The sequence below is a fragment of the Gouania willdenowi genome, chromosome 10, assembly GCF_900634775.1.
Source record: "Gouania willdenowi chromosome 10, fGouWil2.1, whole genome shotgun sequence".
Lineage (NCBI taxonomy): Eukaryota > Metazoa > Chordata > Actinopteri > Blenniiformes > Gobiesocidae > Gouania > Gouania willdenowi.
Window position 1 is genome coordinate 30,045,573 of NC_041053.1, and position 112,626 is coordinate 30,158,198.

The 112,626-nt window shown below is 37.2% G+C and overlaps 6 protein-coding genes and 1 long non-coding RNA gene across 7 annotated transcripts in view; 5 read left to right on the top strand and 2 right to left on the bottom strand.

Moving 5' to 3' along the window:
- LOC114470585 (uncharacterized) overlaps positions 1 to 3,299 on the top strand; it is a 37,217-nt gene extending 33,918 nt beyond the window's left edge. The window contains exons 2-3 of the long non-coding RNA XR_003674891.1: positions 334 to 480; positions 3,127 to 3,299. This is a non-coding gene — a long non-coding RNA (uncharacterized LOC114470585). The remainder of the gene's footprint in view (positions 1 to 333; positions 481 to 3,126) is intronic.
- A 24,896-nt stretch (positions 3,300 to 28,195) lies between these two features.
- On the top strand, positions 28,196 to 41,819 carry xpnpep2 (X-prolyl aminopeptidase (aminopeptidase P) 2, membrane-bound). The gene is made up of 21 exons (XM_028459151.1): positions 28,196 to 28,364; positions 29,339 to 29,400; positions 29,628 to 29,738; positions 29,806 to 29,869; positions 30,765 to 30,869; positions 31,551 to 31,637; positions 31,765 to 31,908; positions 33,177 to 33,278; positions 33,632 to 33,713; positions 33,799 to 34,000; positions 35,647 to 35,736; positions 35,853 to 35,962; positions 36,043 to 36,120; positions 37,184 to 37,255; positions 37,346 to 37,406; positions 38,186 to 38,255; positions 38,365 to 38,469; positions 39,834 to 39,893; positions 40,111 to 40,187; positions 40,285 to 40,374; positions 41,444 to 41,819. Exons 1-21 carry the CDS (start codon positions 28,313 to 28,315, stop codon positions 41,654 to 41,656), a joined length of 2,037 nt encoding a protein of 678 aa, XP_028314952.1. The 5' UTR covers positions 28,196 to 28,312; the 3' UTR covers positions 41,657 to 41,819.
- Positions 41,820 to 42,651: 832 nt separating this feature from the next.
- On the top strand, positions 42,652 to 52,682 carry sash3 (SAM and SH3 domain containing 3). The gene is made up of 8 exons (XM_028459153.1): positions 42,652 to 43,064; positions 46,388 to 46,480; positions 48,375 to 48,509; positions 49,045 to 49,180; positions 49,578 to 49,738; positions 50,448 to 50,660; positions 51,469 to 51,613; positions 52,098 to 52,682. The coding sequence occupies exons 1-8, from the start codon at positions 43,008 to 43,010 to the stop codon at positions 52,310 to 52,312; spliced, it is 1,155 nt and encodes a 384-aa protein (XP_028314954.1). The 5' UTR covers positions 42,652 to 43,007; the 3' UTR covers positions 52,313 to 52,682.
- Positions 52,683 to 56,081: 3,399 nt separating this feature from the next.
- Positions 56,082 to 84,029, bottom strand: zdhhc9 (zDHHC palmitoyltransferase 9). Its single transcript, XM_028459152.1, has 9 exons — positions 83,319 to 84,029; positions 69,351 to 69,511; positions 66,214 to 66,372; positions 64,966 to 65,103; positions 64,501 to 64,549; positions 63,167 to 63,269; positions 60,818 to 60,921; positions 60,405 to 60,522; positions 56,082 to 58,516 (listed from the first exon to the last, which is right to left on the bottom strand). Exons 1-9 carry the CDS (start codon positions 83,480 to 83,482, stop codon positions 58,340 to 58,342), a joined length of 1,173 nt encoding a protein of 390 aa, XP_028314953.1. The 5' UTR covers positions 83,483 to 84,029; the 3' UTR covers positions 56,082 to 58,339.
- Positions 84,030 to 85,438: 1,409 nt separating this feature from the next.
- On the bottom strand, positions 85,439 to 90,811 carry LOC114471391 (protein eva-1 homolog C). The gene is made up of 6 exons (XM_028460164.1): positions 90,678 to 90,811; positions 88,919 to 89,130; positions 88,665 to 88,791; positions 87,350 to 87,502; positions 87,063 to 87,206; positions 85,439 to 85,901 (listed from the first exon to the last, which is right to left on the bottom strand). Exons 1-6 carry the CDS (start codon positions 90,769 to 90,771, stop codon positions 85,552 to 85,554), a joined length of 1,080 nt encoding a protein of 359 aa, XP_028315965.1. The 5' UTR covers positions 90,772 to 90,811; the 3' UTR covers positions 85,439 to 85,551.
- A 5,439-nt stretch (positions 90,812 to 96,250) lies between these two features.
- On the top strand, positions 96,251 to 101,130 carry clic2 (chloride intracellular channel 2). Its single transcript, XM_028459410.1, has 6 exons — positions 96,251 to 96,527; positions 98,052 to 98,161; positions 98,657 to 98,782; positions 98,894 to 98,994; positions 99,511 to 99,692; positions 100,605 to 101,130. Exons 1-6 carry the CDS (start codon positions 96,474 to 96,476, stop codon positions 100,764 to 100,766), a joined length of 735 nt encoding a protein of 244 aa, XP_028315211.1. The 5' UTR covers positions 96,251 to 96,473; the 3' UTR covers positions 100,767 to 101,130.
- A 4,531-nt stretch (positions 101,131 to 105,661) lies between these two features.
- c1galt1c1 (C1GALT1-specific chaperone 1) lies at positions 105,662 to 111,757 on the top strand. The gene is made up of 2 exons (XM_028460102.1): positions 105,662 to 105,790; positions 110,231 to 111,757. The coding sequence occupies exon 2, from the start codon at positions 110,245 to 110,247 to the stop codon at positions 111,205 to 111,207; it is 963 nt and encodes a 320-aa protein (XP_028315903.1). The 5' UTR covers positions 105,662 to 105,790; positions 110,231 to 110,244; the 3' UTR covers positions 111,208 to 111,757.
- Positions 111,758 to 112,626: the final 869 nt, after the last annotated feature.

Sequence of the window (112,626 nt, forward strand, 5' to 3'; positions counted from 1 at the left end):
ACTAATATGCGACAGGCAGACCTGCAGGGCGACAATGGGGGGGAGCACTGTTATCTGGGCCATACCCTGTTTGTTGTTGATGCTTTAGCTCAGCTTATTACTTGTTTCTTTCTTGCGTATCTGCTCCAGTGATTTATTTAAATTAACAGAGTAGCTGCCCGACCTCACTGTTTATCTTTGAGGCCATCTCCCTGAGAAATGGGAGTCCTGGCATCACTGGACTGGGCATCGATAATCAAGCTCAGTGATTGTCATCCAGAAGTTTCTCTGCAGGAAATTATTTTGTTTATCTCACAGTTAATTCTCGTCCATATTTATTTTGTGCTGTTGCAGCAAATGAAACCACAACCTTGACTGGGGAGGGAAGCGTGACAGTGCTACAAGCAGCTGGAGGTGACACAGCATGCTGGGATACAGAATAATGGAGTCATCCATCAACAAGGCCCATTAAAACACCTAGACAAACCAGCTGAGACACTGGTCAGTGGCCATGGTGACAGTCTGAAGGTGTATGACTGTCCTGCCTTTTTTTTTAATTATTATTATTTATTTTTATTATCATTCCAGCAGAAAATCAGTGTCATATAATAAGATAGACCATTGTTCATCCCACAGTGGGGACATTCGGTAATTAGACTGTTGGTTTGTTTGAGCAAATCCTTGTTTTACAAATTGTTCAGCCACTAATAAAAAAGCCGAGGTTTCAGTTTTGGGCTTTGTTTTTATGGACGTTTTGCATTTTATAGTAAAATTTCTCATCACATTCGCCATAGGAGGTCATATTTTTTTATCTGTTTGTTTGACTGTTAGCAAGTTTACGTCAAAAGTACAGTTTTTAACAATATCATAAACCTTACAACAAGGGAAACTCCATTCAATGTTGGAGTGGATCCGGATCAATATACTGATCCTGGATCAGTTTCCAAAATCAAAATAACCCCATCACTCATCATTGGCTAAAAAAATAATAATAAAAAAATGATATCTCTGATCATTATTGACCGATCTTCATGAAATTTGACTGAGTTATGATGGGTTGGTTTTTCAGGTAATCCACCAAGTTTCATCCAGATTGGACTCAGATTGCACATTTTATCCTACGGAGCAGTTTGATCTCACAGAGGCTGCAGTATATAGGTGAAAAAACAATATATTTCAACATTATTGTGCCCTAATTTGCATTTCCAGGTATAAATGATTATAAAGTATGAAAGGCACCAACAATATCTAAGTATAAAGAGACTGGTCGTAGTCCCTGCGGGATCTTTACTCAAATCATTTCCTTAAATTTGGGGATTTTTTTTTTTTTAATAACTTGTATTGATCAGGATTTTGGAAAATTTTGAGATTGAAAATTACTGCAGGCATGTGAAAAAGTATATTGTGGAGTTTTTTTTTTTTTTTTTTGCATTTACACAATGATTCATGTTTTCTCTGCAGTTTTACTTTCTCCTTCAGGCCAAATTGGAAACTCCAAAGGGCCAGATTTGATCCCCGGGCCAATAAATTTGACACATGTGACCTACCTGTATCCTTATTAATGGGGATATCATTTACCTACAAGCCTTTAAAATGTGAACGATAATGGTATCATGAGTATCACTGATCCTGATATACCTGCCAATATCTGGCGAAGAGGATATTTGGTGCTTGGTAGAGATTTGTTCTCTCTGAGTGCTCTTGTTTTGAATGTTTTAGAGCAGACATAGGCAAGCGGTGGCCCGGGGGCCAACAAAATTCTAATTATTGGAGTTGGAAGTTATAGGAAGCTTTTTTCCCACGTTATTTAATCGTGATTAAATAACAACAGAAACCTGTTAGCTTCTTTTTGATATTTCACTGAGCAGGTATTACACAACTCATTAATCAGCATGCATCACATTTTGCGTCGGTAGCTCCAGTAAAAAACAAAACAAAAACAAATATTTTATTCGGCATCAATTTCCGTTTCAGAGAAAGTAATTTTTCATACATGTTGCTACTGTTGATACTGCAAAAGTCATTCTAATAATCTGTATGTGTTATTTATAAATCTTCTTCCAGGCTTTGTGACTTGGATGTATTTATTCTTTTCCTTTTGCACTTGAAGGGCCACATTGTTTGTTCCCTGCACTTAAAGCCCTCAGTGAATTCACTCACACTGAGACGCAGCAATTATGGGCAATTTTAGTTCATCCTCAGCAATCACCATGGCGATAAAAAAAGAGAAGAAAAAGTGTTAAATGTAAAAAAAAAAAAAAAGGTTACCTTCCAGGAAGACTTTAGCATCTGTGTTTCTAAATAAATCTCTCATTCTTCCACTCTGACCAGTTCACATATTGACCACATTTACTATTTAAATCTTCCTGTTGATATGTACAGATATGTACAGGATGTTATACTTTTTTTTTCTTTAAGGACAGAAACAAACTGGTACTGTAAATGCTCTACAAGGCCAGAGGTGTCAAACATAAAGCCTGAGTGCAAAAACCATTTCTTCGAAGTGTTTCAAAGCTTCAAAGTTTTTTTTCTTTGGTTGTGACTGAATGTTTTCTGAATGTGTTCAAGCAGTGTGCGTAAGTTAATAAATCCTAAAACATTATCATATTTGAAACACTTGATGCTGAAAAAATCTACTTAAAAAAAATTATAAGAAAATAAAATAAATGTTCTGCTATGAATTACACTTGACAGCATTGTGTGTTTACCTGTTGTTAAATGAAATGTATTGAAGTGAGTCAGATATTTTTCCATAAACATCGGAGGACAGTAAATATAAAAGAGTGGCTACAGTGATCAATACTTAATTCTAAAAGAAGAAAACTCTACTTTGCTTCAGCTCTTTTTTTAATTAAAGATCAATCATATTGATGTTTGCTGTTGTTGTAACACAGCAGCAAATGTCCACAAATTTTGGACACATGGTTTGTTATTGTACAACATTGTCATTGGGGGAAAACCCTGAAATTCCTTTTGGTTTGAAAGTTTGTTTTTTTTCTTTTATCAATCATCTAAAAAGTTGTGTGGAATCCCCAGTGTGCAAACTATTTGTTAAAAGCGATCAGGAAACCATTAGATGGTCAGTATCTTTTCCATCTGTGACATGCCAACAGGCATTCTCCAACATTCCAGTCCTTTTGTTTGCAGGGTTAAGGGAAGGACATTGATGAGCATTCCATTGACTTTGCATCCTTGGAAAGTCCGCTTCAGTCACACCTGCTGCATGGACTCCACTGGAATCTCATCTCCGTCGCAGTTAAGGAAGTGTTGCCTGGAAATAATGTGAGCGACCTAAAGGTAGCGCAGCATGCGTCAAGGAAACGGGGGAATGTCAACCTGTCCCTCGCCTCCACATCGAGCTGGACCGTCAAGAATGTAGCAATTGTTAAATGAAATAAACTCATCATCATTAATATTTTGCACGTGTAGACTTCATACTTTAAGGATCCATTGTGTCGGTTATTGTTCTTGTTTTGACTGGAATGTGTAAGTTGGGCCAAGAGGATCCCTGTGTGCAGATGGACATGTAGATGTATTATATGAATTAGGTCATTTTATTTTCCATCAAGTGCTTAAAAACTTTCATCGTAATATAAACAACATCTACCTATATAAAATATGAACAGTTTTGCATATTTGGGTGGATTATTCTTACACTCCACACTTAGTGGTGGTAAACTACTATTGTAGCCACAATGCCATCGTGGGACAGTGCGGAGGAGACTTAATGTAGAGACTCATCCATTGAAACGGATCAGAATATGCGGAAATACACGGAACCTTCGTCAACCCCGCCTACCTGCCCGTTCAGAACAAGTAGTTGTAATCATCTAGAGAGTTGTATTCTTTTAGGTTTTCTTTTGTATATACACTGGGTTTTTCCATCAGATACTGGATGTATAAATGTCTGGCCATTGAACAACGAGCCAGGAGCGCGCATCGGATGACCACTCGTTTTCGAGAAAACTGCATGTGTCCCGCAATCGTTCACTTGTACTTAAAATGAGTTTCCTTAAATAAGCGGCCACGTCCTCACGTGACAAGCGTTCTACATACTAAGAGCTATTTTCACGCCTTAACAGCCAATTTTCAATTTTTCCTGCATTACATATGTAAACAACATGGTTTCTGTCTCATGTTTGTCCACATTGAAATGGGTCTATTGCAAAGCCAAAGAAGTTCCAAAACTACCAGTTGTGTTTGTCTCTCACTTGAACAGAGAAAGCCTGTGAAAGTGTGATGTTACATGTTGCATTTGGAAAAACCTGAGTGATATTTTACAGGAGCTCTGCGTCAGCTCGGACACCCTGCTGTGACAGTGTATCATTCCTTTTCCGTTTCAATGTGACCCCCAAACCCAGAGGGTGCCATGCATGTTGCATTACAGTGGGGATTTCATGGGGGCCTCAAATAGATTAATGAGCACCTGAAGTTTGTTTGAACAATTTTTGCTTGTCTGTCAGAGACTGCTGGTTGAGATAATAAATGTCCATACAGACCCACAGAGAGCTGCTACTCACAGGTCACCTGGTTTTTAATTTCATTTCAATGTTGCAGTAAAGATTAAAGCAGAACTAAGTAACTTTCACTTAGCGCTCCCCCTAAAGGTCCCTTTTGGTTATGTCACTGTCGTAAACACTCTACACCCCCGAGGCAGCAGCTCCTCCCTCCCGCTTTAGTGAGACGGGCAGCGATTGGTTTCCTAAACGTACCGGGGCAAAATTAAAACAGTTAATTTTATATAAGACTACATTCTGAGTGAACTCATATTTTAGTAACTCAGTAAGTTGACCATTTATACTGTAAAAAACGGCATTGTTTAAGATAAGGGAAGTGACATACAGACACACACACACACACACAGACACACGTTCCCTGGTAATGACATCACTGGAGCGATGAAGTGACCAAAAAGCACCACTGTGTTCGATTAGATTAGATTAGATTGGTTTATTTGAAAGGGGACAGTGCAATTTCATATAACACATGAACAAACATGGTTAAAAAAGCCAGAATTAGCCAGAAGGCTATTTTTCATCTGTAGTCCCCTGTCCAAGATGTAAAAAGGCATTAAAATACAAGCATGACAATACATTTACAAGTCAATAACAACAATAACAGTACCTGTTACAATATTAAAACACACAAAAAACCTGTTACACTATTAAAACACACAAAAAACACGTGTTCAAAAGGCTAAGTTATCTAATACAATACAATGCAGCGCAACATGCTGAACTTTTAATGATGGCAGGCGTACGTTAATAAGACAAATTTTCAATTTCTTTGTAAAGGCCCTGTAAGTGGTTAGCTGTTTAACCTCCTCAGGTATTGAGTTCCACTCAGCAGCGCCCCTAACTGACTGAAAGCACTCCTGCGCAGAGGGATGACACAATCGCCTCTTACAGAGCCTCGAGTGACGCACTCAGAGCTGTTTCTTTGGCTGACGAACTCTGCCAGAGGAGCTGGGGCCAAATCATTTGTTACTTTGTATGTGAGACTCAGATCTGCAAATCTATGGAGACTGTCCCAATTTAAAAGGTTGTACTTTTTTAGGATTGCACAGTGATGATAGTGCCTTGGTTTTCTATCCAAGACTTTAATGGCTTGTTTGTATAATGTTTCCAAAGGTCTTTTTGCACTCTGACTTGCCTGAGACCAACTTGTTAGGCAGTAGTTAAAGTGGCTGAAAATCATGCAATGTAGAAAAATTATTGCTGCTTCGGTTGACATTTCATTTCGGATTGAGCCGAAATTTGCTAGATTAAACTTGATTCTTTTACATAATTCGTTCAAGCGACTCATCACGGGCGATTGAAGTGACTACAGTCGTGTTCGGTGTGAACCCACCTTTAGTGTGTATCGGGCTGTGGTAAAGCAGTACGTGTTGTCACGAGAATGAGAACAGAGCTGTGAGACTGCCACCGAGTCAGAAGCAGGGAAAGTTGCAAGTGCTGTTTTCTGGCCAGAGACAGCAGGGGGGGATGAAAGACCCCCCGATCACCCCATAAGCACTTGTATTACCCTAAGAGGAACTACCAGAAGGATTTATTAAGGGGAAAAAGTTACTTAGTTCTGCTTTAATGTCAATACACTTCATTTTAATTTAAGACCGTGAACGCAAATCTTTCGAACATTTCAACCATTATCTATTTGTTTGTTGTGATTTTCAGTTTTTTAAGATCTTCTGTTAAACCTTAAATGGAATGTCTCATGATCGCCTCGAGGGAATTTTCTTTAAATATGACACACATGTATTAAAAAATGAACAGTGAAGATTTTGTTGGCCAAAGGTCAATATCCTTGTGATGTTACATTTGTGAAGTTTCAGTCTTTTAGGGCTTAAAGTGAAAACAAGGCTCATTTCATACAGATAAAGTTCTTCTTTCAAAGATGTTGCATATATGCCGCTGTATTCAGACAGTTGGGTTTTTCCTGTTCTGTTACTATTCAACTACAGATTGTTTATGGGTGTTACCAAAGTTTGTACATGGTTGACCCATTCATTTATCCTCTTATGTCTGAAGTCTATCGCAAGCATTATTGAGCACCAGTCCATTCTTTCCTAGAAGCAACAGAGAACATGCAAACTCCACACAGAAAGGACCTATAAGTATCCACCCTAAAGGCTGTTTTATGCTTGATGCATCCGCGAGGTCCGCACTGTGCGTACAAATGACGTAATTTTTGCAGCCACGTCCCCCGCGCGGCTACTCTTGTACTGTACTTTTGTACCGTGTTTGGCGCGTGTTTGTAATACACTGCCCCCTGCAGTTTGGTAGCGGAAGCCACATGAAATATAAATGCAACATGCGTTGTTTCATGCGGATTCTGTGCGTCTCATTTCCGCGCAGCACGTTGATGCGTCAAGCATAAAACAGCCTTAAGGCTTCAACTCTGGACTTTTTTGTGATGTAGATGTGCTAACCACTACCGCATGCTCCCCTATCCTTAAATAAAGATCAGGTTTATCTACATCATTATTTAAAGAAGCTGTGCAAGGGTTGATAAATGTTAAGGGGGAATACCGTGTTCAAACATAGATTCAATGGATTGTGTGTGTGTGGAAGAAGCTGAACTGGTTTGATAGATTACAGTTTCTATTGCTATAAGACCGTCCTTTCTTTTAACAGGACGTGGCACTTCACAGAGAATCAAAAACTTTTAGGAGTAGTTAATAAGAAGGACATAACAACCAGATTGAGGTAGTCTAAATTCAGCAGGTCTCGGTTCTTTTAAGCATTTTTAGGATTTGCTGGACAAAGAAATCCAAACTGTGGAACTCACCACATCCACCCGGGGTCTCTGGGTCATATACCACAACATATCTTCTGAGATCTTGTAGAGTTCATTGAATTTTGACTCTCAACTACTACGTATATTCCTACCATTTGCTACACATTACTACCTTCAACACATTCTACCTCATAGTGGAACACTCACAAGTGCCTTGTCTGTCGATTGTCTGTTGTTCGTTATTTGTTGTCCGAATGTCTTTAGTTAAGTTATTTGTTGTATAGTATTGCTAGTTGTTTTTTTTGTGTGTTTGTTGTGTGTTTTTGTGTTTTAAGTGCTCTTTTTATGCACTGCAGGTTTGCACTGGGGGTTGGGGGGGGATTGCAATTTCATCTGTGCTGTATGTTTAACATGGGGCATATTTGACAATAAAGAAACTTGAACTTGAACTTGAACTTGAACTTAGAGCAACAACTATTGTGGTAAACTTGTAAGATTTCATTTATCTACACTGTAGAACACAAAGAAAACTGTCACACTTTAGTGTAAACTCCACTTTACTCTCACAGTAAAACATGTAATAGGTATTATAGCTTGTATTAACATAAACTAGAATTATTCACACACATTGTGTCACTCTGACTGCTGTAATGTAAAGCTTATCCCTGCATACAGGATTAACCCTGCTCACTTACATTGCTATACATTTCTGACCAATAAACACATGCCCACCATGACAGTACTGGTTGATTTTCTGATTCTGATTTTTTATTATTTTTTACTGCCATCAAGGCTGCAGTTCTTGTAGATTAAGAAATGTTCCTTAAAGGATCAGGGACCCTTGGTGTTGCCGATGATGATAAATCAAATCAAATTGAAAAAAAATTGAATCCCAACCTGGTTCAGAAGAATATTTTATTACAAAATAAAACTCAATTTTGGGGTCTGATGATGCAACATATGAAAACTATGACCAGATGTAACGTATTTGTTGTCAACAATGTTTGTCCAGTCAGGTTTTTGAAAGCTTGAAAAACGTTTACTAACAGCAATAGACAGTAGAGAGTTATGCAACTGTTTGATCTCTTTGAAATGTTAGATAAGGTTTCATTGAAAGGTGTCATTCAGGAATAAACTACTATAAATAGCATTAGCCATCAGAGCCAGGAGAGGAAAGTATTTGAGCGAACATGCAGAGCGGGTGATACTGAGGTCAGTGTAAGCAGCTCAGTTTCTTCAATGGTCACCGCTGACAAACATAAAATGGTGATACACGTCGCAGGGTTTGCTGCTACAGGATCTCATTACACTCGGCATTTTTGTTTTCCTTCCAAGTGAGAGGCCTTAAAGTCTACGCATTGTAGCCATTTAAATGGGCTGAGTTTCACATAAAGTGCACTGTGTCCTGGTGATTTAAGATCTTTCGGTTTGTACTTTTTAGGAGTACACAGCATATGCCACTTAATTTTACAGCTTTAGGATGATATGAAGTTTCACATTCACCATCAAACAGATACATTTTCATGTCTGTTTTGAATTTTTACTTGGACGAATAGAGTTTCTGTTGCTACACAAAGGTGATGATGCTGTTACTTCTCCAGTTGGTCTCAAAGTTGGCTCATACTTCTGGTATCAACGCGAAGCAGTTTCAATCGGAATTGCAGTAATTTTCCGTCTGAATGCTTCTCTTGCTTTCCAAATGTTCCATATCCGCACCAAAAAGCTTCTCATGAGCTTAAAGCTTTCTGCGACAGCAGCCTGTGCTCTGTTTCACAGTTAGCCAGACTACCATTTAATCTCCTCAGCCAGTCCATATAATGGGCTGGTTGACTGGTGGAGTTTGACATGCAGTTCTCCTTTTGTAATGAGGGTCAAAGCCGGCCATAGCGGAAATGTTTACAAGTGTCAAAAGCGAAGAAGAATTTGCGGAGACGAGGCAAAAGCCACTTCGTCTTAGCAGTGGGTGCCTCTCAGCAGCTGTCTGTTCACTGTGGTCCTATTTCTGAGGGGCTCAGAGGTCGCGTTAGGCCCCGCCCTAATCCCCACACAAGCCTATTAAGAGCTCCTGAATGTATGGACATGAGCTGTGCAATATCTTTAAGTCATAAGCAAAGCTTTAGGGTGTACGCTAATGGGTTCAGCTGCTTATTGTTGGTGTTTATGTTCACTATTATCTTTCATATCATAGAATCAAGCCACATAATGTAATCTTTTTGTATTCTTTCTGCTTTAATATTAAGAGTAGAAGACAAAGACTGACAAAGTTGGTGATCTGATATCTCCCAATAAATCAAAATGACAACCACAAACTGTTAAAGTATTTTACCATCAATACAATATGGTTGCACCAGACTTCATAATTTAAGGTTTCAGGACAAAATCTTCTCCCAGACATTGGTAGTAAAGCACTGCAGGCTGCTTAAAGGATGATGACAGGTTTATAAATCTATAGAAATGGTTGAAGAATGTAATAACGTCTGCATTGAGGGTCTTGCTCAGCCAATGTGGGATTTGAAGTTTTTAATAGTTTTTATTTCAGCTGAAACGGTTATAAAAGTGGAATGTTCGAATATAATGTGAATTCATCCCTATCAGGGCCAACTACATCTAAAAGTCCATAGTATCAGTCAAGGTAGGGCTCAATTACATTTTTCAGTTACAATTAAGTTTGAAGTTACACACGTTCAATTACAATTCAATTATGATTACAGTGACCAGTTTTTTTTGGTTTTTATCCCCTCGAAAGTCAATTACAATTAAGTTCTCAATTACTAAAGTTCAAGTACAATTACTCACAATAAAAATACATAACCTCATAAAAGCTAACTTTCCTCTTGTGTTAGTTTTCTGTTAGCATCTCTTATGATAATGGGTTAAGAATCAGCTGTGAAATTCATGAAAAACAAATATACATCATCTAATTTCTTCCCTATCTCTTGGTTAAAATGTTAGGCTTCCTAATCAATGAAAATATAGGTTTTAATATTTTTTAGTTGTTTAGTTTTTTTATGTCAGTATAACTCTTTATTTATATTTTTTAAATGGTAAAATGTGGGAAAGTTTGATATGAAACATTCTTTAATAATTGTTAACTACACATGTGTAGAACTGTACGTAGAACTGTAATATGGTTCTCCAGTTTAGCGTAAAATTATAATTGACAAATTTTAGAATTTTCACAGCAATTACAATTACAAAGTCAATTATCTGAACTCAATTACAATTTAATTCCGATTACGACCGCAACAGATTTTTAAAATTACAATCACAATTATAACTACGCCATAATTGTAATTAATTATCAATTACACAATTGCAATTATAATTGACTCCAACCCTGGTATCAGTATAAACCATTGATGAGGTTAAAACCAGAAAAGCTTATTTTTTACAGCTAGAATTTACTTCTTTCCTTTGCTTTTTGTTTTTTTTCCATAATTACCTTATTTTTCACCTGGACGTTTGCAGCTGGAATTAAGCCACACAATGTGTGTTGGGTCTGCAGGAGCACATGTGTTGATTCATCAATACACGTCAACACAAACACATTCCTCCACGTCCAGTAACATCCTACACAGTCAAACAAAGAACAAATTCCTCTGCCTAATTATTGTTACTCATAGCAGATATTGATAAACAAGCTTGCTGTCACAATGATGGATTTACATACAGGCGTCCACACACAGGATGTTTAAACCTTAGGAAACAGTGTGTCAATAGGAAACGCCACCTTGATGTCGGCGTGTGTCCCTTAGTTGTCCTTAAAGGCACCGTGCGTTTAAACCAGGTGCTTTCCTCTCTGTATTTTCCTGTTTATTGACAGGCCTCGAGGCTTGTTTAGGTGTTTTCTTTTGGTCCCTGAGGTCAGTGTCTTCCTGTGGACCAGCCTGACTTCCCCGCTGTTTCCTTGCCACCGGACATTATTAAAGAAGCTGAAAATATCAACCAGGGGAAGTTTGAAGGGGTGCATTGTTTTGAAATCCCACTGTTTTGGGCCTTTGCTATTCCTGGAGTTGCAGAGCAGCCTCTTGCTCATCCTCTGTATCCAACTGTAAGATGGAACAATTTCCCACCTGTGCCTCAACAAAACGATGCCATTTATAATGAATTCCTTTCCTCTCTGTGGAATAATGGTTTTATTGTTGACAAGGTTTCCAGAGGTGATGTTGCTATAGAAAGTTTTTTTACCACTCCACTTGAATATATTGATGTTATTTTATTTAAAAAAATAATTGTACATTTGTACAAAACTTTTATTTTATACAAATGCTTTTGTGGAAATAAATGAAGTTCCAATTGTGCAAGATTTCGTCTCTTTTTAGGTTTATACATGAGATGTTTACTGTATGCAAAGGAACCGTGGCAAGATTTATTACCAAAAATAAGCATGGGGGGTGAAAGTATAACTAGTAACTTCTACTTTGAGTACTTTTTAATTGAGCTACTTTTTACTTGTATTTGAGTATTTTATGAATGACTTACTTGTACATGTACTTGAGTTCAATTTCAATCAAGTAATGGTACTTCTACTTGAGTAGTATACATTAGTACTCTTTACACCACTGTCCAGGTATATGGATTATTGTTCATAAGTCATAATGAAAATAAACTTTTAGGGCTTTCAGTATGGATGGAATACACAAAACAACAGCAATACCAAAGGAAATTTACAATATAAAGATTTACTTTAAAAATATACACAAATTACTGTTCTTTTTTCTTCTTTTTTAAACTTTTTTTATACACAAATTACTTTTCTTTCTTCAACTCTTTTTTTTTCCTTTTTTTCTTTTTTTACGCACAAAATCACTTTATTCACTCATTTCTAAAAAAATTAATTTATTTTATACACAAACCTTCACAAAATATATGAAACCAACACAAAAACACACAAAATGAGAGAAAAATATCCAAAATAACTACAAAAACCCAAACCATTCATTCTTTTCTGTATCAATGCTCTGAATGTGGCGATAAGTGTTGATAATGTGACTCTCGGATCAGAAAATCCCATTTGTGTGGCTCTGCTGTGATAAAAGGAGCCAATTACTGCCTTAAATCATCTGCAACAAGCTTAAGTTTTGTTGATGGGAATAAAAGCTTGAATCTGAAAAGTGGAAGCCATACATTATTACAAATGATCCAAATGACAAACTGTGGTAAAAAAGCTACAGGGGACAAATGAGCAACTGAGCCACTGAGGCATTTACAACCAGAGACCCACTAATCTATCAAACATGTTTGCTACATGTATGTTATGATATGCTCTTGTAGATCATTTTTTAATTCTAATAATGCTTAAGTATTCTGCCTTTTTAATGCTCTTACTTCAACAATAATAAATCCAAAGATGACGTTTCTATGGTTTCCCTAACATCTGTTTTACAAACTGTAGCTACAATGTTGAAATCATGATTTGCTGTACATCCTAACTCTGTTTTGTTGTGTCCACATCCTGACAACAGATTTTTGGATGGCACTAAATGCTCTGACTTCTCTAAGTCTGATTGATTGATGGCGGCCTTTGTTGACCTCAGGTGGTGATATCACACAGATTTGAATCTCTCACATGTCTGCATCTGGGTCACTGATCATTCCTCTGCAGGACGACCTTTGCTTTCAACATGTTATCTGACACAACAAGACCCGCCGGCCAGCCCACTCACACAAATATAGACGAGTGTGTGTGTGTGTGTGCGTGTGTGTGTGTGTTTCATGCCAAAGCAACCCAAGACAAACAATGTGATAAGAAAGGATTTTTCTGGCCTGCGCAGACCTGCACCGCTGACTCTTAACATGTCACACACTTACTACAGCCTTTATCAGTCTGCTGCTGCTACTCTAACACTCACCTACTGTACTCTCCACTGATAACTTGCTCATTCGCAAGGCCATAAGTGAAGTTATACTCTCAGCGGCTTGGAATTTAACACTCTGGGCGGCAAATCACAGCATAACTTGTGTCCCTGTTCAGTGTACAGACGCTTAGCGTGCTGGAATAAGTCCCTCTGTCACATCCCACCAAAAACACACAGTTATTATCCAACTGACATGCCACCACCTCACCAGCTGCGCAGAGTTTTTCATATGCTCTCAAACACTATAGATAAAAACCACTCTGCAACGAAAGCTAGTCCAGAAAATTTGCTCGAGAATAAACTTCAGGCTGCTTGGTTTTTTTTGTTTGTTTGTATTTTGACTTTCTACTGTAATCAAACATTGACTTGAATTTGATCCAAAGCAAAGATCAGGCTTCAAACATGGACATGATTAGTGCTAAACTATGATGACGTACAGTATTAGAACCACATTAAAATAAAAGGAAATCTGAGCACTATGAGATTAAAGTCGTAATATTTCAAGATCAAAGTTGTAATATTTTGAGAATAGAGTCGTAATTTTATGAGAATAAAGTCGTATCTTGAAAAAAAACTTGTAATGGTATGGCGCTTATAATTCCCTGTTAGAGTGAACGCAACATAACACCACGAGCTCTGAAGTCGACCACTTCTAGCCTTCCTCCCTAAAAGAGGCTATTTGCTCCAAATCAGTCTATTTCTTTTGTCAGAACAAACGCAAACGTCTGCAAAGTAGCTTTAAAGTCCTTAAACTGATAACAGTGTGGTGATGATGGCTTCACTATGTGTGAAACGTAAAGAGAAGTATATCAATAAGGTCAAACATCGGAACAAATCAGCAAAATAACAAAAAGCTTGAACAACTTCAACCACTGAGGGATGAGTCAACTACAATGTTAGTTTATTACAGTGAACCAAAAAACAATAGAGGAAACTGTTCAGCAGCTGAATCCATAAACGTGTTGCCTTGACACAATACCCTCAAACATCTTGTAAAGTCATTTGTCGCTGATTTGTGTCAGATAATGAACTACTTATTCCAATCAGGCACTGTACCAAAATCCCTGAAAGTAGCTGCTGTGAAACCTCTGTTAAAAAAAAGAACACTGGATGTCTCTATACTGGCTAACTATAGACCAATCAGCAACCTTCCATTCATGGCCAAGATCATTGAGAAGGTGGTCTTCAACCAACTGAGTCAATTCTTAACATTCAACAAAATATTTGATCAATTTCAGTCAGGTTTTCGTTCTCATCACAGCACTGAAACTGCTCTTATCAAAGTGATCAATGACATAAGGTTGAACACTGATTACGGAAAAGTATCTGTTCTCATTCTATTGGATCTAAGTGCTGCATTAAACACTGAAGATCATACAATTATGTTGCACAGATTGCAAACATGGGTTGGACTAAATGTAAAAGTAATGCAAAGGTCAAAGTCCTACTTGGAGGAGCGAAGTCATTTTGTAAGCATTCAATCTATCAGATTACCAAAGTCCTGTGGGGTTCCTCAGGGCTCTGTTCTTGGAACCGTTATGCTTAGCCTTTATATGCTTCCTTTAGGACAAATTTTACAGAACTGTAAGGTTGATAATCAGAGCTACGCAGATGACACACAACTTTATCGCTGAACCCAGATGAAGGTGTTATGTGAATGCGTTGAAAAAGTAAAGATAAGATAAGATAAGATAATCCTTTATTGATCTCACAATGGAGAAATTTACTTGTTACATTTGGCATTCAGAAAGATCACTCAGGTTGTGCAGAATAGAATAGAAAAGTGCAGACAGTTAAATAGTAAAAAGAGGTATCTTATGTACAATAAGTAAAAGCAAACATCTTAAGAGGATGGAGTTATAACAATTAGGAAATAAGAATAAATACAAATAGAATATAAGTTAGAACAGACTATAAAAACTGCTGGATGAGTGAAAACTTCCTTCAACTAAACCATGACAAGATGGAGGTGATTGTCTTTGGTAACAAGGAAAAGAGGACTGCTGTCAGCAATTATCTTGAGTCTCGATCTTTAAAGGGGACATATCATGGTTTTAAATCCTTCCTTTTTACATATAAATCATACAGTTGTGGTCTATATAAAGCGGAACTGCAATGCTTGGTTCTGAATTCCTCATTATTATAGCTCCACAGGCCCCTTTTCTACCCCTTTTCTGATGTGCCTCTGAGAGCAACTCGTTTTGGTGCGGTCTCTTTAAATGCAAATGAGACACTCCATACCCCGCCCCCTCTTCAGATGACACTCGGTTCAACTGCACCCTGCTCGTCCATTTTTGTAGTTTGATAGAAGAGATACGGCTATGTAGCGGAGCATAAACTTTTTATTCAGAGGTTATTTACAAAATGTCAACAACAGAAGACTTGTCCATCCAGCCTTACATGTTCGAGCCAGAGTCTGACCCAGCGGAGCGGGATGAAAATGAAGATGATGAACCTGCAGAACCCTAACAAGTGAGCTAACACAAGCACCGAGCTAACGCTAGCGCCAAGCTAACGTCACGAAATGCATTTTAATACAGTCTTTTCAAAGACAAAAACGGCAAAATGAAATGACTAATGAAAACTTTAGACTTAAATTAAATCACGTAGGCCATATCATCAAGGATCTAAAACGAGCACACAGCGCTAACATATGTAGACGGTGCAACTGCTAATGCTAACAAAATAATGACAGGGACGTCTTATCATCACACTTTTTAGCGTTATTTACAGCTTACCGAAGTGCTCTGTTCGTCGTCTCCAAAGATAGAAGGAATTGAACCCTCAATCAGACGAAGTATTTCGGCAAATCCTTCTTTAAACTGGCGGAGGTTGCAGAAGCAGTCAACCTTGAAGTGTTTCGCGCACACAAAAATGACCTTACCCACAGATGTGGGTACATTTCCGTGAAAAATAAAACTCAACCAGGTACTTTGTAAAGGTTCTGATGCTGGGAGACGGTGTAATGAAGCGTGTGGGTTACTACATCCAACAACCAAACATTTTGATTTCTCCTCTCGTAACTTCGGCATCCTTGAGCTTGGACTACAAAATAAAAGCGAGAAATAAAAATGGTGGATTGCTCGAAGTGTTGGACCTGGAGTTGATGTACTAATTTGGCAGTTCCACTGCAAATACTGTGATGTAATAGTTCAAAAAACGTAATAGAGAATAGAAAAATTGAAACAGATTGAAAAATATGAGCAAAACAGAATATAAAGATATCTACGGAGCACCTGAAGAGACTAATTTGATTTTTTCTGTACTTCTAAGCACTCTAAATATACAACAAAATGCATTTAAGGGCTGAAAAAGTGGATTTAGCATGATATGTCTCCTTTAAAAGCTAAAGACCAAGTCAAAAACCTTGGTGTTCTGATTGACTCAGATCTTACATTCAGCAGTCAGATCAAATCTATCACAAAAACAGCTTCTAACACATAAAGAACATCTTCAGAGTGAAAGGTTTAATGACTCAGAAAGATCAGGAGAAACTGGTCCATGGTTTTATCTCCAGCAGACTGGACTATTGTAATGGTCTTCTGACAGGAATCCCCCCAAAAGAGCATCAAACATCTACAGCTGGTTCAGAACGCTGCAGCTCGGGTCTTAATCAGAACAAAGAGGTCAGAGCACATTACTCCAGTTTTAAAATCTTTACACTGGCTCCCAGTCAGCCTCAGAATAGACTTTAAAGTTCTGCTGCTGGTGTATAAATCTGTGAATGGGTTTGGTCCAGAATACATCAGTGAGATGTGAGTCAGGTATGAACCCAGCAGGTCTCTCAGATCTATGGACACAGGTCAGATAGTGGAGCCCAGAGTTCACAGTAAACATGGTGATGGTGCTTTTAGTTGTTATGCTGCAAAAAAGTGGAACAAACTGCAGCAGAGCTGAAGTCAGCATCTAATGTGAACATTTTTAAATCAAAGTTAAAGTTTTTCTCTACTGTGTATGATTGAGAGAGAGATTTTTGGTCATGTTGTTGTTGATGTTTGTTGATGATTTGAAATGTTTTTACTGATGATTTTAAATGTTTTTACTGCTGATCATAAATGTTTTTGCTGCTGGTTTTGATTGTTCTTATTGATTTTTAAGCTGTTGAATCTTTTCTTTTGCACTTTTTGATAATGTAAAGCACATTGAGTTGCCTTGTATATGAAATGCGCCTTGCCTTGCTCCACATTCTGCGGAACGCACGAGTGACCGCAATACAGACAAGATGATGTTTGTATTTCAATTTCACTCTCATAAAATTACGACTTCATCTTTGAAATATTAGTACTTTCTAAATATTCTGATGATTTTATTAAGATACGACTTTATTCTCACAAAATTACAAGTTTATTCTTGAAATATTATGACTTTAGTCTTGTAGTGCTCAGATTTCTTTTTATTTTATTGTGGCCCTAACAGGACATCATACTAAACAAACCTCAAGAGTTGTTTGAACTCCATGAAGAAGTCTGTGTCACCACAGAAGAAGGCTTCAGCTTAATTGTTGTTTTCGGTCACTGTTTCTCTGATATTTCATCCCTGAAAGTAAAGCACACAGTTCTGAAGCAGCTATGAGGTTATTCAAGGTTTGTTTTAATGTTTGAAGATTATCTGGAGCCTTCTTTATTCAAGGTTGTTTTTAGTGAAGTTTTCAGGTATCAGTTATTTGTACCCATCTATTCACAATAATAAGACATTGCTTTCTCATGACCTGCCCTCAATAATACCGTAGGATATTTACACAGAAGGATTCCATGAAGGTCTACAGTCCATGGAAAGGAGCAGATTGCATGTGATGGTCTTTTTAAGAAACATAACTCAACCATGCTATACAACATTCTGCAGATGGCTTTAACCATGCTATCTCATGAGCTAAACGCCCATTACACTATTGAAGACAGACTTGAGGGATTGCAGACTGAAGCCACTGGTTCCCCTGAGCCCCACACACTGCTTTACAGTAAAATGTGATACCTCTTCATTCATCCTGCTGATTGAAGCACAGCCCGGTAGGATGTGTGCACAAAGCAGAGCTGTGTTTGTATAGGCTTACACACATCTGCCCAGCTGTGAACATGTGTGCATGAACGTGAGTGTGTCTGTGCATGGCAAGTGAAGCATTGACGCCTCAGGAATAACCCATACATCTGAATGTGTGTGTGTGTGTGTGTGTGTGTGTGTGTGTGTGTGTGTGTGTGTGTGTGCACGTTGCACCAAAGGAAATTCATTGACTCCTTCTCATTTGACAGCTCTCGACCTTCCAGTAATCCCAGTATTTCTCACTATCTCCCTTCATGTTACCACACACACACACACACACACACACACACACACACACACACAGAGGGAGTGGGCAGACATTTGACCCGCTGAAGCATCAAAGCCGACCAGCTCGTTCATCTGCTGCTGAATTCTGAATCGACAGTCAATCACACACTACAGTCCAAAATGTGCTACCAGTCCAACCTGGTGCCACTCTATCTGCATTCCAGCTTGAAAGTATTATTTTTAATCCCCAGCCTATGTTAAATCATCTCCTACCATCTTATCAGAGGACAGATTGCATTTGTCTTGAGTCACTGGAGAAATAAGACTCCATCGTGAACGCCTGAGGACTTCTTCTGCAATGATTTCTTTTTTATTAGCAGCTCAGCTCCAGGGGGAGAGTAATACTGGTCTGTCAGAGCATCCGTCGGCCCATTGCTTTGGTACGGACAGAAATGACTCAACAACTGTGTGATTTATTGCCATGAAATTTGGTGCAGACACCTGCAGCCTACAGCGGAAGGACTGTAATGATTTTCATCAAATCCTGAGTAACCATGTGGTTTACATTTGTGGGTTTGAGTGAAACCTTTCAACAACATTTGGATATATTGCGGTGAATTTGTAGAGCTCATTCATATCCACTCTTGGATGAACTGTTGGGAATCAGATGAGCCAAAACTATAAGATGATAAGAGTATGGATATTTCTCGGATAACTCCAGTTTTGAAATCAAAATCAAAGTAAGCCTATTATACAACATATCAAACTTAAGGCATTGGCATTTTATGACAGTTGAGCATTTTTAGGTTGAGATTACTGTAACAGTACAATGACTTCACATTTTTTTTTAGAAAATGTGTGAAAGCTTCGGTTTGCTGCTTGAAGAAAAATGTCAAACCCGAGGCTCAGGTGATAAACGGGAACCAAGTCACCCGTATATATATTATATAAGTATTCAGCATTTTTTTCAATTGCTTAAGAGTAATCGAAAGATTAAATTCTAAATACAGATATCTTCTGAGATTGTTATTTTGGTGAATTTACACGTTACGTTTTAAATTCAGCCCTTGACGTCTAATTTTGAACATATGATTTGAAAGTGTCTGTGCCTGTTTTAACCAGTTTATAGCCAATATTAGCATAATAAGTATTGGAACAAAGGTTAGAAACAGCAGCAGAACTTGCACAGCTAGAAGAACTAGCACATACAGTATGTGAGATGGTGATTCAATCATAAACCAGTGAATGATTGGAACCAAACAGAAAACCACTTCTCAAGGTTTCCTGAGTACCAGAGCTAATACAGTAATTGTCAATTTTCTAGACACAATGGACTTTAGTGGTGACCCTAAGTTGTGTGTGATGGTTCCCAGTCTTACAAGTCATGGTAATGCCAGTAGCCTATACTTAAGGCAAATGGGATTGATGGTTTTGCTTGAAGACATTCGCGTCATATCTAAGATGCTTTTTTGGGTTGTTGTTCTAGTTGCTGCCCCTGTTGGTTTTAGAGATTAACTGAGGGAATAAAAGATGGTATTGATCGATGTCTGATTTTCAATGCTTTTGACAGCTCTAATGTATGTATGAAATGTATTTAGGTATAGATACTGTTGGTAGATGTCTTTGTAAGTATATGTACCGGTATATATGCATGTGGGCATGTATGTATGCATGTAGGTACATTATGTTCACAAGACACATACTTTTTTACTTTTGCAGCAGTAACAAAACTTAACTGAATGAGCAATATTTTTATTTTTATTTATTTATTTATTTTTATTTTTTTTAAAGATGCACATTGTTCTTTGGTTGGACCAACCTGACCAGGCTGTCAAGACTTGCTAAATAGAAAGGTCTCAGAGTCTATATTCTATTCTATTCTATTCTATTCTATTCTATTCTATTCTATTCTATTATTCACCATTCATTGAAACAGATACTGTGACTTTGACTTAATTTATGGTTTCAAATGATTTCAAAAATTCAGAAAAGAAAAAACATCCCACAGTATCCTGGTAACAAAGACCTTTGGTTTGTTATTCTTGCATCCTAATCAAATATTCAAATCATGACCCGTGTTCTTAGGCTTGAGCACAGGTAGAATAATATAGATGTTATATTGCGTAATATCAATATGAAATAAAATAACCGGATTTGATTAAAATAATCTTAAAATAAATGTCTAAATTAAGTACGATGTCTTTGGCCATTGTTTTCTTTTTAAAATACCTTTTAATAATTTGGACATGTGTTATATATATAGTTATATGATAATACAATGGCTAAGGAACATTTCATATCAATACATAAATCATACATACAGTAAAATGGCAGTTTCATTTTTGCCATGGTTTGCACAGAGGGACTAAACATCTTACCTGAAATCACTCATTACATACACAAAAAATAACCAAATTCTATTTACCAATTACCATAGAGTTTCCTTAATGTTCTTATCTTCTCTACAACAATCTTATCCTAAAATCCTTACAATGACAGATTCATTATCAGTTTTTACAGTTTCTTGTTAATGCCAGGTTGACTTTAATGTACAATTAGAAACTTAAGCATGTGCTGAGGTGTAATGAAAATGTCAGCACTTTGTTATACAAAGAAAAGCAATATTATGTTTTTTTTCGTGGATCTGTGAGTGTGTTTGTCCTCAGCAGGTTCTGGTTTATTGCCAGTTATCTTCTACTTGTACAATACATTTGACAATCTGGTTTCAGTACTTTGTCATTGCATTGAGAGAACAAAGTAGTCCTCCCAGGTGGAGAACCTAAAATCATGTCTGGTCATACAAGCAAATGAAATTGTACCCCCCTCTTTAGAGCTGGTTTTAAAATCTCAGAATTTCTTCAAGATGTTATGGGGGTTTACAGTATGTTGCAAATGAATCCCTCTAATTTATGCATATGTTTGTGATCACAGATAAAAACCACCTCCAAAGCTCCTTTAAATACTTTAGTTTAAATGAATTAAAATTCTGTTTGCTCATTTGTTGTCCTGTTAACTTTATTTGAAAATGTCACCAAGAGTGAAAGATGAACAGAAAATTGTACCAATCAGACACACATATATGAATATATGTTTTTAACAGAGGTGTAAAGGGTACTGATATATCCTACTCAAGTAGAAGTACTGTTACTTGATTGAAAGTGTACTGAAGTACAACTAAGTCGTACATAAAAAAAAAAAACTCAAGTACAAGTAAAAAGTAGATCAATGAAATAGTACTTTAACTCACCACGTTTATTTTGGGTAATAAATCTAACCACGGTTCCCTTTCATACCGTAAACATCTCATGTATAAACTTAAAAAGGAAGAGATGAAATCTAGCACAATTGGAACTTGTTTTATTGTCCACAAAAGCATGTTTTTTAAATAAAATAACACCAGTGAATTCAATTAAAGATAAAAAACAACTCTCAGGCTCTAAGTATAGCCACATTTATGAAACTCTAAAACAGTACCCAATGTGCCATGTGGGTAACAACATAATAGGTAGAAACCCCGACCTGAACTGAAGAGAAAATTACCATTCAATGTTGTTTTGGCGCTTTACGTTACATTTAATCAGCTTGGTCGGTTATTATGTGATGCATTTGATTATTGTCTAGTCATTTCATTTTTTTGTAGTTTCACAATGTACGTTGATCATTTTAAAACAAAAAAATATATTAATTTACTCGGTTACGGTTTGGTGTAGAGATTTAAACAAATTACTTTTTTAAAACGTATACTGTACGTACCAGTAACATTACTGATTCAGAAATATACTCAAAAAGTACAAGTGCCCATAAAAGCAACTCAATTACAGTAACGTAAGTGTTTGTAATCTATTACTTTAACCTCTGTTTTTTAAGAGTTCAGGGTGAGAAAACTATTCATACAAATTAATTTTGTTTCTTCTTCAAATTCCTAAAAAAAAAAATGTAAATCTCCAAATCAAGCAGACATGCAGTCATTTGTTATACAATCTAGTGGAAGTGGCAACAAGTGTAATCTGCTTCCCTGGCTCTGCAAACAAAGGCAGCTCAAAGATTGGAAGTGACTGACCCTAACACGGAAGGCTGTTTACTTTATACACATAATGATGGCAGCATACGTGACTGAGGTCACTGGGCAACAGAGCTACAAGTTACCTTCTTTATTCACCGCTTTAAACTACCTCTTAACCTTCTTCACATTTACTCCACTACAACCTATTGTCTCTGTAGACCGCATTGGGAGCCGGGGAGAGATTTATGTGCGACTAATAAACCTTAAGGTCCATTATAGTCTCTTTAAAAATATCCTTCACCCTTGAGAGATAATGGAGAATTTACATCACAGCCACAGACCATCCCAGTAATCCCAGAGAAACAACGCAGACATCCATCATGTGTGGTTCGATTGTTTGGGGTTTTTTTATTGTCCATTCCTTCATGTTGCTGCTCAAGTTGTTTTATGTCATTACATGTTTTTGTCATGACAAACTCACTTATGAATTCTTCAGAGCTAGAAACACCAAATCGATTCATCAGCTATAGCAGGGGAGTCAAACTATTTTTAGTTCAGGGGCCAAATACGGAGCAGTTTGATCTTAAAAAATGAGTAATTTCAGCATTATTGCACTTCTACATATATATTAAATGCAAAATATGTAAGAAACCAATAATAATAATTCCCTGTTCCCTCCCCCCACCTAGATGTAACACTGCCCATTGTCCTACCCTGACTCCATGTTCCCTGTTCCCTTCCCCCTCACCTAGGCGTAACACTGCCCTCTCTTTTTATATCCTCCCTGTAATAAAGTGTTTCTTACCCTTCCTTAGGGAGGGCTGGTGATGGTCACAATTATGCAATAAAGTAAATTCATTTATTTAGTTGCAATAACAAAACATGCATTGTTGTCTTTAAAAGATGCACTTCTTGTAGTGTTGACCTTTGACAGCATGATAAAAAAGAAACCAATAATATCAAAGAAATAAGTGATAGATACTAGTCCCAACAGGGACTAGTATCTAATTTTTACTAATTTTTACTGTAATTTTTACTTTCTCCTGCAAGCCGAATTGGATGCTCCAAAGGGCCAGATTTGGCCCACAGGCCATGAGTTTGACACTTGTGAGCTATCATCTGTGAACTTCTCCGATCAGTGTCCTGTTGGTCGGACTGTTCTCTCGCTCCTGTTTGTCACAGGCAGGTGTGGCACCTGATGGAGGTTCTCTGCCTCTAGGATGGAGGCTCCTCTGACTCATACTCTCAACACCGTTGCCACGGCTACCATTTATTATTATTGCTTCATAACTTTCAGCTTCATCTTCAGGCTACAGCACGTGGCCGATGGACGACCGCTCAAACGTGCATGCACAACACACACACGATGGACACGGAGAAGGAGGGGATGTTTAATGTAGGTGCATGACAGGAGCTTTGTTGGATGTTCTTGAATTGCAAGGTTTGGACATCTATAGGACTTTATGTTGGACACTAGTGACTCCTTGTGGTCATACTTGGGAAATCAATGTTTGTGTTGTGTGTATTCTGTCCAGAGGTGTAAAGAATACTGATATTTTTGGTAATAAATCTTGCCATGGTTCCCTTGCATACAGTAAACATCTCATTTACTAATCTCATGTATAAACTTAAAAAGGAAGAGATGAGAGCTTACACAATTGGAACTTAATGTATTTTCCACAAAGGCATCTGTGTCAAATAAAAAGTTTGTCAAAATGTACAATTATTTAATTTCAATAACACAAATGATTCCATTCAAAATCAAAAAATTCTCAAGCTCTAATAGCTACATTTATGAACTCTGAAACAGTGCCAAATGTGTCATGTGGGTAACAACATAATAGGTAGAAACACCAACCTGACCCAAAAAAGTGCCTGGCCATTGATCAGAAATGACACGACTAAAAACATATTGATTATGTTCAATGTTCTCAATTTAGAAGCTATTTTCCCACCCTAGAAAAGGCTTCCTCCTTATGTTAAAAAAAAAAATATATATATATATATTTTTTTTTATTTTATTTTTTTACATAAGGAGGAAGCCTTTATATATATAGCCTTTATATATATATATATGCATGTGGACCTTTACGTTTATATAGTTAACTTAAAAAACTGTATTGGTGTAAACTGCTTTTTGTAATAGTTTACACTAAAATATTTAATGTGGTGTACAGCCCTGGCCCCCTCGTACCATCTCAATTTCATCTGAGCTTAACATTAACAATGTTGGGGGGTTACATGCAAATGTCGCACTCATTATCTTCTGTACTATTGTGTTACTATACTAGAACCATACTAGTTGTTTTATTTACAGCACAAAATAACAAATTAAAAAACTGCAGACATCTCATTTTATTAACTAGTGGTCACATTTAAAATTTGAGCTACAAACATTAGCAACACTTTACTTGAAGTTTTATACATAAGAGTGACATTACACAGTCATTTTTATGACATGACACCTGTCATTATCATGAATAAGGTGTCATAAAGGCCGTCATTAAAGCTGATATCTGGAGTTTCTCATAAAAAGGTCTCGATGTCCCGCCCTAAACAGCTCCACTTCCTCCCACTGCTTCTGCAATCTACCAGAAGCCACGCCTCTAATTTTCTGCACGTGCAGCGTGGAACATAACAAGGTCGCATCGAGTTGCATTAATATAGGTCTATAGGTCAGGTAAGAGCCAAAATCATATTTACCTGTTTTCTGTTGTGACGCGCGGCCTTGTTTCCGTGCACAGTTCCGCATTCACTTTGATTGACAATCTCAAAAACAGGAAGTCAAAGCCTATTGGCTGGGCACAGTCGGGGATCGTTTCCATTTGTATAGTGGTCTATAGGACGAAGGAGGGACTTATATACATTAATGTATATGAATGACCGTAGTCAAAGACTAGTTAGGTGTTTTTTTGCATTTCAAAACAATCATACATAAACATAGGTTTCTCAGAAACTCCAGATATCAGCTTTAAGTGTCGTCCGTTACTCTAAGAGTGGGCTTCTTCCATGGCCTGTGTTGAATTTTTGAACATGCTCTGGTTGATGAGTAACAAGTTCTGAGCAGAAAATAAGGAGCAACTCGATATGGAAACTGAACTTGCTCTATCCACTGCTAAGTTGACAATATTACAAGCCTTTTATCAAAAAAAGTTGTTCTTAAGCCCTCGAAAATGGCACGAATCCCTTCCTGGAAATGGGAAAAATGAAAAAGACAATCTTGGACCTGATAGCAAAATAATTGAAACCTGATGCATGGACATAAACTCAACAAAATCACAAAAGGAATCTCATCAATAGGAAAACAATACAGGACACAATGAATTACTCACTGTGAGGATGAAGAAACAAAATGCATGCTATGAACAAATCAGTCCTAACCCACCTAGTGGTAATCTGCTTACCATCATGAACAAAATGAAATAACAGCCTTTCTAGTACAACAACAGAGGACACTGTCTCTTCCCTAAGAGACTCAAATACGGATCTTCTATTAACAAGGTGTTGAGTGAAAAGCAGGTAATATGGATTGCTTGTCGGACAATCACAGGTCATTCTTTTGGCTCCAAACATGGATTTGCAGCAGCAAAAGACATCTTACAATTTACGGGATAAACAAGGACAAATTAGTTGCAGCATATATTGAAAGTACTTTAGCACAGCAAATGGTAAAATCTACGGATGTAAAAGCCCTAATTTTTTCCATAGCTGTTGTATTGTAATTGGAGAGCTGCAGTACATTTGCTTTTCATAACTACTAGTTTAGAGAGCTAGGAGAACAATCGATGACCAAAGCACATGAGCCAATGGAAAGAACTGGGCACAGAGCAAGGTTCATTGATTTCATTACATTCATTGAACGTCGTGTCAGGATTCATTCTGATCCTTGGTGATATTCAAGAATCACGTGTCAATTACCAACGCAAGAAAGGCTCTCAAGTTTTAAGTTGCAGTTGAAAATTGGAAACAGGAAGAGTGTATGAAGAGGGTTGTCTTTTCTGCTCTCGTCCTCATCCACTGGAAAAATGTAAACAGTTTAAAGAGAAAAAGCACAAAGGAAAGAAATCTTGTTTGGATGGAAAAGAGTTCGTATTTATTTTTTACGCGTTGGTCGCATGAGCTGAGATTGTGAGAATCCTCAAACTAAGGTTGTGAACAATAAACCAATGCGACCGGATATCTGGTTCAACAAGTGAGAGATACGACTGCATCGGTAGCAGCCTCCTCAATCGATAGGAATTAACCATGAATTCCAAAATGAATCGGTTGTAGAGTCATGGATCGGGTATCGCGGGTGTGCACTGTAGCTGTTCACACTCAACATTCTTGAAGCCAAAATACAGCGCTTAGGTGCGCTGCCATCTTGCAAATTTGACGTCATTTGGAGCCAGTCTGTGCAGTAGAATCCAGCGCGAGGAGCCCTGGTAACACGCCCCCGCCCGTTTAGCGTACTGCCCTGACGAGTTATGCAGCCCAGCTACGCCACAAACTTAAGTATCTTTCCCACTGGAAATTCTACCAACGTCATGTTAAGATGATCAGATCATAGAGGTTCGTACTAGTACTAGTAGCTCAAAAAAGACAAACAACTGAACAGAAAAGTTTAATGGAGTCTCTTTCCTTCACGACGTAACTGCTTATGCTGTTCACAAAAAGAGCTATTCAAGACCCACGGCTGTCAATCTTCGTCACATATGACGTCAAATCCCGTTTTTCAACCTCAAATAACTTGTTTAAAAACAAACTTCACAGAAAAATTAGCACTTGAACACAATGTAGGGTGATAATAACTAATGATCACAGCAGAGTTTAGGTTTGGAAAACAAATATGTATTTTAAGCATTGTTAAGATAAGAATGTGGTTGCTGCTTTGTCCTTCCACTCTAGCTCCCCAGGCCTGAGGCCACATTTTGGCTTTCCACATCATGGCATAGACCAGAGATGGGCAACTTTGATAACCGTGGGGGCCACAAAGACGTGATTGCCTGATCCGAGGGCCACAATATCAGAATATCATCTCGGAAACTTCCGGGTCCCGGCTGTCTGGTCTAAACAGCAAACAGTCAAACAAACATGAAAATAAACGTTTTGAAATATAATACAAATAAGAACAGTCAAAAAGTATTTTAACTCAAAAGAGAAGTCCACAAGAGCCCGAAACTTGTGAAGGAGCCTTAAAACTATCTTCCTCTCTCTCACTCGTTAGCCTATGTGCAGGTCTGGTGCTACTCCAGGTCTTCAGTGAGCAATTGGCTCTGGCCGCACACGTGACTCTAGCTCGCCACTGCGATTGGCTCTAGCACGCACTGGAGTGGCGCTGTGCAGTGAAATATGGTGTGATGGTGTGCTAGCGCCCCCTCACGCTGAGGTCAAAAGGTTTCAATTCTGGGTGAACATGAATGTGCCGCCTGGACAAAATTAAATAAAAATAATATTTTGAAATGACCAAATTACTCCAAAATAACGGATGCACACACTCGTGATATTTGGAAGCCGTTCAAGTTTCAGGTTTGCCGGGGAAATATTTGCTCCGCAAACACACACACACACACACACACACACACACACACAGAACTTTCTTGCTTTTATAGGTAGATAGGTATATACTCATTAGTTTCTAAACTGGATCACAGTGTAACAGAAGACTGGGTCTGTCAAGGCAGAAGACATGAACAGATTATCAACGTGGCATATGGCATGACACATATTTAATGCCCAGGAGACAGTCGGTTATTTCTTACCCACAGTGAAACCATTGCGCAGATTTCATTATCAGAGAGTCGTAGTGAGATTGTCAGCAGTGGCAGAGGAAGAGGAGGGGGAGTGGAGTGAAGGAGAGACGCGAGATAGACATTCATGCACTTATAAGCACACACCTACTCTCACAAGACACCCACACATGCTTTCTCAAATACGCTGCATGCATATCGACTCGCCAGTCACTTGGATGTAACGGACCCGTGGTGCTAGGATGCCTTCCAATGGCGGCTGGCTGCTGGCTCTGTCAGTTGCTGCACTGACAGGTGAGAAGCAAAGTTCCAACTAATGCTTTGTGACTGGACTGATTGTTTGTGCCGGTTATAGGCAATGTGAAAGCATGTAAAACAGGAAATTAGGTCATTTGAACAGCTGTGGCTTTACTTTGATTTTATGGTTAAACACTGCATTAGGATGTTTTTGTGCTCGTTTGGAGCTTCTATTAAATACCATTACTGTACTTTACTTTTTAGTGCAGTAGTCAATACTAGCACAGTGCTCATTGGAAGTATGTATTTATATAGTGGGGGCTTAAGTAGAGTTGTCAATTATGGCCAAATGAGTATGTGTTTGAAGGTTGGATTTACAAAGAGTTGTACATACTCTTTACTCTGTAGTGTTATAAAGGGGTATATTTGCGGGTGCAAAATAAAATAGCATGTGCGATTTCCCTGGTTTAATTCTATGTGACATGCACATGATAAATGTGTTTGTTTTTTTTACTCATTTATATATTTTTTTCATTTGATGTATTTATCTGTAATGTATATTTTTTGTCATTATTATGTGTATTTTTGTATCTTTCTGTTGTCTTTTTGTGCATTTTTTTGTATAAATATTGTTTTTGTTGGCATTGTAGTGTGATTCTGGAGTCATTTTGTGTATTTTTATATCTTTTTTAGTGTAGTTTTGTACATTTCTGTTGTCATTTTGCATACTTTTTGTATAAATATTTAGTTTTTTGTTTTATTTTACTCATTTAGTATATTTTTATTATGGATACCTGATGTGTGGTGGGGAGATATTTGCTCCACAAACATGCACGCATGCACACACGCAGACCTTTCTTGCATTATAGTATAGATAATTGTACAAACTGATTTCACCACTTTTTCTAATTCATTTGTTTTCATTTAGAATACTATTGCAGTGCATTTAATAGGTTTTTTTAAGCTCTGAAAAGACCTTGGCTTTATGTCTCTTCTGGAAGATGTTTGACTTACAGTGTTTTTCATTTCAGTCAACACAATTGGCGCTGCCACATCAGAGAGAACTGAGAGGAACTGCTCTGTGACTCCACCGGTGAGATCAGCACAATCACATCATTCCATTAGACAAATGAGGTTAAACTTAAACTAATCGTAGAGAATTCCTCCATCGGTTTTCTGTTTGTTATGCAACACGTTTCTGCTCATTCTCGTTGGTTAATGATTACAGAGGGAGATACAAAATAGATGAGTCAGCTGCTCACTGGGTTTTATTAAACTGACCCTGTGGGCCATGTGTACGTGTGTGTCCGTGTGTTGCAGTATCTTCCCAGCACGGCTGTGAACACCACAATCAGGCTGCAGGAGCTGCGAGAGCACATGCTTCCCATGAATATATCTGCTTACATTATCCCTGGAACAGATGCTCACCTGGTATATCTCCCACCCATCACTGCCGCTGCGTGCAGGCACAATGTGACAGTGTGTGTTTCCCTCTCAGAGCGAGTACATTGCACCACGTGATGCAAGGGTGGCCTTCATGACTGGTTTTACAGGCTCTGCAGGTGCTTTGATTTCCTCCATTTTCCTCCTCCATCACTTGGTTTATACAGTGGAAAAGCAATGTTTTATTCATAATTTCAGTACTTAACAATGTAAAATGATATGCAATACATAGGGTTGGAAGGGACAGAATATTTATGGTAAACTTGAACGGGAACTTAAGGTCTGGAATTTTGGGAGTATTCAAAAAATGAATGATGTTTGTTGGCGTTAACTAAAAATTGAAAGTACTTTTTTGTAACTCATGCTGATATTTTAGATTTTGCTGAAATATATTTTCTAAACCAGTATATATATATATATATGTTTTAAAAAAGATCATATATGTGTGTGTCCAGGTGATTTCAATCAACAACTCCCATGAAAAATGTATTTTTTTGGAATATACCTAATGTTTCCTTGCTTAAGTTCCTGTTGAAATTTAACAGAAATATTCTTCCGCCCATTGGCAAAACGTGAAGTACACCCTCACACTGAAGTCGAAAATATGAACTCCAGACTCAAACAGCAATAATAGCAAATCATCACAAACAATAACCCAGTGTTATCATCCCTGTTCCCTGTGGCTCACAGATAAAACTCTTAAGTAATTCTCATTACTTTGTACTTTGTGCACTATAGGCAATAAACAGTCTTAATATTGTGAATTATGTATTCAATATTTTTTTTATGTGTGTTTTTATTAATTTTTAAGGGGGGATCTCTGGGTCAATTGCCTATTTCTCTGTTTGAAACTAATGATGTGTGGAAAATAATTATATTAACTACTCGGTTATATTGTTTGTCCATTGACATGACTAATGGCTGTTGTTTACAGCCTTTATGTCAGTTTAAAAGCTTTATGTTGATGTAAAACTGTCACCCTTAATATTGATGTTGTGCTGTCTCCCCTCTCAGGCAGTGTTGTTGTCACGCAGACCAAAGCATCTCTATGGACAGACAGCCGATACTGGGTTCAAGCAGAGCGACAGATGGATTGCAATTGGGACCTGGAGACTGACTGTAGGAATTTACTGTCACTTTACTTACAATTAGAGGTCATTAAAATAAAAATGAAATAAATAAATAAAATAGGCCAACTGTGGATGTGTAATTGTAGCACAAAGTTTAAAATCTCAGAGCTTTGATTTTTGATTTTTCGTTCTAATGATTATTACCAATAACTGATGTGCTGCAGATAATGTAAATTAGCCGCGTTAAGACTATATATAAGAAACAATTTCCAACAGATTTTACGAAAGTGTGTGTGCTGCAATCTCCTAAAATGTTAAATATTATACCACCCTAACTCTTTAGATAAATATACTGTAGATATACTATTTTATTTTGAACAAATTGCAAATGTAATAACACAAGAAACAATATTGCAATATACAACAGATTTGATGCAGATGGCTTCTCTCCAGATAAAAAATAAAAACAAAACAAAACAAATAAAATAAAATATTTATTTTACTGCGTACACATAGTTTTTGTGTTCGAAAGGGAGTGGGTGGAAGTATACACTTATGATTAAAGGTGTGTAAATTGTTTTAACCTTTGTTTTCTTTAACCTTTTGATAATTTTCATGTTTCCTCCTACAAAGATAGTATACTTGTTACTTTGCATCCCAACTTTGCATTAAAAGTATTGCAACATTATCATTAATAATAATGCTAAAAACAATAATCATCTGTGTCCAGTTTCCATTGGCAGTGTTGCAGAGTGGCTCATTGCTGAGGTTCCACCAGGCGGTGAGATCGGCTTTGATCCTTTCCTTTTCTCCCTCAGTGAGTCTCCTCTACCTCTTTAAGTCCAGGCAAAATCAAATAAAATATAAGATGAAAAGTATTAATGAGCCAACAGATGATGTGATACAGTTCTTTGTGTGCAATCATCGACCATTTCCTCCATTAGAAACGCATAACGATTACAGCCTGAACCTGGAGTTCAGCAACCGCAGCCTGAGGTCCATCCCTATAAACCTGGTGGACCGTGTGTGGAAGGACAGGCCGTCCATCCGTCCAGACAGCCTGACACGCCTGCCCGACCGAGTCATACGTGAGTTTTCTCCGTGTGCACACAAACTACAGTCTCTTTGGAGCCAAATCATCTGATAAATACCTGCAAACAGGACAGTGAGCAATCACTGAACATCAACTCACGGCCATAAAACATTTCATTTAAGGTTTTTACAGCTGACTGACAAATCACACACTCGTGAATGGAGACTGAAAGCCTCTGAATGACGAAGACGGCTATCTGGATGCTCATGGGCTTCATCAGTCTTTATGGGGAAGCAGGAAAGTCAAATAGAGTCAATAGATAAACTCATAATAAAACTAATCAAGCATGCATGCATGCTTCAGTAGCTCTGTTCCAAATCACAAACCTATGCCTAAGATCCACTTCCACTGGGTTGTGGGTGAAGTAGTTTTTCCATATTGGGTCTGCAGGGATGCAGCATGTGTGACAACTTCAGCAACTAGGAAGGTGTTGAAAAAGATAAATAGTGACAAAATTTTGTTTGGATAAATGATTGACTGAATAACACTGCTGTTGCTTGTGTGTTCGCTTGCTAAGCTAATGATAGCTCACCGGCGAGGTGCAACTCCTGTGCAACTTCTTACCAGTTGAAGTCTTTCTTCACTTTTGAAGTCTTTCTTCTTTAATCTCTTGAAGAAACATCAAGTCCTACATAAAACTTTTCCGTCTTTGTTTCAAAATAGCACCTATGATGGCATGTATCCAAGTGGACGTAGTGATATTGACATAATTCCGATGTATTCCTATTGTTTTTTTGCCGGCATGCATCATAGAGTCTGAGAGAAACAGACTCACTCTGCGATAATCTCTCAAAATATCTGGCACTGCTGGATATGTATAGTCGCTTAATCTTTCGTCGCAGTTTGAGATGTATGTATGACCACCGATTTTCAGCTTACGACAACCGATTTTTCGTCTGAAATGGACGAAATCAAGACACATTTTTCCTTTTTCAAAGTTGAAAAAACAGGTAATAGTCCTGCAGCTCCACATCAGGTGAGAGAGCTCTGCGAGCACCAGGGGCTGTTTGAAGATGAAGATATTTTAGGAAGCAGTCAGCAGATGCTGCATTAACAGCAAGCTGTTCAGAGTGCTGACAGGAAAAGGAAAAATCAAGTCGTCCATTACAAGAAGGAACCCACTAACAGCAATAATGATCAACACTCATCCTGAAGCATCTCTTTGTGTTTTTTTCTTTTTTTTAATACCACAAGTTCATCACAGTGGATGATGAATGATGTTTGTTTGTTTAAGACTTTCTGTGAAATATTTGTGTTTTTCAGAAAGGTCGTGGCAGATAAAAGTGGACGATATACGAACTCAGATGAAGGAGGATTTATACGAGCCCACAGCTCTTCTGTTGTCAGCGCTGGATGAAAGTGCCTGTATGCGACTTCATTTATACTTCAAGTGCATGTGTTTTATATAGAGAGGGAACTAATTATCTTAGCAATAGGGGCAAGATGTAAATGTGAATTAGGATGTGAATATGGATGGATGGATGGATGGATGGATGGATGGATGATGGGTTATTAAATAAGCCACAGGCAGGATAAAAACCAAGTAACCATTTTACCTGGTTGGAGTAAGCAGTCGTTTTTCCAGCATCCTACACATGAACATCAAGTATCGCTTCACATTAGGTGAAGCAATAAAGACCAACAGCGCCTCTGGACTACAGATGAGAAAGACTGTGCACGCTGCAGCTCAAAGTCACACACACACTGGTGTCTTTCAGGGCTGTTCAACATGCGAGGCAACGACATCCCATACAACCCCTTTTTCTACTCCTACACACTACTCACCATGGATGAGATCTGGTAAACACGTGTTTCAGCAAATCATTTTAATAGTCACATCTTCTGCATTCTGTGTGAAAAGACTGTGATTGTGCTGTCCAATCAGGCTCTTTGTTCACATGAATCGAGTGACTGATGATCTGAAAGAGTACCTGAACGCCTCATGTGACGGGGCCCTCTGTGTGCAGCTGAAGAGCTATGACAGTGTCCTCGACCACGTGAAGCAGTATGTGGCTACTCCTGGGGTCAAAGTGTGGATTGGCACAGAGTACACAAACTACGCTCTTTATGAGATCATTACACCACAGGTATGCTATGTTTTAACCTTTTGGAGCATTTGGGTTCAGGGTAGGGCTGGGCATAATATCGAAATTCAAAATAAATATATCAAGATTTCTATTTTGGCAATAAAGAAAATTACAATACCGCCTATAACAATACATTTTCATTTTATAGCTTATTTTGTATTAAAATACTGCACAGTTTTATGGATCACTGAGTCCTAACCCAGACTTTTCCCTAAACATGCCACACTACAAAACTCACTCACATGTACTGTATCTTAGAGGAGAAAAAGAATAAAGTCTCTGAGTTATAAATATTGAGATTTATATCATATATTGCCATTGTGAAGGCCAATTTGGTTAATTATATTTACTCATATGTTTACTCATATATTTGCTCATAGACCTTATTCAACTTAATGCCTTGTAATTTTCCATTTCTGCTGTCTCATGCTCTTGGAGGTCACACACACACACACACACACACGCACACACACACACACACACAGACCCAACACACGCACACATGCCTACGCTCATCTGCGCACCTGGCTATCGCTCCGATACCAATGGCGCCATCTCCAAGTTTCTTATCTGTCGGGGGTAGGAGGGTTTAACTGTGTAGAAATGTGTGTGTGAAGGACTTTTTTAGGCAATCTTGCTTTTTCCTCTGGCCAGAGCTTTTTGACCATCCTGCGTTGTGGTACCTGGCTGCCTTTCCTCCCAACAGGATGGGACACTTCTTCTTTTGTACTCTTTTTCATTTAGTTTTATAATAAATCTTTATATATATATATATAAAATCATCATGCTTTGACTGGACTCCATCATGCAACCAGGGCTTCCGATCATGTCTCCAAATGAGGTGAACCGCAAATTTAACACCATCTTGACAAAAAATATCAAGGTGTCAAATACAGAGCAGTTTGATCTCAAAGAGTCGCAGATTATAGGCGAGAAAACAAGTTATTTTTACATTGTTGTGCCCTAGTTTGTACTTCCATGTTTAAATGATATGTAAAGCATGAAAGGCACTGACAATTTTCGCATCTGTCATGTATTGACATGACAGATGCGAAAATTGCAGGATCTTCATTTCAGATTAAAACAACAGTCATCATATGATAAAGGCACTGAGAAAACTGTAAGCCCTGCAAATATTGTGGCGTTTTATTGAATTTGTGTATTCTGAGGCACTGATACCTCTCCAACTTTGATACATTGAGTGACAAAAAAAACCTGCATGTACAGATCTCTACACCAATAGCATCATTTTTAAAGTTGTGAAGTCAAAAGACAAGCTGCAAGTCCTCTGTGGTTTTACTTGCAAATGTGTAAAGAGTTTAATTCAGACACACAACATATGTAAAGTTTTGCTCAACAAACCCAAATATCCCAAGCAATAAAAACAACTAATTTGCACCAGATTTGACCATGATTTGGATCAAAACTCAAAGTTTTGATCTAACTTTTTTTGTAGTACATTAAAATGTAGGAGATGCTGATATTACATAGGCTTATCTTTTAGGCTTTTTAAAGACTCACTCTATCTACTGGTAGGGCAGTGAAGTGAATATGCTTCCATTTGCATTGTGATTAAAACTCTAGAGGTAAAAGACTCTTTTTTATATTAATAATTGATTTACTTTTTTTTAACTTTTGTTATGAAGGACAAACTGATGACGAGCACCTACTCTCCTGTGCTGATGGCTAAAGCTGTGAAAGACGAGACAGAGCAGCGAATTCTGAGGGATGCTCACGTAAGTTCTCCACACCCGCAAACATGAGCACCAGATGAAGTCTGACCTTTTCATATGCATCAATACTTGCTCGTAGTGTGAGGATTGATTCAGACTGGGAGGGCTTCTCTGTGCAGATCAGAGATGCCGTAGCCGTCGTCCAGCTGCTGATGTGGTTGGAAAAGGTCGTGCCAAATGGAAAAGAGACAGAGCTCTCTGCAGCAGAATATGTCAACCATGCTCGAAGGTGAGCGTCAACGTGTTTTTATGAAATATGGATCTAATCGCTTTGTTTGAAGCTCAAGGCAAATGTTGAAAACTTTCCAGCAAACAGAAGGACAACCGAGGCCCAAGCTTCGAGACCATCTCTGCAAGTGGACCCAATGCTGCTCTGGCACATTACAGGTGAGAACCTCTTAGACTTTGCTTCATTTCTTGTTTCAAGTATGTATTTTACTGAAGCAGATTAAGGCTAATTTTGATGGAGAAAATAATTTTGGGCAAATCAAGAATTAATTAAAATTGTTGAGACTGAAGTCGAAATGTAAGTTGAAATTTCGAGAATAAAGTTGAAATATAACGTCAAGATTAAAGTTGAAGGTCTGCCAATGAAGTCAAACCGACGAAAGCTGACGAGGGCCAATTCACCGTATAACAACAAACAGCAGATTGTGGCAGTCTATCGATGAAAGCATTAAACCATCCTTCAAAGTTGGGTATAATAACAAAGATTCTTCCTCTTTTAGCTCATAAACACAACATTGTAATCTCTTTAAGGACTTTGAAGAGATCTTGCCAAAAACTTAATGTGTTTGGAAAATGTCAAGCATTCAGTCCCTTCTGTGGCTATTGAGGAGCTACGGAAACAGATTACGTTCAGTTTTGATGGAAACTGTTGTCGTATTTGGCGAATTAGCCCTAATCTACTCCATAGATTTGACTTTAGCAAATCTTTGACTTTCATCACAATATTGTACTTTGAGTTTATTTTTGAAATTTCAACTTTATTTTTGATTTGCCCAAAATTATTTCCCCCATTAAAATTGGCCCTAATCCACTTCCCAAGTATTTCACTGCTAGTAAAATGTACAAAACAAAACCGTAGTTTAGAGCACTGGTTCCCAAACGGTGCGCCGCGGCACACTGGTGTGCCGTGAGGCAAGTCCGAGTGTGCTGTGGGATTTTGTGACAACCATACATTTATTGAAACACATTTTCTTTGGCATTAGTAAATAATTATGCACATTTACCATTTACAGATATTGTACATGATATGAGTGATAACACATGTCATAAAGGCTGTTTTGCACAGTAAGTGTGCCTTCAGCTTTTTACTTGTCCTTTGGTGTGCCTTGGGCACAAAATGTTGGGGAAGCACTGATTTAGAGCACTGGTTTTAGGACCTCCTGTTTTGTATTTTTATAGCTGGTCCCTGTGTGCGGCTGTCATTTGTATTTCTGTGCTGTAGCCCCACCAACGACACCAGCAGGAAGCTGACTGTTGATGAGATGTACCTGGTGGACTCGGGAGGTCAATATCTGTGAGTAGAACCACAATGATGACATGTCAAGTTTCACTTCATGTTGCATGTGTTTGATAAGCGTAACCATGACTACCTCCTTCGGACTAGAGATGGGACCACTGACATCACTCGGACGGTTCACTGGGGAAATCCTACAGCATTGCAAAAGGTGATTACAGTGGACATTATCTACTAAATCTACTAAATTACTAAATCTGTGCATGTATTTTAAGAGCATTCTTTTTGATAATAATTTTGCATACATGATTATAAATAAGTCATGAATTAGAAGAAGGATAGAAATACTATATATATATGTATATTTTATTTTATTTATTTTTTTAAAATTGGCTGAAAATTAAAATTGGTTTACTTCTGATTCACTTTGTTAAATGAAATGGAATTACTAGTGTATTCATAATTTATTCAACACATTTTTACAGATGCACACTTAATGACACCTTATTGATGATAATGACAGCATAACGTCAGCCTTATGTAAACTTCAAGTAAAGTGTTACCAAAGTGCGTTTTCTAAAGTTTGCATTAATTGTGTGTGATCTTCTTTCTGTGTGTGTGTCACTGTGATAAAAATGACTTCTTAGTTATTACACAAGGTCTTTCATTCTGTGTCTGTTGAGCTTCAATCTACTATTTTACGCTGCTGATTGTAAAATGTAGCTTATTATCAGGCTTTCTGCTTATCTGCCTGATTACAATCATTACATTCATTTTAATCACTGCCCTGTACAGTGTCCTTGGGTGTTTTGAAAGGCGCTTTTAAATAAAATGTATTATTATTATTATTATTATTACATTCAGGTGTGTTGAAGCAAGGTCACATTTAAACATGCAGGGCTCTTCTGGACCTCATATTATTCTAAATAATGAGTTTCTCTCTACTGACATTCTGTATTTGAATAACTGACTATATTTTATTATCAATAGGAGGCCTTTACACGAGTGCTCATGGGAAACATTGAGATTTCTCGAACCATTTTCCCCACAGGAACAAGAGGTTAGTTTTATTCACTATTTCACCAGTAGAGGATGTTCTTTCCCCACTATGAGCATTGGAGTAAAGCTCTATTAATGTGTGTGACTCCAGCTCTTTGTTCTCTACACAGGGGTGAACATGGAGATGCTTGGTCGACGTGCACTGTGGGAGCTTGGCCTAAACTACGGACATGGCACCGGGCATGGCGTGGGAAACTACTTTGGTGTTCATGAGTGTACGAGCCTGCTGTTCTTGACTTTGGTTCAAATTAATTCAATTCAGTTGAACTTTATTTATATAGCGCAAATTACAACAAAGCAATCTCAAAGTGTTTAACAAAAAAAAAAAATCTATAGTAAGAAAGAAAGAATCCAACAAGAGCCACATGAACAAGCATTTAGTGACAGAAAAATCTCTGAAATCTCCAGCGGAACCAGGTTACTGTTCAATATTATATTATATACAGTATATATAACATTATGGTATGAAGTTGCTCTTTTAACCGTCCTGTTATCCTTGGGGTCAATTTGACCCCATTCAATGTTTGACCTGATGGTGGCGCTGCAGGAAAGCTAATATCATCACCACGATCAATAGGGTTCATATTCTTGTGGTCAATGATGTCAGTAATTGTGCGAAGATTTGGATGAAAACTAGTCAAGATAAAATCATTCTAATCTAGAAGTCTAGCCTGTTGGTGGCGCTAGAGAACAGGTCAAGGTTTCATTATCAAGGAATTATTTATGTATTCAACAAATAAACAAAGTGCCTGACACAAAAACCTGGTCAACAATGTTCGGAAATATATTTTCTGGAGGCAAATATCCCTGAGGTCAAATTGACCCCAAAGGTAAAAACTGTAGTAATATTTGAGGATAATAGGAAGGTTAATGCTGATTTACACAAAAATATTTGTGGTTGTCAACAGTGCACAGGATATAGTTTCACATGTGAGCAGATGTTCATTTTCTAAACAAAAAAAGGTTCTTAGAGAGCATTGCTTTACCATAATGCAGACAGTTTTTATTTTGTCAACTACATGTTTATAATTGACAATAATCAGACTATGAGTATTTTATAAAAAAAAACATGTTAGACGAAAACTATGTCAAATTATACTTATATTTTTGTCGACTAATAAAAACAAAACTATGATTTTGTCACATGAGATGAAATTCAATCAGAACTCATGTGATCATGTCATACGCATTGATCACATCAAATCTGTCTGTGTATTACAAACATTAATACCATCCCATAGCAGGTTGATCAATGGTAATTGAATCTTTAAAAAAAAAAAACATACATTTATTATCCTGTATATTTTTGTCGACTATATTTACAACAGATTTAGATAACAGATGACATTTATAATCTTAATGTCTTTTAGCTGACTAAAATAAAACTACACTATAACTGATATAGGAGTGATGACAAAGTTTTGACCGAAACTAAGTTGCAATTTAGTCATAAGACTGAAAATTAAACTGGCTGCAGATAAAATCCCTGCTTCAAACATTGTTTTGTCACTGTATTTCCTCTCAGATTATTTTAAGTGATGTAAAATAATGTGAATTACTCTCCGTCATGTGTGGACAGGGCCGGTGGGATTTCAGAGCAACAACATCCCTTTCAGAGCCGGAATGTTCACATCCATCGGTGAGCTCGACACTTTCTTTTCTTTTTTCTTCTTAAATATTTTTCATTTCAAACAAACAAATTGTTAGACAGTTTATTGTTGAAGGTATGATTAGAAATACACAGATTTAAATGCTGTAAAGCTTTATTTACCCCATATGTGATCAAATTCAAACTTCCTTTAGCCAGTTTTGCTGTGACTTACATAAAAACCAACATGTCCATCTTGTGCTTATAGAGCCTGGCTTTTACAAGGAAAATGATTTTGGGATTCGGATTGAAGACGTTGTTGTGATCGTACCAGTGGATACAAAGGTAAGAACAAACTATCCACACTTGAATCAGGACAACTATTATTTACTGCTTTGAAAAAATCACATGATGCATACATTTTTATTTTTTTTCCTCTCAGTATGGTCATAACTATTTGACCTTTGACACGGTGTCACTGGTTCCCTACGACAGAAAACTGATCGACACCTCCCTCCTCAGCTCAGAACAGGTGAGAAGATCAGATTGTTCTTTACATCTCTATCTGTTAGTCACGACATAAACGTTCGTACATCCAAAAATATAATACTTGTCTATTCTTGTATATTTGTGTTCTATTTGCATGTATTTTTGCACATGTATTTAATTGTGATTATTCAGGATTCATCCTTATTTGATATGTAATACTTGTTCTTGTTCTTATGTTAATATAATCATCTTTTTGGTTTGCCATTTGCTTTTTTTTTTAACTTTTAATTTTTAATCATGCATGTATTATTTGTCAGCGTTTCTTTTCACCTTGTTAAAATAATATTAAATGACTATTTCTGATTTGAATAATTTTAGGTAATGAATATCAATTGAAATGAGCTTTTTTGTTAAATTTACCATAAAATGTCCATCAACTTTCCTCCTACAAATCAAATTCTAGGGTTTAAAAACATGTCTAATAGAATACAGTTTTTGGTGAGGAACATCTTTTATGATTATCTTTTTTTTCAATTTTACCTTTTTTAAAGGTAAAATAATATTAAGTCCAGGGCAGGAAAAATATCCAAAGGATGAACCTGCCTCTGTAATCTTTATATTCTTTCCTGGCCTCGGCTTTTTTCTTCTGGTTTGGAAGATGAGCGAGATCAATAAGATAAGCATTCACTCATTGAAAGCTCAGCCATGATGTTGATACGTGCACTTTGGAAGAACGTTCAAATTTTAAAGTGATTAATAATTTAATATGCTGGGAATGCTTTTTAAACTGGGGTCTAATGCTAATGCTAAAACACCTTCAACACACTGCCAGCTCCATTTACTGTGTCAAGTAGAAACAAAGTGAGTAAATATTAAAGTAAGGAACCATTTTAAAGAAAGAAGAAAAGATGATAAAAAGTTAAATTTATTCTGAAATGCTTGTAAACACAGATGTTTTTATAGGTGAAAAGTTTGGAATCTGTAATAGAATGTTGAAAACACTGTGACTGAATACTGGAGATTAGAGAGGGTTTGATTTCATATTTTCACTGTACATGTATGTACTGTTCATGTGTTTCACTCTTGTTATGTACTGTGATCACCCTCTGCAGCTCCAGTGGCTCAATAGATACTATGAAACCATTAGGAGGCTGCTGGTTCCTGAGCTGGACTCACAGGGACTCCATGAGGAGAAGAAGTGGGTGCTCACCAACACAGAACCCTTCATCCACTCAGGATCTTCTGCCACCACCACCTTTTCGTCCTCACTGACCATCTTCCTCCTTGGCATCACTGTGCTTCATAACGTTATCGAAGCATTCTAATCTGGTCCATTTACAGCAGACGTGCTGGTCTCTCATGTTGAACTGGAAGAATTTTAAGTTAATTTAATGAAATCAAATGTGTGGTTTAATGTATGATGTACTGTGAATTGTTGTTTTTTTTAATGATGTTTGGTGTAATTAAACTCAAACTTTTACTTTGAAACATCTTCATTGTGTGAATGTCTTCTTCTTCTTCTTCTTCTTTTTCTTTTTCTTTTTCTTCTTTTTCTTTTTTCTTTTTCTTTTTCTTTTTCTTTTTCTTTTTTTCTTTTTCTTTCTTTTTTCTTTTTCTTTTTCTTCTTCTTTTTTTTCTTTTTCTTTTTCTAAGTTCTGGCTAACATTATGCAGTCGTGACACCTGTCATTAGCATGAATGAGGTGTCAAGAAGGCCCACTAGAATCCAAAAAATGCCAACATAGCTCCAAAGGTGTCATAATTTAGCAAAAGACACTTAATGACAGCCTTCATGACACCTTATTCATGCTAATGACAGTATAATATTGGCCTTATGTACAACATTTTAAACAAAGTGTGACAAACTCTCTCAGAGCTCACAGACATTCTCAGAGAAAAGGCTTCACTGAATGTTTCTTCTTCTCCTTCAGGTCTTCAACACACAAACCTGCAGCTGACTGACAGGAAGTTATAATTTTGTCATCATGTGGTTCCCGCTGAACCAAAGCAACAAGCTGAGCTCGACTCACTAAATGTGAACTTCCCTCTCTGAATTTATAGGCCCCCAACCTTGTTTTTTTTGCTGTTTGACTCATTATCTCTCTTCAGTGCAAGTTTGTCATTTCCATGTTGAGCAGTTTTGGTTTAGATTTACAGTAGTCTTCAGTCTTTTGTCAGATATGAGTTTGGTACATGAGTTTAAAAATAAGTTTTTACTCAACAAAGTGACACAGTGGCTGAAAAATGTTCACTCTTCAAACAGAAAAAAAATTGAGAACCACTGCTATAAAGTGTGAATGGCCAAGCATTTTTTACCATTTCCAAATACATAAAAACGTGCAGATTTTCTCAAATTTTAACGACAGAAGTCACCAAAATGATTTGATATTAAATGTAATTATTTCAGTGCAGGTTTTGTTTAATGTGTGATGACTTCATTTTGAATATTTTGTGAGTTTGCCGCACACGTTTACGACAAACTGTTCGGCATGTTAGAAAATGGGTTCACCTCTTCTGTTTCAGAAGTGCATGCAACTTCCTGATTTCTGCTCCACCGCTCAGAGCACCTCCTCTGTGCTTTTCTTTTTTAAAAGCGTCTAAAAGTAGTGACAGAAAAACCCTCGCAGAATTAAACCGGTGCAGCTTTTTCACAGTGTTTTTCTTCTGAAGAACAAAGATGCTGAGGCGAAGGCCGTCCAACGCTGCAGACAAAGAATCAGGGCAAAAGAAGAAGGTGAGCTGTTTGTTACTTTATTTTGGGGAGAGGTTTGGATTTTAAAAAAAAGCATAATGAGTTTTAAAAGGAAAAACTTCAGATGCGGTCGGTGTAAACCTTTAGGAAATGACATAGACATCGCACAAACACATTGTAACACTCAAACAAAATTCTAGACAGGGAATTTTCTATCCGCCTCAACACAGATTAACAATTGTCTATTTCAGTCCTGCATGTGGTTTGACCCTGACGAGGCTTCTATGTTCTCAATCACAATTTGTTGCCATTTTTCATTGTAGAAACCACATTGAGACCAACTACTTTGACTTAATTTTTTGAAGAAAAGTGTTAAAAAGGTTTAGTTTTCATTTATTTATGAGGGACAATGCTCATTCATTAACAAAAAGACTGTATAAAAGCCATAAGTAACCAAAGATTCTACTTTTCATGTGCAATCCCTGGCCAGTCGTTAAATTTGCATCCTGGGATACTGTAAATGATAGATGATTAAATTAAATTTCAGAAATAGGAAGATGAGCAATGAAACCACACAACAATATACATAATGCAGTTCTTACAAATTTTCCCATTAGATCAAAATCCATTTCACAACATTTAAGGCAGTAAATTATACAGATAAAATTGGGTAAAAAAGGAAAAATGAGAATATTATTTTGACTATTTCTACACAAATGTTCACATGATTGAAAACTGAAAGATAACAGTCACTTCGTGATACTGCTGGTTAAACAGCACTATAAAAGTAGTTAGTGGGTGTTGTGTGGTTAACTAACTTGAACACCAAACTGTTTTTAACATCAGCATAAACCAGCAAAATAACAAAAAGCTTTAACCACTGAGAGATGACTCAAACACCATGTCAGAGTTTATTACAGTGGACGATAAATGAAACTATTAAGCAGCTAAGTCCATTAACTTGTTGCCTTGAAACGATGCCTTGAGATTTCTTTAGAACTGTTGTGTCAATTGTGATGAATTAGTGTCAGATAATCAACTTACCAACTGCTCATTCCAATCAGGATCACACTGATTAACTATAGATCAATCACCAAACCTGGCCAAGATCATTGAGATGGTGGTCTTCAATCAAATGAGTCAATTCTTAACCTTCAACAGAATATTTCATCAATTTAAGTCAGGCTTTCGTTTTCATCACAGCATAGAAACAACACAAAGTGATCACTGACATAAGGTTGAATACTGATTCAGAAAAATCGTCTGCTCGCATTCTATTGGATCTAAGTGCTGCATTTGACACCATGAACCACAACATTTTGTTGCACAGTGGGTTGAAATAAATGGAAAAGTGCTTGATTTGTAAGCATTGGAAACTTTCCTGTGGGGTTCCTCAGGGCTCTGGTCTTGGACCCCTTCTGTTTAGCATTTATATGCTTCTTTTAAGACAAATTCTACAGAACTGTAAAATTGATTATCAGAGCTACTCAGATGACACACAACTGTATCTGTCACTGAACCGATGACTATGGTCCCATAGTCGTCTGGGTTCAGCAGTCACACAGGTAGGTGTTGTGTGACTGCTTAGAAAAGATAAACTGCTGGATGACTGAAAATTACCTTCAACTAAATCATGAGTTTCAATCTTTAAAAGGTAAAGACAAAGTTTGAAACCTCGATGTTCTGATAAGATCTGACATTCAGCAGTCAGATTAAATCAATCACAAAAACAGCTTCAACCACCTAAAGAACATCTCCAGAGTGAAAGGTTTAGCAGGGGTGGCCAACTGCAGTCCTCGAGAGAGCCGGATTCCTGATAGTTTTAGATGTGTCCCTGCTCCAACACACTTGGTTGAAACTAATGTGTTGTCATCAAGCTCTGCAAAAGCTGAAAACGTGCCATTCAGTTGATTCAGGTGTGTTGGAGCAGGGACACATCTAAAACTATCAGGAATCCGGCTCTCGAGGACTGGAGTTGGCCACCCCTAATGACTCAGAAAGATCAGGAGAAGCTGCTCCATGCTTTTATCTCCAGACTATTGCAATGACAGGAATCCCCTAAGTGAGCATCAAACAGCTACGGCTGGTTCAGAACGCTGCAGTTTCCGGGGCAGCGCTTGGGTTTGCAGTCGCGGTTTTTGCACATACATTGGTCTACGATGCACTGGCATGCCATGGGCTGTGGGATAAAACTCGTACTGGGCTTAAACTTAGACATGTTGATCCCATATACCTTTTTTAGGTATTACCACTCACTCCTTTCCTTTGTCCATGGCCACCACCATTATACCTAAGCTTCACACTTGTCACCAGAATGGCTCGAGTACACAATAAGCACAATATACACAACTACAACTTGACATCTCACTCTCACTTTAAAATAATCAACTCTTCCCCACCTTTTCCATTTCCCACCTCGAGTCTCTCCTCCCTGTTCCGTTCCCCACCTCCCACCTCCTCACTTAGGTGTAACACTGCCTTCTCTTTTGACATTCTCCCTTTAATAAAGCTTCCTTAGGGAGGGCTGGTGATGGTCACAATTATGCAATAAAATAAATTCATTTATTTAACAAAACAAAACATGCTTTGCTGTGTTACAAAGATTGCACTTCTAGTAGTGTTAACCTTTGACAGCATGTGCAGACAAATAGAAAGAATAGAAGAAAAAAAAGAACGCTGCAGTTTGGGTTTAACCTTTTAAATGAGGTCAGAGCACATTACTCCAATTTCAAAATCTTTACAATGGCTCCCAGTCAGCCTCAGAATAGACTGTAAACTTCTGCTGATGGTGAACTTTGTTTGTGAAGACAAAGAAAAGTTTAAAAGATAGGATGATTGTGATCAAATCATCAGGACATTTTTTCAGATTGGTTGCTTTGTTCAGAGAAACACTCAAGACAAAATGATGTAAAAGGTTATAGAAACATCCTGCAAGAACATGTAAGCAAGTTCTAGGATGTTTTACATTTATTTTTAAAATACTGCATTAGCCACTTCTCCTGGAAAAAAAACTGTAGAATTATTTAGACATGTAATCTGAATCACAAAACATCAACCATTAGAACTCTGATAGTTGATGTTTTGTGATTCATTGTTCAATAGTGTTTAAAGTAAAGGACCCACATTGATGATATATCTCAATATCGGTGAGAGCTATAAGAAGGAAAAAACAGTTGCTCTTTATCAGCCATTCTAGGTAAATTCATCCTGTTCACACCTTAGAGGCGAAAAGCACAAATCTGTTCAATCAGCCTTGCTCTAAAAACACAGTTTGGCCAGCTATTCTTTGTTTTTTTTAATTTTATCTCTTCAGTTTTGACTGTCTTGTGCGTCTTGAAGTAACTGAAGCTGTTGGTTGTTTGTAGATCACCCTGCAGAGATCCAGCAGCTTCAAGGACTTCATGAAGCACAAACCCACCTCTCCTGTTTCAGAGAAGGAGTTCTGCTTGGAGGAACATGTGAGTACAGTTTTAAGTAGAAGTTAAAAAAAATAATGGTATTTGTATTGTATTTAGGTTCCTACAGATAAATTATCACATGTTCCTCATTTAAGTTGCTGCACTGCAGGAGCCTCGACTGTTGTCGGTTGTGACTGTTGCAGAAGCGCCGGCTTTATGTTTCCTGATTTAACTCACTGCTGCTCATGTGAGCAGATGTGAGTTCAGAGAACCCATTAATCACTTTTCAGCAGCACTCAGTGAGCTGGGAGACCATGAGAGAGCATATAGATGTGTAGAAGAAGAGAGGAAGTAGGAAGGAGAAGTGTGGCACATAACACAGCTACTGCAGCGTGCACACAGGATGTCCTCTACTGTGTCTCTGAGTGCATATTTGTGTGTATTTATTTTATTTAAATCAAACCTCAAGTTCTTTGGCCTTTGTTTTGGTTTTTTTTTTTTAACCATGTCCGCTTATGTCCAATGCAAAGCGGCCAGTAACTTGGTTACCTAGTAACATGTTACTCTAATATATGACCACTTTTTTCAGTAATAGTGTTACTATTTCCAAACCAGAAATCAGATTAAAGTTACTTATCCAAATTACTGTGAGTTACTATTTATGTCATTTTCCTCATGTATGTAAGTTTTAAGCATGAAATAAACTCAAGTGTTAGATACTTAGATGACAGGTACAGGCACATACAGACAAAACATGTTAGGTCAAAAAAAAAGACAGTTAAGTGAAGCCGAGAAAGACTCTTTATTTTCAGTCCAGAATACATCAGTGAGATGTTAGTCAGGTATGAACCCAGCAGGTCTCTCAGATCTATGAACACAGGTCAGATAGTGGAGACCAGAGCTCACAGTAAACATGGTGACACTGTTTTTCGTTGTTATGCTGCAAAGAAGTGGAACAAACTTCCAGCAGAGCTGAAGTCAGCATCACATGTGAACATTTTTAAATCAAAGTTAAAGACACTTTTTTTCTCTACTGCATATGATTGAGAGAGAGATTTTTGGTCATGTTGTTGATGTAATGTGTTTGTTGATGATTTGAATTGATTTTACTGATGATTTTAAATGTTCTTATTGATTTTAAACAATTGAATGTTTTATCATGTAAAGCACATTGAGTTGCCTTGTGTATGAAATGCGCTATACAAATAAATTTGCCTTGCCTTGCCTTCTACCTTATGTCATTGATCACTTTGATAAGAGCAGTTTCTGTAATGTGATGAGAACAAAATCCTGACTGAAATGTATCAAATATTTTGTTGAATGTTAAGAATTGTCTCAGTTGGTTGAAGACCACCTTTTCAATGATATTGGCCATGAATGGAAAGTTGCTGATTGGTCTATAGTTAGCCAACATAGAGGCATCCAGTGTTCTCTTTGTTAACAGAGGGAAGAGAGAAGAAAAATATAACTCCCTCAAATTTAAATAATGCTCCACCCTTGGTGCAGTAAAATGTATCTGAAATGAGTGAAAATCCATCAAAATTACATTAGAAAATTTACAATTACAGTGACATTTTTTGCAAAGTTCACAAAACAATTTTTAAATGACAATTTCTTAAAACAGAAATCATTACATTTTGTTTATATATTCCAACAGTGCTGCAGATGACTTAGGCAACACTCTCATTGTAAATGTGCATGAGTGAGGATGCTATTGTGGTTAGCTGTAGGGTGGGTTAGAATATAAGCTTGGTTCCTACAGAATCTGCAGCGCTTGAAAAAAATTGTTTGTATGGTTTTGCCACCCTGAGCGAGAATTCAAACAAGTGGTCTCCTTTTTTCAGCGCTTTGGTTTTTCTGAATCTGTCACGATGCCAACATGACAGCGTCAATGTTTTGAATGTCTTTTGACAGGCAAATTGTTGAAATGGTTGATCCTGTTGTTGTCTTCCAGGCTGCAGATGGTGTCACTGCAGAAGAAGCTGTGAAAAGTAGCAGCAAACTGGGGAAGAAGTGGCATACAATCATCTCACGCACGATGACACGCAAAACGTCTAAGATGGTGCAGAAAGCTCTTGCTGAAGAAGGGGTAACACTCTAACTAACTTCATTTACGGCTAACTGCCAGATATGGAGCTAAAAACATGTAGCCATTATGTATTTATACATTTGGAAACAATCATTAAGTCCACCTCACAGATATTTAAACAGTTACTGTTCATGCTCAGTCTATGACACTTTACAAACAGTTTACAATGTCTCCGTCTCGTGGCCAACCCAGGTACTGCAGTTTTGATACTGTAAGATTTAACTACAACACCATAGATATGCATGCAGTCACATCAAATGAGGAGCCATTCAATTCTGACCACTGTTTTTTTAAACATGTCAAAGGTTGTTAAAGGGAGGAAAATATGTTTAAGATTGAAAAACTTCAGGATTGTCCTCCATGCTGATGTAAGCAAAGGTAACATAAAGCAATCTCTATAGACGCTGGATGAACTATAATGTTTTATTTGCTCCTCAAACCTCAGTAAATATATGTTTCAGTCATTATAACTAAAGATTTCTGATGGTTCGGCTCTGATTTTTTCACCTGTCCTGTTGTCCTGGTGCGTCTCCAGGCTGACTTTGGTGAGGATCTGTCTCCCAAATCCCCGGACTGGCTCCCAGACCTGACAGCAGGACAGAGAACGTCCGCTTGCTCCTCAGAGTCTGAAGACACAATTCTCTGCCCCATCAGCCGCCAGCTGTCTGGCAGTGAGTCCAAACATCAGCTTTTCAAAGCCTACACACAGTCAGATTTTTTGCAAGATGTCTTCTTTAAGTTTTCTAAAATGTCCTTTTTCCCAGTCATTAAACAAGTTTCTTACACAAGTGAAAAAAACCAAAATGTAAACTAAGTGCAATTGTTCAGAATGTATTACTTGGTCTTTTTTTTAGAAAACAGTTAGAGGGAAATATAGGTTTTTTTGTAGTTCGTCATGTGTCTACTTTGGAAAAAAGATTGAGTTTTTAAAAAATGTGGGTACTTTTAAATTCCTGCCTTAAAAACACTAAATAGGGCTGTGACCTAAGTTATCAATAATCTACTCACAATATTCAGAAGTCTTTCAGAGCTTTCTAGGATTTCATCTCCTTCCTCTGCTCTCTACAGGCAGCGATAGACAGAGTCTGGACAGCGGTTACTGTCAGAGGGACAGCATGACCCGACTGGAGGAGAGTGGCGTCTCGTATACCGGGCCGTTCTGTGGCCGCGCTCTGGTCCACACAGACTTCACACCTAGTCCATATGATGTGGAGTCCCTGAAGCTCCAGGTTAGTCTTTCAAGGACAACGTCATGAATTTTTAGATACCTTTAAGGCATTTTGATTCAGAACACACGATTAGTCATACTGCAGTCCACACAAAAATATTACCTTGACAAATGAGTACTCATTTGTCATTTTATTTTTTTTTCAGATGACTAAACTTTCTTGAGTCAGGAATGTAGATAACAGGCCACATTTTATTCTGTGGAAGACAATTTTATCACCACCCAGATAGCATATGGATGTGGGCCATATCTTGCAATGATTCTGGCCCGTACAAAATAAATGTGAGCCAAAATTGGCCCACATATGATGCTGTAAATGTGGGTAAATATCTTGAAACCAATTTGGGCCAGTTTTGGCTGAATTATTGCAAGTTAGCATCAACTAATCTGGATGTGAGCCTAAGGTGGCCCATGTACTGCATAAGGTACCATATCTATTTGGTCTGTTCTTAGCTGACTTCTGGCATTGTGATAGCTTGGTTATGGACATCGTTTCATGTGATATGTGGGCCGGATTAGCATGCCAGGTGTGGGCCCACTGAGCCAGATATGGACCAGAAGAATTTTGCTTTCTGGGCACAGTCTATGACTTCAGCTGTATGAATTGATGTGCTATTCTTTCATTTTCTGTCAAGTCTTGTTCTCTGTTTTAACGTTCTTTGCCAACAACCGCCTCAGTCTCGGCTTCATGCATCGTATCTCCCTTCCAGAAAGGCGACATTATCCACATTATCGAGAAGCCTCCTGTAGGAACCTGGACAGGGAAGCTCAACAACCGTGTGGGCTCCTTTAAGTTCATCTACGTCAACCTACTGCCTGACCAAAGCCCTCCGACCAAGATGCGGTGCTCTAGTCTAAGTAACCACAGAGCCAGGTCCAAACCCAAGACCCTGGATGAGGTCCTGGACAGCATCGGCCTGACAGTGAGACAAAGACCAAATTATCTTTAAATTAGTCAATGCACTGACAGATTGTGTTTGTCCAGGGAGTTCCCACTTTGCACCTGATGTAACCATGCATCAGTGTTCATTTTGCTGACTATATTTTTGTCACAAGTTGCATTTTTTTTTAAGTGACAATAACTAGACTATGACTTGTTTAAAAAAAAATGCGTGACAACTAAAACTATATCAATATATAACTAATAAACTAAAAGAATGTTGTCACACGGAACGAAATCCAATCAGAACTCATGTGATGGTGGTCTTACGCATTGATCACATCAAATCTGTCTGTGTATTTACAAATAATAATAATAATTAATACCATTCCATATCAGGTTGAAAAATGGAAATTCAGTCTTAAAAAAAGAAAAAAAAATGCTGAAGCTCTTGTGTTTTATATATTCGTCGACCAAAATGTTGATGTCATGTAGTCAAGTTAATGAAAACTAGACTATAACTGAAATAGTAGTGGACTAATTTTGGACAAGTTTTTTTGAGTCTTTTTTTCATATGGACATCACAAATACATTAGTTACCCAGGTGTATATTGTTTTGAGTGTGTTAACACATGTGCTAGTCTTCAACACCTGTCCACAGGTGGCTTTTAAAAAGGTTGAAAGTAACAAGAAATAATAAGTAAGGAGGAAATAAAAACTAACTTGCATTGTAGTCAAAAGACTATGACTAAAGACTAGAGACCAGTAGACACCTATGTACAGTACAGTACAGTACAGGACATAACGGAACAGACGATGAAGGAGTGAACAACCACTCTGTCGTGTTTCAGGAGCTGAGTTCACTGCTGTCCATGCACGGTTTCCAGAGTCTGGAGGACTTTGCAGGAGTTAAGGAGTCTCACTTGAATGAGCTAAACATCACTGACCCGGAACAACGCACCAAGATCCTGAACGCCACCGAACTGCTCAGAGACTGTAGGTTCACCAGCTGTGATAAACACATGAAATCCAGGAATCATTTCACACTGACAACGTAGACCAATAAAAGTCTGATTGTTGCACAGGATTCAGGGATTCGACTTTCATCACCTCATCTATAGATTGTAGAGGATCTATGAACAAACACATCAGCAAATAACTAAAGTGTGACGAACAGTCAGAAAGTTGTGTTGTGCCCAAATCTGCTGATAGAGCTGCTTTATGCTCATATTAGCAAGGTTAACACCTTTTAGCATCTTGTGACATTTTTACAGCAGATTTACACCATGCACACTTTTGTACTTACTGAGTTTTTAATCTCTGTATCTTTGTGAAGAAGCATTACAACATAATTCAAAGCTGTTATCACAGCACAACAAACACATATGGACCTCACACACTAAGTTCATAAAGACAAATGTAATGGATCTTTTAAGGATTTTATATATATAATATTAACTAATCTTTGCTGTGCCCTTAGCTGAGGAGGAATCAGAGCCAGAATGTCTTAAAGAGAATCAATCTGGAGGATCTGCTGTGGAACCGAGAGACTCTGGCTGCTTTGAGGGCTCGGAGAACCTGACGCTGAAGACGGAGGAGAGCATGAAGGTAGATGAAGGGGAGCAGGAGATGGAGAAGGAGATGGAGGCTGTATTGGAACAGTTGGAGGAGCTGACAGTGAACGTGGAGTCCTAATGGAAAAATCCTCAAGGTTTTCTGGGACTGTATGAATACAGACTTAAGTCTTTTTCATCTCTTGCAAAAGCAGGAGTGCTGCCTGTAAAGAGCAATGGATTGAAATACTGCACGAGGAGCAGACTTCATCTTATCATGTTTAGCCTTTGGAACTTCCAGCTATATCAGTCTAACTTCTGTTGCTCACAAATATCTAATGATACAACTCACAAATGAGAAGTTGTCTTACTTTGTCTTAACTATTTTAACTGCATTTTATTTGTAACAAGAACATTGATGTAAATTATATTTCATTCTTTTACACTGTTCACTGTTAGACATTATTATGGGAAGGCGTTGTAAATAAAATACACATTGATGACACACAACAGTCATGGGTGCGTTTCCTGTTTGTTCAGCTGCTTCAAACACTGCTGGAAAGATAATCTGTCAGGCAGCGTAGCAGCGAAACCACAAGGTGGATACACTCATAGGTGTTCTGTTTCATAATATTTCATGAGATGTCTCACTATGGGATGTGACCTCTGTTTACATTCCTTAGAAGCACTCTATTTCACTATGCCAATCCTGATTGGCTGGTGAAGCACGACAGTCTGCTGGGAGACCCTCCCACCTCCTATAAAAGGTGCTCACCATTCAAAAACCTCTCAGTTATCTCGTGTGTTTAGTTCTATCCAGTTTATTTGTCCACAGATGGGATTTTCTACCTTCCAGTCGACAGACTATCGCCTACTTAAGAACACACCATGTCAAGAAGAAGTTAAAAAAGCTCTTAACTTGCTCTGCTCTGTAAGTGCTGTCCTTCACTGCCGCACTGTTACGAGAGTTCATGAGTCCTAGGCCTCATCTCAGGAGAATAAAATCGACCTGTTTTTATTCCTCATGTGTTTCAAAATAAATGAAGGACATGAGAATCAAATAAGTGGTGGATAGTGTTTTTGATGCGTAATTACCGGTAAGAAAAACCTGAACGTTGTGCAGAGTGTGGCGTCACATATTATGGGAATGATCGACGGGAATTCATCATTCAATAGTTCATATACCACATGTGTTAAACTCGAGGTCAAATCCAACCCTTTAAGTTTTGAGCATCCAATTCAGCCCACAGTTGAAAGTAGAAATGTCAGAGAAAACAAAAATCATTTTGTATTTGACCAAGTAATTAAGTTGATTTCTTAGTCTTTCCAAATACACAAATTCAGTGAAACTCCACAACATTTGCCAGGTCTCATTTTTGATTTTAAATTCTTTAAAAAAATAATAATTCCAAAATCCTGCAATTTTTTTCAAATGATTTCACAAAATTTTCCAAAATGATATACAAATTGGTCACAAAATCAAGGAAATTCAAGTGAAGATTATGTATGGACTGATATCTGTCACTTATTGCTTGGACATTGTCAGTGTCTTATATACTTTAAGTATAATGTATGTGTGGAAGTGCAAACTAGGGCACACCAAATACAGTTTTAGTCCACCAGAAACTTTCCAAAAGAGTCGGTTTGTGCTTTTATTTCTGTTTTGTCTCTTTTCTGCAGCATAATTGCAAACCTTCCGATACCCATAATCACCATTTTCTCAATAACCATGATGAACTGATTCTAAAATTTTCAAAAAATTGTTTATTTAAATTTTCAAAGTTACACGACACAACATTGATGTGCTGTGTTACTCAAGAGAGAAGTGGCATAATTCAGCAGCTGAATTGGTAAATGGAAGAGCAATAATCCGCGATAATCAAAAATCTAATTGATAATGGTTAATAAATTAAAATTGGTTTTGTAATCTAATCGAGACTTCAATCATCGTAATTTGATCCAATCGGTAAATTGATCTGACTAGCCAATAAACGTGAAAAGACTGTGTGGAAAACAATGTGTAGAGTTAAAGATGACTCACGAGAGCATCTGAAAGAAATCACAATGTTATGACAATGTTGTTTATTTACTAGACCTGTTGATAAAAAGAAGTGGAGTAAAGTTGAATGAAATACATATAATATAGTCACAGTGTTGATACTGAACAAAGTGAACATAAATAAGTGAAGTACTGGGTCTGTACACTTTATGCAATATTCACATCTGAACACGGTTTCAACGTTGGAATTATAAATACAGGAGCTGTCCCTGGTTCCCCACAGCCTGTAGAAAAACCAATTGCCGCGTATAACACCGACAACGTACATTCGTGCCTCTATTACGTGACTACAACCAATGCCCGAAAAGCTTTTCTCACAAAAAACATTTTTCAGTCAGATTTAACTTTATGGACTTTGATGTGATTGCTTTGATGATTTCAAAGTCTTATTCTGTAATCTCACACACAAACAAATAGTGTCACACACTTTTTGCCACCAGGGATGTCTCACTTATCACACATGTAAAAGGCTCTTTTAAAAGTTTAAAATAATACAGTGATTTATCAGTCAAACTTTTAATGGTTTCAGCCTCTCACATCATATGTCAAAATTCCTGGCGATCATTTAACCGTTCCCCTATTATCCTTGGGGTCAATTTGACCCCATTCAATGTTTATCATTAAAAAAAAATATTGTTGACTTTTTGCTTCATATTTCATGTCTTTTGCTAATTTGATGGGTACAATTCATTAAGCATAAAAATACACACATCAGTGTTCCTCTGGGGTCAATAAGCCTTTTCACACTCTGGAACTGCGCATGCGGGGGGGTCATAGGTCGAGAGGATATTTCCAACCTAACAGCGTTTGTAATGTTATTCCAGAGATTGTTAGTGTTTTAATATTGTTCATATTATTCATATTCCACATATTCGGATTCGAGGAGGTGTCCAGGGTTTTCCGCTGGTGCCGATTTCAGCCATTCTGTGCACTTTTAAAAACAGATGGAAGCAGCTCAGCAGCACTATTGAAGCAATAAGGCAGTCCCCACACATCCACCCCTGGTGAATGAAAACACCGACTACCTGGGTCTCCAGCGGGTGGATTAGGACTCTACCCAGGAATGATGCACGTATCCAAGCACTTTTGTAAAACTGATGTGATAAATAGTATCAAAGTGACAGACCTCCTCTGCTTCCTCACTCCTCTCCCAAGCATTCAACTTTTGATTGTTATGTTTTTTCTGTATTTACTTTATTGTTGTTGCTGGTTTCTTTTTCTGACTTGTATAATTGTAAAGTGTTTTTGAAAAGCGCTTATAAATAAAAATGTATTATTATTATTATTGATGGGACAAGCGAGATTTCCGAGTGTGAAAAGGACAGTATGAGTTCCCACTTTGAAAAGGTACATTTACGAGGTCCACCATTCACTAACCAGGTCCATGATTATTATAAGTGAACTGCAGCTGAAACAGTTTGAAAAGTCAGGAAAAACGGAATTTTCAGCTCGTGTGCAGCATTTGCTTTAGCAGCAAACTCGGTCTTTCTGCCTCGGAGACCGATACCACGTTTCCGCAAAAAATCTTTCAAGGAATCAACGCTCAAACGGGTAAAATAATCTAGATCTCTGTCAGACTCACTTCCTACACCGTCAGCCATGGCGAGTTTATCCCTCATGACCTTTGACCTAATGCGGAAGTACTGAACCAGTGCGAGAGTGTGAAAAGGCTTATTTGACCCCAAGCTGTTTTAGCGGTGTAAAACGTGTCTGTCTGTGTGTGACCTTACATCCTCATACCTGCAGGTGCAGAGTTAATACTTTTCAGTTGATTTAACAAGATTTGGATGAAAGATTTTCAAGATACCGGTACATTGAAGCTCAAACTGAAAGTTTGACCTGATGGTGGCGCTGCAGGAAATTTGTCATGTGGTCATTAATGTTGTCAGTAAATTTGAGAAGATTTGGATAAAACACATTCAAGATAAATTAATTCTAATTTAAAAGTTTGGCCTGATGGTGGCGCTAGAGAACAGGTAAAGGTATCATTATCAAGGCATTATTTATGTATTCAACATCTGAAAATGGGGTCCCTGGGGTCAGGGCATCATTAGTAATATAGAAAACATTTACTTTGATTTTTGATTGACAGTTCTAATCTTTCTACACAAGTCTATTTTACAACCACAATGTATGGACTTGCATACAACACATCCACAAAAAGGAACGTTCCCTATACCAGCTATAACATCAGATATAAACACACGTAAAATAAAATAAAAAATCCTCTGAAATTTATCTCAATGCTTTCAAATCCATCAAATATGAATTGAATAAATCAAAAAACATACTCGTTCTTGTTGATTGGCTCGTGATGTCGGCATTGCCGCAACAGCAGAAGAACCTGATATGTTGGCTGGAAGAGAGTTGACTGAGGAAGATCAGTTGGGCTACAATTCACAGGAGAAAGTGCTGAATAATAATAATACCTGTTTTTAATTACTGCGTCTCTGTGAAACAATGTGCAATCCAGTCATGGGTTGGTCAATAGTGTTTTACTTGTATTTGCTAGAAGCGTTGGACTCCTTAATGTGTGATACAGTTTGTTGAGGTTGAAAATCTAAGGGATTTTCTAATACTTTGTCGTGATGGTGAACATGTAATATTCAAATATCTTTACTGAAACACTAAATTACGTCAATTACAATGCATTAGTGTTATTACAGGGCTGGTTTTTTATTCAGCTGGATCTCAAGAATATGAGATTTAATTTTGTAAAATATTGCAAAATTGTTGACTGTGAATTTGTTTTTTAAAATCTTTTGTAAGACTTTGTAAGGTGAAATGAAGAGTTTATGTTGGCAATTATTGTAATGAAAAGCTAGTTAATGAATTAACAAAAAAAGGGATTTATGGATAAGGGTGGGATTAAATAAGTATGTACTTCTTCCCGCTCCTTTTCAGAAATGTAAAATGAATTGCAAAATTGTGTTGAGAGTCTTTTTGTTTTTTATGATATTCTGTTTACATGTTCGAAATAAATAAAAAATCGATCAATTAATATATCTAATTAATATTTTACAGTTTAAAGTCTGTGTATTTTCATTTCAGACTGAATGATATACCTACAGCAAAAGCTAACTTCTAGTTAGCTTAGTAGCCTAGCTGTAAAACCACATCCTTGTTTCCCTCGGACGCTATCAATCGATTAGTGACCTAATTATCATATGATCATATGGTGTGAAAACAATGATTTCTTGCAGATTATGGATGTTTTTGTGGGTTGATGGTCCAACCTCTACAATAAGGCACTGTCCTGTGAGACCTTTACTTGCACATGGGTGGATTTAAAAGTCTAAAGGTCTCCTGGATACACAGCCTTATCTGTGCAGTCGTCCGCCCTCCTTTTGCGTGCACTGTAGTATTAACACCACATCGTGGATCGTATAGAAACACAAACAGCCGTAAAAAGAAGAAGGATGCACATTCACAGCAGTACAGAATGCAGCAGTAACAGAGTGCGTGGGAGGAGGAGCCTTTTTTTTTTAATTATATTTCTCAGGTTGTGGTTATAGAATGTCCTTCTGTGCCTGGAAATCCCATTGACTCAAAGATGAGCTGAAACCTTAATATGTTCCTGCTTGTTGAGTGGTTTTATGGGTTTGCATAGGGCATGTACATGTGTGCACAGAGTGTTTACTACACGTCCAGAGGTAACACTTTTCTATTTCTGCTAAGATGCATTCAAGGAGTAAATATGAACAGGCCTGTCGACATAAATCTAGTAGTAGTAGTAGTAGTAGTAGCACAGACAATCCATATGAGTCCGGTAGAACAGAGGTGGAAGTCCAAAGCTTCCATTTTCTGAAAGTCTTCCAGCAGCTTCTCTCCTGTGTGTCTTTTCCATGCAGTGTTAAAGGAGACAAAAAGCTGCTGACTTTGCTTTTTTTTCCCCTTCTTCTTCTTCTTCTTCACTCCTCCTGCAATAGCGACTGTCAGTCACACAGTTCTGCACTAGCGAATAGAAAAAGAGGAGGAAGGAGGACGACTTGCAGCAGCATAAATCCATCTGAGAACCGCCGAGTCACCTGCTGCACAGAAACCAGATGTTGATTATTCATCTTTTCAGTTTCTGGCCAGGCGTGACAACTGAGGAATCTAATAATTCAACTAATGGTTCTTGTCCTTGACGATGCACGTTTCCGCATCAGTTTCGGGAGAAGCGAGGGGTGGAAAATTTTCAGGGGGCTCCTCTTTGGGGGAGGGGCTCTTCTCTGGTGACTCAGCAATACTGGGCTTGGCATCCTCTGGTGTGTGCTCGTTGGGGATGAGAGGAGCCTTGGGTTTCTGCAGGCAGAGCACAGATAGTTGAAAGGACGCAGAGAGATTGATGAATTGAGACATTACATTTTTCGATTACAATTACAACTATCCATTTTCAATTACAACTCAATTATGAATACGGTGACCAGCATTTTAACCAATCATAATTAAATTTACAATTATTTTCCCCCTGAAAGTCAATTACAATTACATTCTCCATTACTAAATGGATTCAATTACAATTAATCACACTTACTGTGTCTAAAATAAACATCTCAATAATACTTAACCTTCCTCTTGTGTTAGCTTTCTGTTAGCACTTCTTATTATAACAGTCAGTTTTGACCAATGTCTTTAAATAGCTGTAAATTTGAAATATTATTTATCATCTAATTTGTTTTTCATCTCTTGGTTACCTTGTTAGGCTTCCTACTCAATGAAAACATTAGTATTAATATTTATGGTGTGGGCGTCTGAGCCTTTTTTGTGTCAGTATACCCCTCGATTTTAATTTGGTATAATGAGCCTAAAGAGAACTAACAGGTAGTAGGAAAAGTTGATATGAAACATATTTGAATAATTGTTAACTACATATGTGTAAAAGCCATAGAACTGTAACATGGTTCTCCAGTTTTGTGTTTATTTAAATTGTAAATGAACAGTTTTTTGTAGAATTTCCATAAAATTCCATAGAAATGTTCATAGAATTACAATTACAAGGTCAATTACATTTCAATTATGATTACAACAGCAACAGATTTATTCAATTACAACTGCAATTGTAATTACACCATAATTGTAATTAACTATCAGTTATGCAATTACAATTATAAGTGACCCCAACCCTGACTAGAGATGTTGTTCGAGAAAAAATATGAAACTAGTGACATTTTTTAAAATAAGTTACCAATAATTAATCTTTCACTGTACGACAAATTAAAAACTAAATTACTGTACATCATGTTGCTGGTTTAACCATTAATAATAAATTGTTAAGATATCAAAGACAGACATGGGCGACTGGTGGCCCTCGGTGTAATTTTGTCCAACCCTCAAAGTAAATGTACAAAATGACAGAAAAATACACAAAACAAAAGCAAGAATACATTAAAAATACAAAGAATTACATTATTGCAGGAAAATACAGTAAATGACAAGGAAAACACAGAAAAAACTGCAAAAACACACAAAACTACTACAAAAATGAACTAAACGATAACAGTAATACACAAAATGCCAAAAAAAAATATACAAAACTACAGAAAATGACAACTAAAGTACACAAAAAGACAAGAAAAACACAAAAAAATGACTCTGCAAACTGACAAAACGACAACAGAAATACACAAAAATTACTCCAAAAAAACCCCACAAAACGACAACTCGAATACATGATATAATTCCAAAAAAATGTACATTTTACACCAAAAATACACAAACGGACAGCTGAAAGGACAAATTTCCCAAAAAATAATACAAACCACAACAAACATACACAGAATTATACAAAAATATACAAAACGGCAACAAAAAAGTCATTTACGCCAAAAACACACAAAACAACGACTAAAACAGCCAAATAAAAGAATGATTACAAAAATACACAAAACCCTTAGACATTTACTGTGATAATGTTCAGATTGGTCATTATTCTAAATGCTGACATCAATATTAATAATGTAGCCCTATGTGATGGAAGTCAGCTGAGTCACTTTCTGCTTGCTTTATAAAGTTTCTATTATGCACACTAAATGATAATGCAGACTAATAGTCCTTTAGCCCTTTATGATTAAGTCTGGCTACTAAAATGACTGAACACTAATTATAGTTCATTGTGGATGAGGATGAATCACTTTTTTAAAAACTTCTTTTGGAACCTATTGCCTGTGTCTGCGTGTGTGCACTCACTCACCGTGGTTTGTGGCTCAGTGACGCTGGCTGACGAGGCAGAGGATGACGAGGAAGAGGCTGAGGAGGATGCGGCAGCGCCGGCTGGATCATCCTGCATTAGTCCTCTTCTGTCCAGGACGCTGGAGGGCGAGACAAAGCAATCAGTGGGGAACTGCATCTTGCTCATTACTCTCCAGAATGAGACATCGTCAGCGACGGAAGAATCTATAAAAGACTCATCGGTCAGAGCCGCTGACACAGCACTTACCGACAGTAAAAGAAATGTGTTTCCATGTGATTTTTTTTTTATTAACCACCAGACAGAGAACACACACACAGTTCAAAGACACACACTTAAGTGGCTCATTTAGTAAATCTGTTATTGTTGGAGTGAGAGTGCATATGTGCGTCACAGTGGGTTTGTTTGTTGGTTACCTGGGATACGCTGGCCCACACAGCACCTCGCAGCAGTTTTTGAAGATGTTCTTGTGACTGTACGGGTTCTGGACTCTGTTTTTTCCCGACCAGGATCCTTTAATCTGTGCAGAACAGAAGTTCTATCAGCAACATTCCTCACACGTCCCAAAGTGAACACCCTCAAAGATGTTCGTACCTTGTTCAAAAACATGAATACGTTTTAAGTCGTGATTCCCACATAGGATTAGGTTTGACCTACTAAAAAAGTCTGTCCTGTCTGGTTTTGATGATTCCTGGTTTAATGGGAACTATGCGTACCGATGGCTAAGAACAGGGGAAGATCAGAAACTCAATAATTTGTTGAAAAATCGGAGTAATCTTTGTTCCATTTGTTGGTTTGTAGTTTGTTAACTGAGCCAATCTTCCAACAACAGTGCCAAGAATTGGAAACGTATTATAATCCTTAACTTTGCTAGAAAGTTCATGGAACCAGGATGCTTAATTCTAGGAATGCGAGCATATGGATGCAGCGTGCTGCGTCAATACAGATCTGCTGAGAAACCTTGGACCCCGTTTCTTACTTTGACAGTAATCATAAATCAAAGTGCTACTTCCTGCAAATAAAGTATATAATGTCTTCTATATACAGTATAATATGTATGGTTATGGTGATGAGCATATACTATATGGTCATTGAGTTTAGTACGGAGTGTGCCATTTCTAACACAGTCTTAGACACCATTTTTTTTTCAATTTGATAGAAGAAGAATTATTTGTATGTGCCACAGCACACCTTCCTCACTTTATTGGAGCCCATACCCATAAGAGTTAACTACACACGAACAGACAGGTGGTCATTATGTTGTATTTAAAGTATGAATGATCATACATATCTGGCAAAGAGGATATTTGGCGCTTGGTTTGCGCTCTCTGGGTGCTCTTGTTGTTGAGCTGCAATGCAAACGATCAAACGTTTGCATCGCAGCTCAACATCTTTTAAGCCGGAGGTTGTAGTTAGAGCTCATCAGTATGTAGCGTGATCACAATGTTTTTACCCAGAAACGATACAGAGCAGGATTCACAGTGCATTTAATATTTATATGTCCTTGGTTTGCTTCACGCTGCTGCAGTTTGAACCGACTGACCCTCCAGACAGACTCAGAAAGTCTTCAGATGTAGGTCAGCAGTGGTCTGCATGGCCTCCCTCCACACATTTGTGTTCGTCATGACGACTTTTGGTAAAAATTTGTACGCCAAACATCTTTTCTAGTATTTTTCCACCCCTCTCCTCTATTCCACAGCAGTGCATCTGGCATCGTGCCAGGACCCTACAGGTATCAACGCATCCATTATTAGGATGGTCACAGATTTTAAACCAGCTGGAGTGACAGCCATTGTTCCAATTGAGACTAAAGGTGCACAGAGCAGGGATTTATTTTAGATCCAACAGACGTAAAAAAAATGAGGACAGGCCAATTCAGAGGAATTATGAATAAATCATTAGAACAACACGAGCAAGCACTCTCTGGCTTTAAGCTATCTTCTGCTCTTAATCCCTCCTTTTCTCATTGCAGTTTCCGCCGTCCACTGTCCCTCAGCCAAAAGAATAGCATCGTATAAACAAACATGTCCCCAAGTGGATTCACCAGCTTTGCATCATGACTGTATGATGATAAAATCAACAGCGATTGCACAAAGAGCCAGCAAAGATTTTGAAGCTAAAGTTAACTTTATTTGTCTCCAAGTACGAGAAAATGTAATTTTAGTGATTTCCATCAACTTTTCAACCACTTCTCCAATGCATATCCAAAAAGTCACCACGTATGCTTAAATAGATTTTATATAACCTCTCAAACTTTACAAACCGAAGTAAATATCGGATGAAATAAAAACAATTGTGAAGCTTAAAAAAGAATGATTACATTACAAAAAAACATGGGTTAAAAAAATTAACGCAGGATATTTTTTTGTACAAGCTAATTGTTTCTGTTTAAAAGTGTTGTAATACTAATAATAATTTCTCTGATATGCAACATCTTAAAGCTGCTGGATACTCATTTATCTTGGATCAAGACAAAGTGTTGGCCTCAGATCAATAAACTGAAGATGATTTGCTTGGAAAAAAGCTGTAAAAGACTGAAATGCTCTTGACATTTGCGCAAAGACTCCACATCCCACAATGCAATGCACAAAACTTTTTCCTTGCAGCTGTCACAGATGATGATTAAACATTATTTAGTGTATTTTAGAGTCAGAACATCATCATCATCATCATCATCATTATTATCACAGACTTTCTCTGTGAAATGGCTAAAAACAGAACGTTCTGAGCTTTAACCAAAACAAATCTACATTTATGGTACTCACGTCCTCATTTGTGGTCTGATTGAGGGAGATCAGGTAGGTGTGGAAACCCGTCAGTCCGACCACCGACCACAGGGTGAAGAAACACACCAGCACCTCCAGCACAGTGAAGACAGGGTTAAGGAGAGCAGATGTTTGTTTTAGCCTGATTCCAGCTCAATGATATAATAGTGGACGGTGGGGGAAATGATTATAGAAGCAGATTATAAACCTGTGTCCTTAGTGGAGGAACAAAGAGATAAAGAGGTGTGACACAGCACTAGTGCTCTTATAACGTCTGTGCATATGATGAGCAATATTGTGTTGATGTGTCCTGAGGCAAGACCTTGAACCTTAAGTTGATCTTAACGATTAGTTCCTTACATGTAAGGGTGCAAGAAAAAAAAATCGATTTTGCAATACATCGCAATATTTACTGTATTCATCCAAAAAATGTCCAAATTGATTTTTTAAATTGTTTTTTAATTAAAAAAACATTTACCGGTAATTGTGCTAACATATGCATGGCACGTAAACACCCTGTCACTATGTGTCAGTGAATCACATCAAACCTTGTTAAACTACTTCACATTATTTTCATAAAACATACTGGTCACGTTTATAAATATTTGTGGTTACTGTTTTCATTTTTTTTTAAGAATTTAAGAACTTAACAGAATCAGAATCTGTTGTAGAAGCAAACGTTAAACTTTTTAATAAAAAAATTAATTTGACAGTTTGATAAACATATCATTTGTTTTTAAAATCGGTACTTGAATTACAGTTGGTTACCATTTACTTGTTCTCGTAAGATGAAATAAATTGTATTTCATAACATTTTGTATTTGTAAAGGTGAAATTTGTGATGATTTATATCGTGATATATCTCAATGTATATCATATTGTTTAGTATTGGGATAAATCGTATCATGACATGCAAATCGTATCGTATCGTCAGATTCGTGGCAATGCACATCCCTACTTGCATAGCATCTCTATCACCAATCTGCCAATCTGTGTGAATTGGAGGCTGTTTTTTTTTTAAAGTGCTTTGACATCACTTCACTGGTAATTAATGCGCTGTACACATCAATTCCAAAAGGGGCGTGTCGTTTCTCACAAACAGTTAAAACGTACACATCTTTTATGTCACAGAGCAACAATGAAGGTTTAATTTTTTCTCTGCTGAGACATAAAAAAGTTTCCTTAAATCTTATTGTCAGCGTCAGAAAATAACATTCATACATATTATATATAGGGAGGATATGTCGACTCGTGACCAGTGAGACAACCCAGCCTTTGACCCTATCGAACCTTAAAAACACAAAAGAAGGAGGCTCAGAGAGGAAAAAGGATATGTTCCTGGCGTTTCCTTCAATGTGTTTAAAAAGCCGTAATCCACTGAGCCTGTGGACAGGGAAACACACGATTAGTGTTTACACTCAAAACATCTTACACACACTTCTAAAATTAGTCTAGTCTAGTCTAGTCTAGTCTAGTCTAGTCTGTCTGTCTGTCTGTCTGTCTGTCTGTCTGTCTGTCTGTCTGTCTGTCTGTCTGTCTGTCTGTCTGTCTGTCTGTCTGTCTGTCTGTCTGTCTGTCTGTCTGTCTGTCTGTCTGTCTGTTGTGTGTGTGTGTGTGTGTGTGTGTGTGTGTGTGTGTGTGTGTGTGTGTGTGTGTGTGTGTGTGTGTGTGTGTCTGTGTGTGCGTGTGTCCTTGCACTAAAAGGCACGTGTGGAAGTGTCAAAGTGCGCTGGTGTTTACCTGTATCCCAGTATATCTGCACACACCTGATCTGTTGCTTCTGATAAGGAAATACTTACGCATGGCAACGTGGATGATGTCAAAGGTGAAGATGTAAATGGTGAGCAGGGAGAGGGACAGCGTGAACATGTAGAAGTATCTGTAGTTCCTCTTTCCCACACAGTTACCCACCCATGGACAGTGGTGGTCAAAGCGTTCTGAAGCAAAACAGGAAAAAAAAACGATTAAAAATCAGATAAATGAATATGTAAAACAAAGAAATCTGTGTTTAAAATACAATATTTTCAGTCATTTCCGTCTCAGCGTCTGTAAGCCTGGAGTCTAAAAATAGCTTCACTTCCTCTCCTTCTCCTCCTCCATCATTTGGAGAGAAGCCAGATGAAAAACAGGGCAGAGTCAAACAGGCTGTGTAAGGTAAACAGCACGCATCACGCTCTGCTTTCCTGCTGACACCGTCAGTTTCTCAACAACATGGAGTAACCACAGCAGCAGAGACACAAGATGTGGAACTGGGTTCTGATTTTAGATTAGCATCAAGGGATTATTGTCATTTTTGGGGTTTTTGGAGTAATTTTTTGTGTAATTAAGTTGCCCTTTTGTGTATTTATTGTCATTTTGTGTGTTTTAGGAGTAACTTTTATGTATTCTTGTACTGCTTTTGTGTCATTTTGTGTGCTGTTGGAGTAACTGTGTGCATTTACTTTGAGGGCCACACAAAACTAGGCCGAGGGCCGCATGTGGCCCCTGGGCCACCAGTTGCCCATGTCTGGGCTAAAGCATTTTTGCAACACTGATCAGAACAGACGGGAGAGGATGATGGAAGGATGTTGCTTCATCACGGTATATACTTTAGGTGCTGTGCAATGTTTCCGTGTGTGTGTGTGTGTGTGTGTGTGTATGAACAAATGAAGCAGTGTTCTCAATGACACAGCACTTATTTCTTCACTGAGCCTGCACTGTTTGCTCTCATATCTACTGTGGTTCCACGTTGTCATCAAACACATTCCTGAGTCGTCAGCAGCCAAGTGACTTTTATTCTGAAGGGCTGACAGACAACACAGCACGGACACACGTGAACAAAAACATGCTTTCATGTGAAAAAAAAAATTGCTCTCTTAATTTAAAGCAGATTAAAACCACCTCAAATGAATTCTTATATGTTAAAGTCGAAGCTTGAGTCATAATCTTCCTGTCAGTGAGCTATTCTCTCACACTCACCTTTCCATCTCTGCGTTGCTGAAATAAACCTGCTTCATCTTTCCTCTTTGAAAAAGAAGATCAGATCAGATCAATTAAAAACTTCTTACCCACGCAGTTGTCACAGATGCTGCAGTGAGATGCTCGAGGAGGGCGGAAGATCTTGCAGGTGTAGCAATACTTGAGTTTGACGATCTGGCTGTTGATCTGAACGTTGCGGATCCGAGGTGGGGGGCGTTGCCCTGCAGGGACGTTCCCGTTGGCGGCCTCTGTGGAACCAAAAAGAAGCAAATCATGACTCTAATCAAACTATTACAGCACTGACATGCTATAAAGAAAACGTTTGCTTTACAATGGTTGGATCATCTGACAGGCCTTATGTTTGTCATTCCTATTGTAAAAACCTGCAAAGGTAAGTGTCAACATTGTTGAGTTTGTGGATTCTTGACAATCGATAAAATGACAAATCAGTCACTGTTTGTCCTCCAATGTGAATGGAATCGGTACTTGATATTCCCATCAATACTGTCCATGACTGGGTTTGAATCTGCATTCTAACAACTACTCATTAGAGGTTAGATTTTAGGCTCGAGCCCGACCTGAAACTCGGGCCGAGTCGGGCCGCGATGTCACGCATTAGAGTCGGGTTAGGGTTGGGTCGGGCTTCAAGATTTTATTTTATTTTTTTAAATCTCTATTACATTATTATTATTTTTTAATAAACACAAAAACACTTCTATATTGTTGTGGTATCATTTCTATTTTATTTGCTGATTTTGCTCATTCCTCACTTGCTGCGGGAGCACAGGGAACAAATATGATTGCGTGCTTCAGTCAGGTCTGCGCTCCACGCACGGGCCGCCCGGTCTGGTCTGCATACTGTAACGAACTGGGTTCTACGTTCTGGTTATGTTCCACTTGTGTGTATTCAGTGATTAACTGATGATGTGATTTCCCATGGCCGAGAAGGCATCACGGTTACGTGCAGCTTTCTCTGCCAATGTGTGTCTTTGTTTACATGTGTTCTGAGTGTTGATTGGCTGGGAGGCTGGGGAAAGGGCGGGCGTGAACGGGGAAAAGAGTGAACAATTCTGTTCCCACGGTAGTGTGAGTGTATGACGGTGTAAGACGGTTCTTTGTGTGTTTGTTTGTTTATTTTTGGTGTGTTACTACGACCTCCATTAAAGCCTGCAAAACTGTGATAACGGCTCGAGTCACATCATAACAATAACTTTTGGGCAGAGCTGCGGTGCGTGTTTTTGATTGATTTCTGACCAATATACCGATAATCACAGTATTGTCATATTGTGAGATAATCGCAGTATCGTGAGCTTTGTATCACGTATCGTATCGTATCGTGAGGTACCCAGAGTTTCCCACCCCATTCAGAACTTTCAAAGGTGGCGAATTAATGGAGATATTTAGCCTCAGTGTGATTCAGGTTTTTGTCGTTGTAGGTTTGAAATGCATTTTGAGAAACTACGTATAATGCAGTAGGAACGGTCACCATACTAATCATACTAATAGTATATAGTAGACAGTACAGTATATATTCATCGAGTGAGTACAGCTAATGTCTCTGGATTGTTTGAACCATATAGACCTCTTGTTAGCTACTTCAAAGGTAAAGACAGGAACACTAGAGGCACCATTGAGCTTAACGTCAGACTGTCAAAACTGTAAAAAGAAAAGCACACACAAACGTGTTATTTAAAGGTTGTGACTTTGAATCACACAACATCTCTCCATGATCCCCTTTCAGTCAGTCATGAACTCTATTCAACTGACATGGAGCTGTTATTTTAGGTTTTTCTGATGATGTTGCTCTACAGGAGCTGTGAGGCTAATGATCACTGAATGGCTTGCTGGGATCTCTAAGGGGAGTAAATGCCAGGATGAAGCATTCTGATATCTGATACGCTGCAGTGGGTAGGGTTAGATGTAACGTTAAAGAAAGCAAGCAAGCATGTTCATTTGACTTTCAGGAAATAATGTAATGCAAAAAAAACAGTGTTTGTAGAAATGTAATTATCTGGGTGGGGGTGTTGCATAATTTATCAATCTATCATTTGTATGAACAAAAGCTCTCAATGAAGAGGATTTAATGTGAATTCAAACAGGTCCAGCACAAACAAAATGGCATATTTACAACCCTCTATTAAACCAATCCCTGAAGCACAAACATACATATTTCTTTAGTATGCAGGATTAAAGCCCGTCAGGATAACTAGAGGAGAATTCATTTGTGCATCATGGCTCAAGGGAATCAAAATCCCGCCCTGGAGAAGAGAAGCTGTTTCTGCCGGTGGCATTTTATATTCCAAGAGGAAGCCTCTCCTCACATTAGCATCCTCTCTCGGGACTGCTTTAGACGCTGTGTAGAGAACTAATCATCATCCCTAGCCTGGCTTTAATCAAACCCACACCTACAGCAACCATGCTTTGCTCCAAAACATCCTCAATTCTAGTTGTGCAATGCAACACATACAAACATGGTGTAAAGGTTGGTAAATAGTGTGGTTTGCAGACACAATGCAGTCATGTGACTGTCCACAACCTTCTATATCAGACTCAGGCAACTGGAAGGGCCACATGGCAGCCCTCGATCTAATTTTGTGCGATTCACATAATATTTCCAAAAACACAGAAAAATATACAATATATCATCAAACAACACACAAAATGACAGAAAAATAAACAAAAATACAGAAAATGACAGATAAAATAAACAAAATTACAACAAAAATACACAAAATGACAAAAATATACAATATAACTCCAACATCAAAATGAAAATGAAACACTAAATTTACTCCAAAAACACACAAAACTATAATAAAAAAAATGAAAAAAATGTTTCCAAAAAACATACATTACAGAAAAATACAAAACATGAAACTAACAAAAGTAGCTACATGAAATGAGTCCAAAAAAACAGAAGAACAAGAAAAAGAATGAAAGGAAATAAATACAAAACAACCACAAAAACACACAAACCCTTTGTGCTTTCCTGTATTAATTTTTAGATTGGTCAATATTCGAAATGCTGACATGAATGTTGATAATGCCGCCCTCGGATCAGACAGTAATAGGTTTTTGGAAATTTGAGACAAACCACAACATATATATATATATCTATATATATATATATATATATATATATATATATATATATATATATATATATATATATATATATCTATATATATATATATATTTCAATCACTGTTAAATGAGGACTGCTCACCAATCTCCATCTCGATGAACGTGGCCTCCTCTGGAAGAGCCCGTGGCAGAACCCCTGGGTCACTGAAGCTGGTCCGAAACAACATGGCAATGACAAAAAGGAAGAGCACAATAGCAAAAACTGGGATTGCAGGGGACAGGTGGAGAGCCAGGTACGGACATCTGCAAAAGAGAACCATACGGATCATGAACAAACAGAAAAAGGAAGCTGGGTTGGGTTTAGGTAGAATGAAAGTCCATTTAAGGTCAAACATAGCCTCGGTCAGTAATTCATAGCTTTTCTGTGTGAAGTTTGCATGTTTTCACTAATGTACCATGTAACATAAACATTTAATCATATTTCAGTCTGCTAAATAACCAACAAGAGAGTTGCTGTCTAATGTGATGGAGAAAAACAGGACAGACATTGAAATGGGCCACACGCGAGAATAAATTGGTAGAATGCCGACGCGTGTCAAACTAGTAAACGCAGGTCCTCAGTGTGTTGGTAGTAAAATATTAATGAGATGTAATCAGGCATCTCTCGCCGACACAAACATCTCTAAATACAGTACATTCATTAATGTTGTCCCATCCTTACCGATTGCATCACATTACTGTAAGGTGAGCCATACTGTACTTAAACCATCATTGCAAACATAATAATAAGTATAAGAATAAAATAAAGTCTCAGTAATAACACAAAACCATGCTTTAAAAATTGTTTTTTTGACTTATACTGAAAAAGATGCTGAAAAGCTATGGCTATGATCAAACACCACCATTCCCCAGTCCTTATGGCAGAGCAACATGGCTCTGTTTGCCAGGCGGGAGAGTAGAGATCAGAGCTTGCCTGCTGCTCAGTGCGATAACAGATGTGAGCAGCAGTGTAAAAGCTGCAACAAAGGCTCCACATTTATTAATAGTTGAAGTGTGTTGCCTCGTCTCTCCAACATGTTAAGCATTCAAACCAAAAGCTGCAACAGCAGAGCGATGCAATTCTAAACCACTTTCACAACGTAAACACTAAACGGTGTAGGTTAACATATAATCAGGGCTGAAATGTTGAAATGGTGCACAAGTCAAACACAAGTTAGAAAACGTAGAATTTTAAGGCCTTATAGAAAATGGTAAAAAAGTCAACACTAAGTCAAACATGAACCCAAATCACAAACAATGCATTGGGCTTGCATGACTCAGTGGATAGCACAACTTTCTGATTCAAAACAATGATTTGTACTTTAAGTTAATACTTCCACATGACTTTAACAATGTCAGTCATTTTGTGTAATTATGTTGCCCTTTTGTGTATTTATTGTCATTTTGTATGTTTTTGGAGTAATTTTTAAGGATGTCCCGATACAACTTTTTCACTTCTGATATGATACCGATATTGCAGCCTTGCATATCGGCCAATGCCGATATTGATTCGATACAATATCAGCACGAATCATACATACTTTTATTACTTATTTTGTAGTGTGGAATGTTAGAAAAGACTTGATCAAGTGATGTTAATCAGAGAACAATAGTCAGCAACAGTAGGTATGAGAAAAACTAACCCATTTATTATTAACCAATTGGTTACATACGTATTAACCTTCAACATAATATCTACAGTATTCTACAATTGAATAAAATAAATAAATAAAAACATTATAAGACCAGCATTACTGCCACCTACTTTGATGGAGTGTGAACCACAGTCACCTATGGATAGAAGTGCTGGAGCGGAACATTTTATCGGAGCGCTTATATCGTGATTTTAGATGCAGTCCAATAAAATCCGATATTCGTTTTCTGGCTAATATTGAATAGGGACACCTCTAGTAATTTTTGTATATTATTTTATCAATCTGTGCATTTTTTTTGTCATTTTGTGTGTCTTTAGAGTCATTTTGTGTAATTGTGTTGCCCCTTTGTGTATTTACTGTTATTTTGTGTGTTTGGAGTCAATTTATTAAATATTTTGATGGTTAAAGATTACTTGGTGATTGACCGATTGTTTGTTGTTCACGCTTTAAGGTCATGCTTCGATATTTGGTATCAAAGTGGACAACAGAGAGTGGACTGCATATTTGTGTGTGCAGATAAAGAGGAAATGATGAACAGGAAGTGAGAGCATCAGCTGCACCTTTAGTGACTCGGTGAGGTCATTGTGAAAATTGATACTTCCTTCCAGTTAAAAGGATGACCTTTGTTCAACTGTCAAACTGTCACTAACTAGTTTACATTAATTAAAAAAAACATTTTTATATGAGTTAGAGCAATGATTCTCAAACTTCTTTGGCTCAAGTACCCCTCGCTCTTATTTCTGAATCAAAGAACCCTCGTTTGTCCGGCTATAACATTTTACTCAGAATTTGGTGAAAAAAACAACAACAGAGCATAATGATGGAATGAATGAGTCATAACACACATTTTATTTTATTTATTTTATTTATTTTATTTTTAACCCATAACACACATTTTAAAGAATCTCATTTTGTAAATAAGTGGAATGAAACTCTATTTAGTGCTTCCTGAATAGATTTATTTCTATAGTTTTTATCATATCCTGTCACTCCCTCCTGATGTGGGACCAAGACTGACCTTTGTGTTTTCAGTTCATGTTCTAATCAAGATCATTTCTATCATAATGTTGTGGGTTTTTGTGTCATTTTGTGTATTTTGTTGTTTTTTTGTCTGTCCTTTTTATTATTCAGTATACTTTTCTCTTATTTTGCGCGTTTTTGTTGTTGTTTTTGTGTCTTATTGGTGTTATTAAAATCCTTATGTCTCAGTGTGTGTGTTTTCAGTGTTGTTTGGTTGTTTCCTTTGTCATTTTGTATGTTTCTCTGTTATTTTTGTGTATTTTTCTCTTAATTAGTGTGTCTGTGTTGTTGTTTTGTGTGTTGATGATAATAGTAGGGCGCACGGTGGCTTAGTGGTTAGCACGTCCGCCCCACAGAAGGTCCTGGGTTCAAGCCCTGGGGTGGACTTGGGTCCTTTCTGTGTGGAGTTTGCATGTTCTCCCCGTGCTGCGTGGGTTTCCTCCGGGTACTCCGGCTTCCTCCCACAATCCAAAAACATGACTGTAAGGTTGACTGGAGTCTCTAAATTGCCCATAGGAGTGAATGAGAGTGAATGGTTGTCTGTGTCTGTGTTGCCCTGTGATGGACTGGCGCCCTGTCCAGGGTGTACCCCCGCCCAGCGCCCTATGAGAGCCGGATATTGGCACCGGCAGACCCCCGCGACCCTGTTAAACGGGAATAAGCGGGTATGAAAATGGATGGATGGATGGATGATAACAGTATTTTTGTCTCTCAGTGGGTGTTTTTGGTGTCATTTTGTGTATTTTGTTGTTGTTTGACTGTTCTATTTATTATTCAGTATACTTTTATCTTATTTTGTGTCTTTTTGTTGTCTTTTTGTGAGTTGCTGGTAATATTTAGTAAGATTATTGTTTTGAACTAAAAATAAACAGCATAAAAACCAATATTTTTTATCTTTTCATTTCTTAATTTTCCTCTCTGTCTCTCTCTCTCTCTCTACCCGCCGTAGTGCCATCGCATTCCCCCAATTGAGAAACACGAGTTAAAAAAGCATGTATCTAAAAAAAAAAAAAAAAAAAGAAAGCATCAGTGGGGGAAATGTGTTTTTAGCTCCTAGTCTACTACTTTGCCACGCCCACCTAGTATACAAATGAAGCACACCTGAGTAAGGGCAACAACAGACCCACACGCTCTGGTCTGACTCGTCTGAGCAGTTTTCCTGCAGAGGCCTAGCTTTCCACGCTGATTGCAAACATGGAGCACAGATCAAATCAATACACTTTTCCACTCTTTCCTGAGAGCCGAACCCAAGCCAAGAAGGTTGAACGTCTGTCGATGGGAGACTCATTCCTGTAATGATGACTGCTTTTGTACAGCGGTCACACTCTATCACCGCTTCCCATCATCCCTCCATGTCCTTCCTGGTAGTGACTGTTTCCTGTGCTGCGGGCGAACGGGGTGGGTGAGGCGCTGCTGTTGCTGTGTCGCCTTTATCGTTCATCAGTCACAGACGAGGGAGCAGAAAAACTGGATTTGTGTCAGAACACGAGACGACACTCACATGTCCACAACACATTGTGGGACATTCCTACTCAGGTTCAAGTGAGATCCAACACAACGCAAAAATGGGGAACCAGTTTTATATGAACTTTACCAGTCAGTTCTCTTCAGGATCATTTTACCATTTAAAAATGGTATCATGTAAAGCACATTGAGTTGCCTTGTGTATGAAATGCGCTATACAAATAAATTTGCCTTGCTTTGCCTTAGCATCAACACTTTATGACGCGTAAAGGTCTCGACGAGTCTGACCAAGAAAAAGTCCTTTTCTTGCACATCATTGACAACACAACTATATATTTATCCACAAATAATACACATGTCATAAAACATGAACGCAAACTTTACTTTTAACTTACCGAAAACGTACCAAACACGGGAAATAAGGTCGATATTAGCCACACTGCTAGACCCTCAGCCACATGTTTTAAAAGGAAAAATACCATGAAATGTGTGACACTGTTTGTTCCCAAAACATTTGTGAAACCTTTAACTACCGCCAACTGGCAATTTGCCCTCCTGTTTAGCACGAAATCATGTGCATCCGTGTACTTGGTGATGCAATGCTTCTGCTGTGGCGTATCAACAGATAAACCTGTCTTTGTACAGGAATGTTTTCAGATATGAAAGTTCATATCTGTACCTTTTCTTATCTGTACCTGGTTACTGTTTCTTTTCTGATTCTTTGGCCATGTTTTTGACACTTTGTATAAAGTAAACCTTTTGTAAGATAGGACACTTTTACACAACACAAAAATAAGTATTTGGGATTCTAGAAACTTTCTATCAAAGCATTTGAAACTGTTAAAAAATAAATAAATCAGCCCATCACACACAGTAAAAGCCCTGCAGCGTTAAAACAACTGAGCCATGTTGTGTTTAATATGTCACCAGCTCGAACACAGTGGCTTGTGACTATTCACCTTTGTTACACATTTCAAACTCTCCCTTTATTAACACTTTACAGCTGCGGTGTTGCAGTCCTGCCTGAATCATACTTGAAGGAATTATGCACAGGCAGAGCTGCAGTGTCTGCGCACTTGCTTGTTTTAAAAGCAGCCAAAGAAAAGCTCATGAATTCAGCTCTTGGAAAATATTAGATGAATAAAAATGAGCTTTGTTGTTTCCTTCCTCATGCCATGCAAAGATATCTGATGAATCAGAATGGTGTTATTAGAAATGAGGAAATTACTCATTTATTATTCCATTGTCATTCAATTAAATGTAATAAATAAAAAAAAAATTTTGGGGATTCATGCAAATGCAAGATATAGTTACAAGTTTTATTTAATTTTTTTGTTTTTCTTTCAAAATTACAAAGGGAAGTTTCAAAGACAGTTGCTTCTTTTTTTTTTTTTACACATTCTAGCTTCACATGGATGGTTAATCAGCCCAATTTCCCAATTCAATTCCGATTATTAAATTCTCGATTAGATTACACACTGTTTTTCGACAATTAACGATTATCGATTTGATTTTCGATTAATGCTGATAAGTGATCTTCTATTTAACATCAGTCACGGCACCTTCAATATCGATGAATGTAACTGTAATAATCAAATTAGGACAACTGGCCTAATTTGTGTTACAATGTGAAAAATGTTAATCTATTAAATTCATCATTGTCAATAATAAAATTGCAAGTAATAGATATTTTCACTACTGTGCTAATTAGCATATTGAATCATTTAAACACATGTCTTATATTTTTGTGGACAGATTGTCGACCAGAGGCTGTAGTTTACAGTGTCCAGTTAAAAGCAGCGCTCCTTGTTATGCAACAGTTAAATACCATGTGATGGATGTAACAATAGAGGGTCACTGCCAACATTTCACTGAGATTAAAACTACGACTGCAGCTGTTGCATTATATCATGTTTAGAAAGTAAATTCAAGGCTAATGGAGTTATTGATTCATTACTTTAGCTTCGTTAAAAGGCTCCTTTAGCGCTTTGAGCTATAGGAGCTATCTTTGAAATGTTCCTTTTTCCAGGAAAGCAGGGATTATATAAGAAGCAACTATAAAAGATGTAATGAAAAACGTGCCTTCTGTGGAGAAAAAAAAATCACTTCATCTACAAAGAAGCGGCGCTTGCTAGCAGCAGAAAGCCTGCACATATCACTGTTACAGTAAATGGAGCATGCACTCCGAATGAGACATAAATCATGGTATTGTTCATTTAACCTCAGCTTGCAGCCGTATTCTGATTGGCGAGCGAGGAGACAGGGCGGGGCTAAATGATGAGAGAGGCTGAGGGGTCGTTTTCAACATGGACTCTGACTGCGGCCGCACCCTCTGTAGACTGAGAGCTGCACTTCTCCCACTGCTTTAATCCACTATCCGTCTGTAAACTGTGCACAAAGCTCTGCAGTCAGCAGGATATACTTTGAAAAACAACTGATACACAAAAAAAAATACGGGCATTAATTACATTTTTCACAACTCCCACCAATAGATGACAGGCTTTTCATTTGTTAAGTCCAACTATGAGGAAGCCTTCTGCAGGCCTTTGTATTTAAGATATTTGTGCAATGACAAGTCCTGATCATTTGGCCCAAATAACACAAATTTAAAAGAAAGAAAAAAATTCTTCCCAGGGGTATTAAACAGGGGTGTGATCCGTTTGGATATAGGAGGAGAAAACAAGCTATTTCCAGCAATATTGTGCCTTATAGTTTAATTGTCCAGGTATAAATGGGATATACAGTGGGTAAGGCACTAATAGAGTCCAAGCGATGCAGTCCCTGCAAAATCTTCATTTGAATTTCCTTGCTTTTGGAACCATTTGTAATTTATTTAGGAAAATGTTGTGGATCAATTTGAGAAAAAATTGCAGGATTTTGAAAAAGAAAAATTGCGAGTTCTTTCAACAAATGGAGATTAAAAATTCAAAATGATTGCCATCACGTGATGTAAGCACTGGAAATCAGTGAGCCCTGCAAATAATGTGGAGTTTAATTGAATTTGTGTATTCGAAAGGGCTGAAATATGTACGTATCTACAAGTGAATTAGTTTGCAATTTACTTACTTTAATGTTTCATGTTTTCTCTTTCATTTTTACTTCCTCCCGTGGGCTAAATTGGATGCTATAAAGTGCTGGTTTTTGCCCTTGAGTTTGTCATATTATCTGCTCAATAAAATAAAAAAACTTGATATTTATTTTGATATCAAAATATCAAAAGCCTAAAAACAAGCAACATATTTTTTAACTCCTGAATGCAATGCACTATTTTAATCATATTTACTGTATATAAAATGAGTGTTTCCTGCAATGAGTTTATCTGTGCAAAGCCTGGAAAGAAAAAACCTGGACCATCCCTTCACAATCTAATTGGTTCCTTTTTTCCTAATGAGTCTTTCCATTTGATGCTCATTTCCGCAATTTATAGAACTTGTTTCATGATGTGCTTCATTATTCCCCGTGTTTATCTTTAGGTTTGTGTATCTGTAAGTTTTATGTCTATGTTTTGTCTGCTGAATACTGAGTGAGTTAATAACCATAGCTGATCCTGCTTTGCCATTGCATTCCCTTCACTATATGTAAGTAGTTGATGTTGATAGTTTGCTTGCTGTTTAATAGTTACACGCATTTATATCATCTCGTATTGACTATTGTAATTCTGTTTTTACATGTTTTAATAAGTCGACCCTAAACAGACTCCAGATCGTTCAGAACGCTGCTGCCAGACTTTTAACTGGTGCTTCTAGAACATCCCACATCACCCCATTCTTGCTACTCTGCAGTGGCTTCCAGTTAAGTTTCGCATAGAATATAAAATATTAGTTCTCACATTCCGAGCGTTACACGGTCAGGCCCCTAAATATATCTTGGACTTGTTGTGTCCCTACTCATCAGGACGATGCCTTCGGTCTTCAGGTCAGGGTCTCCTAAAGACCCCAAAAACTAAATTTAAGACCAGAGGAGACCTGGCGTTCCAGGCTGTAGCTCCCAGACTCTGGAATAACCTGCACCAGTCTCTCAGGGAGCTCAACTGTGTGGACACTTTTAAAAAACTGCTGAAGACTACACTTTACAGAAAAGCTTTTAGTTAACTGGATTTTAATTTTTATCTATCCTTTAATGTTGCTGTTCTTATGATGTTTATGCACTCTTGTTTTATTATTCTATTGTGTTGCACTTGTACTTTTACCACAACTCTGTACAGCACTTTGTGATTGTATCTGCAAAAAGCGCTTTATAAATAAACTACTTACTTACTTACTTACTTACTTACTTACTTACTAGTTAAACAATCACTATGTCAGTATGAGTTCAATTGGTAGTACCTGTTATTCTTAATGAAGCCCATGTGCTCCACACACAGTCTTCCTCTGCATTCAGAAACACCACAGTGTAACAGTTGAAGTTTTAGCTCATGTCTCTCTGGATTTAGTTTTTAGGCGATCAATCTTCACCTTCACTGCATTTTCACCTTCTCCAGGCACTCATACAGTAATGTGACAGTTTTGATATATTTTTAGACTTTTATATTAGTCGAAAAACTTTGTACATCCCTCAAATATTCCTGGTAACAGCTTAATCAGTATCTATAAGACAGATGTGTAATCAATAGTTGTGCATAATGCATGATAGGAAATGGTATAATTACATCATCTGTTTGCAGTCTTTACATCTGATCGTTTTTATGGGTCGAGCACAAAAACAATGTGAACAAAACCTTTGTATGTGATCTCATTTGCTCCATTTTACGTACGCCTCCTGATGTCAATTTATAAAAAGGTAAACAAATAGATACAATTAATTTAAACAGTAAATATTACTGAATGATCTGATCGTTCAGGTAAATCAAAACTCACTTGTAAAAATAAAGAAAATCAGATTAAAGGAATATTTTGCAATCAACTTTCACTAATCATTGGCTATGTTCGAAATCACATACTAACGTACTACTCATACTAAGCCTGAGAATGCAGTGCGTTCACATTAAATAGTATGGAAAGATTGAGTACTTGAGATTTACCCGCATGTACGCTCTATCGGGACATTTTCTTAAGTATGCACGGTGGGCACACTAGTCATACTCAACAGCCCGAGGGTTCATTGCGTCCTGGCACTGGCTTCAAGCTAAAAGTCAAACATCCTTGTTTCAAAATAAAAGCATCCCTTCTTGTCTTCCATTAGTTTTTAACGCTCTTGTAAATAGGGCTCTTGTTTTGAAGTAACCAGAAGTTCTGTCAGTAGGACAGTGGTAGGTCTCCGAAAATCTCTGAAATGTTGACATGAAATGTGTTTCCACAAGTTTTATGGATCAAATGACCACATGTTGATATTCTACTTTGTCAATTTCTCATTTAAAATGTTTTCAGAACTTTCAAAGATGGCATATTAACAGATATTTAGCCTCAGTGTGATTCAGGTTTTGGTCGTCGTAGGTTTGAAATGCATCTTGGGAAACTTGGAAGTATACTTCAGTCGGAACGCTCATCATCATAATCATACTAATAGTATATAGTAGACAGTATATAGTCATTGAGTGTGTCGTATGTAGTACTTTTCAGGTCAGTGTGTTCAGTGACATGGAGCACATATGCAATATGTATGCACAGGCGTTTTATTTTCATATGATCTGTTCAGATCAGTGTTCAAACAATAGGATACGATTTTACTTATTTTTGTGCATTGTCAGTAACTCAGGGTACTTTATGCTTTATGTTCTCACTTACAGTGGTTACAATGCTTTCATTGTGTTGCAATAGTTACTTGTTGCAAAAACACTGATAATAAATAATAAATGGGATGTTTTGAAGCAAATAGTTTTGACTCAATTTGTCCTCTGAATGATCAACATCTGCTGATGAACATATAAAGCAACTTGACTTTTCATCTCTATGTTTAATTTTGATATTAACTGAATAGAATATTGCAACATATGGTGATATAATATCATAATATATCGTGATACGTATCCCATGGCAACACCCTTGCCAATACTCACCCCTAGTCGTACGTTGGTATGCAATTTTGAACACAGCCATTGTCTGGGTTTTTTATCGTGCAAGATTGTAATATTCACCCACTATGAAACCACAGCTTTTATTAACATGGCAGCTCAGAGACGAGTAAAAGAAGCATTTGAAGCTCCGAGCATTTCTGCAGAGGGCTGTTAGCCTCACTGAGGCTAAATCAGATAGCTGTGTAATGTCTGTTTGACAATTACCCCCATGTTGTCCAGACCTAATCTTAACTTCAATATCATGCCCCTCCACACACGAGGTTAATTATGGTTTGCTGTAATATGAACACGGAGAGCTAATGACTCCTGCTATTAGTCACTACAAAGCCTCCACCGAGCTATAAGCACTCACTGAGAGCATCATCCCTCCCTCCCTCCCTCTCTCCCTCTCTCCCTGTGTTCTATGAGCTGGACAACAGATCCTTCTGTCCAGCCTCAAAGGAAAACGGGAGCCATTAACGCTCTGGGCAGAGAGAGATGGGAAGGGCCTGGCACTGTCCAAGAGCAGCTATACTCCTCTCTCATGTCTGCTACGCTCAGAATCTGTTTGGCCTTGAAGCTGCACACACGCCCACAGTACAGAAAGGCTGTCATGTTAGACTGCAGGATTCCATCCATTGCACAATGCATACATATGAAGCCAGATACGTCACACATGGAAAGATGGAAAAATGCAAATGCACACAACCTTTATCAGGTGAGCAGTGTTTGCAGAAATATGGTGTAATAAAACAGTAAGGACACATCTCCAAGGGCTCCAGTATGTGTTCAACTATAAACCTCAGTTATAAACCATGGATTTACAGCCATCAGATGAAAGAGAGGGGAGATGATCGACTGCTTTAAACAATAAATACCACAAATCATGATAGAATATCCATCAAAAATCCAAAATAAAGAAACTATCAGGTATATTCACTGCAACAGAATTCATTTCGGATTTGAAAATAACAAGAAAGAATATTTTAACATTTCATACTTTTATTAATTTTTTAATATAAAACAGAATAAACTGGGAATTGTTTTCTGCCATTGCAATTCCAAGAATATTCATGTAACATCATTTACTCTATAATAATCCTGAATATTGTTCCTCAAAGTGAGGTTTCTATTAAATATATCATCAAAAATACAATTTATATTAATTTATTTTTTTCTAAGGTAAGCTTGCATCAAAAACAGAAAAGAATTTGGATTTAGTTTCATAGTGACTGAATTGATTAGTTGTTGCAGCCATAAAGTGGCATTAGATTACTAAGTGCCAAGTCCCACTGACATACAGTCGTCTCATTTTACTAGATATGAATACATTTATTAAATTCTTGTCTTATAAAATACATACAATGATCTTTAAATTGGTGTAATTTCAACAACACTATGTCTCCATTCTCACAGTACATGTGCATTGGAAGCTAAAGTGTATTTATCTGATGTGTATGTGATTTTTTTCGTTACTGTCTCTTGTATTTTGCAAAAGAAGCAAAGATTTTTTTTTTTATTTTTTTTTTACCAAAGCTGACTGTATGTGGGAGTGGCTAAACTTATGTGAGTCCATCAAAATCAGCTGGTTCAAAAACAAAAGCTGTGTGCAGTGTGCTATTAATTGAACATATAATAACAATCAACAGCAGAAATCAAAGCAGAGTGCCCACAACATTGAAATGAGGTTCATGTTCTTGATATAAATAAATAAAACTACTAGTGTAGCTGTAAACTAGTGTGTGACAGCAAAAGTGCAATAATTTTTGGTAAAATCTATGAATAAAATGTTTTTCTTAGTTGCCCACAATTTATTAAATTATTCATGTTCTGATTATTAGAGGACAGGAACCTAATGTTATCCTGCTTTTTCTTCTTATTCTTCTTCTTTTAATGAGGAAATCATATTTATTTTTTTTATTTTTTTATGCAATTAAATAATTTCATTCATTTAATTGCAAGAACAAAACATGTATTACTGTCTTAAAAAGATTGCACTTCTTGAATAATGCTGCAAAACAGGCCGATCATCCTAAAGGTAGCGCTACACCAAGCATCTAAAGATCAACATTTTGATTTGCAGATATGTGTGATATAGATCTGCAACTTTCACCAATAGTCCCAACACTAAGACATTCTTGTATAAAAAAAACCCTTCAAAAACAGTTCAAAAACTGTAAAACATATTAAACTGATCTCCTCCCACAATTTTTGCTCAATTGACATCGAATGTTGACACAGCACATTCATTTTTAAAAATGATAAAATTATGGAGTCGTTGAAGATTATGCTTAGAAAATATCAGAATTTTTTGTCAAAACCGGTTTTTTTAACAGAATTTTGAATTTTGCTCCCATGCATACAAATGGAGTCAATGCAAAAATGGCATTTTAAACATTAGTTTTTCACTTTCAATAACTATACGTAATCTTGCACTTAGTGTTTACATTTAATCATTTCATTTTTTCTCAGTGGTATTGGGTCGTCCACTAACCAAAACGTTGGCGGTTCGAATCCCGCTCTATCTTCTTTAAGTCATTGTTGTCCTTAGGCAAAGCACTTTACCCACATTGCGTCATACAAAATTTAAATGGATATGAATGTTGGTGGTGGTCAGAGGTGCAAATTGACAGTCATGCTTCTGTCAGCATGGCCCGGAGCAGCTGTGGCTATGCTGTAGCTTACCACCACTAGTATGACTGGTTCTAATGAATAATGTTTTCTGTAATGTGTTTGAGTCTCGTGCCAAAACAAAGCGCTATATAAAATCCAAGTAAAACAACAAATGTTTCCTCCAGTGGCAATATATCGCACACATGATAAGGGAATCGAATAGATGAGAAACGATAGTGGGATAATGATCGTACGCCACAAGGAGTACAAGAAAAAATCGATTCGGCAATATATCGCGATATTTCACAGCGTGATTATTGTATGGATCTAAAAAAATGGCACAATTGATTTTTTCAATGATGTCTTTAGCAAACAAACAAAAAAATAACATTTAATTGTGCTAACATATGCATCCCATGTAAACGCCCGGTCATTAGGTGTCAGTGAACCACATAACACCTCGTTAAACTACCTCAGTCTTCAATGCATTTTCGCTTGAAAGTTGCTACTTATTAATATGTAATATTTGGGGCAACTGTGGTTCAGTGTTGAGTGGGTCATCCAATAACCAAAGTGTTGGGGGTTCAAATCTTGCTCTATCCTATTATTGGGTTTTCTCCTTTTTTCTTTTTATTACAAATTTAATAATTTGATTGGACTTTGAGATGACTTTTGTTGTAATTAGCGCGATATAAATAAAGTTGAATTGAACTGAATTGAATCCAAGTTATTGTTGTTGTGTCCTTGGGCAAGGCATTTTACCCACATTGCCTTGTATGAATGTGGTGTGTGAGTGAGTGTTGGTTGTAGTCAGAGGGACCGATGGTTCACTATGGCCTTGCTTCTGTCAGTCTGCCCCAGGGCAGCTGTGGCTACAATAGTAGCTTACCACCACTGTGTGTGGAGTGAAAGAATAATGCACATCAATGTTAAGCGCTTTGAGTTTCTATGAAAAAGCGCTATATACAATCCAATGCATTAATTATTATTGTAAATTATTATTAATAATGTCCTAATTGCATTAAATAAATAAATGAAATAAAGGTGAAATCTATAATTATAGATATTGTGATATATATCGTGACTTATATTGTATTGTTGAGAATCGGGATGTATCGCAATTTATCATATCCTGACATGCAAATCGTATCGTATCGTCAGATTCATGGCAATGCACACCCCTATACACCACCACCACCACACTAGGCCTCATGGTCCAACAGTAGAATATGATTCTCTGACCATTTATAAAATGAACTGGAGGCCTTAGAGGCAAAAAAAAGACTGTGAATGTGTAGTGGACCTGGTCACAGTGATGTGGACTTACTCAAAGGCGAAGAAGAGCGAACAGGTCCCGACGATGAGGAACAGGGTCAGGTAGAACACTCCTTTCTGTCGGGCCATCATCACGCGCCCGTCGCAGCAGAACGAGTTTTTTCCCGGGAGTTTCTCCCATTTTCGCACCTTTCGCGTGATCATCACCGCAGACATGGTTGATTATTCCTCTGGCCTGAGCCAATGTTGCCTTTTAACAGGTTTGATTCCAATATCACTTATTTCTCAGAGGATGATGATTATTATTATTAAATATTTCAGCGCAGGGAGGCAGACGCAGTCACATCTTCATCATCGTCGGTGGTTTGTGCTCCATTATCCGTCTGTACTGCAGCCTGTCATCCCACCGGGAGGCTCTACAAACACCCTCAGTCCCCTTCACGGTCCTCGGAGGATCACCCGGAGGCTTGAGGCAGATGTTTCCCAACAGAGGTTCGATGATCCAGCTGCTGCTGCTGCTGCTGCTGCATCAGGATCGGACCTTGACCGCCTGACATTCATATCATCACAATAAATCTGAGGAGATCGTTGCAGGCGAACTGCAGCCTTTCTGACCGTAGACGGTGGACTAGAACCGTACAGATGTAGAGTCAATTAACCATGAAGAGATCTGAATAATAAAAAAAACGTCTCAGGGTGGTCGGCCGTGGAAAGGCAGAGCAGTGTGTGTGCGTTTTTCCCCGCAGGATGCCAGAGCTGTGGTTTAGTCAATGGCAGCAGGAAACACGCCTAGATCGAAACGTTTCATCTTAAAGGGACAGAACAGGTGGAACCTGAACAAGCAGAAACACAGAAACACATCCTGATGCAAGGAAGCAATGCACTGTGCTCATGAACAAAGATTAAAGTCAAATAATAATAATAATAATAATAATAATAATAATAATAATAATAATAATAATAATAATAATAATGATAATAATAATAATAATAATAATAATAATAATAATAATAATAATAATAATAATGATGATAAGCATGTGTTGTTACATTGATTCCTTTTTTAGTTTTATTGTTTCCAAGTAAACAGATCAGATTGTTTTGTCTACACTAACATTAAATAAATGAAACAAATGATACCACAAACCATTCTACTATGAATTAAAAGTATAATTTTAGACGGAAAAATATTTTGGAAATACATTTATTTTAAAAATTGCTATTTGAAATGCAATTCGAATAAAATTGGATTTTTACAGAAATATAGTAAAATGAATAATAACAATATTAAAAAAAATGAATTATTAATTAACGACATAGGATTTTTCCCATTCCTCCAAAATAAAATGTTAGAAGTAAAATCCCCAGTTTTCCTGCAACTGTCTTAATATATAACATCATATCATATCATGGATGGATTAACTGTAGAAGTGAAAAAAAAAGAAACGTGCTAATTTATTCATATCACATTAAAATAAGAATTGTATTTAGAATCTGTAACAGAACATTTTCAATGTCCTGATCCTTTTTATTTTTTGTCAGGCTTACTTTAAATGTGTGTTTTGTGTGATTTGATGTATTTATTTGTATATCTGTTATACATGCATTCTGTCCCCCCTTTCTAATATTGTATTTGATGTGTATTAGCAACTTATTGATGTAAACCCGATTTGTCAAAGTGTTAAAAAAGGCTTTTGAATAAATAAATAAATAAATAAATAAATCATAAAGTCACCTCTAGCTCCACCTGCTGGACAGGACTGCTCAAAGCCAGTCTTGGAGGGCTTCAGTCCTGCATGTTTTGCTGCACTAACACACATGATTGTAATAAGTGGCTGTTATTGGGTGATCGACTCTGTGTATTATCATATGAATGACTTCAATCTGGCCCAAGCACATAATACATTGTTAAAGCCTTTTTTTTCCTATACCTTCTTCAGAGAGTTTATGCGTAAAATTGATTTATACTTTATATAGATTTTTTATGCTGCAAGTGAGTAAGTCAAAAAGAATAAGCACAGGTATTTATTTCAATACAAAATCATTATGTCACATGGAATTGCAAATGTTGCGCTATTTGTTAAGTAGCTTTTGGATATTAAAATGTAGAGCTTCACAGTTCTAAGGTGTTAAGACAACAAATGAAAATGTAGTTTTATAAAATGAAAAGACAGTTTTCTGAGCAGTAATAAGCATTAAGAGGCTAAATAATGCTGCAGTTTGTTCTTCACCGTGATTTGTTGCCTTCTGTCAGCCTTGGCAGGTCATGATCTTGTGAATGGTGTTTATACAGTAGACTTGGCGTGGCCATATAATCCATTTGGCAGATTTCGTGTTCGTTCCACCTCATGGTCAACCGTCTCCACCACTAACACAGATGGGCTGAGGATGTCTTCAGCTCGATAGGACTGTGTGAGGCCACAGAAAGAGGACGTCTCTGAGACGTCACTGTTGTAGAAGTCTTGCTTCAGCTCCTGACTGTGCCTGCGTGAAGCTTTTATCTCATCTCTGAGGTCACAAACCACATCTTTAATGTCACTGATGACTGTGGAGCGAAATCCAAACAGGCAAAGCAGGAACACCAGACCAGAGCAGATTCCAGACACAAAATATAGAGTCACTGGTTCTGAAACACCTGGAAGAAGAGATTACATGTGCACATTACAAAAGATTGATAATACTTCTTTATTTTTGCACCAAAAATTAAAGCTACATTGTTTAATTTCAATAAAATGCAATTTGTGTCAAAGAGTCACTAACGTCTGCCTAAATCTGGTTTTGTCTATATGAAATACAACTGATCCCAAAATCCATATACAGCAATGGAAAATTACTGTTAGAGTTCAATAAACTGGGGTAATGTAATTTCAAAAGTAGGAACAATTAGTTTAATAATAGCATGACAAATTGTGAATGTGAACATATTCGACATTGGGTGCCAAAATGGTTTTGAAAGAGGAAAAAATGTTGAGACAAAGCATTGGAATTTGATGGAGAAGTGGCAGAAATAAGAGTAATGTCGCAAAAATGCATTAAATGGAGCAAAAATATGGCAAGAAAAAGTGATGAAACTAGATTAGAATATGGTAACTTTGGTGTAGTTGCAGAAAAAGAGAAAAAAATAAGCTCAAATGAGCTCAAATTGTTCAAAAAATATTTTTAGTTTCTTCAAGGCATCTGGCAACCCACTCTCAGTGTCTCGCAACCCCAAATTGGGTCCTGACGCCAAGGTTGAAAACTCTGGTTTAGAGGACACTGGTAATAATCCCAGTTTATCCAGAATGCAAAACCACCAGTTACAACAGAAACCAAAGACCAACTTGTTGCTTTCTTAGAATTGGCTACTAGAAATTTAAAAAAACTTGTAAATTGTAAACATGGGCCCCCAAAGCTAAATGTATAAAATCAGCAATCATTTTTAATCTTTAATGCCATTAAGACAAGTTCTTCAAAATTTTAAAGGTAAATTAATCCACTGTTATCTCTTTGGATGCTTTTGCTTCAACCATCTGTAATTACACCAGTGCTACAAAACAAAAAGCATCATTATTTTTAATCATCTGATGAGTTAGTATAAAGCAATTTTTAGTCTGTTTGAGGACTGAACACTTTTCAAACTGAGAGAAAGTTTCTTTGTTTCTTGGTCGTCCTACCATGAGTCTCTGAGATCATGAAGGTATCTGTAGAACCTCGATCCACTTCTTTAAGAAGATATCGAGGCACTGAACAATAAAATATCATTGAAAGCCTTCAACCAGGAGTTGTTTACTTATTAACATGTTTATTTTTCACCCACCACATGTAAAAGACACCCTCAGGTGTTTCCTGGTGTTCGGGAAGCATGGGTCTCCAAAGGTGTGAGTGTCAGCTAGAACTGAACAGTTTGGTCTGCCGTGACATCTGCGAGAGACTTTCCTCAGAGCCACGCGCGACAAACACGCTGTGGGAATGAATTAAAGTGATCAGGAACATGAGAACTATAAACTAAAAACTGTTCAATGAAACAATTTCAATCACAGAATTCATTCAAGCATGTGTTTCAGCGTTTTGCCACTAGATGACACCTAAACTCCAAAGTCAGACCCATTGTGCTGTGGGATCCTTGGTCCTGATGACACCTTTGACCTCCATGAGGCAGATGTCCAAAGGATGCTGAGAAGATGGCAAGGACAGAATCATTTTTACACACCAGTCTCAGGCGCTCATTTTCACACACCAGCCTTGTACGATGGTGTTCTGTAGCAAGACAACAACAAAAAACAAGCATTTGTAATTTATTTTTAAATGTATTTAAATGTGTTTAATTTTTTTTTTTTTTTTTTTTTCAATTTCCGATAGCCTACAGTACCGATAAGTTTGGAAGTGTCAGCATTTTTGTGCTTTTCATAGCCCAAATGAGTGGCACACTGCTGCTCTGCCTTTAGCGGCTAAAGTTTAGCCCCATATCACGTGAACGGATGTTTGCGCATGCGCAGTCAGTTCCCCAAGGACCCACTATAAAAACCATTTACGCAAAAAGGCAAATCGCTACCCTGCCTTTGGACGTAACCGTGCTATGTTAATCCAATACGTACGCACAGTGCATAGTGAATACAAAACAGATATCACGTGGCCGCATCTAGTGGGCGGGATTACACTACAGATTGGATGACAGCGATGGAGAGGAAAAATACATTTTCACAACTTTCTTTTGAAGAAAAGCGACAGCTTTCAAAAGAAAGGTCAGAAAAGTGTGCGGACTTTCCAAAGTGAATGGTACAGACGGAAGGAATGGCTTTGTGGATGCGCCTCACGGAACCGGCTGTTCTGCTTCTCGTGTTTGCTGTTTGGCGGCCATGGCATCACCGACAAGGTCTAGTCTGCTGAAGTTGGTGTTGACCATTCCAGCCACCACAGCATCGGTGGAGAGGTCATTTTCTGCTTTAAAACCCATCAAAACTTACAGCCGCGACAGAACAGAGCAAGGAAGACTTTCATCACTGGCTCTCATATCCATTGAGAAAGAGAGACTCATAAAGTTAAAGGCCAAGACAGCGGACTTTTACACTGCGGTGATGTGGTGATGTGGTGTTGGGGTCAGAAACCATTTGAGCTCCACCTTGTCAAGCAACAACCCGATGTCCTGGAAGTGGCTCACATATATAAAGTCTGTGACATGTTCAATTAAGACCCACAAACATATACACCAATGAACTGACCATTACAATCACCAAATGTTCTTACACACTAAGTAGACTACTATTGTAACAAATCTGTTAGTGCTATTGTAATTTTCTCAGAGCTGTTTACACTAATAATTATATTATTGATGATGATACTCTTAGGCAATGATTTGAAAGTAGATTGAGAACTTGTAGCAATACTTATTCAAACACTTCATGTTGTGTGTGTGTGTTACCTGGACGGCACTTGTAGGAAACCAGCAGGTACTTGCTGCTAGTGAGTGGACACGAGTCTTGTCCAAACACTTGACTGAAGACAGGAATGTGGCAGGAGTGGCGATCCTGACACTTGGACATGACTTTCTGCACGTTCAGGAAAAATACACACGTGACTGATAATCAATTGGACAGAAATGATTAGTCATGATACATTTCATTGAAACAGAAGACAAAACACATGTTGACTTTGATCTCATTGTGAGGTTTCCACCTGGATTACAGCTTGGGATGTACATTGTGCATCCTCCTCCATGGTTGTGTTGGCGCTGGCAGAAGGACACACGAACACATACTGACTGTGGACATGGAATCCATAGAAAGCTGACAGCACGGCCACAGTCATCCTGGAGGGACATTTAATGGATAGAGTGTCTCCTTCACAGGCATGAGCAGTCTGGTTCTTCAGGATGTTATCAAGATACACTGAAAGGAAATGAAGATTAAGACTGAAATGATCAATGGTTGACGTTCATATTAACGTGCTGTAGTAAATGTGCCTAAAATACTATTGATGAATTGGGTTTGAGAGTATTGTGAAACTTTAGGATCATCAAGTATACTTGTTTATGTCCATGTTAATGAAACAATATAAACCATTATTCTGTCTTTTTTTATACCTGTTTAATCTGTTAGAGTTTACTTTATTTAATTTATTGGGCACAAGTAATTAGGGTCAACATACAAGTCATTCTCACAGTGAAGAATAAATGCAAATCTCCTTCCTTCACACCATCCATTAATCTGTTGAGAAGGGTTCAACACACACATTTTACTTTTGTACAAAACACTTTAGATTTTTTTTTCATTGATATTTATTTTTGATAGACTCGTTAATCATTGGCCCTGCGACCCTGAAAAACAGGAACAAGCGGGTCTGAAAATGGATGAATGGATAGATAGTTAATCATTGGAATGTATTGAGTGTAACACATTTTTACTTTGTGTGTCTAGTCTTGACCCCAGCTGAAACCCTGAGACTGACTCAATGGACCCATGGGGTTTGATCGAACCCAGGCCTGTGTTTAATGTTTACCAACACACCTCACTGCTAACTACCTCAATCCACCAAAGCTAGTTGGTTATTTCTGATATTTGTCAAACATAAACATTTTTACTTCTCACAAACGTCTTAAACTTGGCTGTGTCACGGTTAGTCATAATATAATTTTTGACGATTGTTTCACTCCTTTCACTCATAATACTTTATTTAGTCTTGACAGCTCAGTCAGGGTGGTGTCCTGGTTACTGGGCGTATTGACGTCCGAAAACAATGTGTTGGACTATGACCAAATACAAACACAAGCTCTACAACAGAACATACACATCAGAGTGAAGTCTCCCCTCCCATGTGTGTTTCCTGTTCTTGGACCCTGCATTGTGTGTACTCATGCATAACTCGTGATTTTAGTGTTTTTTGTAAACAACAATATAAATAGTCATCACTGAGACACACCAAATCAAACCTTAGGTGATTTTTATTAAATATACTGTATAACTCGGGAGGAGACTTTGTTATTTCTAATGAAAAAAAGGGAGAAATTCCCAAAACAAGAGCTAAACAATAGTGCGCTGAATTACGTGCATGTCTGTGCCAAGCACTCACTTACAATAGACTATTATTAGAAGACACACAAATAGAATACCAGAATACCTCTTATGTATAGTACATAACTCCCTCACAACTGAAATGTCATACATCAACGCACTTTTAAACCTACTTTTACATGCCAGAGTCAGTGTCAAATAAGATAATGTATTTACCACATGCATGTATTTGACTATAGTAAGAAACATCTGATTTCAGGATCTGACCTCAAGACTCTCTCTTTCTACTTTACAGCTGGATGTGCAGATGTTTAATTTAGGAAATGTCTTTCTGAAGCTTCCTTTCGGGAAGCCTGCACCACCAAAAATCAACACATTGGCCTTGTGACTAACTAATAATGTCAAAAAAAAAAATCAAAACTTACAAGAGAAATCTGGAGCTGAATGTGCAGTTTGCATCCTCAAAGGAAGGAGAAAGAAGAGACAGAAGCTGCAGGAATATCTCAATAGGACAGTCATCCTGCATAGCCTGCTGTGGAGCCCTGATCGTCCTCAGTGCCTGTGCCATACAATGCTAAAAAAAAAAAAAGGACAACTGTGGGTGAATACAACTGCTGTAATGACAACACAACAGCCTCCCCATTTTGAAAAAAACTACCCTTAGACAGATAATGGGAGAACCATTGGTTGGGTAGTAGCTGATTCATATATATGAATATATGAGTATCATAAATTTACTGGTTTGTATGAATGTGTTGGTACATGTTTGTTATTTGTTATTGAATGGTGTAAAGAGAAAGAAACATGTACAGATAGGCCTATACATTTATAAGTCTTATTTTGAAAAAATAAAAGTGTTTTTTATATCTCCTGGTAGTCCAGTGGTTCTAAACCTTTTATTTGATCGTGACCCCATTTCGAGATCAAAAATTTGTGGCAAGCCCGAAGACATTTTTTTCTTAGAATCACTTTTTGATCATGTTTGTGATCTGTGTTACAAATACAGAGTATAACAAAGATTAGCAACGAGTTGTGCAGAAAGTAAAAATGACAGAAAAAACATGAAACATTTTGAAAATTACCAACCATCTCAGCCCCTCCAAACACAAAAAATCATTTAAAATCCACTATATTTGCAGAGCTCAGTTTTCCAGTTCTTATAACACATCACAGCAGTCATTTTCAATCTGAAATTGTTGACATAACTCTCAATTTTTCTGAAAATCTGGCAAATTTTCCTCAAGTTATTGCACAAAATGTCCCCAGAATTCCCAAAATCAGGGTACTTCAAGTGAAGTTCCTGCAGGGACATATTTTCTTATCATTTATACGTACAAGTACAAACCAGTGCACATTAATGTTGAATTTACTTTTTTCCCACCTAAAATCTGCAGCCCATTAAGGTCAAACTGGTCCATATTTTGCCCCTGAACTAAAATGAGTTTGACACCCCTGCTTTAAATCATTGCTCAAAAAATAGTATTTTCAGATGTCAAACCACACTGTAACCCATTTTCTGTAAATTCAGTTTGTATTACACAAAGATGAAAACATCTTGATGTTTCTAGTTGTTTTGAAGTGAAATTTTCCCAGTGACTAGATTACAGTAGGGAAAATATTTATCTGGGTAACCTCTTGATCGTGTGTTTGTGATGGAAAAATTAAGTCTACATCTTCTAATGCGACTGCCAGCATCAGGCGTAATACAGGAGCAGATCATTCTTTTTCCAGGAGGTCACTTCCAGGTGCTGCGCGTGTCCACAGGAGATAAATGTGCTTCTCTCCATTTTCCAGTGATTTGCTCGGAGGGGAAAGATTTCTCAGGAAACCCAGTCAGATTGGCATCCTGAAAGAGAGTAGGTTTGAGTTCACTATGAAAAGCTCCATTTCCCTTTAACTCGTCTTCTCTCCTTGGAGACTGTTGTCAGGGTAACAAAATATTGACTCATTAAACAGGATACGATTGGCTATGGCATGCTATCAGGAGTTTGCACAGGATAATCAATCATTTAGAAAAAAAATACATTCTAGCATGATGTTTATGAATAACTCAATAATTCCAGTGAATTCTGAAGCAGATTAACCAGGAGCAGAGTTATAAAGAATACTGATATACTCAAGTAGAAGTACTGTTACTTGATTATTCAAGTACAAGTACAGGTAAGTTATACATAAAATAGTAAAAATACTCAAGTACAAGTAAAAAGTAGCTCAATTAAATAGAATTCAAAGTAAAAGTTACAAGTTACTTTCACCCCCCACGTTTGTTCTTGGTAATAAATCTTGCCACGGTTCCCTTGCATACAGTAAACATCTCATGTATAAACTTAAAAAGAAAGAGACAAAATCTTGCACAATTGGAACTTCATTTATTTTCCACAAAGGTATCTGTATAAATTACAATTATTTTTCAAATAAAACAACACAAATGAATTCAATTCAAAATTTTTAAAAAATTCTCAGGCTCTAAGGAGAGCGACATTTATGAACTTTATGAAAATAACTGGCATTCAATGCTGTTTTGGTGCCGTGCATTACTTTTAATCTGGTTTGTTGGCTATGATGTGATGCATTTGATTGTTGTCTGGTTCATTTCTTTGTAGTTTCACAATGTTCGTTCATCATTTTGGGACAAAAAAAAATATTTTGTTCAGTAACGGTTGGGTGTTGAAATGCAACAAATTACTTTAATTCTTTAAAACGTACTTAAGTTCAAGTAAGATTTCTAAATTTGGAAATATACTCAAAACAGTACAAGTACCCATAAAAGCAGCTCAATTACAGTAACGTGAATACCTCTGGCAGGAGGTTGCCACATTTTAATCTTGTGTGTGAGAGCGAGAGCGAAACTTCCACTATCTCCTACAATAATATTCCTCTTTCCTCCCATTAAACGTGTAAACAAAGCTTTTAATTAAGTGTCCGCTGAAGCATGTCGAAGGAGTTTCTGTGTGGAGAACAGACCAAGCTCCCACTTGCTGGAAAAGTTCCAGTGCAACTTTTGAGAAGCTCTCACTGCTACATTACGTCTAATGTTGAGACCTCCTAATCACAGGTTCGGGGTGCTGAACGGAATGGACTGAACTTGATTGAGTGGCCTTTGAAATTAGTGTTAAACAGACAAAAAACACACAGAAAAAACACAATACTCATACTCACGCATTGCAGATTTTTTATTTTATTTTTTTTAATTAAATTGGCGGCAACATGTGAGGAGCAGATAAAAATTGCTTCTGGGGATGTGACTGTAAATTTGATAAAAGTCAAATTGTGATTAGCGGTGCACTGGTTAGCCTCACAGCCTCCCAGTATAGCGCATTGGGTTGAAATGAGCATTGGTGAAATTATTGAATTACAAGTGTGAGTAAATTATTTTTTTTTTGTTTTAAAATGATCAACAGACATTCAAAACTACAGAAAAATGAAATGACAACAATCAAATGCATCACATCGTAGCCTCCCAACCAGATTAAATGCAATACACTGCGCCAAAACAGCATTAAATGCTGGTTATTTTCTCTGTTTTAGTGTTAATAAATGTTGCTATACTTACAGTCTTATTATTATTATTTTGTTTTTGTTTATTTGAATTCATTGGTGTTATTTTATTTTTTAAAAATAATTGGACATTTTGACAAACCTTTTATTTTACACAGATGCCTTTGAGGAAAATAAATTAAGTTCCAATTGTGCAAGATTTGGTCTCTTTTTTAAGTTTATACATGAGATCTTTACTGTATGCAAGGGAACCGTGGCAAGATTTATTACCCTAACAATAAACGTGGGGGGTGAAAGTAACTGGTAACTTTTACTTTGAGTACTATTTCATTAAGCTACTTTTCCCTTGTACTTGAGTATTTTATGTATGACTCACTAGTACATGTACTTGAGTACAATTTCAATCAAGTAACATGTATTTCTACTTGAGTAGGATAGTCCGTACTCTTTACACCTCTGGAAACTAGTTGTATGCCTTGTGCCAAATGTCAGCTAAGATTCGCTCCAGCAACCCATACAAATGTGTACTGGATAAGCAAGTACACAGATAACAAACTGTAAACTTTAAAACCTGGAACTGGTTTTATTATAGAATCAGATCCAACAGATAAACCAGTTTAGCTCCAACATTTCTTCATTCCTCAGCAGACTTTCATAAACAGTCTGCTTTGATTCCTTGATGAATCACATCTGAATTACATTACACATTACACGCTTGGTCCGGTTGCTTATCTGGGAAACACATGGCACCAGGATACACTGTGGAGTCATGGTGACTCATGGGTGGTGCTCTGCAAGGAAATTCTGAGTCCTGACATATACTTCATAGGGATGTTATATTATTTAACGTACCAACCAACTAGATACATTGTTTCAGACCATGCACTGATGGTTAGAGCTCGCCTGACAGAACTCTCAAGTTGGACACGCCCCCAGAATGAACTCATATGGACACATCAACGCAATTAGTAGATGCCTCTGAGGAAAACTGACAGTTGGCAGTCAAAAAATGTCAGGAAATCAAAGTAAATTTCCTGAATAAAAGTTGTCAGAATAAAATGAAAACTTAACATATTGTTTGAATATAGAAATTTAAAGTGGCCTCTGTGTACCAGGAGTAATAACAAATGTTTGGGAAATTAACAGTGTTAAAGGTCAGGTGGAGCCCAGCCCATGCTTGGAAAGTATGATTGTTTTGCATCGAAAATGAGAACTAGTTTTGGTTAATATAATCATAATAAATCAGGTGTTTATAATTTGATGTCTGATTAGTGTCCATTTCATGGTAAACTCTTTCAAGCATCTCTTTTACTCCACAGTGATATTTTCTACACTTTGTAGTTTATTTGCCTTCTCTATCAATTCAATTCAACTTTATTTGTATAGCGCAATTTACAAAAAATTCATCTCAATGGGCTTATCAAAATATAAAATTCATAATAAGAAAGTGAAGTGTATCAAAGTATTTAACATGTCGATATTATAAGTTTTACATTCTTTTCAGTTCAGGTTAACTGTTTCAATATATTACAGCGAAGAGCTTAGAGGCCTTCATTTTTGAGTCGGTGTCCCATTGAGATATATTTAAACTTCGGGCTCAAACAACAAGCTTCCTGTTTCACTCATTGATTAGGAAAAAACCCAACAAATTCCACATGAATAAGCATTTAGCGACAGTGTGAAGAAACAACTCCCTTTTAACAGGAAGAAATCTCCATCAGAGCCAGGTTCAGAGGTAGCAGCCATCTGCTTTGACTGGTTGGGGTTAGTGGACAGAAGGACCAACAGAACAGGATAGAGAGATAGAACATCAGTGTCCCAGACTAGTTGAGCCGTGAACCACAGATCAGAAACTGCCATCATCAGCTTCAAAACACCTGAAACAGAGCAGAGAGAGAAGGGCGAGGAGAAGGCACAGACTGTAGAAAAACATGATACATTATTATCAAGTCAGCCTGTCTTGGTCTTGGGCCTCACTCCCAGTGGCCTAGTCAATACTTATTATAAAAGTGACGAATCTCTTCCCGTTTATTGGTAAGCTAACAGCGACTCCAAGGTCTGTAAATGCGACCATTTACAGATGAGCCCATGTTTGCTCTAGCAGTTAGGTTATGTTATGATTCAGTCCTGTTTATGCAGACTGTAAATCATAACCAGCTACATCAGAATTTGAATCTCTTCCCATTTATTGAACCAGTAAATGCGACCGTTTACAGATGAGCCCATGTTCGATCTAGCGGTTAGGTTTTGTTATGATTCACAGTGCAACCTTTTCCCTTTCCCATCTGACTGCTTTGGAATGTTAGCAGTTTGGGTTTGTTGTCTGAGTTTGTGTGTTTTGAGTCACGTTGTGAGCCTTATCTTTTTCTACGCATTGCAATATCCATGTGTACCTATTTTAAGCTGTGTATACTCTGAGTGGGGCTCTGTGGGAGTGACCACTCGTCTTATTTCTCTGGATCCTCCCTCTCCACTCTCTCTCTCTCTCTGTAGTAAAGTACAGCCCCAAAGGAGCCCTCAGTCTAACACCAGCAGCCCTAAGGTGGGACACTTTCTCCTTAAACCCACAGTCACAGAACCAGAGTTCTAGTTCTAGTTCTTGGACAACATCCGTCAACTTTCCGCTGAGGCTTTTTGAAGAAGTCGAAAACCTTTGACTGAAGGTGAAGAATCCAGCCTGAAGAAAGTTGTTCAACTTTTATAAAGTGACATTCTTGGATATCATGGCACTTCGGCAAAACTCGGACAGAGAGCCAAGCATTGAGCTTTTCATCAAGGTTAGTTGTTTTTTAATTATTTCATAGAGTTTCAATTCTGGTGTGTCCTTTCCTTCAAATTCTACCACTTGTCAGAGAACAGAGGTATTTAAATATGGCTGCATATTCAGCATCAATCAGTGGACAACTCTCCTTCTGATGCTGAGGTGTTTGTGTCCCTATTGGAAGTCACAACACGTTGTTATCAGTGACCTCGGACCACAGACAGACAGACCACCAAGCTTATCACTTCACACCCAGAAGCAGTGAGAGCAGCTTGGAGAGGGGAATGGCCTCTCGGGCCCAAGGCAGACACACCCATTTTACTGCATGGTGACCAAATATCTGAATATGTGAGCTGCACACACCTCAATACAATTTATTATTGTGCTTTTTTTCCCCCCTGCTATCACTATTTCTCTGCAAAGTGGGAGCAGACAATGTCACCCTATTGATTTAACTGTGTAAAGTGAATCAATAACAGTGTGTTACACAGAATAGCAGGTCTGTTCATTAATTATTATTATTATTTTTTTTAAACAATAAATGCTCTATTCTTAAGCTTTTAGTAGAATACATAAATCCAACAAACTCCAAATACTTTGAAATTAACAGTAAGACTAGAGTAAATGTGTGTATATTTGCACTGTAATAATCTGGATAGATATAGATACAAATGTAAGAGTTTTATCATTAGTGCAGTTCAAAGATTTGCTTTACTTCATTGATTTGTGAGATTTCGTTTTGGTACATACCTATATTATGGTGCATAGACTGACCCCAAGTTGACAAATCAGAAAGGTTATAAAAACATGCACAACAACACAATTACACAATGTGAAATTTACAGAGAAAAATAACAATTATAATGAATTGTTATGAGCTCAGACCCAAATCTCTATAATTAAAGGTTATGCACCTTTACAAAAATCTGATTTCCTAATCAACCCTGAAAACACACTGTGTTGACCACTCCTGACCTATGACGTACTTCAGTTGAGGAACGTCTGGAACTGTATCGTTTTTAAATGATCTGATCTCAAATTGTATAGAAACTGTCGAATAGATCATCTAGTAATAATGTTGCACTGATTCTCTAACATGCAAGGAGTTTAGGCAGTGTGTGCAGTGGGATTGTTTGAAGAAAGGGTGCACATGTTTATTACTTTTTTTCCTGTTTTGTTTTTCAAATTAAAAATTGGACACATTAGATAAGGGGTTAAAATTTTCAAGCAAATCAGAGAAACATGGAGCCACTAATCTTTAAATTATTATTCTAAAGGTTTTGAAGCCTTTTCAAATAAAATATTTTGAAAAATGATCAAGGTCAAATTAACTTCTAAAATAATACACCCTATGTATAAATCCAAGAAAATGAAGTCAATAACTCTCACTTTTAGACCTGTTTCATATATTCCCCAGGAGGCTAAAATGAGCAGCATGTGTCGCCTTAGCGGAGGAAGTTAAGACATGGTTAACCAGCTAAAATAGTTAGTTCTGATGGATGAAATCCCTAAATGTGTCCATGTATCTTCTGTTTCTCAGGCTGGACATGACGGTGAAAATGTGGGGAATTGTCCGTTCTGTCAGAGGCTGTTCATGGTGCTGTGGCTGAAGGGCGTGAAGTTCACTGTGACCACTGTTGATATGAGGAAGTAAGCCCCCCACCCCACAACACTTCCTGAGCACCTGGTCATGGGACTTTACACAAAACTCTTTTTAGGCAGCAAATGGTGGAAAGACTGAGGAAAAGCCTTCAGTAATTTAAACCATTTCACTCTGTCTCTAAGGGAGGAGCCCAGAGAACCCACAAAGAACTCCAGTGTCACATTCAAACAACACCTTTCTTAAATGAGGCTTTATTGTATGAATTTCTCAGGTCATTATGTCAAGTAAATAATATTAGGACGCTTTGAAAGGATTATTGAGCAATACAGAACACACAGGCCATTGAAACAAGCTGCCACTCCCAAACACTGTGTATTTTTACTGCTAAACCAACAACAGCCTGCTTTGAAATTATTAATCCAAAGTAACATGAGGCTCAGACACTTTTATTATTCTTACACATGCTCGGTAACATTAATTTTGAAGAGTTCAACAAATGAAAGTTTGAAGAATTTATTGAACTGCCTCCTTCTTCTTTTCAGGAAGCCAGCTGAGCTTAAAGACCTGGCCCCTGGGGCCAAACCACCTTTCCTCCTCTACAATGGCACCCTCAAAACAGACTTCCTCAAAATTGAGGAGTTTCTTGAACAATCTCTGGCCCCTCCCACGTACTGTATCAGAGATCTGTTATATCATTCTTTACTAAATGTAATGCTTGATGTTTATTTTCTATAATTGAGATTTACTCCCAGGCTTCTCCTGTGCTGTCTCCGCTGCAGGTTTCCTCATCTCAGCCCATTGAACAAAGAGTCATTTGTTGTAGGAGCTGACATCTTTGCAAAGTTTTCTGCTTTCATCAAGAACAGCCCCAACAACTCCTGTAAGCATGTTTCACCTGTTTATAGATGGATGGATGGATGGATGGATGGATGGATGGATGGATGGATGGATGGATAAATAGATGGTGGATGAATGATTAGAAAGATGGATGAATTGACGAATGATTGATAGATAATGGAGAGATGGAGGATTAGAAAGTTGGATGGATGGATGATTGGATGGATGGATGATGGATGAATGGATAGATGGGTGGATGGATGGATGGATGGATGGATGGATGGATGGATGGATGATAGATGGATGATTTTGGGATGGATGATTCGAAAGATGGATGGATGGATGGATGGATGATTAGAAAGATGGATGGATGGATGATAGATGGATAATTTTGGGATGGATGATTCGAAAGATGGATGGATGGATAGATGAAGACATTTAAACTAACTTCTGAATCTTACAATAATCTGCACGTTCAGGAGTAAATTAAAAGTGATATGTTGTCAGCCACTGATGATTAAACTACATACAACATGTCTCTGTGGTTATTTCTCTCCAGTCCAAGAGCAAAATCTGCTTCGGGAGTTTAAGCGTCTGGATAAATACCTGAACTCCCCCCTCCCTGAGGAGATCGACCACAACTCCAGAGAAACCATCAGTGTCTCCAGGAGGAAGTTTCTAGACGGCAATCGCCTCACCTTAGCCGACTGCAACCTTCTGCCCAAGCTTCACGTCATCAGAGTGAGAAGAAATATTAGCCTAAAAAAATTATAGAGTTGATTAAATAATGTAAAATCACACACTCACATGGTACAGTATGTATAGGGTGTAAAAACTCGGTCACTGTTTCATAGCTGATATATATATTTAGCTCACTCACGTTATATATCATAGTTGAAAATGTGTAAATGAAAAATAAATCTAAATGTAAATGTTAAATATAAATGTAAAAGTTAAATATTAATATAAATCTAAATCTAAATGGTATATCTAAATTTAAATCTAAATGTTAAATCGAAATGTTAAATCGAAATGTTAAATCGAAATGTTCAATCGAAATGTTAAATCGAAATGTTAAATCGAAATGTAAATCTAAATCATTAAAATTTAACATTTACACTTAGATCTATCTTTAATGTGTACACATTTTTAACAATGATATAGAACATGCTGTTTTACATGCTTTTCTGTCTTAAATGAAAGAAAAAATTGCTAAATGTTCAAAATATATCAGCTATGAAACAGTGACTGAGTTTTTCAATTCAGCACCCCATACAGTATGTGACCATAACAGTAGCAATGATTTCCTGCAGGTATTCTCTTTGTAAAAAAAAGAAAAAAAAAAACATTTCATACATCCACATGGAAGACAGAATAATCAAATTTGTCCCTTTATTTTCAGAAACATATTGGTTACTTAAAGATTTAAAACATGCACTAAATTGTTACTCATTATTGTCATTTAGTTGAGATGTGATTCTCTCTTATTAAAGTCACACAAATTATGTCAAAGTAACAGAAAAAGCTACATTTTATGTACCTTTTTATTTAAGGATACTGATTTGATTTTAAATTGCACTATTTTAGTTAACCATTTTTATGCTTACCGTCTAATTTTTTTTTTTTGTTTTGCTTTGTTTTGTTTTTTTTCAGGTTGCTGCCAAAAAATACTGCGACTTTGACATCCCTGCTCATTTTACAGGAGTGTGGCGTTACTTTCAAAACGCCTACGATAGGGAGGAGTTCAAGCAGACGTGTCCGGCTGACATTGAGATAGAGAAGGCCTACTTTAGTGTGGCTAACAAGAGAAAATAAATGTTTTTCATTCTCTTTTATTATCTAGAATGCTCACCCAAAACAGACATAAAGGTTTGAATGGTAGTTTGTTCTGTTTATCTCACAGACTGAAATAAGGCCAAATGTGCAATTCACTGTTGATTCCTCACAAGCAGAGTTTTTTGTTTATATTGTAAATACAGATATTTTTACACTCAATGATGATACCTGCTTAGAAATGCCTGTGTTTTTTTGTCTTGTTTTCTAAAACTGTATGTTATACAAACACTCCTGTATCTTTATTATATGAAATCAAAGTTTGTCACAAAAAAAAACAATTAAAAGCATCATGGGATATCTATATTCATGCTTTTTTGGGGGGACAAAAGTTGAAAACATCAAAGCACACAACAGAAGTTTTGAGATTCTTATTTATTTTCAGCCACCAGAAAACAAAAACTATCTGTTAGTTTAAAAAATATATCTTCTGTTGAAATGGTGCAGTTGATGAGATGGCCCTTTTGGCACAGGAAACAAGAGTGATGGTGGATTGTGGGTTGTGAATCTGAGGCCGAAATCCCATCGATCATCCGTCTCTGCTTCAGTTGGTCACGCAGTATTTCCAGAAACATGCTGAGAAAGGAAAATAATCATAATGCTGTCAAGAGAACGTTCAAAAACCCATATTCTGTTATCATGCTCATAAATGGTGACCAAAGATTATAGACTTTTTTTTATTGTATTTCACAGTCTAAAAACAACCGTTAAACTGTAATAAATGTATTAAATCAGACTGGGCTCTAAAAGGATCCATTGGAGTGAATTTCGGGATGTTACTCTGTCTCATTCTGACTCAAACTGGAACTGATGAACCCAGCTGAAACCTAAGCTTAATTACAATAGTTTTGTACTAAAAACATACAGTGATTTCTACTAACTACGCATTTTCTGTATGCACAGCACCTGATGTGCTCTTGTCCTTTCCGAATAAATCATTTCTACACATCGTAATGATTGTAAACATGTATTGATATTTCTTTTATTCCAAAGCAAGAACATAAAAATAAAACAGAAACAGAAAATAAAAATATATATAATGCAATCATTTTCAACTAAATCTTTTGGTTGTGGGTGATCAAATTAGTAAAAAATAAAAGTCATATTTGCATTTTAGGTTGAGGCAGCTTTATACATTTTGTATTAATAATAATGATATAATAGTGAAGATGTAGTTAGATGCAGTCGTGTGAATAAATTGCTTTAATACTACATACATGATAGTAAATATTAAATAAATGCTTATGATAGTTACAATGAGCCTATAGCAAGCCTTATTTAATGTGGTTGTTTTATCCTTATTTCATACATTTTGCTAGATATCTGAAGCTAGCTTTCATCCTGTTCATGTTGTTATTCTCTCACCTCTTTTGGCTGTTTTGGGCAGACTTTGCTCTGATCGCAGAAAACCCTGAGAGCGAAGCTTATCGGCCGCTGCCAGCGTCAGAACAACATCTTTGAGGTCTTCAACCTGAGAGACATGAAAAAAAAACAATAACAGCAAAAAGTGTTAGAAGATTGGGTGCCACTTTATTTTTTTAGGTTTTCACTATTTAGATTTTGGATTGGACAAAAACACATTCAGGCCAATGAAAAATGAAAAAATACAAGACGTTATTACCGTAAAACCATGAGTTTGGTTTATTCCGTAAATCAAACTCAATAATAGATTTATAAAGTGTGAAACGAAAACATTTTAGAAAAAAATATTTATACAGAAAAACATGAACTGATCTAATTTTGGATCTTTCATTTTTGTTTATCATATTGTCGTCAAAATGCATCCATTTAATAAAAACACACACACACTTTGTTATGGTTGTTGTTAATGTTAAGGTGCACTCATAAACATTTTCTTTTTAAAGAAGCAATAGATAATGAACTATGAGCTGGGTTAAGATGTGATATTTTATGATTTAATGGTTAAACTGTGTTTTACTGCTGTTTATGTCAGCACAAAACAAACAACTGACAAATGTTACTTTTTCTATTTCGGAAAAGCAAAACTTTTAACTTTAACTTTAACTTGAGCTTAAAAGCATCCAAAAAGTAAAAAAACAATAAATAAATAAATAAAAATTTCCATTTCTTTATGTGGCTTTTTATTTTAATTTAGCTAATTATTCCAAGGTTGTTGTTTTTTTAATACAAGTTATTTCAGTCTTAATGTTGTATTATAATTCTGTTCTTTATGAAACATTTTCTTTAACTTTATTGAAACACTGATGCATTATTTCGTTCTTACCATGTTTGCATAGTTGTCCTGCAGTGTTGAATCTTTGGCACCTGAAAAGAAGAAGAAGAAGAAGAAGAAAAAGAAAATAAAGCTTAATTTCTTTCCTTTGTTTACACCTTTCTAAGTGTATTTTATTTTCTAGTTTAGTAGATTTATTTACCTTTATTCCAGGACTCTCTCCCGCCGTTGTGTTGCATGATGAGAGGAAACAGATTGCTTGCATCTCTCTGCTCACCGTCACCAGCGTTGGCTTCATCTTCTATGTCTGAAACCAATTTCTGCAACAAGTCTGTTGAGAAGAAGCAGTTTACACATCAGTTGATTATTAAATTACCTGAATTAGTTTGTCTTTAAAGAAATTAAAAATAAAAATAAATAAAAACTGCATTTTGGCCCTATAAGGTCAGCTTTGGAGGTCAAACCTGAAGCACCTCACCTGCCTGGGGCTCCAGATCAGTCTCAGGATACAGAGGCAGAGCGTGAGTCCATGTCGCAGAGCAGATCACAGCCAGCAGATAGAAAAGAGCCGCAGAGAGCATGGTGTCCAAACCTTTCTCCACCACTTCACTTCAACTCAGCCCGAGAACTTCACCTTTATATCATGGTGGCCCATCCATCACCACCTGATCGATACATTATCATCACTCCCAGTGTCCTCCTTAATGGTTTTGACACGATGGATCAGGCGTCAGAGACACAATTTAGGGGACCCTGTCAATTCATCCCAGGACTATCTGTGCTTGTACAGAGCAGCAAAACAAATGTTTGCTCTGCAGCAGTAATCAGCTGCTGTCTTCATGGGCTTTATGTGTGACTGCTGTGTATGTGTGTGATGGGCTCCCCATGCGTCATCACTCACACCCCTGATCTGATTGAAGTCTGTCACTGCGTCATTTCCCCAATGATCAACGACTCAGATGGAAACACTTGTCACTGCAGATCTGGTTTGTGTCCAAATGTACGTACAACTCTGTTAATTAATTCATTAGTTTAAAAACGCTGATTGGTCTCCAGTAGTAAACTTAAATTGGATTTACATTATTGCATTCTATGCCAAATTTGTTATTTGTTCATCTTTTATATCCATGGGTTGCTTGGGTCAAGGTGGTATGTATGTGGTGCCGAATGGAAAAACTCATTCACTGTTTCATAGCCGACATATTTTGAACATTTAGCTCCCTTTCCTCACATTTGGCTAATTTTCCTTTCATTTGAGACAAATTCATGTAAAACAGCATGTTCTATATCATTGTTAAAAATGAACATGAAAAATAAATCTAAATGTAAATGTCAAATAAACAGCAACTTTTCACAATATTTAACACCAAACCATGTTTAAAAAATGTATGTGAATATTTTTTACAGCAATATTTGTGAAATTTGTGATATATCAATGAGCTTTTATTTTGGTACTTTCGGTGAATTAGCATATTAGCTAATTCTCTTTGCTTCACCCGTGACACTTAGATTTAATATTTAACATTTACATTTAATATTTACATTTAGATTTAGACATTTAACATTTAGATTTAGATTTTAGATTTAGATTTCAATGTAACATTTAACATTTAGATTTAAATGTAACATTTAACATTTAGATTTAAATGTAACATTTACATTTAATATTTAGATTGAATGTTAAATGTTACATTTTTTTGTGAGAAAAAAATGAATGTTTTTAACACATGGTGATGATTTCATCTCCTTTTATTTACGTAGAAATATACAGCCTATATTTCTTTTATGTTAACAAATTGTCCATAATGGGGTTCACACTAAACCAAAAATGATCCTTTTTCCCACTCATTTGTTAAACACCACTAATCTAACGTATCCACTTTCCTTTTAAGTCTCTATTTTTTCTGTGTATTACATTGTTTGTTTTTAACCCTGCTTGAGGGTGCTTTGTAATTCTATTTTTTATATTTTTAACTCTGCTTGTAAGGTGTCCTTGGGTTTTTTGAAATATGACCTTATTATTATTATTATTATTATTATTATTATTATTATTATTATTATTATTATTATTAATAATAATGATAATAATAATAATAATATAACTTTCAGGGCAAAATGTTCACTTTTTACACCAATAACTAGCAGAGAATTTGAATATTTACTACAGCTGTCAGCGATATTGAAAAAATATGGTTGATGGTATTATTACATACCAAATGTATGCATATATAAATAGTCTGTCCATTCATGTATGTATATATACATATGTAGGTGTTTGTGTACATGTACTGTATGTATTTATGTATGTGTATAACTGGGCGCATATGTGTGTGTATATAGATATATGTAAAATTCTGTACATAACCCTTTTGGCTTTTTTAACCTTATAATAACTTAATTTTACATTTTGTTGTACATATATATAGTGAAACCCTATCTTTATTTTATTTTATTCTATTTTATTGTTTTGCACAAGACAAATGTTGCCATTTTTAATATTTATTATTTTTGTGTGTACATTGTTCTATGTCACACTTTCTTTGGCAATGGAAACTTGCTTCCTATGCCAATAAAGTTGTTTTGAATTGAATCGAAGTGAATTATTATTACAGGTTAGTGGATGTAATTCTGCATTTGTACCAAATGGTGGCAGCACTGAGCCGTAAAGATGAAAAACAAACATGCGAAGAAGCGATGAGTGCTAGCAGAACTGGTTGTTTAGTTAGTGTCGTATGCTTGGCTGTATGTGATCAAACAGGATTAAGAGGAGCTGAAAGTCCGCGGCAGCCACGATAGCACCACCGTAGACCAGGTACAAGATTTACTCTTCATTATTCAATGTTAAATTGAAGTAACAGAGAGAGAGAGGAAGGTTTTAACTTAAGACAGACAGGTAGAGAGCACTACAATGTGGTTTACATTTCAAAACATGTTCCACGGGTACAAGCTTTATTCACAGACGAAGGGAAATCTGTTTAGCTTGAGGTTAAGATTTTATAAGACCCTAGCTTTACATCAGGTTTAACTTGTCTGTCTCTCTTTATGTAATGTGTGAACGTATTGTTAGAAGTGTCTATTTGTACGGTTGCCATACGGACAACCACTGGTGCTATTGCTTATTTTATTTATTTTTACTGCTTAAAAATTTTTAATACGTTTTTGTTCTTTTATCTCCATAAGATGGACGAATATTGAATTGATTTATTTTTATTTATTTTTTTAAAGCATACCGATACATGACCTGCAATGTTTGAGTCTTGACTGAAAGGCTAATTTTGAATAAATGGCTCGCGATTTCAATAAAACGCCCTTTTAACACTTATTTATATATTTTTTACACACATGTACTATAGGTGTGTGTAGTGTACACGGCTGACATTGTGTCCCGTTGGAATTCCGAGGCTATACTGTGTGTATGTGACGGAATTCCGAGTTCCGGCGGAAATCCGGCTTTTGCCCGTATCCGCTATTGGTGCGGTTACTGAAGTACACATACGTAGCGTGTGAGGGTTAGATTATAACCCAATATCGCAACAATTTTTAGGGTAAGGTCAGAGCCGTATAGTATGGAAGCCCGTTTCCGCCACTAAAAAAAAAAAAAAAAAAAAAAAAATCACCAAGGAAAGTCATAATTATGAGTTAGAAAGTCATAATTATGAGAAACAAAGTCATAATTATGAGTTAGTAAAATCATAATCATGAGATAGAAACATTTTTGGTACATCCATCTGTACCCATGGCGCTGACCAGAAATCTCCATTTGTTGTTCAATAAACTGAGCTACTTCAGCCACATCAGTTTTATCCTTTCAACGCCTGAGCCTCTTTTTGCTTAGCATCTTTTCAAGGTTGCGTTTACTCAGCATATTTATGTGAATTTACAAGCAAACAAAGTATTTCATCATTTGTAAAGCCCCTTCTAAAGTAGTCTTTGATAGTCTTATCAGCCATCTCTCAGTGTCAGCTCACCACATGAACAAGCTGCTGTGAATGTGTTTAAGTATCTCATAATTATGACTTTCTATCTCATAATTATGACTTTCTAACTCATAATTATGACTTTCTTTCTCATATTTATGACTTTCCTTGGTGATTTTTTTTTTTTTTTTTTTTTTTTGTTTTTAGTGGCGGAAACGGGCTTCCATAGTATAGAGAGAGAGTTGCGACAACGGAAGTCCAAAATACTTGACCGTCACGTGATTCATGTGAATTAGTTCCCGGAAGTTATTGGTGGGCCATTCGAATCCATTGATTCCTAGTGACATAACTGGGATTTTGGGTAATTTGTCATCAATAACTGCATTGATTGACAATATTTATACAGTATACCGTCATATGTATGTGTATATACAATATATGTTTATGTAGTTCCATAAATACTTTTTTTCCCTAACATAAATTTGTATTAATAATTAGTGTTTTTTGACGTAGTTACAGCCAACATTCATTTGGTTAAAACATGTGTTAATATGTATTGTATACTGGATGTATTGCTTTGAATTTTATTAAATAAAAAAAAAAAAATAAAAAAAACACCACATCCAGACAGGACACATTGAAAACACATGTATTATGATCATAGTATGAACATATACATATATAAAAATAGACATTAGATTTTTAACTATGCACTTATGTACCAAGATAAATTCATTAAATAAATGTCTAACAAAGTCAGAAACAATAATAATTTGTTATATAGTTTGCTGTGCTGTATGGGGATGCTCCACTCGTTCCGAAAAAGGAGTGAAAATGTATGGCTTTCTACCCGAACCAGAGAGGAGAAAGAAATGTTTTGCCAAAGTCAGCAGGAGCAATCTAAAATAATAATAATAATAATAATAATAATAATCAGGATTAAAACAATAAAAAAAAAATCTGTGAGGCAGTCATATTCAAACACTTAATTGGCACTTTTTCCACAAATAACACAATTGAAAAGCTTATTGTTTGATTTAAAAAAAAAAAAAAGAAGATATGTCACCTATGTGTGTAGATAAAACTGTGTGAAGTAAACACTGTGCATCTGCTAATGATCCCTTCATTTTCTAAGAAGAATTTATAATTTTTTTCTTTTTCTTTTGAACATGAAAACAACAGCAGTGTATCTCACAATGAAAAAAAAAAGATGATAATAATAGTAATAAAAAAATATAAAAATACAAAAAATAAAAATGTACTAGTTTAGCAGGGGTTAATCCACTAACATGCCTTAATGCACACGGTAATGGGTTTAGAAACGTTGATAATACTAATAATAATAATGAACGTCTTACCGTTCATCACAAACCGTCTAATCAGCTCTAGCTCCATTGTCTACAATAGTAAATTGATCACTTCCGGCAACAATTGTGAGGCTCCATGAGCCGCCATTGCTGTAAAAAAAAAAAAAACATTCGAATGAACAGAGTTGTCGCAACTCTCTCTTTATACGGCTCTGGGTACACTTTAGTCACGGGACCTAAACTGGCCAAACATCAGCGTTGCGTATGGATAGAATGTCGGTATATCGTACGGATAGCCACTGCCTATTTTTAAATGCTACATTTATATTAGGGCTGGGTTAGAAAAAAAATTGATTCATTAATTTGAATTAGATCTCTGAGAATCTTTCATTTTAAAGTCAAATTGTTGCTGTAACTGGAATATCTTTAACGTAAACAAAAATCAAAATGACATGAGTTTGTGTGATAACTACTAAAGTTAATGGTTATCTATAAGTTTGTCAGAAGTGGCTAAAAAGCCTTTGGAAAATACTTATTACAGATTGGCTGTGTAAATTAATGTAATTGTCTGAAAAAAGAAGAATAAAAAATTATTATTTTTTTCTCCAAATTGTTTTAATTCATTTTTTTATGTACTATGGACTGTCCCTGATCAACAATCATCATTGGCTGTCTGCCCTGCATCATTCAAAACTATTGTGCTTGTGAAATCTAGACCACACCCTACTAAACTGTCTTTCTAATGAAGGATATGATACAATAATATTAAATGAGGTTAAGTATTTTAATGACCATCCAAAGTTGAAATGAATCTTGGGTAAACAAATGCACATCTCAGTGCATCTTTTTTTTTTAACTAAGTTGCTTTCATTTGTCACATTTATAGTTAAACAGTTTGTTCATTGCCTGGTTGTAACCCTGAGGAGTAATAAAGAATTTATTGAGTTTGAAGAAGAGTTTAACAAGAATCCAAGCACATAAACTCTGTTTCAAAGGTCATCCCAGTCAAGTTTTATGACACAACAAGTGGGACTCTTTAACAATCTTAGTTTTTCACTGTTTGAAGGTCGAAAAATAATGAGAGCAAAAAAATATTTAGATTTCCAATAAAGAGGACACTTGGGTTGACCTCGATACATAGTATACAACGTTTTCTTGAATCTACCTTGTAATGGCAAAATACAATATCGATGAATAACAATGTTTAAGTGGTAGAGTGGGTCGTCTAAAAATTGAAGGTTTGGGGGTTTGAATCCTGCTCTATCCGAGTCATTGTGTCTTTAGCACATTGCGTCATATGAATTGTGCATGAATGTTGGTGGTGGTCAGAGGGGCCATAGGTGCGAAATGGCAGCCATGCTTCTGTCAGTCTGCCCCAGGGCAGCTGTGGCTACATTGTAGCTTACCACCACCGGTATGACTGATGTGAGTGACTGGTGTGACTGAATAATGGTTTCTGTACACACTTTGAGTCTCCTCGAAAAAAGTGCACTATATAAATCCAAAAGCGATCTATATAAATCCAAGCCATTATTATCCCTCGCTCCAAAGTGGAAGAGGGATATAGGTTTGAGCTCCGTGCGTCCGTCCGTCCGAGTTAAATGGGACCGCGTTTCTCAGAAACTGTAAGATAAGATAACCAAAATGCGGTGTGTAGCTTCAGGGCATCAATACCTTGATGGAGTTTGAAAATTAGAAATGTGCAATTAATTTTTTTCCCCCCAAGGGGCCCCAAAAGGAAAAAAAAAACGAGAGTTGATTTCTCTTTTATTTACCAGTCAATTATTACGACGTTTGGTGGTATCAAATCATTGGCGCATACCAATATAGAAATGGTGCCTATTACCCCGTACGTGTCACAGGGGCACCAGGGGGCCCCCTGGGTGGTCCATTTTTCAAATGACTACTCCTCTGTTACATTCAAAAAGTCGGCAACAAACAAAAAAGTGCTTTAAATAATTTTTAGACTCATGGGTTGAGCTATTTATGAATTCGCATGTGAGGTTAATGTGTGTTTTATTCTTCCAGTGACTGCTGCCAACATGTTGTCTGAGGGGGGATCTTTCGTGAAGGGGATGGTCATGGGGGGCATCTTCTGCCTGGTGATGTCCCTCATGAGTAGTTTCACTCCTGACGCCGACTCCACAACAGAAGACCACCAGCATCATCATCATCATCACGTTAAAGCCCCAAGTAAGGACGACCTGAAGCACCTGTCTGACAGTCGAATGCAGGAGCTGACTGACTTGGTCCGGGTCTACTGCGTCATTATGGTCCAGCCAAAGAGCCTCGTCCATTGGGCTGCAGTTGTGGACACGTGGGGTAAACACTGTGACAAACCTGTGTTTTACACCTCTGAGTCCACCAAGGCGCTGGAGGCTCTGGACCTGAAAGAGCGAGACGACTGGACCAGGTTGCGTAAAGCTCTGAAACACGCTTACGAGAATGCTGGGGAGCTGCGTTGGTTCTTCATCGCCCAACCCACCACGTTTGCCATTATTGAGAACCTGAAGTATCTGGTGCTCACCAAGGATCCCAGCGAGCCGTTCTACCTGGGTAACGCCATGAAGTCAGGGGAGCTGGAGTACGTGGCGTACGACAGCGGCATTGTTCTGAGCTACGAAGCTCTGAGGCGGCTGGTCAACGTGTTTGACAATGAAGAAAAGTGTCCCGAGAAAGGAAGAACGCTGTGGAAGCTGAGTGAAGACAAACAGCTGGCCGTGTGCCTCAAATACACCGGCGTGTTCGCAGAGAACGGAGAAGACTCGCAAGGAAAAGCCGTGTTCAACAGCAAGCCCATCGTCAAGCTGATAACGGAGAGCATGAGTGAGAACCCCACCAACGTGGTGGAGGGCTGCTGCTCAGACATGGCGGTCACGTTCAGCGGCATGACCCCCAACCAGATGCAGGTCATGATGTACGGCGTTTACAGACTTCGTCCTTACGGCCACGATTTCCACGACTCTTTAGTGTTTTACCCTCCAGAGGGTTCCGATAATGATTAAAGAAGCTCGTCTCCCAGAATTAGAGTTTGGAATTCAACTATTTTTGCTTCTGTGATGGCAGCGTTGACTTTGGGAAACGGTTTTCTTTAAACGTAGAAATGAACCTTGGGTGGGGAAGAGTGTTCTGTGTTTGTAATTTTGTTGTTTGCACAATCATCATCATTCCTTTGTAGTTCAGGTTACTCGAGTTGACAGGTCGACCATTCTTTTGTAGAGTAAAAAAAAAAGAACTATCAAGCTTGTAACATGAAATGGAAATAAATGCAGGTTTTAGTTATTATGGCTTTGAAATTGAGTTCAGCGTGAAGCTTTCATTTCATCTTCTTACTATTGTTGAACATGAAAGACCTGAACATCTTTCTGAATAACAGATTGTACTGATCAGTTTTTAGTCAGACATGTTCCTGAAGATGCTTGTAAACTCAACCTTCACTGGTTTTTTCTACTGAGTAATACACGGGAAATAAGTTTTTTGATAGAAGTTGACACTGCTGTGACACTAATTATGGAAAAACTACAGTAATAAAAAAACTTTGATAAGAACAATGAATACAATTGATAATCAAAGTTTTATTTTCTAAATCAGAGAATTGTTGCCATTTAATCGATAGCTCTAGGCTAACACTCCTTAGCCCTTTTTTCACACGGAGGTCCACAAAAATGTGATTGTCTGATCCAAGGGCCATGCTATCAAAATTTTAGAATTTAGCATAATCACTAATATAGAAAAGTACTATATAATAATTTTGTGCTTCTTGTTATTTTTGTCTATTTGTAATTTTATGTTTAAGTCATTGTGTATTTTATGTTGTTAATTTGAGTCTGTTTAGTTTTTAAGTCATTTTTGTGTATTTTTCTTCTCATTTTAGGTATTTTTGTTGTTCTCGTCTGTTTTTTTGTTAGTTTGTTTTGTTACTTTTGTCTTTTTTGTATTTTACTGCAATAATTAACAAAATTGTAGTAGACGACTTATGTCGAGAATACACTGCATTTTTTTTTAATATTTATTAAATAACTCAAGAAACAAAACAAAAACACACCAACTGCATACACAAGAGAAAGAAAAGGGGGATGGTAAAGTTTAATGCATAATAGGAAATGGTGGATAAATCTTTTGATGCAATTATGTAATTGTTTAGTCTCATTCATTTTTTGCAAGTTATCTAATTTTTTATTCTACTGTTCTCAGCCTTTTTGTGTATTTGTTTTGGTTTTTTTTCCCATTTTGTTATGTTGGTCATTTATGTTTTTGAGTAATTTGTGTTTTGAGTGTTTTTTCTTTCTGTTCTTAATGTAATATCTTTGTGCATTTACTTTGGGGCTACACAAAATAAGTCTGGAGTCACCATTTCTGCCTTAGCCAAGGAATAAATTTAAAATGCACTGTTGGAATAAACCCTGCAGACTGAAATAGAGCAT

Coding starts and splice junctions, on each gene's coding strand:
- clic2 (XM_028459410.1), top strand. CDS start 96,474: ATGGCACTTCGGCAAAACTCGGACAGAGAGCCAAGCATTGAGCTTTTC. Junction 98,162..98,656: donor ACCACTGTTGATATGAGGAA/GTAAGCCCCCCA, acceptor TCTTCTTTTCAG/GAAGCCAGCTGAGCTTAAAG. Junction 99,693..100,604: donor CCAAGCTTCACGTCATCAGA/GTGAGAAGAAAT, acceptor GTTTTTTTTCAG/GTTGCTGCCAAAAAATACTG.
- sash3 (XM_028459153.1), top strand. CDS start 43,008: ATGCTGAGGCGAAGGCCGTCCAACGCTGCAGACAAAGAATCAGGGCAA. Junction 49,181..49,577: donor CAGCCGCCAGCTGTCTGGCA/GTGAGTCCAAAC, acceptor TGCTCTCTACAG/GCAGCGATAGACAGAGTCTG. Junction 49,739..50,447: donor TGGAGTCCCTGAAGCTCCAG/GTTAGTCTTTCA, acceptor TCTCCCTTCCAG/AAAGGCGACATTATCCACAT.
- xpnpep2 (XM_028459151.1), top strand. CDS start 28,313: ATGCCTTCCAATGGCGGCTGGCTGCTGGCTCTGTCAGTTGCTGCACTG. Junction 33,279..33,631: donor AGCGCTGGATGAAAGTGCCT/GTATGCGACTTC, acceptor GGTGTCTTTCAG/GGCTGTTCAACATGCGAGGC. Junction 35,737..35,852: donor GAATTCTGAGGGATGCTCAC/GTAAGTTCTCCA, acceptor TTCTCTGTGCAG/ATCAGAGATGCCGTAGCCGT.
- LOC114471391 (XM_028460164.1), bottom strand. CDS start 90,771: ATGACTGTCCTATTGAGATATTCCTGCAGCTTCTGTCTCTTCTTTCTC. Junction 89,131..90,677: donor TTCAGCTCCAGATTTCTCTT/GTAAGTTTTGAT, acceptor ATTTCCTTTCAG/TGTATCTTGATAACATCCTG. Junction 87,207..87,349: donor AGGATCCCACAGCACAATGG/GTCTGACTTTGG, acceptor TCATTCCCACAG/CGTGTTTGTCGCGCGTGGCT.
- c1galt1c1 (XM_028460102.1), top strand. CDS start 110,245: ATGTTGTCTGAGGGGGGATCTTTCGTGAAGGGGATGGTCATGGGGGGC.
- zdhhc9 (XM_028459152.1), bottom strand. CDS start 83,482: ATGTCTGCGGTGATGATCACGCGAAAGGTGCGAAAATGGGAGAAACTC. Junction 69,512..83,318: donor TCGCTCTTCTTCGCCTTTGA/GTAAGTCCACAT, acceptor TCTCTTTTGCAG/ATGTCCGTACCTGGCTCTCC. Junction 65,104..66,213: donor CATCTGTGACAACTGCGTGG/GTAAGAAGTTTT, acceptor GTTTTGCTTCAG/AACGCTTTGACCACCACTGT.